The sequence below is a fragment of the Accipiter gentilis genome, chromosome 9 (assembly GCF_929443795.1).
Source record: "Accipiter gentilis chromosome 9, bAccGen1.1, whole genome shotgun sequence".
Lineage (NCBI taxonomy): Eukaryota > Metazoa > Chordata > Aves > Accipitriformes > Accipitridae > Astur > Astur gentilis.
Window position 1 is genome coordinate 28,027,934 of NC_064888.1, and position 126,972 is coordinate 28,154,905.

At 61.9% G+C, this 126,972-nt stretch overlaps 17 protein-coding genes across 32 annotated transcripts in view; 8 read left to right on the plus strand and 9 right to left on the minus strand.

Moving 5' to 3' along the window:
* The first annotated feature begins 2,299 nt into the window (after positions 1 to 2,299).
* On the plus strand, positions 2,300 to 16,416 carry CRTAC1 (cartilage acidic protein 1). 2 transcript variants are annotated; one of them, XM_049811106.1, is made up of 16 exons: positions 2,300 to 2,387; positions 6,395 to 6,591; positions 7,890 to 8,086; positions 9,043 to 9,173; positions 9,823 to 9,979; positions 10,566 to 10,700; positions 10,993 to 11,138; positions 11,345 to 11,481; positions 12,151 to 12,233; positions 12,736 to 12,836; positions 12,921 to 13,089; positions 13,563 to 13,708; positions 13,843 to 13,885; positions 14,382 to 14,525; positions 15,737 to 15,862; positions 16,268 to 16,416. In XM_049811106.1, the coding sequence occupies exons 1-16, from the start codon at positions 2,343 to 2,345 to the stop codon at positions 16,393 to 16,395; spliced, it is 2,085 nt and encodes a 694-aa protein (XP_049667063.1). In that variant the 5' UTR covers positions 2,300 to 2,342; the 3' UTR covers positions 16,396 to 16,416. The 2 variants fall into 2 exon arrangements, with proteins under 2 accessions (XP_049667063.1, XP_049667064.1); XM_049811107.1 differs by lacking the exons at positions 15,737 to 15,862; positions 16,268 to 16,416 and adding an exon at positions 14,795 to 15,499.
* Positions 16,417 to 17,957: 1,541 nt separating this feature from the next.
* Positions 17,958 to 20,483, minus strand: GOLGA7B (golgin A7 family member B). The gene is made up of 5 exons (XM_049811108.1): positions 20,333 to 20,483; positions 19,087 to 19,212; positions 18,541 to 18,693; positions 18,292 to 18,393; positions 17,958 to 18,169 (listed from the first exon to the last, which is right to left on the minus strand). The coding sequence occupies exons 1-5, from the start codon at positions 20,342 to 20,344 to the stop codon at positions 18,065 to 18,067; spliced, it is 498 nt and encodes a 165-aa protein (XP_049667065.1). The 5' UTR covers positions 20,345 to 20,483; the 3' UTR covers positions 17,958 to 18,064.
* A 6,734-nt stretch (positions 20,484 to 27,217) lies between these two features.
* Positions 27,218 to 31,508, plus strand: SFRP5 (secreted frizzled related protein 5). The gene is made up of 3 exons (XM_049810556.1): positions 27,218 to 27,778; positions 28,611 to 28,688; positions 29,123 to 31,508. The coding sequence occupies exons 1-3, from the start codon at positions 27,247 to 27,249 to the stop codon at positions 29,461 to 29,463; spliced, it is 951 nt and encodes a 316-aa protein (XP_049666513.1). The 5' UTR covers positions 27,218 to 27,246; the 3' UTR covers positions 29,464 to 31,508.
* Positions 31,509 to 32,783: 1,275 nt separating this feature from the next.
* ZFYVE27 (zinc finger FYVE-type containing 27) lies at positions 32,784 to 38,313 on the minus strand. 2 transcript variants are annotated; one of them, XM_049810553.1, is made up of 12 exons: positions 37,975 to 38,313; positions 37,831 to 37,901; positions 37,573 to 37,759; positions 37,296 to 37,391; positions 36,992 to 37,104; positions 36,124 to 36,254; positions 35,688 to 35,759; positions 35,512 to 35,532; positions 35,162 to 35,306; positions 34,820 to 34,866; positions 33,855 to 33,936; positions 32,784 to 33,628 (listed from the first exon to the last, which is right to left on the minus strand). In XM_049810553.1, exons 1-12 carry the CDS (start codon positions 38,169 to 38,171, stop codon positions 33,564 to 33,566), a joined length of 1,227 nt encoding a protein of 408 aa, XP_049666510.1. In that variant the 5' UTR covers positions 38,172 to 38,313; the 3' UTR covers positions 32,784 to 33,563. The 2 variants fall into 2 exon arrangements, with proteins under 2 accessions (XP_049666510.1, XP_049666511.1); XM_049810554.1 differs by lacking the exon at positions 35,512 to 35,532.
* Positions 38,314 to 39,987: 1,674 nt separating this feature from the next.
* Positions 39,988 to 42,580, minus strand: MARVELD1 (MARVEL domain containing 1). The gene has a single exon (XM_049810906.1). The coding sequence runs from the start codon at positions 42,462 to 42,464 to the stop codon at positions 41,937 to 41,939; it is 528 nt and encodes a 175-aa protein (XP_049666863.1). The 5' UTR covers positions 42,465 to 42,580; the 3' UTR covers positions 39,988 to 41,936.
* Positions 42,581 to 43,075: 495 nt separating this feature from the next.
* Positions 43,076 to 44,068, plus strand: AVPI1 (arginine vasopressin induced 1). The gene is made up of 2 exons (XM_049810739.1): positions 43,076 to 43,803; positions 43,883 to 44,068. The coding sequence occupies exons 1-2, from the start codon at positions 43,076 to 43,078 to the stop codon at positions 43,950 to 43,952; spliced, it is 798 nt and encodes a 265-aa protein (XP_049666696.1). The 3' UTR covers positions 43,953 to 44,068.
* A 93-nt stretch (positions 44,069 to 44,161) lies between these two features.
* On the minus strand, positions 44,162 to 51,857 carry PI4K2A (phosphatidylinositol 4-kinase type 2 alpha). 2 transcript variants are annotated; one of them, XM_049810737.1, is made up of 9 exons: positions 51,429 to 51,857; positions 48,596 to 48,796; positions 48,205 to 48,336; positions 47,967 to 48,120; positions 47,291 to 47,352; positions 46,740 to 46,839; positions 46,345 to 46,478; positions 46,004 to 46,063; positions 44,162 to 45,867 (listed from the first exon to the last, which is right to left on the minus strand). In XM_049810737.1, the coding sequence occupies exons 1-9, from the start codon at positions 51,828 to 51,830 to the stop codon at positions 45,706 to 45,708; spliced, it is 1,407 nt and encodes a 468-aa protein (XP_049666694.1). In that variant the 5' UTR covers positions 51,831 to 51,857; the 3' UTR covers positions 44,162 to 45,705. The 2 variants fall into 2 exon arrangements, with proteins under 2 accessions (XP_049666694.1, XP_049666695.1); XM_049810738.1 differs by lacking the exon at positions 51,429 to 51,857 and adding an exon at positions 50,466 to 51,422.
* A 494-nt stretch (positions 51,858 to 52,351) lies between these two features.
* Positions 52,352 to 56,162, plus strand: MORN4 (MORN repeat containing 4). Of its 2 annotated transcripts, none has more exons than XM_049811122.1 (5): positions 52,352 to 52,432; positions 54,240 to 54,337; positions 54,470 to 54,584; positions 54,671 to 54,780; positions 54,933 to 56,162. In XM_049811122.1, the coding sequence occupies exons 2-5, from the start codon at positions 54,271 to 54,273 to the stop codon at positions 55,079 to 55,081; spliced, it is 441 nt and encodes a 146-aa protein (XP_049667079.1). In that variant the 5' UTR covers positions 52,352 to 52,432; positions 54,240 to 54,270; the 3' UTR covers positions 55,082 to 56,162. The 2 variants fall into 2 exon arrangements, with proteins under 2 accessions (XP_049667079.1, XP_049667077.1); XM_049811120.1 differs by having other exon boundaries at positions 52,374 to 52,432; positions 54,166 to 54,337.
* A 183-nt stretch (positions 56,163 to 56,345) lies between these two features.
* On the minus strand, positions 56,346 to 59,734 carry HOGA1 (4-hydroxy-2-oxoglutarate aldolase 1). The gene is made up of 7 exons (XM_049810536.1): positions 59,506 to 59,734; positions 58,281 to 58,409; positions 58,077 to 58,204; positions 57,829 to 57,963; positions 57,561 to 57,657; positions 57,257 to 57,390; positions 56,346 to 56,683 (listed from the first exon to the last, which is right to left on the minus strand). Exons 1-7 carry the CDS (start codon positions 59,732 to 59,734, stop codon positions 56,534 to 56,536), a joined length of 1,002 nt encoding a protein of 333 aa, XP_049666493.1. The 3' UTR covers positions 56,346 to 56,533.
* Positions 59,735 to 60,588: 854 nt separating this feature from the next.
* Positions 60,589 to 63,835, minus strand: ANKRD2 (ankyrin repeat domain 2). 3 transcript variants are annotated; one of them, XM_049811245.1, is made up of 10 exons: positions 63,068 to 63,835; positions 62,838 to 62,996; positions 62,605 to 62,718; positions 62,362 to 62,523; positions 62,066 to 62,173; positions 61,811 to 61,909; positions 61,480 to 61,578; positions 61,244 to 61,342; positions 60,857 to 60,955; positions 60,589 to 60,768 (listed from the first exon to the last, which is right to left on the minus strand). In XM_049811245.1, exons 3-10 carry the CDS (start codon positions 62,671 to 62,673, stop codon positions 60,664 to 60,666), a joined length of 840 nt encoding a protein of 279 aa, XP_049667202.1. In that variant the 5' UTR covers positions 62,674 to 62,718; positions 62,838 to 62,996; positions 63,068 to 63,835; the 3' UTR covers positions 60,589 to 60,663. The 3 variants fall into 3 exon arrangements, with proteins under 3 accessions (XP_049667202.1, XP_049667200.1, XP_049667201.1); XM_049811243.1 differs by lacking the exon at positions 62,838 to 62,996; XM_049811244.1 differs by having other exon boundaries at positions 62,605 to 62,996.
* Positions 63,836 to 64,543: 708 nt separating this feature from the next.
* UBTD1 (ubiquitin domain containing 1) lies at positions 64,544 to 69,929 on the minus strand. Its single transcript, XM_049811248.1, has 3 exons — positions 69,732 to 69,929; positions 65,581 to 65,808; positions 64,544 to 65,350 (listed from the first exon to the last, which is right to left on the minus strand). Exons 1-3 carry the CDS (start codon positions 69,796 to 69,798, stop codon positions 64,965 to 64,967), a joined length of 681 nt encoding a protein of 226 aa, XP_049667205.1. The 5' UTR covers positions 69,799 to 69,929; the 3' UTR covers positions 64,544 to 64,964.
* On the plus strand, positions 66,614 to 86,252 carry MMS19 (MMS19 homolog, cytosolic iron-sulfur assembly component). Of its 6 annotated transcripts, none has more exons than XM_049811231.1 (31): positions 66,614 to 67,485; positions 74,502 to 74,550; positions 75,345 to 75,445; positions 77,044 to 77,129; positions 77,547 to 77,621; positions 78,200 to 78,269; positions 78,465 to 78,593; positions 78,805 to 78,866; positions 79,145 to 79,231; positions 79,525 to 79,599; positions 79,875 to 79,952; positions 80,261 to 80,399; positions 80,796 to 80,950; positions 81,168 to 81,246; positions 81,496 to 81,621; positions 81,929 to 82,022; positions 82,382 to 82,479; positions 82,837 to 82,977; positions 83,211 to 83,366; positions 83,616 to 83,715; positions 83,884 to 83,986; positions 84,098 to 84,172; positions 84,248 to 84,374; positions 84,458 to 84,558; positions 84,645 to 84,701; positions 84,813 to 84,999; positions 85,113 to 85,195; positions 85,292 to 85,456; positions 85,535 to 85,594; positions 85,719 to 85,819; positions 85,898 to 86,252. In XM_049811231.1, the coding sequence occupies exons 1-31, from the start codon at positions 67,050 to 67,052 to the stop codon at positions 85,923 to 85,925; spliced, it is 3,423 nt and encodes a 1,140-aa protein (XP_049667188.1). In that variant the 5' UTR covers positions 66,614 to 67,049; the 3' UTR covers positions 85,926 to 86,252. The 6 variants fall into 6 exon arrangements, with proteins under 6 accessions (XP_049667188.1, XP_049667189.1, XP_049667190.1 ...); XM_049811232.1 differs by having other exon boundaries at positions 81,941 to 82,022; XM_049811233.1 differs by lacking the exon at positions 66,614 to 67,485 and adding an exon at positions 70,228 to 70,378.
* Positions 86,253 to 86,333: 81 nt separating this feature from the next.
* Positions 86,334 to 92,682, minus strand: ZDHHC16 (zinc finger DHHC-type palmitoyltransferase 16). Of its 3 annotated transcripts, none has more exons than XM_049811242.1 (11): positions 92,569 to 92,682; positions 90,157 to 90,409; positions 89,739 to 89,852; positions 89,405 to 89,493; positions 89,161 to 89,189; positions 88,822 to 88,955; positions 88,546 to 88,593; positions 87,888 to 87,973; positions 87,466 to 87,589; positions 87,321 to 87,391; positions 86,334 to 86,957 (listed from the first exon to the last, which is right to left on the minus strand). In XM_049811242.1, the coding sequence occupies exons 2-11, from the start codon at positions 90,400 to 90,402 to the stop codon at positions 86,843 to 86,845; spliced, it is 1,056 nt and encodes a 351-aa protein (XP_049667199.1). In that variant the 5' UTR covers positions 90,403 to 90,409; positions 92,569 to 92,682; the 3' UTR covers positions 86,334 to 86,842. The 3 variants fall into 3 exon arrangements, with proteins under 3 accessions (XP_049667199.1, XP_049667197.1, XP_049667198.1); XM_049811240.1 differs by having other exon boundaries at positions 86,338 to 86,957; positions 89,739 to 89,933; XM_049811241.1 differs by lacking the exon at positions 88,546 to 88,593 and having other exon boundaries at positions 86,338 to 86,957; positions 89,739 to 89,933.
* Positions 92,683 to 92,784: 102 nt separating this feature from the next.
* Positions 92,785 to 95,338, plus strand: EXOSC1 (exosome component 1). Its single transcript, XM_049811249.1, has 8 exons — positions 92,785 to 92,886; positions 93,180 to 93,295; positions 93,481 to 93,555; positions 94,205 to 94,293; positions 94,532 to 94,565; positions 94,695 to 94,745; positions 94,838 to 94,922; positions 95,062 to 95,338. Exons 1-8 carry the CDS (start codon positions 92,856 to 92,858, stop codon positions 95,166 to 95,168), a joined length of 588 nt encoding a protein of 195 aa, XP_049667206.1. The 5' UTR covers positions 92,785 to 92,855; the 3' UTR covers positions 95,169 to 95,338.
* A 632-nt stretch (positions 95,339 to 95,970) lies between these two features.
* PGAM1 (phosphoglycerate mutase 1) lies at positions 95,971 to 98,656 on the minus strand. Its single transcript, XM_049811247.1, has 4 exons — positions 98,421 to 98,656; positions 97,756 to 98,030; positions 97,069 to 97,249; positions 95,971 to 96,981 (listed from the first exon to the last, which is right to left on the minus strand). The coding sequence occupies exons 1-4, from the start codon at positions 98,557 to 98,559 to the stop codon at positions 96,812 to 96,814; spliced, it is 765 nt and encodes a 254-aa protein (XP_049667204.1). The 5' UTR covers positions 98,560 to 98,656; the 3' UTR covers positions 95,971 to 96,811.
* A 444-nt stretch (positions 98,657 to 99,100) lies between these two features.
* RRP12 (ribosomal RNA processing 12 homolog) lies at positions 99,101 to 110,450 on the plus strand. 2 transcript variants are annotated; one of them, XM_049811230.1, is made up of 34 exons: positions 99,101 to 99,281; positions 100,252 to 100,487; positions 100,581 to 100,664; positions 100,908 to 100,984; positions 101,168 to 101,273; positions 101,436 to 101,552; positions 101,654 to 101,792; positions 102,107 to 102,234; positions 102,528 to 102,626; positions 102,699 to 102,790; positions 102,868 to 102,979; positions 103,161 to 103,258; positions 103,418 to 103,532; positions 103,801 to 103,943; positions 104,139 to 104,260; positions 104,415 to 104,479; positions 104,590 to 104,752; positions 104,852 to 105,006; positions 105,383 to 105,450; positions 105,647 to 105,740; positions 105,948 to 106,106; positions 106,226 to 106,306; positions 106,389 to 106,494; positions 106,630 to 106,737; positions 106,828 to 106,985; positions 107,330 to 107,421; positions 107,534 to 107,692; positions 107,861 to 108,033; positions 108,172 to 108,303; positions 108,621 to 108,670; positions 108,959 to 109,037; positions 109,276 to 109,343; positions 109,740 to 109,822; positions 110,028 to 110,450. In XM_049811230.1, exons 1-34 carry the CDS (start codon positions 99,143 to 99,145, stop codon positions 110,128 to 110,130), a joined length of 3,903 nt encoding a protein of 1,300 aa, XP_049667187.1. In that variant the 5' UTR covers positions 99,101 to 99,142; the 3' UTR covers positions 110,131 to 110,450. The 2 variants fall into 2 exon arrangements, with proteins under 2 accessions (XP_049667187.1, XP_049667186.1); XM_049811229.1 differs by having other exon boundaries at positions 99,110 to 99,281; positions 108,172 to 108,288.
* Positions 110,451 to 114,100: 3,650 nt separating this feature from the next.
* The window catches only part of ARHGAP19 (Rho GTPase activating protein 19), a 28,310-nt gene continuing 15,438 nt past the window's right edge, over positions 114,101 to 126,972 (plus strand). Inside the window, exon 1 of one of the 2 annotated variants that reach the window (XM_049811238.1) lies at positions 114,101 to 114,158. In XM_049811238.1, the coding sequence (XP_049667195.1) occupies positions 114,115 to 114,158 (44 nt within the window). In that variant the 5' untranslated portion in view covers positions 114,101 to 114,114. Of the gene's footprint in view, positions 114,159 to 124,341; positions 124,405 to 126,972 lie in introns of those variants that run through there. The other variant, XM_049811239.1, reaches the window with a different exon arrangement.

The window sequence follows — 126,972 nt, forward strand, 5'->3', positions numbered from 1 at the left end:
CCAGCACGGGGCAGAGGGACTTACGCAGGGCTGTGGCTTACAGCCACACCAGTTGTCATGCTAAAGTGCTTGCTGGCTGCTCTCATCCCCCAGAGAAACATCCCAGCCCGGCATGGTGGCAGCATCCATGGGAAGGGCACCGAGGGGCTCCAACAGCGGGTATTGGGGAGCACCTTGCAGCCTCACAAGTGGAAAATCACCCTGCTGGGTGCAGTAGCGTGGCCTCAGGGCTGCAGCGTGCAAGGCCCTCTCGGCACGTGTGCCCCGCATACACGCAGTGTGTGTGTACCCATGGGGTGTCATGGCACGAGTACATCCCTGCTGACATGGTGTGTGCACCTGTGGAGTTGCGTGTGTGCACACCACGCTGTGTGTCTAGCTGTGCACGTCACGTATGCACACCTATGCGCACACACGCCTGTACAGGTGCATGCGCACAGTGTGCTGGCAGGCCTGCCTGCATCTGCCGGTGGGCACGCACACGCTCAGGGCCGGGGCCGAGCCCCGGTGCACTGGCACGCCAGGTTTGTGGCCCTGGGGAGCCGGTGTGCCTCACACCATTCACAGTCTCGGCATGCTCGAGCTGGCTTCCTGCCGGCGTTTGTGTTCTGTACCTGCCAGTCGCAGGGAAGGCGTTGGGAGACGGTTTGCAGAATTTGTGCTAATAATTACCCAGGTGGTTACTAAATCTGGGATGAGCTAACGACTCAGCAGAGGGGGTGCTTGCCCTGAGCGCACATGCACATGCAAGGCTGCAGCCAGGCAGTCAAGCTGTGGGCCACAGGCAGGCAGAGTGTACCCGCAGCTCTGGGGCACACGAGGACACGTGAGCACAGAATTGCACGCGTGTGACGGTCCCGCTGGCCCCCCCAGCCCCAGTGGGTTTGCTCAGCATCCCGGCCTCCCTGTGGCAAATGTGGAGAGCAGGGGCGATTCCTGCCCCACAGCAGCACCCAACAGTAGGTTCCCCGTGCCTGGACACCATCACGCTGGCTGTGGGGGCCCTGCAGCAGGCAGCCATGCAGCAAGCCCAGTGCTCAGCCAGGCACCCTGCAAGACGGGGTCATCAAAAATGAAATCAAGGGGTACTTGATGGTCACATGGAAGCACCTTCATGGGAGACAATCGCCCTGACTGGAGAGCTCTTGAATCCAGCAGGGAGAGAACCGGGAGCAACAGGCAGAAGCTGTAGCCAGACATGTTCGAATGAGAAATAAGGGTTTTAGCAGGGCAGGTGATTAGCCACTTGAAGCAGCCCAAACGGCGTGGGCTCCTGCGGCTCCTGCTGTCTCCCAGCACGTCTCTCGTGGTGTCTCCTGCTGTCTCTCCTGGTGGCCGCAGCCCCAGGTTCCGTGCTGGGCACCTGCAAATGTGCTCCACTGGAGTGATCTGGTAGCCTTGTGCCCTGCCAGCGCTGTCCCAGTCCCTGCCACAGCCACCTTCTGCTTCCAGAGACATACAGAGAGCTCTGTGCCCAGCCCCAAAGCGGCCACGCAGGAGAAAGACACGTCAGGGAAGGCAGGCTTGTGGGTTAAGTGCCATCCTGCCTCAGCATCCACTGGCTACAAGATCTGGGGCAAGTCAGTGCCTTGTGCCCGAGACGGGGCCTTGCTCGAAGTTTGGACTGGCCGCCGGGGCACAGCCACTCCGAGGGTCCCTGCAGAGGCAGGTGGGTGACCCGCGGGGTGATGGCACGGGGAGGGTGGGGAGCCCTCGGGGTGCGGCCAGGCGTTGCACTACGGGGGCTGCCCAGCGCCTCTCCCTTGCCCCCTCCCGTGCCCGCGGTCGCACTGCTCTGTGGGGCAAACCCCCGCTGCCCCCAGGCCGGGGCAAAATCCCCGGCTCTGCTCGCCCCAGCTGCCCTTACAGGAGGCGGGAAGCCGTGCCCAGGCGTACCCCGACCACCACCCACCCCTCGGCACCCACGGGGCGACCGCCGAAGCGCAGCTCCCCTCCTGCGTGCCGGGAGCCCCCCCCCGCTGCCGCCAGGCACCTCCCCCTCCAGCCGCGGCTTCGGCTACCCGGGAAGCCCCCCGTCCCCCTCCCCGCGACCTCCAGCCCCGGCGGGCCCGGTGCCGGGGGCGATGCTCCCCGGCGGGTCCCCCCCGCAGCACGCCAGCCGGCGCTGCCGCCGCGACGGGGGCAGTAAATCAGCGCGGCGCAGCCCCACCTCCGCGCTCCCCATTGGCAGCGGCGCCCCTCACCCCGCTCATTGGCGCTGCCGCCGCCGCCCGGCCCTACATAAGGCGCCGCTCGGCCGGGCCGGCCCCGTCGGAAGCCGAGGAGCGGCGAAGCCGGGGCCGGAGCCGGGTGGTGCGGCGCGGCGAGGCGAGCGCTGCGGGATGCGCTCCCGCCGCCGCGGGGGCGCCGGGCACCCGCCTTGGCCCGTGAGTCTGGGGGGGAGTGAGGGGGGGGGTGGTGTGGTTTGCTCCGTGAAGTTTCCCGGGGACTCCCGGCGCGGGGGGGAGGAGGAGGCTTTCAACTCCGGCACGGTCACCGGCCCGGAGAGAAGTTGGTGGCGGGTGGAGCGGGACGGTGGGCACGCAGCCTGGCACCGCAGCGTGGAGGGGATGCGGGCTGGGCAAGGTGGGAGGAAGGGGGATGAAGGAGGGGATGGGGATGGGGACGGGGATGGAAGGATGCTGGGCTGGGGTGGGATCGGGCTCGGGAGGATGGAGCGGTGACGGGGGTGTGGGCTGGGACTGGGGGAGCACTGGCAGGGGCGTCAGCGTGGTGAGACGCGAGGGACGGCTCGGCTCCTCTTTTTAGGGGCACTTGTGCTTGGTCGCGGCTGAGCCCGTGGAGGGGCTGGGGGCTGTGCGGAGAGGGGTCCAGCAGCCCATCTGCCTGCGTGGGAAAGGGCTGGCAGTGTGCTGGTGGGTCTGAGCCCCCCCAAGGACCTGGTGTCCCTTTGGGCTGAGCTCGGAGGCTAAGGTGACTGCTCATCTCCACACTGCATTAGCTGCTGCTGGCTGAGCCCCAGCGTGCCGGGTCCGGTGCTGAAGAGTCCTGCATGGGAGGGGACAGGGACAGGCCAGCTGGCAGCTGGGGGCTTTGGGCCTGTCAGAAGCATCTGTGATGGGATGGGTGCACAGGCCAGGGTCTGTGAGAGAGGTGTGGGAGGGAGCAGTGCTGAGCCCATGGCAGCAGCGAGCAGCCGGGGCAGCGGGACCGGGGCTCATGGGCTTTGGCCGGAGGAGAGGCACTGCAGGGGCTGGGCTGCTTGGGGCGGAGGTGCTGTGGAGGGGACACTGCTGGTATCCCTGGGCAGCTCAGCTCCTGCGGAAGAGGGGCTGCTGGGTCTGCGGGACGTCTCCTGCCTGTCCTCTGCCCTGGCGGGTACAGCTGTGGCAGCCTGGGAATGGCAGGAATGTGAATATGGTGTTACTGGGGCACATGCATCATGTTATCGTGGGGTGCTGTGATGTCACCTTGTTGTCACTGCTCTGGGGTGCCTTTGGGGTGTGATGAGGCCCCTGCTGCACAATGTCGTAGCGGTGCTGGAGGTGGCTGCGGCCCGGGATGGGATGTTGCTGCAGTGTTGGAGCATGACATCACTGGGGTGCATGATGTGGTGGGCAGCAATGTCACGGTGGCATGCGGGATGGGATGGCTGCACAGAGAGCCAGCTCCCACCCTCCCCATGATGTGGGCTGAGGGCTGGACATGCGCATGTGGGTATGTGAGGAGCTCTGGGGACAGCATCTCCCCACCTGTGGTGAGGAGTCTGGGGCACAACCCCCTGCCTGCCCCATGGCTCCCTTCCCAGTCCTATCCCACTGTCCCTGCAGAGCATTGCCAGCCACAGTCACGCATGGGGACAGACGAGCCCTACATGCTGCATCCCTGCCATGGCGCCAGTACCCTGTCCCTGCACTGCCTGGCTGCACCCTGTGTGGGTGCCCATGGCACTCCCTGCCTTGCTCCCATCTTCCTGCTGCCTCTACCCCTGCCTGGCAGCTTGGCTTTGTGTCACTAGGGTTAGCCTTGCTGAGCAGGCACCATGGGATGACCGCAGCTCCTGGGGTGACCTTGCCACCACATGCCACAACATAAGCCGGGATGTGGCTCTGCTGGGACAAGACAGGCCGAGCTCTGCCATGGGTACAGGCAGGACCCCATAGCCTCAAGCCTCAGGTGGAGCTTTGTGCCTGGCCCTCGGTGCTACCGGTAGCATGCTGGGGAACCATGAGGCCTTTCCCATCTGCCACGAAGGGCCTGAGCCTCTTCCCTCCCCCTTCCCAAATGGCCTGGCTCTGGGCCGTGCATCCCTTCCCCATGGCACCAAGCACCCGATCTGCTGGGAAAAGCCTTTTGTCTCCAATCAGGAGCATTGTTTCCTCCTGGAAAGGCTCCATCCAGCCTGGAGGGATTTCGGCTGCAGCTGGTTGGGGCAGGGGAGTACCTGGGGAATGGGCCAAGCTGTAGGGAGCTGGAGGGGAGGCAGAGCAGGGAGAGCTCTGCCGGTGGCCTGGGGACAGCCACCCATCACCCAGCTGTGCCTGGGGGGCACTGCTCTGCATCAGCAGTGGGCTCACGTGGCAGCACTGCGCCCATATGTCCACATGTGGATGGCTCTCCCCCATGCTTACTTCAGTGAGCACAGCGTGGGGCTTTGGCAAAGGCTCGCCCTCCCTCAATGCCTGGCATGGCAGAGTGACACCCAGGGACTGTCCCATCCCTGCGCAACCCAATGAAACCCCATTCCCATCACGTGTGCCTTGTATTGAGCACCTGTATCAGGGAAAGACCCAGGCTCCTGCCCGTGGAGAGCCACCCCAGACAGGACGGCAGGGTGATGGGCACAGTGCTTCAAATCTGGCTGGGTGGTGGAGAGCACGGTGCCAGAGGGGGGCTGGCTGCACCTGGGTCTGCGCAAGGATGTGGGTCAGGCCAGGGAGAGAAAGGGAGCTGCACAGAGTAGAGCTGGGTACACGCACACACACACACACACATCCACCCTTGCAGCTGGGCCTGGGGAACAGATGGGATTGGAGGGGGAAGGGGAGCAGGACCAGTGCAGTGGGACGCAGGGCTCTGGGTGGTGGGGCTCAAGGCTTCCTTCCTCTGTGGCTGGAGGACAGCCCCTTCCCACCCAGCCAGGTGGGCATGGAAGCTATTTGGTTGTGGCGGGGGAATCCTGGCCCCCCAAAGACCCTTGGGACCATTCCCAGGGTAGGTGGAAGCAGCCTGTTCCCTGCAGCCCAGTGGGTCTGCCAGGATCCAAGCCTCCGGCATCTTCCCCTCTCCAAGCAGGGCATGTGTGGCACCATGCAGCTGCCACAGCTTCCTTTGCTCGCTGGCATGGGGACCAGCTGGCAGCGGGGCCATTCACCCCTGTCCCCCTGCCAATGCTTGGGGGTAGTCCTGCCCAGGAGGATGGCACAGTCACAAGGAGCAGTGTCCCCCACCTTGGTGGCCAGGTATCCCAGCCATCCCTCTAGTCTGCAAAAGCAGGACAGGCTGTTTTTGCTCCCAGCTGGGGTGCTGGCACATGCGCTCATGCCCACAGCCCAGGGATGCACAGATCGCTGCTGGGCTCTTCCCTTCTTGAGGGGATTGCCTGACCTGGTGTGAGGGCTGGCCACCTTGCTCATCACCTGTGCTACAGCCAGGTCAGAGCCAGCTCCAAAATCTCTGCAGCCTTGCCAGCAGTGCTGGCAGACACTGTCCTCCGCAGTCCAGGTTAATTGAGCCTCTCCTCCCAGTGTCCCGTTCCTCCCAGCATCTCCTTCCTGCGGTCGCATCCCTGTGCAGAAACCTTCCCTGGCCAGCCTGGGAGGAGCTCACCCTGCAGAGACCCTGGGAGGAACAGTGCCAGCAGGGTGGGGAAACTGAGGCACACAGGAGTCACCTGGCAGAGTATCCCCATGTTCTCTCTGTGGCCTTCCCAAGCTCTGGAAGACCAGCTGGACAGGGGGGGAAAGCTCCTCAGCCTGCCTGCCAACTGCCTGCTTCCTCTGGCCCTGCCAAGGGAGCAGCGATTGGCATCGTGACTTGCCAGGATCTTGGGTGCCAGCAGCCCCTGGGGGCAGGGAGAGCTGGGGCTGAGCCCAGCTTTGTCAGCACCCCACAGCCCTCCTGCTGCCTCCTCAGTCCCTCCCATGGGATGGGCTCCCAAGGTCCCATTCCTGCTCAGTCCCACCTCTCAGCTCACTGGAGCACGGTCTTGTCCAAGGAAGCCCTGAGGGTGAGCTGCACCAGGAGGGTCCGTGCATGGGGATGCCAGAACTGTGGCAATCCCCAAGGATCAAGGGGCTGGTGGGGTGGCACAGGCTGGGGTGGGTGACAAGGAGTGGAAAGAGAGTGTCTCCTGTGCAAGGGTGGTGGGGATGCTCGAGCACCGTGGAGCAGGGTCTCCTCCTGGAGCTGATGGGCTGCAGGTCTCTCCCAGGTGCCCAGGATGCTGGCACTGTGCCTGCTGTCCCTGGCCTGGCTCAGCGAGGGCTCCCAGCGCAGCGAGCCCATGTTCGCAGCCGTCACCCACCGCCTCCTCCCACCTGACTACGACAGCAACCCCACGCAGCTCAACTATGGTGTGGCCGTCACTGACCTGGATGCCGACGGTGACTTTGAGATCGTGGTGGCGGGGTGAGTGGTGCACCCAGTGCCTCAGTGACAGCGGGAACTGGTGGCCCTGCAGGGCCAGAAGCTCCTTCGTGAGCATGTGGCTGGCTGGGGGGTTGTGCACCAGGGTGGTGGGATGGGGGTCTGCATGCACCCACTCGTATGTGTGTGCACCCACATAGGGTGTTGATGCCAGCTGGGAGCCTGCGTGGGACCACGTGGGTGCCCCCATCCCAGCCCTGGGGCCAGGTCCCCCCTCTACAGGGCAGTGGCAGCTGCCCAGCGGCTGGGGTCCACCCTGCAGTGCAGAGCCAGCGTGTCCCCAAGCCGTCTCAGCTCCGCTGACAGGACTCAGCGCTCTCCGGAGATTCGGTTAATTGGCTGGAGGTTTTTTATAGCCCTTTATTGGAGTGATGGCTTGGAAGGGCTGGCAGGAGGCAGGGAGCCGTGCGCTGCGCTGCCAGTGCCTGAGTGGGGCTGGACACGGAGCAGCTGCTGCCAGCAGGTCTGGCCCTCGCCGGGGACAGCGGGGACCATGGCACGGGCTCTGTGTGTGTGTGCTGGCATGGCTGTGAGCTGCTGGTGCAGCATGTCTGTGCACACACCACCATGTTCACCCCTGAGGGAGCCTTGCACACACAGGTGTGCTCACTTGGAGGGGACCCCTCACCCCCAAAAGAGCCCATCTGAGGTGGCTGCAGGAGCCAGGGCACTGCGGTGGTAGGCAGAGTCCAGCCCTGCCACGGTTCTGAGCATCACCCTGGGGCAACAAACCACGGGCAGCACTGGGGACCCACTGAGTGGTCCAGGACACTGCTTCCAGCTGGGCTGAGCCAAGCAGCCAGCCGTGGTTTTGTAAGCGGCCGTGGTGCCCGTTGTATAACTTGTTTACTGGTGCCCCGGGCAGGAGCGGGCGGGGAGGCTGTGGGGCGCAGCGTGCTGAGAGGATTTGCCTTGCGTGCCCGTTTCCCTGCCCTGGGAAAGGGCTGCAAGCAGGGACCTGCGCCCCATCCTGCCTGCTGGCCACCCAGCCCCTGCCTTGGCATTGCCCTGGGGTACCCAGGCCAGGTAGACATGGGGTGCCTGACATGTGCTGGAACAGGTCCAGGCTGAGCCCTCCTCATCGGCAGCCAGGAGTCGGCCCCACATTTGGGTGCTGAGGACAGCCCGGGGTCCTTGGCCTCCATGGACCATGCAGGTCTCTGCTGTGCCCATCATGGGGAAAACCTGGTGTCACACCCGGTGTGTCCCCAGGGATGGGCTGGGGCCTTTCATCCTGTCCCCAGGCCTCGGGGAGCCATCACCCCTGCTCGCACCCACAGGTACAACGGCCCCAACCTGGTACTCAAGTATGATAAGGCACGGGGACGGCTGGTGAACGTGGCGGAGGATGAGCGGGACTCCCCATACTACGCGCTGCGGGACCGGCAGGGCAATGCCATCGGCGTGACAGCTTGTGACATTGATGGGGACGGCCGTGAGGAGATCTACTTCCTCAACACCAACAACGCTTTCTCTGGTGAGCCCCGCTGGTGGCTGTGCCCCAAGTCCCGGGCAGGGGGGGAGCTCCCAGTACGGCCGCCCGTGACCTTTGGTGCGTGAGGGATGTGTGCGGGCTGGAGTTAATTTCTCAGTTGAGTGGCTCCATTGATTGATGGCAGCACGGGCGGGATGCTGAGTCCAGCCATCCGCCGATTCAGCACTTCCAGCTGCCCACCGCCCTTCCAGCAGCACCCTGAGTGGGACGGCAGATTTCCCCTCCACCCCTGGGGCTGCCCTGCCACAGGGACCCTGTGCTGCAGATCCCAGCTGTGCCCTGCAGCAGCTGTGCCCCTCCGTGCCGTGGCTTCCCTGTTCCCACTGGACCAAACCAGGTCTAATCCTGCCCTGCTGGTGCTGTCCCAGCTCCTGGGACATCTGTCATAGGGAGGACACCTGCATGCCCCAACATGGCACCGGGCATCCCCAGAGCTCCCTGGGTCAGTTCTCCAGCCCAGCTCTGCCCCATGTCCCCGCCCCATGTCCCTGTCCCATAGCCCTGACCTCCAGGGAGTGGATCCATCTTCCTGATGCTCCTAATTACTCGGGCTGGCGGTGGCCACTGGCACACCTGTCCCTAAATCAGGCGCTGCCATCGGCGCTGTCACGGGCAGTGCAGCTCACTGCCTGTGCCTGGCACGGAATCAAATTTTTTTTTACCTTCCTGGGGATGATCTACAGGACTGCGCCCCATTGGGACACATTTTACTTTAATGAGTTGATTCTTCTGCGTGTCTCCTGGCGGCCCTTAAGGGTCATGGGGGCTCTCGCAGCAGCAGCCTGGCCCCATGGCACTGCTGGGGGCTGTGGGGGACAGAGCAGAGGTTTGGGATGCTCTGGGAAAAGGGTGCCTCTTCCACAGCCTCCCCTTGCCACAGGGCACCCTCCTCGGGAGGAGGCGGGATGCTGCAGCTCCCTGACCCGTGCCCCCCCCAGGCATGGCCACCTACACAGACAAGCTCTTCAAGCTCCGCAACGGGCGCTGGGAGGACCTTCTGAGCGACGAGGTGAACCGGGACGTAGCCAGCCGCTTCGCTGGGCGCTCTGTCGCCTGTGTGGACCGGACGGTGAGCAGGCAGGGCATGGCGGGCAGGGGGCATCTCCACTCCCTTCCCACCCCCTGTGCCCCTCCAGCCCTCCCCTGCAGGGCTCCGGGGAACCTCTCCCCTCGCATGGGCACCAGTCCCATCCCACCCCCCACTGGGGCCGGGGGTGTCCCCAAGCAGCCTGGGACTGTCAGGGCTGGCAGCCCCCCCAGCCGTGGGGACTGCAGGCGCCTGTCCACATGGTTGCCGCCAGCTGATAAACGTGCCTGTCGAGGTGATTTATGTTCCTGTCACCTGCTCTTTCTTCTTCCTCCTCCTCCAGCGGTTTGTTTCCAAATGATTATCACTAAATCAGGGTCCAGCTGCTGCACGGGACGAGGGGAGTGGTGGGGATGGGGGGGACCTGGCACACTGGCGATGCTGTGGGGGCAGGGTGCCCCATGCTGGCACCATGAGCCTGGGGACCACAGAGCTCCTGAGACAATGGGGCATGTCCCCACTCCCGGGGTGCTTTTCACCATGGGCTTTGCAGAGCTCTTGCTCAGCATGTGGTAGCGGTGCCTGGTCCCATGGAGCCATGAGAGCATCCAGCCCCACGGCAGGGATCCTGAGGTCCCCATGGAGATGGGTTTTGGGCGGGTGGGTGCTGAGGAGGTGCCACCGGCCACAGGGCTCCGGCAGGTACTCCATCTACATCGCCAACTACGCCAGCGGCAACGTGGGCCCCCACGCCCTCATCGAGATGGATGTGGCTGCCAGTGACCCTGCCCGCGGCATCGTGGTGCTGGTGGACGTGGCTGCCCAGGCTGGTGTCAGCAAGTACACAGGTACCCAGCTGCTGTGGCCCTGTGGAAGGGACGGGGCACTGCCGGGCACGGCGAACGTGGGACCCCATCGCAGGCAGGGCGGTGCAGTCGGTGGCCTGTGCCACGCGTTAGGCTGCCTGACTGCCCCATCTAGTGGCAGCCCCACGGCCCGTGGAAGGGACCAGGGCCACGGGATGCCTACCTGGCAGGACCCCCGTGCCCACCATCACCTGGGCTGATCCCTCCACAGCATCTGCAGGGTGGGCAGCGTGGCGTGGGGATGTGGGTACACGAACAGGGCAGTGGGGAGTGTGCCAGCTTGTGTCCCATCCTGCCCCACCACCACGGGTACTGCTGTTGCGCCCTGTCTCCCCAGCAGTAAATTGTCACTAATTAGGAGTGTTGTCACTATGGTGATGGCAGTGATTAGGGTTGGGAGTGACACAAGTGGCTGCCAGGCCCAATTAGCTCCTGATGAGAGGGACTGAAGGCAGGAGGTGGATGAGGAGGTTGTCCTGGGAGCACTGGGTGGGCAGTACCGAGGGGGCAAGAACTCCACTAGGGCAGGGTGCCAGCTGTCCCCTCACCCCTGGGCTGCTGTTCCCAGGAGGTCGTGGGGTGGCCGTGGGCCCCATCCTGAGTGACAGCGCCTCCGACATATTCTGCGGTAACGAGAACAGCCCCAATTTCCTCTTCCACAACTGGGGGGACGGGACGTACCGGGACGTGGCGGCTGCTGTGGGTGAGTAGGGGGAGCCAGGGGGAGCACCCAGGTGTCAGGGACCTCAGGGCTCTGCCTGCCCCCACCTGCATGGGCTGGTTGCGTGCAGGGTAGAGAGACAGCCCCGGGGACCCAGAGACCCTCTGACCACCGGGGGTGGCTGAGGTGCACCAGGGCATCCATCGGTGCAGGGATGCAGCCCTGTAGGGGGACGACCTGCCTGGGGACCACAAGGCACATCCTGGGAGGCATCCCGGGGAGGCAGAGGCAGGGAGGGGGTCCCGTCTCCCCCCGTCCCCTTGTGGCTCCCCAGGACTGGATGACCCCTACCAGCATGGACGTGGCGTGGCGCTGGCTGACTTCAACCGCGATGGCCGGGTGGACATTGTCTACGGCAACTGGAATGGGCCGCACCGCCTCTACCTGCAAAGCGGGGCCCCTGGGCGTGTCCGATTCCGGGTGAGGGCTGGGACACACCCCCACCCCCCACCCCCACTGCTGGCTTTGCTACTGAGCCTCTTCGGCTGGGGGGGTGGGTGGCTGGCTTCACCCTGATTTGGCTTTGAGCCCCAGTTCCCAGCGAGGAGAGGACCCGAAGCACCAAAGTAGGACCTGGTGTCCCGCTCACCGTGCCCATTGTCACCCCGTGCCCATCCCCCCCACAGGACATTGCCACCCCCAAGTTCTCCATGCCGTCCCCCGTCCGCACTGTCATCGCAGCCGACTTCGACAACGACCAGGAGCTGGAGGTTTTCTTCAACAACATCGCCTACCGCGGCTCCTCTGCCAACCGCCTCTTCCGGTAGGAGCCCGGGGGGGCCGGGGCAGCCTTCACCCGGCCCCAGGGGGGTCAAGCAGCCCACGCGGCACAGCCAGGCTCAAGGGGCTCCTCTCCAGCAATGCCACTGCTTGGGCTCGGCTAATAAAAGGCGGCGTGACTGAGCCCTTCCCGGCTTCATTACCAGCCACTGCAATCGTGCCTGCAGCAGCCCCAGGGGTCCCTGGCACCACTAATTAGCAGCTGCATTCAAGCTTGTTCGTGGCTCCTGTTAATTGTGGGGGTCAATTCCTCATTAGCGCTATGTGGCACCTCGCCTGGTGTGTGGGGCGGTGGGAGCTGGTTGTCCACCTGGTGTTGGCACCCATGGGTGGATGGAGGGCAGCGGCATAGCAGGGAGTCCGTGGGGGTGGTCTCTGGTCCCAGAGGGATGCAGCAGTGTTTGGAGATGGCATTTCTGCTCCGCGGTTCAGACCCGCAAGAGCCAGGCTCTCATGCCATCTCTGTCAACCCTGCATGGCGTGGGGACGTGGGGCCCTAACAGGCAGGGGCCAGTCTTGTGCCCCATTCACCCTGCATAGCCATCGGGGCTGCCACCTCTCTACCATGCTGCTGCGGGAGAGGGCAGGCACTTCCCAGGAAGGTGCTGGGGACTGCAGGGGCTGGTACTAACAGCTTGTCTGTGCTTGCCAGGCTCATCCGCAGGGAGCACTCTGACCCCATCGTGGAAGAGCTGAATCCGGGGGATGCACTGGAGCCCGAGGGACGGGGCACGGGTGGGTCCCCCTGGCCCTGGCAGTAGGGGCCCATGCAGGGGCTGTGCCACAGAACTGCCTGGCATCCTCTATGCCTGGGGATGCTGCATGCCTGGCTGAGTCACCTGCCTGCTCTCCACCAGCATCCTGAAGCCCCTCATCACCCAAGAGTGGCCCCAAGCTTTCTCCCTCCACCCATGCCCAGCGAACAGTGCCATCTCCAGTTGTTCTGCAGGGCTTCACTCCTGGGGGGGCTCCTTCCTGGGTGCCCACTGTTCAAAGCTAACCTCTGCATTTGGGAAGGGGCCAGGCAGCCTCCTGTGTCCCACAGCCCCCGGAGAGCTGACCCACCTGATTGCAGGGTGCCACCCATACAGGGACCCTTATTCCTGCACTGGGGTTACCCCATCTTCCCTATTGCCCCAGTACTGCCAAGAGTGCTGCTGCTGCCTGTGGGAGCCCACACCGGCAGCAGGGTGTAGTGCCGGGAGATGTAGAGCATGACATGATCCTGCCCTTGCAGGGGGTGCAGTGACGGATTTTGATGGTGATGGGATGCTGGACCTCATCCTGTCCCATGGCGAGTCCATGGCACAGCCGATCTCCATCTTCAAGGGCACCCAGGTGAGTCAAGCAGGGGGTCCTCGTGTTGTCCCTGTCCCTTCCACCTCTCCTTGCTCAGTCTCCCTGCTCCCTCCTCCCTTGCAGGGCACCAGCAACAACTGGCTGCGCGTCATCCCCCGCACCCGCTTCGGGGCCTTTGCGCGGGGGGCCAAAGTGGTGCTGTTCACACGGCGCAGCGGGGCCCACCTGCGCATCATCGACGGTGGATCAGGATACCTCTGTGAGATGGAGCCTGTGGCACATTTTGGACTGGGTGAGCTGGGGGGACAAGGGGCAAACCCCTGGGCAGGAGCCACCTCTGCTGTCCCGGTGCCCTGCAGCGTGGCGGTTACCCATACCTGTTACCCTGGGCACGGTGGGCTCCAGGGGAGGCTGTAGGCAGGGTGCCCAGCCACCGCAGCCCTGCTGCAAGGGGCAGCTGCCCCCTTCCCAACCCCCTGTCTGCTGCTTTGCCCAGGCACCGGGGCTTTCTCTGCCCATTAACCCTACCCTGGCTCAGCAGAGATGGCAGCTAAGCCTGCAGGGATGTTCCCTGCCCCATTCCATGGTCCCCACTTGCACCCCTCAGGCTACAACCCTGTGCACGGGCTGTCAACACAGGCACCTGGGGCGCAGCTCAGGGAGCAAGGGGAGGCTTTGCCCCTCCATCCCTACCACGCCCCTGGCCTCCTTTCAGCCCCTGCCCATCCCGGAGACCCCCCCCTCTGACGGGCTGCCCGCCTGCAGGGCATGACGAAGCCAGCAGCCTGGAGGTTACCTGGCCGGATGGCCGCGTTGTGGCACGAGCTGTGGCCAGCAGTGAGACCAACTCTGTCCTGGAGGTCCCTTACCCCCTGGACCTGGAGGAGCCGCTCCTGCCTGCCCTGCTGGAGGTGAGGGCCAGGTGTGGGTGCAGGGCAGGAGCCTTTTGTGGGGCAGGAATGAGGGTCTGGGCTCTGCTGGCTCGGTGGCTGCCCAGGGCTGATTCCTCCCCATCCCAGCTGTCTCCGCTTCTCCCCAAATGCAGTGCGGACAGGGATTCTCCCAGCACGAGAACGGACGCTGTGTAGGTGAGTGGCTGCTGGGGGCAGAGGCGTGCCTGCACCCGGGATGCTGCAGCACGGCCCCGCGGGGGGCACGAGGGCAGCACCCTGCTACAGGGAGGTGGCCGCTGGGCAGGCAGCTGGGCATGCAGGCAGGGTGGCCGCGTGGCTCAATAAGGGGTACAGCTGCCTGCCTGGCCCATGGCCTAGGAATAGGAGCAGCAGCATGGCTCTAGAAGGGGGGCTGTGTGTCACAAGGAGGGAGGAGAGCGCTCTGCCGGGGGCAGGAGGCATGGGTGGCATGTGGCGGGCATTGCGCTAGAGTCACAAGCAATGGAGGGGCAGCAGGGATGTGGCAGGGTGGCCGGGGCCATGCCGTGAGCCTCCTGGGTGGAGGCATGGCTTGTGTGTGGCTAGCTCTGGGGGAGTCATCCAGCATGTGCAGGGGGAACCGGAGAGGCCATGGCCGGCTGCCCTAAGCTGCCAGCCCAGCCATCTCACACCAAGGCCCCTCTGCTTGCAGACACGGATGAGTGCATCGAGTTCCCCTTCATCTGCCCTCGGGACAAGCCCATCTGCATCAACACCTATGGCGGGTACCGCTGCCGCAGCAACAAGCGCTGCAGCCGGGGCTTTGAGCCCAATGAGGACGGCACGGCTTGCGTGGGTGAGTGATGGCTGGGACGCCCTGACCCCATGCCACCGCAGCCTGGCCAAGCTAGTGGGCAGCAGCCCCAAAGCACCACCCTGGGATGCAGTTGCACCCTTGCCAAAGGCCTGGCCGCATCCTGCAACCTGCCAGGTGGCTGCCCAGCCACCTCCACCCTCTGGCTCTGTATCTGTTCTTCCTGCACCTCCCGCTGAGCTGCCACTGACCCCCCCTTCTCTCTTTCTCTCTCTTTTTCTCTCTTGCTCCTTCTCTCCTTCTCTGTGCAGCTCAAGTGGCCTTTTTTGGGGGATACCCCTCTGCCGGGAGCTGGTCCGGGCCCCCCCACAGTGCCCTTCTCCCTCTAGTCCTCGGACTCTGCCTTTGCCTCTATGCACTTTAACCCCTGCCCGTAACACGCCAGAGCAGCCTTGGCGGAAGGACCGGCCGGCCTCTGCCTGTCTCTTTTTCTCTCTCTCTTTCTCTCCATGTCGAACCACCCTGGAAGCGCCGGCTGTGCCCTGCTGGGGTGGCCTGCGGTGGGACGGGCATGGAGCAGTGTCTGGGAAAGCAGACCCAGGGCAGCACCCCTTCACCGGCACCTCCTGCCCCAGTGCTGCTCCTGCCATGCTGGCGCCTCCCGGGCGGTCACTTGCTCCGTCGCCTCGATACTGTACCATGTGCCTGCTGGTTTGGCCTGCGACGTGTGTGCTTTGCCTGCCCCCTCCTCGGTGACGGGGACTCCCCTCCCCAGCCCCGGCAGAGGCGGGTCCCCCCGGCCCTGCAGGGGAAGGACCCTCCTGGTCTGTTTTTTAACGTATTGACCCCACTGTTTGGAGTCGGACCCTGCTCAGTCTTCCACCCCCTCTCCTGGAGAAACCCCCCTAATAAACTATATCCTGTCTATTAGCCCGGCCTGCTGAGCTGTGGGGGGCAGGGCTTTGCCTATGCTTCTGCCTACCCTGCTGTGGGGCTGCATAGGGAGGGGACTTGGGGGGGGGGGCACCCCCAGCATCCCCCAGCTCTCCCTGCCCCCAGGCCAGGAGCTAGCTGGAGGGCGCATGGTGGCCCTGGGCAGCTCTGCCCCTGCCCGGCCCTGGAAGCACAGACAGATATGCAGCACTGGAGGTGCTGGGGTGCAGCAGGCAGCCCTGCCCACACCGCAGCAACAGGGCTGTGCTGCCTTCCCCCCACCTGCTGTAACACCGTGCCGCTCTCTTCCCCACCACCAGACATCGACGAGTGTGCTCAGGGCCTGCACAACTGCAGCCAGCTCTGCACCAACACCCCCGGGGCCCACGCCTGCCGCTGCCGCCCGGGCTTCCACCCCCTTGATCCCGCTGCCAGCCAGTGCCTGGGTGAGTACCTGCAGGCAGCGGGGCCGGCAGCCCACGGTGCCCACCCACCTGCCGCTGCCCGGTGCAGCCGTGCTGCCCTGGGAGCAGGGATGCTGTTTCCTGGGGTGCCCCGTTACGCTCACAGCCCTGGTCCCAGCCAACCCAAAACACGGGGGACAGGATGGACTGGCTGTGCAGGAGTTGATGGAGTGAGGAGGCATCTGCCACCCAGCAGCCTTGGGGACAAGTGGTGGCAGGACCACAGCTGCGTGACTGCAAGCATTGGAGATGCCCTCGTGTCCCAGCTTCAGCCAGCCCCAGAGCTGCCCCCCCCCGCCACTATGCCCCCTCCATCTCCTGCCCTGCCCATGCCAGATGCACCCCATACCCTTGGCACAGCTCTGACCCTCTCCCCTTCTTTTCCAGACATAGATGAGTGCCAGGCACAGCCTGGCCCCTGCGACCATATCTGCCACAACAGCCACGGCTCCTTCCACTGCCACTGCCACCATGGCTTCTCCCTGGGCACAGGTGGGCGCTGCCGGCGCAACTAGCCCACCCTGGCACGGTTGGGTGCCCCCAGCCCCGTGTCGGTTGCGCCCGGTGCCAACTGAATAAACCCTTTCCTGCACTGTTTTCCCCGTGGGTCCCTGTCACTGGGACCACATGACTGCTACATGGGTCTGTCCCCATCCCCCCATCAACTGCCCCATCCCCCCCCTTATTTCCCCCATGCTCACCCTCCTCGTGGGGCTCTCCGCACCCCGGTGTGCTGGGGGATGCCCAGTCTGGTTCTGTGCCCCTCCCAGCATCACCCATTTGACACAGCAGGACACGGGGCAGGCAACAGGGGATGAAGCGTGGGGTTTATTGAGGAAGGCCTCCATGCAGGGGGGCCCCAGTGGGAACGGCAGGGCCAGGGCCACCCTGCACACATGCCATGACCAAGCCAAAGGGAATCCCACGGGGCAGGGTTCTCCCTCCAGGACCCTGGGAGGAGAGCAGCGCCAGCTCGATTCAATCTTGCACCCAGGCAGGGACTCTTCTCCTTGAGGTGCTGGATGTCACAGGGACCCTCCTATTCCCCACCTTCTGACCCTGGCCCATGAGCCCCCACACCTTGCAGCCAGGCCCAGGTGCCTCTCAGCGTCCCCACCACAGGCCAGGCTGAGAATTGGGGTGCTCTTGGCAGACGCATGCAGTATGCGTGGGCAGGGGAGGGCTCAGCAGCGGGAGAAGAAGGGTGCTGGTGGAGCTGCTCCGCAGGGCACCCTCCCTGCGTGGGGCAGGTCATGGGGCAAAGCAGGCAGGGGGCTGCCAGCAGCTAGGTGAGAGCAGGCTCTGCCGGGACTGGGCAGGGAGCCTGGTTTGCCCATGCCACCGCTTGGCCTCCACTATGCTGGGTCATGCATGAGCCCGGGACACATGGCACAAGGGCAGGAGCCTGCCCAGCACTGTACCCCCCTGCCCTGGGCATGGGGCTTGGGGCTGGGGGAGCCTTCTGGGTCCAGCTGGGGATGGCACTGGGTCAGGCAGGGAGCAGAAGCAAGTGGGCAGTGCTGAAGGATGCTACTGGCAAGGATGCTGCTGGCAAGGATGCTGGGGAGCAGCAACGGACAGCATGTGGGACAGGGCTGGGGTGAATGCATGGCACCATCATGCAGCTGAAGCGGCACCAGGGCGCTGCCAGGCACCCTGGGCAGCAGGCACGCAGCAGCTGAGCCCACCCTGCAGCACCAAGAGCAGGATACCCTAGGGAGGGGATGCAGCAAGAGCTGGCCAGTGCCCGTGGGCGTGGGGGTAAGTATGTGTCCCCCTTTAGCGCTGCCTGGGCCTTTGCTGGTCCTGCTGCTCCCCAATGCATGGCACAAAGGGCGCTGCCAGCTGGGGCTGCCCATGGCAGGGCAAGCTCCTTCGCTTGGGGCAGGGGCAGCAGCGCTGGGCACCCGGAGGGCTGCGGAAGCCCCTTGGCACCAATGTGGCTCAGTGGGAAGCACATGGGATGCCCCAGCACCAGCCCCTGCCCACAGTGGGTCTGAGCAGGGGCAGAGCCACTGCGGGGGGCACAGAGCAGAGGGGGGTGGGCAGCCCCACTGGGCAGCCCCTGGCCTCCCCCTCCTGCCCACCCTGGGCTCAGAAGCGGGTGCTCTGGTAGTGCAGCCTGCGGAGCTCGGAGAGGCCACTGTCCCGGCAGTACAAGTCCCTGCAGGGACTCCCTGCCAGTCACCGGCCCCCTGCCCCGCCGCCCCCGCCACCGCTGCTGCTGCTGGAGCTGCCGCTGCTGGAGCTGCCGCTGCTGCACCGGTCCTCGTAGATGGAGATCTCAATCTGGGCCCTGCTAAGGATCATCAGTGAGACGGGCTGGCCCAATTGCCCAGCACCCACTCCTGGTGTCCCCCCCACCCCTTGCCCTTGTCATCCCCCCAAGCACCCTGCTGCCCAGAGGATACAACCCTCATGCCACGCTCCAGGGGGTCAGTGAGCAGCAGCCCCCGCGGCGCATAAATCTTCTCGTTCTGCTCCTGGATGTACTTGGAGATCTTCTTCAGGACCTGCTGGCACACAGAGGGATGGTCAGGGCCTGCCAGCACTGCTGCCTGCTCTGGCCTCCAGCCCCCCCTCCTCCCTGTGTCATCCCTGTGCCCACCGCCAGGCCTGCAGCCATGTCCATCCCTCAGCCCTCCCCTGGTCCTCAGCACCTTCTCATAGTGTGTCTCCATGCAGAGGAAGATGAAATAGGCAGTAGCACAGGCCAGGCACCCCTCCAGGTACGAGCTGCCCCCGATCTTCTCCGCCTCTGCATAGAAGCCGTTAAGGGTTTTCACGGTTTCCTCAAAGAGCTGCCGCTCAATCTAGAGCAGAAACCAGGGTGAAGAGGAGTCTGTCCGGAGGCTGACCCCCTGCACTGCCCTGTCCCCATCCCCAGTGGGACTTGGGGAGCACTTAACCCTCTCCTCCCCGCCCAGCTGATGCCTCAGCTCCCTGGCGCCTGCCCACCTCCCGCCTATGCCAAGGCCTGCTGAGCCTGCATCCCTTCGCTAGAGCTTCCTGGTCCCCAGGAGCACCCAAGACCTTGCAGACCGGGCAAGGCAGCTGTGACTGCATGCATCCAGCAGCATCGGCTGGTCCCGGGCCATACAACACCTCATGGGGGCCCCACGCCTTCAGACCCCTCTTCCCCCTGACACCCCGTAGGGCACAAACATAGGGCACCCCCCACCCTGTCCACCTGCGAGGCTCCCTACCCGGCTCTCCAGCTCGGGGGGAAATTTTGTCTGGAACTGGCACGTGGTCCCGTCGCTGTAATCCCGCTGCACGAAGACCTTGGTGGCCAGGGACGCACTGCGCCGCAGCTCCTGCAGGCTGTGCACCTGTGGGGCAGCGGGGTGAGCTGGGGGGCTGCAGCCATGGGGGGCCGGGCATCCCTGCTGGGGCGCTGGGGGCCCGGGGAGCAGTGCCATTCCCCCAGTGTTAGGGGCTGCAGGCTCGCACACCTGGGGCAGGGAGCCCCCAGTGTGGGCTGTGTCATGCCGTGAGCTGCGCTGGAGGTGCGAGGCCTGGGGCAAGGGGAGGATGGCGGCAAGGGGAGGATGCTGCGGCAGCCCCCCGCTCAGAGCGTGGGTAAGTGCATGCGGGCCCTGCTCCGGACTGGTGCCTGGCCTCGTCTGCACCGGCTGCTGCACCTGTGGGTGTGTGTCCCCTCGTGGGCCACGGCCCAGGGAGGGAACGGTCTCCTGTCCCCAGCAGCACCCCAGCACACAGCCACCCCAGCAGCTCCCAGGTGGGAAGAGGGAAGGGAGCTGAGCAGGAGCAGGGGGCCGGGCAGCAGGTCTGCAGCAGCAGTGCAGCGGGCAGGCAGGCTGCAGCGGGGCAGCTGCACAAAAGGAATCGGCAGCCCTGGCAGCAGGCACTCAGCCCAGCCCTGCCAGCCCTGACACCCCACGGGCTATGCGGGCTCACGCCAGACCCCCAGGCTCTGGGCCACGGGGCAGCTTTGGGTTGCTGGAGCGGAGGATGGAGGGGCCGGGTTGTGCCAAGGGCAGGTGTCAGACCCCTCCCCGTCCTTCCCCTTGGGTAACACGGGGCCACCGCCTGCTGTGTGCCCCACAGACCCTCTGCCCCTGTCCCGGATCCCACCCACGGCAGCTGGGAGAGCGACCCCACAGCTCCACAGCCTCCCCTCCTCCCGGGGCACCCCACCCCAGACCCATGCCGCTCCCTCCAACAAGGGCACCCTGCACCCTCCGCGCCCCCCCCCCCCTCCAGGCACCCCACATACAAGCTGGCCTTTCTGTGCACACACCAAACATCCCTCCCAGCCCCACGCTACCCCCCACCCCCCAGTACCCCCCGCGCGGACCCCAGCCCCACGCTGCCCTCCCACACCAGCGCACCCCCACGCGGACCCCTTCCCTCCGCGCCCAGCCAGCCGATGGCGGCGGGCAGGGGAGGGCAGACCGGGGGGGCTCCGCCGTGCCGCCGCGCACCCACCTCCGTGGCCATGGCGCGGCGTGCGCCCGGGCCGGGCCGGGCCGGGCCGGGCTGTGCGGTGCCGGGGCGGGGGCGGGGTGGGGAACCGGCGCTGTCACCGGGGCCGTGCCGAGCCGCGCGGGGGGACCGGCGCTGTCCGCGGTGCTGCTGTGCCGAGCGGCGGGGGCGGGCCCGCCCGCCCCGGTGTGCGCAGCCGCCCGGCCCGCCACGGCCCGCCCCGAGGCGGCGGGGATGGGCGCCCGCCGCTAGGTGCCCCTGGAGGACGCGACCCCGTTGCTGGCGACGGCGGTACCGGGGGGCCGAGTGGCCCGGGGCCGGCCCCAGCGGGGGGCTGCGGGGGCGGGGGGGGGGGGGGGCTGCTGCCGTAGGTCCCGGGCGTCCGGCCGGCACTGCGGGTACCGGGACCCGGCTGCCGAGGGCGTGCGGCCGTAGGTCCCTGGGGCGGACTGGCTGCTGAGGGGGTGCCGCTGGAGGTAACCGGGGGTCTGGGCGGCCGTGGGGCTGGCCCGGTGGGGGTGCGGGGGGCCGACCGTGGGGCTGGCAGCCTGCCGCGCCAAGGGGCCTCGACTGAAGCTGTTTGTTTGGGAAGGATTTGCAGCTGGCGCTGCGCTCTGGAGCGGGTGCTGCGATCGCAGCATGGGCAGACATCAAAGAAGGGAGCTAACGAATTCCCTGTTATCTCTGCCCACTGACAGCTCAATTTGAGCCGGAGAAATGCCAAACGGGGGGAACAGAGGCTCTCCCGAGAGGCGAAGGGGGGGGTGCTCCCAGCTGGGACCGTGGTGAGGCGGGAGGGATGCGGTAGCTGGGCACAGGGCCCTGGTCAGGCAGGAGAGCAGCCAGCCCTTCCCTCAACACCTGGGCGATGCTGAAGGCAGCGTGGGGCCCTGCCAGCACGTCTGCTCAGGCAGCTAATGCAGCATGGCCTGCTGCCTGCAGCACAAGGGCCCTGATGAAACAGGGCAGCTTCATCTGACTCCTGGTCCCTGCCCTGAGCACCAGCCCAGGCTTTGGGCAGAGCAAATAGAGGCAGAGCCCTGGGGTGGCTGGCGGGCAGCCCCTGTACTCTGGAGTGTGGCAGGGTTTGGGACCAGGGGACCAAAGGCCATGTGCAGGCAGGGACCCGAGTTGAAGGGCTCATCTCCCCCATAAGCACAAAGCTATGGATCCCACAGCTTTCAGGAGGAACCTGCTGTTCCCATGGTTCAGAGCAGCCCTGCCAGCCCACAGCCAGGAGCAGTGGGGTACACCCTGCCCAGATGATGCCACAGAACCAAAGGACCCCCCTCGGGGTGGAGGGGAGGTGAACTCTCCTGTGTGCATGCACATAGATGCAGGCATTTGTGCATGCACTTGCATGCCCACACCTGGCTGCACCCCCATGCACGCACCCAGGCACACGTGCACATGCTTACACACCAAAGCGTGTCCTCAGATGCCCCCAAACCCAGGCTCTGCATCCTGGTTCCTTCCCGTGCTGTATGTTGCCACCACGTCAGGGCTCGCCTGCCCGCCTGGCAGCGCCCTGCTAGTTGCCATGGCAATGCTGAGCCTGCCAGGAGATGAAGTTTGCTCTCCCACACCGTGGTGAGGGGCCGAGAGCAGCTGGCGGGGGGGGGCCCAGCTGTCCCCCCTGCCCCAGGTTCTGCCCATCTGCCTGCACCCTGCGGTGCTGCCCCAGGGGTGTCTCTTCTCTGGCTGCACCAACCCAGCCCAGGTGCTGGACCCTCGGTTCTGGGCTCCAGCTGCCTCACAAGCCATGGACCTGCTGTCTGCAGGACCAGGGCATGTGTCCAGGAGTGTCCTTTGGTAGGACATCTTCACCCCATCATGGGCAGCTGTCTTCTGCTAGCCATACTACCCAGGAGCAAGCCTTGCCCAGTGGCAGGCAGGACACAGACAGCCTGGACGTGCCCCACAGTGCTCCCCATCACCACACAGCCCCTGGCCCTGCCCAAGGTGCCTGCAGCCCCCAGCATCTCCAGAGCCCACCAGGGCCTGCCAACCCCCCCATGCAGGATGCATCATCATGGGCTTTCAAGTTTTAACCAGAGCAGGGACAGGTCCTGCTGGTTTCTATGTACAGGGGACAAGCTGCTGCCATGCCATGCCATGCCATGCCATGCCATGCCTGCCAGCAGGACAGGGCAGAGGTGGAGGGAAGCTGGCATAGCTGACAGGATCCCAGCAGTAGGAGCGGGGGCTCGGGGCAGCCCCAAAGTGCTGCGTGGCCCTGCTGCCCCCGGCAGCCCCCAGGTCTGGGGGGGGGGGGCCTGGCAGGGTGCCTGCAGCAACAGGGCTCTGGCCCTTCTTCTCCTCCATCTGTTGAGTCCTGAGGGGCTATTTTTAGGCTGCCTGGCAGCAGGGGCGGGCACTGCATGCACAAGTACTGCCAGAGCTGCCTTTACTCCCCTGCCTGAGTCCTCCCCTGCACCTGGAGCAAGGGGGCTCTGACCTGTCCCACAGACAGACCCCACAGACCTCCCCTTGCCCCCAAAGGACAGGCATGGAGCATGCTTGGGGCCCCTACAGCCAGCCCTGCACAGCCAGCATGCCTGTGCCCGTGCCCATCCCACCGTGGCTGCCACGGCACAGCTGCGCCCCTGCTCTAGCCCCTGCACTTGCCTCCCAGGCCAGGACCAGGGAGTGTCCCCAGTGCATCCCCCAGTTCACAGTGCTGCACCCTGTCCCAGCACCCTGTCCTTCCTTGCAGTCCCAGCATGGTGTCTGGGGACCGTGGAGGACAGCTGGAGCCCTGTGACCAGCCTGGGATCAACACCTGGGGCCCCATCCTGCACCCGCTGCGTGCTGAGCCCCCTCCCCAGCCTGTCAGGGCTGTCAGCGGCTCTGGCTCTGCTTCAAAGGGGCCGCGGCAGGGCCAGGCCCTGGCAGCTGCTTCACAGGGTGCTGGGGGGGGCTTTCATTAATGGGGGGGAGCATGAGCTCACCACCCCAGCGAGGACAACGGTGACATTTGGGAGGCATGCAGAGACAGGGGGGCACAGTGATTAGCCGATAACCTTTCCTGAGAGACACCAGGTGTGTGCACCAGTATGGGGGAACGGGAGGGTAGATCCCCACACTGGGAGATGCTGGAAAACAGCTCCAAGTGCCCCAGCCTGCCCTTTCATGCGGGACACGGACACTGCCCCAAACTGGGGTCCACCAGCCCTACAGTCTGAGCACCCTGAGGCTGGGCACCCCTCTGCAGCGCCTGCAGCGCCACTATGTCCAGCTGTGTCCGTCCCAATGGGTGGTGCCAGGGAGCCCCTGCAGAGGGTGGGGGCAGCCCCCCAGCACAAGTGCACGGGGAGGGACACAGCATCCTCCTGCAAAAAGGCAAGCAGAGAGGGACGTGGCTTTGGAGCAAGGTGCCAAGGTCCAGCTTTGGCAAAGGTGCTGGCCAGCAGCTGGGGCTGTGCAAGGATTGCCCCTGCACCAGGGATGGGCCTGTGCTGGCAGCAGACGTGGGTGGCTTTTCCCACCTCCCCGGCAGGGCAGGGGGGCAAGCAATACTGCAGAGAGGGTCCCCATGTCCCCATGCATGGTGCCACACTGTGAGGCAAAGGGGCTCTTCCCCAGAGGCGTCCCCACACAGGATGTGCCCCCGCAGAGGGGGGCCGGGGAGCTGGGCCGGGGGGGGGGGCCAGCAGTGAACAGGGGGTCTGTGTGCGGACTGGCGGGAGCTGGGCAGGGCCAGGAGCTGCCGGGGGGGCTGGGAAGGTGCCAGGGCAGCCTCGGCCCCGCAGCTGGGCCGGGAGAGCTGCCAGCCACATTCCTGGAGTTGCCGGACCAACGGGAGCGTGTGTGGGCGCAGGGCAAGTGCAGAGCCACTGCTCCCTCCATCCACTGCCCACCCCACCGGTCCCACGCCCCCAGGCCAGCTCGGCCCCACGATGCCCCCAGACATGCCCCAACATCCCTCGACCAGCCCCCAGCAAGGCCACCCCTGCAGAGCTGTGCTGCCAGCTCTGCATTGCCCCCCCCATGCCAGAGTGCTCTGTCTTGGGCGCTGCCAGACACCCCGGGATACAGGTCCCTGCACGGCCAGCCCTGGCGTGCTGTCGCCTCCCGAGGGTCCCTGCTCTGTGGTGGGTGCAGCCCATGCCAGGCGCTGATGCAGCCTGGGAGCCTGGAGTCCCAGGAGCCTGGGATGGGGCTGGAACAGGGAGGATGAGAGGATGGAGAGGACAGGAGTATGGGAGGGAACCTACCCAGAGCCCACCCAGCCTACCCAGGCCCAGGGGATGCGTCTCTGCCCACAGAAATAAGGTCAGCAGCACCAAAGCTGCGGTGGGAGAGAGAGCAAGAGACACGTTGGGGGAGGACGGCAAGAGGCAGCCAGGACCCTGCTCAGCATGTCATTTCCCAAGAGCCTCCTGCTCCCCTGGCTCAGATCGGCTCTGTGCTACAACCAAGCACAGGTCCCTGGGGAGGGCCCACAGTGGCGAGGGGGCACCCCCAGGGGATGTCCTCTTACCATGCCACCCTGGCTGGCTGTCCCTGAGGTCCTCACCGTGGAGGAGGCAGCCCCCATGGTCCCGCTTCCAGTCTCGCTGCCGTGAAAACTGACACAGGCGGTGGCACAGCCAGCTCCCTGGAGTGACAGGCACAAGTGTCAGTCACCCAGCCGGCTGTGCGGGTACAGGATGAGGATGTGGGCACTGGAGCAGCCTGCACATACAGGACACAGGGAAGGGTGCCAGCTCCAGCCACCCTGGGACCATCCCCTTCCCCGGGTTACAGCTCAGATCTACCTTCCTTGGGACATCCCAGGTGGGAAAGGGTTAAGGAAGCAATGGGCATGCAGCAGGGCCCCCCCCCACCAGAGCAAAGGCACAATCTCAGCTCGGGCACAAGGCTGTCAGGACACCTGGCAGGGCGGGAGCAGGGGACGGACACCCCTCTCCTGGGACCAGCCCTGCTCTCCACAACGTGGCCATGTTGCCAGGAGGTGACTCAGTGGCTCTAATGAAGGCATCGTGACAGACGGGGGGGGACCAGGCCAGCTGGCAGGGAGCCCCTCACTCCCCCTTCCCAGCCCCGCCAGCCCCTCCCCTTCATCTGGTGGGGTGCCAGCTGGCACAGGGTGCTCAGCAATCCCAGAACCTTCCTGGGAGAAACTGTGGGTGCTGGGGGGCTGGACCGGGCTGGGGGACAGGGCGGGCTGAGAGCCAGGAACCGGTCCGTGGCCAAGAGCAGGACAGCACCAGTACTGGGAGCGCCATGGGGACCGCTCCGGGACATCACACACCCACGGGGCAAGGTGTGCTTGGCATACTGCACACTGGGAGCTCCATCCCGCAGACGCAGGCTCCCTCTGCCTCCACCTCCCTGCTCCTGCTCCCAGGCCTCTCCAGCCCCTTCCCAGCCCAGGTCCCACGGCAATTATGCCCTGCCCTGGCCCATCCATCATGGATTAGCTATTTTCTATCAGCATTTATCTCCAGGCAGTCTCACCCCTGCTGTGAGAGCCCGATGCCCCCAGCACCCTCCCTCCTGCTACCGGGCAGGCCTGATAAAGGGCCACTCTATCTTATCATGCTCGCTGGCAGTTACACATTAATGGTGCCATCTCCGGGGCTTGGCCGGGGCAGGATGAGCCCAGTCCACCCTCAGGCTGGCAGCAAGCATCACTGGGTGATGTGGTGACAGGCGCTGTGCCCAGCACGGAGGGCATGGGCAGGGCAGGCAGGCTGCAGGCAAGCGAAGGTTGTGTGAGTGAGGTTTCCAGCATGGCCCCAAAGCAGATGGATCCCACGAGGGATGGTCCCTGCCCCCAGCCCAGGGCAAAGGGCGGTTGCTATCGTTGCCTGCACCGGGCTGTTTGCTCTGTCGCCCATTAACAGAGCCACCTTATCCAGCAGGCAGGGGCCAGAGGCGGCCCAGAGCCAGTTGGCCAGGCAGGGGCATCAATCATGGGAAGGGGAGGGGGCGCCCCAGATAACCCCTGCAGACAAATGGGTTTCTAATAGGGTCTTGAGCCTTGCACCCCCCTGGCCCAGCCCATCTCCAAGGGCATGGGGGAATGTGGCCCCAGCAGGACCCTCACCCTGCTTGGGCTCCAGCTCTGGCTGTGCCCCGGGGAACTGGCAGAGTCCGGGTGCAAGCCCTTTGCTGGGAGCTGTAACCCCAGCTACGCCTGTGGCCAGCAGACCATGGGCTGCCCGAGGCGCATGCTGGCAGGGCCATCCGTGAGGAATAAGGACCCCATGCCCATGGCATCTCCTTGGCATTGATGCCACACATGGCACCTGGCACGTGGGTACCCCAGCTGCCCCCAGTGCTGCAGCATGAAGCCTCTGGGATGTCACGCTCCTCCATCCCCTGCACCCCAAGCATCCCCGAACCCATACCCCACGGGGCACAGGAGACCATGGGGGGGCACAGGGTAGGAACCAGGGTCCCCCGCCCCATGCCAGGGCGTGCTTCCGGGGTGCCAGGCGGGACAGGGGCAGAGGGGCTGGTGGACGATGGGGCGCACGTCGCGCCCACGGCACATCCCCGTGGGGAAGGCGAGCCAGCCCTCCCAGAGGGCATTGCCCAGGGGCAAGCGGAGCCGGGGTGGGCGGAGGGGGCTGCGTGCGGAGGGGTCCCTGGGCGGGCGAGGGGCACGCAGCTCAGTGTGCCCCCCCCCCCCCCCCGGGCTGCCCCGGGAGGGAGGGCCGGGACAGCGGGGCGGGAGGGCAAGTGGCAGCGGGGTGGCCGGCAGGGCAGGCTGGCGTGGGGCCGGAGGGGGGCCAGCCCCGAGGGGGGGGCCGGCAGCCGGAGCAGATTGGCTGCCGGTGAGGCCTCCCCGGGCTCCTTAGAAAGGGCGGCGAGCGTGGGAGGCGCCGAGGGAGCGGGCAGCCCGCCGAGCCGCGCTCCCGTCCCGCTCGGCAGGCACGGCCGGCGGCGGCAGGCGGGCGGCGGCGATGCCGCGGGCAGGCGGCCCCCCGGGGGGCCCGGGCACGGCGCTGCTGGCCCTGGCGCTGGCGCTGGCGGGGTCCCCGGGCGGCGGGCAGCACTACGACTACTACGGCTGGCAGCCCGAGAACCTGCCCCACGGGCGCTTCTACGGGCGGGAGCCGCAGTGCCTCGACATCCCGCCCGACATGCAGCTCTGTCGCGACGTGGGCTACAAGCGCATGCGGCTGCCCAACCTGCTGGAGCACGAGACCGTGGCCGAGGCCAAGCAGCAGGCCGGCAGCTGGGTGCCCCTGCTCGCCAAGCAGTGCCACACCGACACCCAGCTCTTCCTCTGCTCCCTCTTCGCCCCCGTCTGCCTCGACCGGCCCGTCTACCCCTGCCGCTCCCTCTGCGAGGTGGTGCGCGACTCCTGTGCCCCCGTCATGGAGTCCTACGGCTTCCCCTGGCCCGAGATGCTGCACTGCGGCAAGTTCCCCTCCGACCACGAGCTCTGCATCGCCGTCCAGTTCGGCAACAGCAAGGCCACCCCGCCGCCAGGTAAGCGGGCCGTGACGGGATGACACCGTGATGGGAAGGGCACCGTGATGGGGTGGGGTCACACGCGGGGTACCTGCCATCAGCGTGTCCCCAGGGACAGCCAGGGACCTGCACGCAGGGTCCCCCTGCGGACCCCCCGCACCTCCATCCCTGCACCCCTCGAAGCAGAGCCTGGGGCAGTGGAGCTGCCCAAGGACCCTCTGTCTGCAGCAGGGCACGAGCGGGCACAGTACCAGCAGCATCAGCTGCTTTGGCTGGGCACTGCTAGCTGCCTAGGGGAGCCAGGCACCCAGCTGCCTGCACAGAGCTGCCCCAGGGCAAGGGAGAGCAGAGCGGCCATGGGAGCAGCACCGGGAGTGAACATGGGATGAGGGGGGGGGGGGCCATTGGGGGATCTGCCACAGAGCTCTGTTCCTCTCCTCCCGCTGGGTCCCATCCCAGCAGCAAAGAGCATCCTGCATCTGCAAGGTCTTGGCCCCATGCTGCTGTTGCAGGGTGGCTGTCCCCTCAGGCAGAGGAGGGGACATCACCCAAAGGCAGCCCAGGGTCAGGATCAGGGCTGTGACACCCATCAGGCTGGGGCCACCCTCGCTGCTGCTGTGCCCCAAAGTGTCGGCATCTGGATGGAACACGTTCCCATACCTGGTCCCCTCCTGGGGGGATGCTGGAGCACTGGCCAGCAAGGTGTTCTGCGCCCCCCGCATCACCCCGGCACAGCTGCCCAGGGAGCAGAAGAGCTGCCAGGGCTCTCCCAGCATGTTCCTGCAGAGCTCGCCCAGGTGACAAGCATCAGCAGCAGGAAGCTGTGACAGTGGCTGGTCTCTCACCACAGTGTCCAAGATCTGCACGCAGTGCGAGATGGAGCACAAGGCGGATGGCATGATGGAGCAGATGTGCTCCAGTGACTTTGGTGAGTGCTGGGGCCCGCATCCCAGCCCCCCCTGCACGAGGGGCTGCCTCCTCCAGCTCTGACAGCCCAGGCGGGGGTTGGCTGGAGGGCACGGTTGTACGGGGACAGCTCCATGGGAGACACCCCCCCCAGCCATTCCCTTGGACCCTGCGTGCATGAGATGGGTGCACCACAGGAGAAGACATCGGTGGGGGATAGGCAGAATGGGACATTTGGGAGGGTCACTGGGGGCCTCTGCTGAACCGCCCCCAACAGCCCCTTCCCCTCCCCACACGGTAACTTCCCCAGAGACCCTTCTTCTGGGTCCCACCCGAGGGTCGGGCTGCACCCTGTCCTGCACAGGTGCCTGGCCCAAACCCCCCCAGCAGCACCCCAGCACTGCCCCATGGTACTCCCCGCCCCCTGCAACTGTGCCCCACGGCTGCCCCACACAGTGGTGAAGATGCGCATCAAGGAGATGACGGAGGAGAACGGGGAGCGGCGGCTAGTGGCTGCCCAGAAGAAGAAGGTGCTGAAGCTGGGCCCACTTAAGCGCAAGGACACCAAGAAGATGGTGCTGCACATGAGGAACGCAGGCGCCTGCCCCTGCCCCCAGCTTGACAGCCTCAGCGGCAGCTTCCTGGTAATGGGCCGCAAGGTGGGCAGCCGCCTGCTCCTCCTTGCCATCTACCCCTGGCAGAAGCACAACAAGGAGATGAAGTTCGCCGTCAAGTTCATGTTCTCCTACCCCTGCCCCCTCTACCACCCCCTGCTCTATGGGGCTGGGCAGCACTAGGGCTCTGCTCACCCTGCCCTGTCACAGGACTCCTGCACTGGCCTGATGCTGCACCCCTGACACCCCAGCTGCACCCCTGGCAGCCCTAGTTGCACCCCAGGACCCTGGCTCTGCTCCCCTCAGCCCCTTGGCTGTGCCCCAGGACCCTGCTCTGCATCCCCAGGATTCGCAGCTGCATTTGTGGGAACCTTGATCCACAGCCAGGATCCCTGCCCCCTGCTGAGAGCCCTGCTCTGCACCCCCAGGACCCCTGCCCACACCCAGGACCTTAGGCTGAACCCAGGACCCTTGCTCTGCATGCCTGTGAGCCCTGGTCTGCACCAGCGATCCTTGGCTACTCCCAAGCCCCCTGCCTGGCACTCCAGGGACACTTGCCTGCACTTAGGATCCCTGCTTGGCCCTCTTAGGACCCCTTGGCTGCACACGAGACCCCTACCCTGCACCCCTGTGTCCCCTGCCCAGCTCCCTGGTGACATGCCCCAGACCCTCAGCCCCACCAAATCCCTACTCCACCCCACCAAAGCATCCCATGCCCTCACCTTGAGCTCACACCCCAGCCCTGGATTATCCCACCTTCGCAGGGACCCACGCTAGCTAAGGCAGGGCCCTCCTGTCCTGCTGTCCCTGCAGACTGGCCCCCTCAAGACCAAGTGGCCAGAGCAACATGGCCCCTGCCTGGGCTGCCCCACTCTTCCCATCCCACGTGGCTCAGTGAGGAGGGGGGTCCACCTCTAAGCCCCCCAGAGGAGCTCTGCTGCATCCCTCACGCATACCCCCGCCAAGTCTGAACCCAGGCACCCCTTGTCCATCCACACCACGGTAAATTATTCTGCCTCAGAGAAGCCTGTGTCCAGCTCCGTGTGGTTCATGGGCAACTGCCCCTTTGGGCTCCCTCAGGGACCCCAGGAAGGATGGGAGGGGGCTCCTGGTCCTTGCCCACTGGGTGAGGCAGCCTGGGGGAGCGAGCTTAACCTGGGGTCTGGCTCTAGCCCTACTCTAGGTGCCGTGCCCAGAGTCCAAGGCTGGGCAGCCCAGCCAAGCCGCAGGATGAGGTTCCCAGTGATCACAGGCATCGCCAGAGACACTCAGGCATCCCTGTCATTTCAGGGAGCCTGGGAGGGTGGTGAGATGAGGAGGATGGGGGAGGACAGGGGCATCACTGCTGCTGGAGCCCCGCAGCTGGGCCTGAGGATGTATGCCAGAGAGCGTTCTACCTCCATCACCCCTGGACGACAGATCCACAGGCTGGGAGCTGGAGGCACAACATGTGAGGAGCCTGCCATCCAGCATAGCAGGAGGCAGATCCCGGACCAGGCAGCCTCTGTCCCTGGGCATCGCACCTCCGCACCACCTGAAAGCCCTGTCTGCAGCTCCCAGCCAGCCCTGCTCAGCTGCCAGACCTCCTACCCCACAACCTCCAGCATCCTCCCAAAGGTTCCCCAGGATGCCCCCCAGCAGCCCCAGGACCAGGGCAGCCCTCAGCCTGGCCCCTCTGATGGCAGCAGGGTGCTGCCCCTCAGCTCAGCTTCCCCAGCCCCGGAGCAGGGGCTGCCTCTGCCCCAGCAGCCCCCCAGTCCAAGCAGGTGAGGGGGGCAGCCTGCCCACCCCAGGCCTGTTTACTCAGCACATTCTTGCATCCATCTGTCCCAGTGGGTGAGGGAGGCACGAAGGTGGCCGCCAGGATATTTACCCAGCTCCTGGCTGCCTGACCCTGCGGCTTCTCACCGGAGCTGGCCCTGCCGCAGGGAAGCCTCCTGGGACAAGAGGGCAAGTGAGGCTGCGGAATGCCTGCGCCCACCCTCCTCCTGGCTGACAAGGCCACTGGGCACCTGCCCCACACTGGGTTGATCCCCGCTCCCTCTGCCCCCCTTGGGCATGGCCTCAGCCTCACTGCCCAACCCCCAGAGCCCCAAAGGGCACTCACATCCAGCTGGGGGCACATGCCTTTGCCCCACAGCCACCCAGGGACATGGGGCTGCCAGCTCCTGCCACAGCCTCACACCAGGGGCAGGCGGTTACCACCCCACCCCCCCCCCCCCTCCACCCTGGCCAACGTGGAAAAAAACTGGGGAAAAAAAAATATCAAATATTATTCAAAGGTATGTTCAGAGCGAAGGTGCTGAGCAGGCTGCCATAGGAATAAATATAGTCAATTATGTCATTTTACTGCAAAACTTAAAAGCGCACAAATAAAACCCCATCTCCCACAGACCAAGTTTTTCTGTAGCCCTCTGTATTTCGCATCATTAGCATCTTTCCAGGGAGCATTTAGACATACATGACCATCTCACTCATCGCTCCAAGTGTTTTCTCTAGAAAGACAAGTAACTTCTCTACCTCCCACCATCGGCCATCTGAACTCTACAGCTCAACCCCCTCAATCCCTCGCAGACCAGTACTCGCCCCATTGCAGATACACCCCCACCTACAAATATGACCACACAGCTCTTAGGGCGCTACACAGCTCCTTCCCCAATGTTAGAGCTGCTCCACTGCCCCCAGTAACTGCTGAGCCCTCTGCATGCCAGGCCCCCCTGCACACCCTGGCCTTGGAGCACACCCAGCACAACTCAGACACTCTCATCATCACTGCCAAGTCCAGCTTTTCCCCAAATTTCCATAGGGCACAGCTTGAGGAAGGGGTTTATGAGCCCATGACTGAGAGGAGGGCTCAGGCTGCCCCCAGGGCTGCCCCATATGAGCTCCCACACTGGTGGTGTACAATCAGCAAGAAGATCTGGGTCGCCCAGCACCTTCTCAGGCTGGTGGGTGTTACAGCCCAATGTGCACTGGGCAATGCCAGCCCAAGAGCACTGGCTCCCCCCAGATCCCCCAGCTGGGGGTGGGGAGCTGCAGCTGGCTGGCAGGGACCCAGGCCATGGCCATTCCCAGCTGCATGGCAGCCAGGGTCACATTCCTGGGATAGCTGAGAGCTTTGCTGTTCACACAGGGAAAGGTCACCCTTGTGCGCACAGGCAGCTGCCGGGACCACCGCCTGGGCAGGGCAGAGGAAGGAGCAGTCCCGGGAGGCAGAGAGGAAGCCCAGCAGCTCCTGCCAGAGCTGAGCTTCTCCCTGGCTCCATCCCAGCAGGATCCAGCCCTGGCGCAGCCAAGGAGGTGCAGCTGCACACAGACCCAAGCAGGGGGCAAACAAGGCCACAGCATGACCAAAGATGGAAACCCCAGTAAGCAAGGAGAACTGGTGGCAAAACCACACCATTTCTCCGTGACCACCTGCAGGACAGCGGGGCCAAGGCCACGGAGGTGCCAGGGTGACCTGAGACTGGGACAGCTTTCACTGGGGCAAGACAAGAGTCAGCTGAGGGCAAGAGATTTATTGGTCATTCTCTATATACACTTATATATTAATCTGTAGTAGAAAGCAGCAGTCACTAAGTGCACAGAGCAGCACCAACTCCTGCCTCTTCTCACGCTGCAGCTGGAGACCCAGCCACACAGCCCAGCCCAAACTTACCCTCTTGCCTCCTCTGCACTACAGCCAAGTATTGGAGTGGGGGGAGACTAAACCTGCAGGTGGTGAGGCCAAGGAGCACAGGAGTGACTAGCAGGGTCTCAGCTGAGCCAGGACCAAAGACCACATCTCCTGGTGATGCAGGCAGAGCTCTGACTTGATCCCAAAAATACACTCATCTAGCACAGTGCTGGGAAAGGTAGGGACAGAGCCCTGAGGTTGTTCTGCCTCACCCAAGAGGTGGAGGTAGGACCACAAGTGGGAAGGATGGCTCCTCCAATCACTGAGCTAGGCCACAGGGCCTAGGCAAGTACATGGCAGGGCACAGTGAGTGCCAGGGAGCATCCAGGGCTTGGAGCAGCTGCCAGAGGGCAGCTGCAGGGATGGGGGTACAGCTGTGGGCAATACTCCACCACAGGGACCCAGCTGGTGCAGCAGATGCTGCATGGCAAGGAGGGCTGGTCTGCCCCCAGCCTGTCACTGGCAGGAGGAGCAGCAAGCACAAGCATCCTCTGTCAGGGTGACACCACACTGGGAACCAAGCAGCCCAAGCTCCTGGCTGCAAGGGTGCCCACTGTCCTGGGTGTCAGGCAGTGCAGGACTCAGGAGCTGGCTGGGCCTGTTTCAGTCACTTGATGAGCACCTGGTTGCACAGAGCACACACGAACACTGTCTCCCTCTGAGCGTCTGGGGCTGGAAAAGAAAGCAGGTGTCAGAGATGCTCCTCTTCCCCACCACAGGCTAGGGACCCCAGACACAGAGCTGCTCCAGGAGCTGGAAAACCCATCGCCACCCTGTCCTGAGCCAGGCTGCACTGGGCAGGTCACATTTACCCTCCCCACCAGGGCTGGGGCAAATCGCTGAAGCAGACAGCACAGGTGGGAACAGGAGCTCTGCCCTCCACCAACCTTCCACTCACCTGTGGCTCCCATCACAGCCTTGGGGACTTTGAAGGAACAACACCTGGAGCAGAAGCTGTTCCCACAGTTACTGCAGCTCCGCTGTGGAGAGAGATAAGAGGTGACACTACTCTGGGCCCACTCTCAGCCCTCCCTGGCAAACTCCAGTGCCAGAGCACTGCTAACAGCATTCCCTACTGAAGGGGAGTGGGTGCAAGGCCTGAGCCCCAACAGCAACAGCAGAGGGGTCATCTACCAACAACACCTGGACAGACCACCCAGGCCTAACACTAGATCTGCATTCAAGTATACTCCAACGTTGCAGGCAGCCTGCACCCAGCCTGAGAAAGCCCAGCCTGAGAAAGCACTGGGAGCACAGGCTCCAGGAGGTTTAAGGACACTATATCACTCTTATGCTGTAACTCTGGAGGGATGCAAACTCCAGAGTTAGTCTGATGTACATCTGGGACTCTCAGGAGTAAGGAGAAGGGGCCGCGAGTCTGGAGAATGGGAGGCAGCAGGAAGACAGCTATGTGAGTCTGGAGGGGACAAGAAACACATCCTTCCCATAACTGCCCAGGGGACTGTGCACCAAGCATCACATACAGGGGCTCAGATAAGACAACAGGGGTGGCCTTTGCTCCTCTAGTTCCTACAAGCAGACCCATGCTCTGCTTCACCAGAAAGCTCTCAGGCCACAGGAAATGGGCTAAACCAGGGCACAGAGCAGGTGCCTTCAACAACACACAGGTTTGGCATGAGGCAGCTTCCAAAGGAGCAAACAGACAAAGGCTCAACAGCACAAGGGATCCATGGCACCATTAGGCACACAACGCCACCCAGCACTTAGTTGAGGTCACCTGCTGCCACACTGTGACTGAGGCCAGCCACCTGAGCTGCCAGGGAAAACCAGGGCAAGCCAGACAAGTGCAACACCTCTGCCCCAGGTGAAAACAGCAAGCTGGGGTAGAAGCCAAAGACTCACCCTCTTCTTGAGCACAGAGAAGGTGGCTGCACAGCCCGTGCAGCTCCCTGGAAGAAAGAGAGCAGAGGTCAGGCAGGGGTGTGCTGCCTGGGACTGCGAGAGATACAAGAACACCTACAGCTGTTGTAAAGGCTCAGCTTGAAAGCAACATTGCTGCACCTTCCCATCCTTGCCCTTCCTCGGAGGGCTAGGAACATCCTCCCCATGGAGCGGGAGGTCATCAGAGGTGTCCTAACAGGTACAACACCACTCTGCCCACCCCCAGTTCAGTGGTGACCACTGCAAGCAGCACAGACCCCACTCTGCTGAGCTCCCCCAAGTAGCACCTGCTCCCAGCCTTACCAAAGTTGTTGCTGGGGTAGCGCTTGCGCAGACGCTCGGTCAAGCGTGACACCTTGCTGCGGATCACCTCGTTTTTGCTCATAAAACCGTTGTCCGGGAGGCTGAGGTCAAAATCTGCTGAGCACTGAGAGCTCTCATCATCCTCCTGCAAAGAGCAGAGCCAGCTGAGCACGCAAGGGTGGCTGGGGGCACACCCAGGGGATGCAGGGCAGCCCACCCCAGAGATGAGCACCCAGCAAGCAGGATGCTCCACCTGGCATCACCACAAGCCACCAGCAAACGACGCAAAGGCTACCAGCTCCAGCTGGGAGGAGATGCCCCCTTGCACACCTTGGCATGGCAGTACTCACCATGACCAGCAGCTGGTTCTCCTTCTCCCGCAGCATGGGACAGAGAGTAGAGGCAATACAGATGGAGTCAGAGGAGCCCAGCCCCACAGCCACCCTCCCTGAGCACGCAGCTTGCCCATCAAGGCCCTCAGCCCTTCCCACCTCAGCTGCCCTGCAGGGACAGCCCACCCTCAAACCTCAATAGCATCTTTGAACTCTTCATCAGGCTCTGCCTCCTCCGCCTCCTCCACGCTGCCAGGGGTAAGGTCCTGCAGGAGATTCACAGAACTAGTCCTGCTGTACCCCCACCCTGCCCAAAGGTGGGCCCACACTTCTGCAGCAGGTTCCAGGACAAAGGACCAGGCCGTTGGCAGCCCCATGAGAAGACATGAGTCCCAGAAGGTGAAGCGAGTCCCTGCCTCCCCAGACCACATTCTTACATGCAGCAAAAGGACTAAGCCAAGCCCCCAGCACAGCAGGGCAGCCCCCCAGTAACTCAGGAGGGGGTCCCAGCCTTCCAGCAAAGCTGGCAGCTGGAATGAGATTGTGGGTAGAGGGACACAGGCACAGTCAAACCAAAGGGCTGACCTCGCAGCTCCCACCCCACAACTGCCAGCCCTGCCTATATCTCACCTCTGTGCTGGTGGGTGTGGGGGTCCGATCTGGGGGCGCAGCAGCTGGCAGGGGATCGGCAGGCTCTGGAGTGCTCTCGAGGGGTTTGGTACCCACACACTGCTCAATCGAGGCCTTGAGCTCCATTACCACTGGCGAGAGGGGAACGTGGCTGGGGCAGGGTGATGCTTTCCTTCTCCCAGCCCCACCACACAAAAGCCAGCTGCAGAAGCCAATCTCCAGGGCTCAAGGTGGGCCATTGGCACACACAACCTTCACCCGTCAGGTACCCTGAGCCCTCCTCTGCTCACACACCAAAGTTAGGGCAGCAAGGAACTCCCCACACTCCCAGCTCAGGATAGGAAACAACAGGAGCCTAGTCACAGCACAGCTACACAGATCTCATCCAACTCTCCTCCAGTACGTGCCACAGAACAGGGAGCACCTCCGGCTCTTCTCCTTCCCTCCGACAGCACATTTTCAAGCCTGCGTCATACATTGCCACAGGCACCAAGAGTATTTCAAGTGCTGTAGAGCAGGATCAGGGACTGAGAGGGGTAGCAAAGGTCATGCACAGGCTGTGGTGGCAGGCCCTGGTTTGCCACAGAGCATTGGAGAGCAGGAAACAGCATCCAGGCCAGGGCACACATCAGGAGAGACTCTCACCTCTCATAGCAGAGCCCCAGGACCCCACCACCAAACCTGGGCTGCTGAGCACCATCCCTAGGACATAGTTGCCCTCAGGGGGGTTCAGGTTCCATGGCAGAGCCTGACACAGGACACTAGGCTCACATGAGGGTGCTGGGAGAGGTCCAGGGCAGGATCCCTAACTTCGGAGGGCCTTTCCACAACCCATCCCACACAGGCCACTTCCAGGGAGGTCTCTTACCTTGGTAAAACTGGGTGTTGCCCAGGAAGAGGGTGCTGTTGAGGATGGCTAGCACCCAACAGAGGGGCAGCAGGTAAAGGACACAGACAGATCCTAGCAGCGCCCCATAAAACCTGGGAATGAGCAGCAGGACACTTCAGTCAACATAGAGCAACGCACACCACAGCACAAGCCCCCTTCCTTCATCTGGTCCTCCACCTGCTTTCCCCAAGTACCAAACACATCAAACACAGCTCCAAAGCCCTGGCTGGGCCCCTCTCACTACCAAGCCCACCCACAGGATACCTGACCCAGTACTACTCACTGGGAGGAGACAGTGGGGTTCTCCCAGTACAGCACACGGTACACTGTCTCGCAGCTGCAGCACATCCCACTCAGGAATCCCTCCAGCTGGATCAGGCTGTGAACAAGACCTCACAGTCAGGAAAAGGCCCCACAAACACAAAGCCTGACTCCCCAACACTCACACGCTTCACAGCGGCCAGGCTGGCACGAACCCAGGCCCTCCACAACCACAGAGAAGCCTTCCCGGCTGCAGAGGCCCCAGAAGCCCCACAAGCGGGGGGGCTCCAGAGACTCACAAGCTCTTGACCTGGACGATGGCCTCCTGCCGCGAGAGCTGCACCCTGCGCAGGTCCTCCCGGCGCACGCTGTGGTACCTCCTGCGCACCAGCTCCGGCTCCGAGGGCCGGGCCCGGCACGTCTCCTGCAGGTAGCCCAGCAGGGCCGGCACCAGGACCAACAGGGCAAGCACCGAGTACCAGGCGGCTGGAAGAGGTGGGACAGCGTCAGCCCCGGGGGTCCGGGGAGGGGACCGGCCCTGTCCCCGCCACACGCACCTTGGCCGAGGGTGAGCAGGAGGAAGTTGAGGCCGAGGCAGACAAGGAGGGAGCACACGGGCCGCTGCCACCTGCGGAAAGGAGGGAGGGTGAGGAACGCGAGGCCCCGGGGACGGTCTCGGTCCCGGCCCAGCCCGCACCTACCGGAGGAGGGAACGGACGCCCTCGGCGGCGTCCCGCAGCGGCTCCAGGTAGAGCTCCAGCCGCCGGTAACTCCGCACCAGCTCCAGCAAGTCGAAAGCAGCGGCGGCCTTGGGCGGCGACGGGTCCGGTAGGGCCTCACCGCCCCCCGCCACCCCTTCGGGGCCGCCTGCCGCCCCGTCCCGCTCCACCGCCTGCATGACGGGCTGGACCGGGGGAGCGGGAGCGGAACAAACCGGACCGGACCCGCCACCGCCGCCGAGCTCGGCCCTGCACTGCACACCACTTCCGCGAAGGGGCCAGGTGCGCCGTGACCTCACCCGCGGCGCTGGCACGCAGCCAATCAGAAGAGCCGCGCTAGAGAACGCAGGCCGAAGCCCCGCCCCTGCGCGGGCAAAGGGGCGGAAGAGGCCTCGGCCCCGGAAGCGGCGGAGGTTCGGCCCCGCCCCGCGCCGCCCCGCGCGGTCCGGTCCGGTCTGCGGGGGCCCCTCGGCGGCGGGGCCGTGGGTGTGCTCTGGGTCCTGCGACCGGTCTGGGCGTGGGGCTCGGGGCTGACCTGGGGCCAGGACTCGGGCCTGGTGGGTCTGGCCTACATGTGGGGCTCGGCCCTGACCTGGGGCTAATCTGGGTCCCGCCCGGTCCCGATCTGGGTCCGGTCCGGTCTAGGAGTCAGTCCCAGTCTGGTTCCAGTCCCAGTCCAGGGCTGGGCGCTGATCCCAGTCTGACCCTGATCTGGGGCTCAGACCCAGTCTGGGTCTGGTCCTGATGTGGCTCTAATCCTTGTCCAGGGCTCAGTCCCAGGCTGGTTCCAGTCCCAGTCCAGGGTTGGCGCTGATCCCAGTCTGACCCTGATCTGGGGCTCAAACCCAGTCTGGGGTCTGGTCCTGATCCGGCTCTAATCCTTGTCCAGGGCTCAGTCCCAGTCTGGGTCTGGTACTGAATTAGGTCTAATCCTGGTCCAGGGCTCAGTCCCAGTCTGGGTCTCCGCACAGCGTGGTCCCAGCCACATCGGGGCACTGTAGGTTTGTCCCCAGTGCCGGGGCACCTCCCCACGCCCTGCACCGGGGGTCCCTGGGAGGGAGTGGGGTTCTCCCCCAGGCCCCTGAGCATGGCTGGCAGCTCATCTGCTGCCCCTCCACGTCCCCAGAGCAGCCCAGCCCTGGCTGCGCTGGTGCTGCCCTGCATAGCAGGCTGTGGTCCTGCTCCCACAGGCTGTCTGTCCAGGTGACTGCAGTAGGGCAGGGCTGCTGGCTCCCAGGGGTGCTCTAGGGACCCTGGGCTGCATCCAATGCCAAAAGGGGGGATGCCATCCCATAATACTCCATGCGACCTTGTTAACCCTATGCCAGCTCTCAGGCTACGAGGGCAGCACAGGGCTCAACGCTGCTGCAGGCTGCCCGCAGCCTCCGGTGAGCAGGGCATGTGTCCTGTGCGCAGAGGCCTGGGGGGGGGCCTCGTGACACCCCAGCTACAGGTAGAGATCCAAAGCTAATCCCCATCCCAAGAGTGCAGCCCAGGGCCAGAGCCAGCCCTGGCAGATGCTGGCTGCCCCCAGCTCTCTGGGGGCCCAGCAGCGTGGGCATGACTGCCCAGCAATGCTCTGGCCCCAGGACAGAGAGCCCTTTCAGCCCAGAGTGACGAAGCACATAGGCATGCAGCTCCATCCTGTCCGCAGCATGTCTCTGTGATCACACAACCCCGGGGGACTTGGCCTCCCTCTGCACAGCACCCAGCACCCACGTGAGCACCAGGCTGTGCTCTGTCTCTGGAGGGGACAGAGGGGCTGGGGACAGCTCCTGTCCCCAAGGGCAGAGGTTTAAGCCTCTCTACCAGGAGTGGTGGCTCAGCACCAGGGAGCCTGCCCGTGACCCCAGAGCACAGCAGGATGCTGTGACCACGGCCAGAGGCTCCAGGCAGGGAGGCCCCAGGGCACAGGTCTACAGAGCCCGGTGTGACCTCAGCTCAGACCCCGTCCCCAGCAGGTCCCAGCCCCAGCACAAAGCCCCAGACACCCGGTGAGCGCCAATGTTGCTTTATTTGGAAGATGAATCCATAGGCACCAGAAAGGGGGCTGGAGAGGGACAGAGCCGGCGTGACAGGCAGCGCTGCAGAAAGCCGAGGAAAGGCACTTGTGGCAGCAGAAGCCCCCCTGGACATCTCGGGCAGCCAGGGGCTGCACCGGAGCAGGTGGGGGCAGGCAGTGTCGGGGACCAGCCCTGACACAGGGTAGGGACAGCACGTTCTGCCCAGGGAAGGGGTAGATGGCCCAGGGGCTGGCAGAGCTCCCGAGCACGAGGGGGGATCGGCTGGGACAGCACCTCATGACGGAAGCGGTGACCCAGCACCAACCCCAGACCCCTCCAAGCCCCAGGGGGATCACGGCTGCTGCTCTCCACGCCAAGAAAGGCACCAGGAAACCCCAGGCAACAGCCAGAGCCTGTGGCTAGCTGCTGGGGACACCCATCCCGCCGATCTGAGCCCACACAGAGACTGGGGCAGACCTTCCCTCACACCAGGAGCGATGGAGAGGACCTGCCTCCAGGCAGGGCGAGGAGGGCTTGCGGCAGGGCAGCACTGGCGTGGTGCTCCTCTAAAAATTCCCAGAGTCTGGCTGCCTGTTGCTCCAGTTGGCCCTACATGGCCTTGTCAGGGCTTGGCACCCAGCGGGCTCTGGAGGCTGATCCAGGGCCAGGCTGGCCCGGCTGCTGGCATCCTCTTCTCCTGTTCCCCAAGACAGGCTGTGTCCCTGCAACGCCTGGCCCCAGCTCCCCCGCAGCCACGGTGCCAGAGGCAGCCCAGCACCGCCATGCTGCCGTGCTCACCCTTCCCCTCCGCCTTGCTGTGCTCTCTGGGCAGCGCAGGGCCCCGAGATGGAGCCAGAGAGTCCCAAGATGAGAGTTTTCCAGGATGATAAACCAAACGCCGCAGAGCCAGGCAGGGTTGCGGGCCAGTCTCCAGCGCCGCCGGCAAGGCCATGCCTGTCCCTGTCAGAGCAGCCAGGCCCCGGGGCAAGCTCCATGGCTCTGGGTGGCTCAGAGCCATGAACCTTGCTGCAGGAGGGCAGGGGGAAGAGAACGACCCGGTGCCCCACTCCCTTCAACCCCGGCGCGCCTGGCCCCATCCTGGGGCAGTATGAACACCAAGGCTGGAGGAACTTACCCCCTGCCTGGGGTCACAGGACCAGATTACGGCCCCGCTCGCACCTCCCCTCACCCCGGAGTGACGGAGGCCTTGCTGCCCTGCACGGGCACAGCCCCCAAACAGGACAGCGTGTCCAGGGGGCCAGGGTGATGCCAGGTCAGGCTGTGCGGGACCTGGGTGTCTCCACACCCCCAGGGCAGGGACTGGCTGAGCCCCGCGGGGCTCCGGCAAGACGGTGGATGTATTCAGGCCAGACAGGAGGAGGGGCCCAGGCTGGGGAAGCCGAGACCAGAGCCTCCGTTAGGGAATTGCGGAGGCGCCGCGCAGTTGGGAATGGCAGGAGGGGGCTGCCAGTGGGTTGGGGGGGGGTTTATGCCCACCCAACCCCACTACGCACCACTGCCGCCTGCCCAGCTCCCCCAGACCAGTCCCCCTCTGCCCCAGGGACAGGTCGGCACCCACCTGAGCAGCAGCATCTGCAAGGCCGGGGGCAGGGGAGTTGGGCAGGGGCCCTGGGGGGCTCCCAGAAATTGGGGTCCCTCTTAGAGGCTCTCCGCTTGGGTCCTTCCACTTGCAATAGCCTACGTCTGTCTGGGAGTGGGAGAGGGGCTCGCGCAGCTGCTGGGTGTCCACGCTGTCTCTGCGGGATGCAGGGGAAGCCGTGCTTGGGGAAGGCGTCCGTCTGTCCGTCTGCGCAGGAGTCTCCGGAGGAAGCGCGGTGCAGTCAGCCGGGAGGGGATGGGGCGGCAGGGTCACTTCGTCCCGAAGGGGGGCTGCGCTCCGTCTGCTGGGTGAGGAGAAGGGGAGCCGAGCGCCGCGGGGTCTCAGATGATGTCACGCTGATCCCGGCAGCGCCGTGACAGGCAGTAGAGCCCGGAGAAGAGGTACAGGCAGGCGGCGATGCCCCCGCAGACGGAGGCGCTCAGGTAGGCCCCGTAGAGGCAGTGCTGGCTGTAGCCCGGCAGGTTGCAATAGCTTTTCCGGCCGGCCTTGTAGCCCATGATGCCGGTGGCGGCCGCGTAGAGCCCTACGCCCAGCGCCAGGTCGTGCACCAGGTTGGTGAGGAGCCAGCGGGAGCCCAGCCAGGGCACCAGCGCCCAGCGCCCCAGCAGGCTCAGCCCGAAGAGGGCCAGGGTGAGGAGCCAGACCAGGACGGCGGCGAAGAGGGCGAAGTGGGCCGCCCCCTCGTACTTGTGAGCAGCCACCGTCACCCAGAAAGCAGCGCCCAGCGCCAGCTGCCCCAGGCGCAGCAGGCCCAGCGGGCTCCGCAGGTAGGCGCGGTGGAGGCCGAGGGAGCCGCGGGCCGGCGGCCCCGGGGGCGGCGGCACTGCCGGGGGAGCCGTGCGGGCCATGGCGGGGCCCTGCCTGCTCCGGCGGGGCTCGGGCGGGACTCAGGGCCCCGGCAGCGACTTCCTCCCCCGGCCGCTGCCAAACATCTGGCGCCTAACGGTCCTCCCCGCGCGGGGCCTCTCCCCTCTCCTCTCTCCTCTCCGCCCCGCCCCGCCTCCCGCCGGCCCACCGGACACCCGCGGATGCCTGCCGCCGCCGGCGGGCGGGGGCCGCCGCGCCCCTCCATCCCGGCCCGGCCCGGCCCGCGCCGTACCGTCCCGCCACCGGGGGGGGGTGGCCGCGCCGCGGGGCGCGGCGGGAGGAGGCGGCCGGTGCCGGCGGCGGGGTCGAGGTCGGGAGCGCACCGGGACCCCGCGCGGCGGCCGGCGGGGGGCGCGCGCCGGGGCTCCCCTCTACGTCACCCGGGATTCCCCCTCGGCGTGACGCGCGCCGGGGCTCCGCCCGGGGGCGGGGCCGCACCCGCCTCGCCCCCGCCTATAGACGTCACTTGCGCCACGTGTCTCCCCTCCGAGGGGCGATGCGGCCGCGCCCCTCGGTGCCGATTGGCCCTGGCAGCGGTAGGCGAGCGCGGATTGGCGGCGGGGCGCGGGGCGAGGCGGGGCGCGGCGGGTGAATGAACGGGGCGCGCGGCGCGGGGCGGCGGCGGGACCCCGGTGCGGAGCGGCCCCGGGAGCGCAGCGGCACCCGGCGGACCCACGCCGGTTCGCCACCGCCAGGTCTGTGCGAGGGGCCCGCGGGCGCGTGGGCGGCGGCGGCGGAAGGAAAGTGGGTCACGGCGGGGCCCAGCGCCCCGGGCACCGGCGGGGCGGGACTGGACCTGCGTGCACCGGCCCGAGCCGGGCGCCTCCCGCGTTCCGGGGGGGGCCTCGCCCGCGCGGCTGGCCTCCTGCCCGGCGCCCCGGCCCGCCCTCTCCCTGCGGCCGCGGCGCGTCCTTCCGTCGCCGCCCGCCCTTCCTCACCGGGCATCCGGGCCGGATCCCGGGGGAGGCGGCCCGGGCCGGGCCGGGCGGCGGGAGCGGAGCCTGACGCCGTCTCTCCGGTGCCCGCAGCGGCCGGGGCCATGGGCACGCCGGCCTCGGTGGTGAGCGACCCTCCGGGGCGGGCGGCGCCCGCATCCCGCGGCCGCAAGCGAGCCTCGGCCAACATCTTCCAGGGCGTGGGGCTGCCGGAGCTGCGGAGCCTGTTCCGGAGCGGCGGGGCCGAGCGGCCCGAGGAGCGCGCCCGCCTCGTCTGGCGGTACGCGGGCCAGCGACGCATGGCGCGGGCCCTGCGGCGGCTCCGGCGGCGGCCGGCCCGGGATGGCGGCGGGATGGCAGCGCTGCGGCGATTCGGCCGCCTGCGGTAGGTGCGGGCCGGGGCGGCAGGGGAAGCAGGGCGGGGACGGGACGAGGGAAGCTAACACGCGCCTCTCCCCCCGCAGGATCGTGGAGAAGGAGCCGGAGGGTGGCCGCGGGGCAGAAGCACGCTTGGGGTCCACACAGCAGTGCTGAGCGACCGGGCCGTGGAGGAGCAGGGCTGCTGGACAGCAGGTGCTGGGACAGCCAGGCTCTCCAAGGACCCAAAGCCTACGGGACAGCATGCAACAGTTAATAAAAGGTGGACAGTGGTCACTGCGTGAGTCTCTGGCTGTGTCCTGCCAACCCTGGGCCTTGCCCTCGGGGGGCAGGACCTTGGTCCAGGCCCTTGTACTGGATCCGGTACGAGGGGAACAGCCCCGACTTGCTCTAGGGTGCTGTGAAGACACAGAGGCAGCCTGCTGAATGGCAGCTCTGTTATTCAGACAGTTGCATGGTTTAAATACATTACATACATTTCTACAGTGCATTAGAACAATACATTTTTGGGTCAGTTGGAGATGCAGCTGGGCCTGGCCAGAGAGCTGGGGGGGGGGTCTCACTGCTGCCCACCCTGTGCTTGCACAGCCAGTGCCAAGCCCCATCCCCACACAGGAGACAAGGGAGCTGCTCTCCCCTCCCAGGCTCAAGCAGCAGAGCCCCAACCTGCCTTCATTCCCCCCCACCCCCCAAAGATAGGCTAACAGGACAGTGAGACCCAGCACCAGCTTCGCCCAGCAGCAGAAGCCGCAGCCCAAGGCAAGCGGATGCAGGCAGCAGCCCTGGTACCATTTTAGACAACACAAGCCCAGCAGCTTCTGTTCTGGGGAGGAAGGGGCTTGCTGCCTCACCCACCCACAGCAGGCTTGCGGGATTGTCAGCACTAGGGCAGCCAGGAACCCATGCTGGCCCTCCCGTGCTCCCATCACACCTCCCACCCATGCAGCAGAAGAGCCCCTCTGGCCCTTCCCCTGCCCCAGCAGCCCCCTGCCACTCAAGGGGGCCCTAGGCACAGACAAGGCTGGCACCATGCCGGCTGCACAGCAGCCAGGAAGCTTGCTGGGAGCAGGGGCAAAAGCCAAGCAAGAGCAGCCGTGGAAACCTGGCAGGAGGGATGGACTAGGGCAGCAGAGGGGGAGAGGGTGCTCGCACCCACCCTCAGCCCTCTCCAGCTGGGGGGGGCTCCCACAGCAAGGGGGGCAGCACTAAGCTACAGCCCCTCCCAGAGCCACCTGCTCTTCACAAGGACAAGCCAGCACCTCTTTCCCCTTAGTGTCTAACTGCGCCCAAGCCAGCCCCGTGAGTTGTCCCTCATATGTCCCCTCCTCGAGCCCCCAGCCAGAGAACAGCCGTTCATTGTGGTCCCTGCTGCACCAGCGGGCAGCAGGAACTCCCCCTGAGGAAAGCAGCGTGCACGAGGTTGGGGCAGAGGAGGGACAGTGGAGGAATACAGCACACCCTCGGGGAAAAGGAGGGGGTATAACCCACTACAGGCCTTCCCAGCCTGGCAGCCGGCACGGCGGTGAAGAGGGCCAGTGGCTGGTGTAAAGGGCTGGACGGATCCTGGCCTGCACAGCCTGCTCATTCCAGCCCCAAGCAGGGGTGCTCAGAACTGCATGCAGGCTGAGGAAGGGAGACAGGGGGCAGGGTCCCAGCCACGCCACGGCTCCCAGCGGATTCCCACACCTCCCCCTGGGCTCTGCCCCAGGCAGGGCACCGAGCTCCGATGGAGCTGGGGAGGGACCATGCCCGACCTGCCTGGCTCCTCCAGTTCAGCTGCAGGTTCCTCCAGCCGCACCTGTTTGCTCTACCCAGAAGATTTGAGTCCCAGCCACAGGAGCCAGCGGTGGCCCGGCTCCTCTCGCAGTGCTAGTCCAAGGCGGCCAAGCCCTGCCCACAGCTCCCACAGCTACCACCATGAGAAGAAAGGCTTCCGGCTCTGGAAGCTCTGTGTGTAGGACTCGCTGGCAGTGCGCTGGTGGGAACGTGCTGTTTCCACAATCACAGGAGGCATCTGAACCAGGTGCAGGGGGCTCTTCCCGTCTTTCAGTGCCTGAGTCAGGTTCAGGATCTGTACAGCACAACAGAGCAATGCCTGAGCTGCCATGCCGGAGCAACAGAAAGCATCCAACCCAGCAACCTTCCTGCCACACAGGCAGGACGAGGCTCCATGCTTCACCCATCTGCCTTCCCTACACACAGCTTACCTGGCCTCTCATGACAGCAATCTGCTTGTGAAACTGACCCCTGTCAAAGCCAGGGTCTTTCTGCAAGAGAGAGCAGAGAACACAGTGGGATCCACCTGCCCCACGCTGTGCAAAAGATGCCTATTCCCCAAGCAAGCCTCTCTCCTCCTGTCCCGCAGGTTTCCTGCTTCTCCCCACACTGAATCTTCAGCTCCTGGCAGAGGGATAACGCTTCTATGCCTCAGCCCAGAAACACTGTCAGCAGCTTGGCCACCTTTCTGTCCCGTGCAGCCTTGACAGGGACCAACACCACCCCCACTTCTTTTCCTCCCAAGCCATCTTCACCTGCTCCCCCAGCTCACCTTGAAGAGCTCATACAGATCTTCCTCCAGGTCCTTGACAAAGTTGGGGTCTGAGATCTTGGGAAGAATCAGGTCCTTGATCTCCTGTGAAAAGGGGATTTTGGCTTGGGGCAGCCATGCCCAGTAGAATGGATCTGTGGGAGGAAGCAGGAGACATTAGAGCTGGGGAAGGCAAAGGATGGTGCCACATGCCCTGGGTGCCAGATCATCTGCATCTGGGACACAGGGTCCAGCACCCGCTTCCTACAGTCTCTGCTGAGGCAGAGCTGCCCATGAACCTAGAAGGTTTGCAGAGGGACAGCCCTAGCCCTCTCCTCTCCAGCCCTTGAGGAGGATGCCTGAGCACAGAGTTGTATGGCTTGCCAGGCTGCCCTGGCACAGCCTGAGGGACTCACATGCTCTCCAGGAGTCTGGGTGTTTCAAGGGAAAGGCCAAACCATTGTCTATAGCAGCCAGCTTAATGATGGGCTCCTTCACCACCACCCAGTCGCTGTCCTGGAAGCAAGCGGAGCATGTCACAAGGAAGCCCCCCCAGCAGGAACAGTCCCCCTCCCACTCCCTGCAGCCCCACTACCAGGATCTTTGCCCTGGCTACCACAGAGGCACAGCAGCCTCTTGCCTGTAGCATCATCCCTTGCCCACAGGGAAACACTGTCTGCTTTAGGTGAGAGCGGGACAAAGCTGCTCCCCCTCCCAGGCTTCACCCCAAGGATGCACAGGTCCAGCAATACCAGTTTCCCCCACAGGCCTAGCTGTATCCTCACAAAGTCCCACTAGGCCACAAACCACTAACACACAGGGCAATGAAAGGCCCAGGAGACAAGATCAGGCCTCCACATGCTCGGAAACCCAAGCCAGCTGGGAAACTCCCAGCCCATCTGCCAGGCCAGCAGCTTGCAGGAGCAGAGCCCCCCCATGGAGGCTCTGCTAGGGATGAGCCACTCACCCGCACACCCGCACTGTCCAGGGGACAGTCGTACTTGATGAGCCAGTTGTCGTTGCCCCGATCTGCAGGTAGATAAAACCAGCTGTGTCAGTGCCAGGCCTGCCTGCCCCATACCTGGCAGATTACTCCTCCTCTGACCCAGAAGTGAGACAGACCGGTTTTAGGCCCAAACTCTACCCCAGAGCCCTCAAGCTTGCTGCAGGCCTGGGAAGCCACATCGACCCCCACAGAACCAGCCCTGTAGACTGGAGAGGTCCACATATCCCCAGCTCACAAGAGAAAAATCAGCCTGCAAGCCCCAGAGTGCTACCCCGGACCCCTTCCAGCCTGGCAGGAACTCAGAAGCCCAGCATTGAGATGGAATACAGGGGTAAAATGAGATGCTGGATCTCTGGATGTCCCTGGACCCTTGCAGCTGGCAAACTTTCACCCCAGCACCATGGTGGATCCAGATCTCCCAGAACGCAGGGCAGCAGCCAGAGCATGGCCAAAGTGGTAGGCAGCCACAGCAGCTGCACTCTACCCAGAGGCAGCTGCCACCTGGCAGCAATAAAGTGGTGTTGAGAGGAGTTTTGGGTGCTGGGAAGAGATGCCAAGCCCCTGCTCCCCTCCCCTTTCTCCAGCTGGCAGGAAGTGAAGGCACAGTCAGCATCCCATGCCAGGCAGCCAGCCCTACCTGTGTTCCTGATGATGTAGTCTAGCACCACCAGCCGCTCAAACTGCAGCAGCAGCTGCCGGTTGGTGTTCTCCGGGAGCGGCTCGGCTTCAAACCTCCGCAGCCAGTAGTCAGCATCCTTGTAGCCTTCCACAAAGAGCTGGAAGGACCCCACCTGAAGCAAGGAGAGGCTGCATTACAGGAGGCTGCAGAGGACAGAGAAGCAGCAACAGGCAGGCACAGAGGCCAGCAGCCCTACCTTGGGTGGCAGACCAATGCGATTGAAGCGCTGGCCAACTTTCGGCACCTTCTCCAGGGCCAGCCTCTTTCCTCGGGACTTCACCCTGTCAATGGCACTGTAGTTAAAGGTCTCACTGGCCAGATACACCACCTGGGGGGACAGGAGCGCAGATGTCAGCAGGGGCACCTGGCAATTCTCACAGGACTGGTTGATAAAAACAAGACACAGCATTTCCCATGGCTCTGCCCAGCACAAAGGTCCCCACAGCTTGAGCAGGAGCACTCCCGGTCCAGAGGTCTCAACACAACATCTCCAAGGTTAGCAGTGCCACAAGACAAGGCACAAGCAGAGCTGTGCAGAAGCACATGAAAGCCTCCCTGGGACGAGATCCCAGCAGCTGTCCCCTCACCTTCGTGCGGGGAACAATGTTGAGTTCCAGTTTCTGGTCCACCAGGCTGGCGCCTGCCTCCGACAAGTAGCCCTGGTTGAGGACGAGGCAGTCTCTCCCAAAGCAGCACGGGCAGCACAACTTCTGCAGCCACTTGGTCCACTTGGGGTTCAGCTGCCCATATGGCTCCTCGTTCTTGGGCTTGAAGACGCCAATGATTTTCTGTGAGTGGGAAAGAGGACAGCTGACTCAAGGCAGTTGGCAGAGTTGGAACAGCCCCGCCCCCCCCCCCGCCCCCCCCCAGCCAGCCTGCAGTGGGGACTCTCAGGAATGGGCTCAGAACAGCCCCCTCACCAGGGCAATAACTAGCCCCTGGGACCAGGCAGACCCCGCAGCTCCCAGGAGGGAGGCAGGCAGGCAAGACCCGGGAGGGACCCTTCCCCAGCTAGTGCCCCATCCCACGAGAACAGGGTGCTGCCCAAAGACCTTCATACCTGGCTCATGCACCTAGAAATGACCCTCCTTGTCCCAAAAGACACCAATGATGATGCTATCCCCTGGTAAACATCCCAGTGACCTTTGGACAGCTGGGGAGAGCTACTGCTCACTGTTGCTCACTACATCCAAGCAGGAGAGGGAGGGGGACAGCGATCTCTGCCCTAGCTCCAAAATCCATTGAACAGAGCCGATCTCGAACTAACCAGAGGAAATGGGACCAGAACAGCCAAGCAGCTGGAGGATCCCTAAGGAGCCCAGGGCTCTGCGCTGGGGGGTCCAGCTAGAGACAGCAGAGAGGCTGGCTCTCTGGGTACACTGTGGGCAAGAGGGCACAGGCAGCTCCAGACTGGCCACCAGTTAGTACCAGCAGCACTTCCAGCCCCTCAATCCAGCCTTGCACACATCAACCCAACAACAGGGCCAGCAGCGCAGGTACCCCATCGCTGCAGAGGGCACAGAAATCTGGCATTAGGCACTGCACCATCACTAAGCCAACATTGCCAAGCCACACAGCTGAGACAAGAGCCAAGGCAGGAGCAAGGCCACCTGCCCCCGCAGGGCAGGCAGCCCCTGCTCTGGGGTGACTCAGCAGCACACACGACCAGCCCTCCTCCTCATGGCTGGCACCAGCCCCAGCCTGAGTGGGTGGCAGTTCCCCAAGTTGAGCTCCTGCCACAATGTGAAAGCGGGACATGTATCCCAGCACCTCAGTGCAGAACCCCAGTTTGCCAGGGGCCAGAAGCCAATCCAGGGCAGATGGGAGCAAGGTTTTGTCCACCAGGAAGAGGGAGAGGAAGCGTTTGAGGGAACAGGAGCACTTCAGCCATCCCCAGATCACACAGAGGAGCCACTTCGCCTGAGCAGGCAGGAAGGCAATCCCCACATCAGCCCCACGTGAAGGCACAGAGCTGCCAACGTGTCCTTGGACCTGAGCCTGCAAGAGGCTTGTTGGGAGCTCTAGCAGCACGGTGCCCTGTGCTCCATGGAGCCAGACCAGTAGACCAAGGCCCAGCTGGGCAGGGACAGCGCAGGAGTGGAAGCCAGAGGGCTGGCAGCACAGCGTCCCCTTCCAGAGAGGCCTGTGCCGGGAGAAGCACTGGCAGGGAAAACAGGTCTGCCTGGCACCAGCAGCAGGGCAGAGGGAGCCAGGCTAGCCCGGAGGCGCAGCCAGCACTTGGGGTAACTGCAATCGCTGGGGAAGCATGTCCCAGGTAGGACAGCTCAGCCACAAGGAGCCCAGAGGGAAACAGAGACAAAAGAAAAGGTTTTGCCCCAATGCCCTTACCCCCTGCCCTAACCTGCCCACCACAGCAGCCCACTGCAATCCCTCCCATGCCAGCAGCGCAGAGGTTTTGGTGACCCTGGGCAGCAGCCACAGAAACCAGACACACACCACATTTGCTGACAGCAGGGCAGGTGGGGGGACCTGCCAGGTGAAATGGCCAGGAGTGCGCAGACTTTGGCTCCTCACACACATCTTCCACCAGCCCTCGCCGCGCTTCAGTCTCCCATGGCCTGGCAGCCTCCGCTCTGCCATCCCCAGGCAGCTCATCCAGCCCAGTGACGCCACATCTTGTATTGGGCAACAAGAGGGAGCAGGAGGAAGTATGTATTGCCCCACAGCCCACCATCTCAGCAGGGACCTGCCTGCCACAGCTCCCAGAAGCCAGGCTCCACCTGAGGCAGGAAAAGTAGGGCATGCCAGAGACCTGCGAGCCCAGTCCTGCTTCTCAAGAAGCATCCCAGCGCACACGCAGCAAGGGAGTCACGGGATGCAGCAACAGCTCAAGTAATTGGGCTGGGTGCTGCAGGTCACAAGACGAGCCACCCCGTGCTGTGCACATAACCAGTCAGTGGCATGGAGACGGCTGCCACACAGCAGACCAGATCTATGGGGGACCAGCCACATGTTGAGGTCTTTCCCTCCATTATATCGGCTGCGCAGCCACAGAGGACGTATCTAACTCCAGTCTCACAGGCCAAAAACCAGCTCAGCTCAGCTCTCAGAGTCACAGCCCTAGGGCTGGAGACACCACGGTCAGGAGATGCTGATGCACAGGCCTGGGAGGGAGGGTGACCCTTCCTCTTCGGGCACAGGAGCCACAAAAGAGGCTGAAGCAGCGCTTGGGACACAGCGGCCCCCCGCTCTTGCCGCTGGGCACCTGCTCTTCTCCCCGGGGAAGCCTAGGGCAGCCCCAGCCGCTCCTACCAGCCCCCCCGAGGCCGCTCACCCCCGGGCCAGCATCACCAGCTCCCCCGGGAGCGCCCTCCTCCCGGCTAGCGCCGCTCGGCCAGCGGGCCCCGGGCCCGGGGAGCGACCGGCCACCCCCGGGGCGGGCACACGGGGCCGGCTCACCCCCTGCGGGTCCTTGACGAAGTAGCTGCCGCTGGAGCCCTGCGAGATGCGCTCGGGGAAGATGCCGCGCTCGCTGGCCAGCTCGGCCCGCCGCACCACCTCGGCGAACTCGGGGTCCTCGGGGAAGTCGTTACGCTCCCGCTGGGCCGCCGCCGCGGCCGCCGCCGCCTGGGCCTGGGCCTGCGCCGCCGCCTGGGCCTGCGCCTGGGCCTGCGCCGCCGCCGGGCCCCGCGCCCCGCGCTCCAGCAGCGGCTGCCGCTCGCGGTCGCGGCCGCCGGGGGAGCCGGGAGGGGAAGGCGGCGGGGGGGCGGCGGGCGGGAGGGCGCGCACGGCGCCCCCCGGCAGCCCGTAGTCGGGGGCCTGCGCCCGCTCCGGCGACACCAGCGGGCTCGTCTCGTCCATCGCGCCCGCCCGGCCCCCGCCGCGCCGTGCCGCCCGCGCCCGCCGCTTCCGTCCGCGTCACCGCGCCGCCACGCCCCGTCGGCCGCCCCGCCCGGACTGGGCGTCGCCGTGCGAACCGCGCCCGCCGCGGGGGCGGCTGCGGCCGCGGATGAGGCGGGCCTGCGGCCTCCGCGCCTCGCACCGCTTGTCTGTCGGGGCCGGGGTGGGGTGGGGTGGGGAGGGGGCTCCGCCGCGCCCCCGCCTTGGACGCTGACGCCAGCGCCCCACACAAAGATGGCCGTCCGGGAGCGGCAGCGCCCCCCGCTGCCCTTCGCAAAGATGGCGGCGGGGGCGGGGACGCGGCCCCTCCGCCGACACGCCCGGGGAGGGGAGCGCCTTGCCCCGCACAAAGATGGCGGCCGGCGAGGGCGCGCCGCGAAGCTGGCCAGTCAGCAGCCGCGTTGCTAGCGGTTGCCGTGGAGACAGCCAACGGCGGGCGGGGATGGACGCTCGCGGCGTGGCACCGCCCGGCGGGGCGGGAGCCTGGCAGGGGAGGTGCCCCCGCCACCGCCCCTCGGCGGGACCCCGGTGGGGAGCGGTGCGGGCGGCGAGCGCGGAGCCAGGTGAGCGCGGACCGCGGGTCCCTGCGCCGCCCGGCCCGCCCGCACCGCCCCTGGGCAGGCACCGGGCCTGCGGCCGTCCCCACGCGTGTCCCGGTGGGGCGTGCCTGCAGCGCCTGTGGGCGCATCAGCCGTGGGTGCATGGACCCGGTGGGGCGTGCCTGCATTGCCCGTGGGCGCATGGACCCGGTGGGGCGTGCCTGCATCCCCCGTGGGTGCACGGACCCGGTGGGGCGTGCATGCATCGCCCGCGGGCGCAGCAGCCGCGGGTGCATGGACCCGGTGGGGCGTCGATACAGTGGGGCATGCATGTGTCAGCTGTGGGTGCAGTTGCCACCTCTGGGCACGCTGCCCAGGTGGGGTGTGCGTGTGTCCCCCTGGGTGCATGGCACGGGCAGGGTGCGCATGCATGGCCTGGGGGTGTGTGGCCCACCTGGGTCGTGCACCCCTCGCCCCCCGTGCGTGGCTCCAGCCCGTGGGTGTGCGGCCTGGGTAGGTCGTGGGCTCAGAGCTGGAGATGTGCGTGGCTCGGGCTGTGCTGCATGCATCACCCCTGCTTGCTGTGGGTGCGGCGTGTGCAGGGCTTTGGTGTGGGTGGGTGCCAGTGGGGGAACATCCAGCTGCTGGGCAGGCTGGGTTGCTCATAGGGCAAATGCTGCCCGTCCGCCAGATGAAGTCACAGGTCCAGGCGCAGGCCATGCTGGTGGAGGGACCCCTCCCCTGCAGCAGGCGTTAACAGCCCCTGGCAGCACCCTCTCCTCCTGCTGGCACTGCTGGAGGCCTCCCGAGAGGTGCTGGGCAAGCTGCACGCTGGGCAGCCTGTGCTGAGCCCCTGGTCTCTGCCATCAGCAGAGAGCACTGTTCAGTCGCTGCTGGCTTGGCTGAGGGCCATATCTCCTCTGGACACAAAGCCCTTGCAAGCTCCCTGCTGTGCTCCCGGGTGCTGTGCCTAGCTGGGTAGCGTGGCTCAGCACCCATCTCTCCAGGGACGCGCAGCCCCGTGTGAGCAGAGGTACCCCCTTTGGAAGCGGGGAGGCCCTTCCTGCCACAGGCACTGCCTGAGCCGCACCAGGAGCCATTGGAGAGGCAGCACCCAGCCCACCTGTGGGGCTGTCTCCATGCTGGTGACTTCCACGTGTGCTGGGGAGAGCTGTGCTGCGTGGCTGCGGTTCTGGGGTTGTGCAGGCCTCCGGGGGGCTGCTCGCTGTCAGCAGGCAGGTTTGCAAACCCTGGGTAGCCAAGCAAAGCCCTGGAGCCCCAGGGTCCTCTCTCCACTGTTCCTCTTAGGAGGAGCAGCCACTCCATGCCCGGGGTGTGACCCAGGTCTGCCCATCCTTGATGCTGGAGCTGGAAGCCCCACAAGCTCTCTGCTCCCTCCCCTGAAGAGCACAACCCAGCAAGCATTTCCTCTCCAAAATGCCTGTTTCTTTGTGGGACTGCCTCAGCAGAGCTGAGGGCAGCCCCTGGCCTGAGCCTGCCACCAGGGAGCTGTGCCAGAGGCAGCCAGCTCCTGCCACACTCTTCTTCCTGCCGCTCACTCACGTTTCACGGGGCTGTGACCCCCATGGGCTCACATCGCCCTGAGCCCTGCAGTGGGGCGGGCAGCAACCCGAACCTGGCGGCTGGGGTTTCAGAGGCAGGGCAGGGTGGCCGTTCTCCTGGGGTCACCTCCTCGTCTGCAGTGTGCCCCAGCAGAGCTGTCCCCAGGGCAGACGTGTGCCTCTCCGTGAGCCAAGGGGATGCAGGGGGTCTGGGTGAGCCGGGCTGCTCCCTCTGCCCAGCAGCCACCTTCCGCACTTCTCCCTGCCAGCTCTTGCCCTGCGCTGCCGGAGGCTGTCACCATGACCCTCACCAAAGGCTCCTTCACCTACTCCAACGGGGAGGAGTACCGAGGCGAGTGGAAGGAAGGTGAGACGGGGCAGGAGGGGATGGTGCTGCCTGCGCCGGGGGCCCAGCAGCTCCCACGTGCCTGCACAGCACCACGCCGGGGTAGTCCCTGCCTCCATCTGTTCAGTGCTGCCCATTTCTGCCCTTGCCTAGGTCGCAGGCACGGTGTCGGGCAGCTGACGTTTGCTGACGGCACCGCTTACGTGGGGCACTTCGAGAACGGTCTCTTCCATGGCTGTGGTGTCCTCACCTTCTCTGACGGCTCCAGGTGAGCATGGCACCCCTGCATACACTCCCCCTGGGCATCCCAACTTGCCATGGGGAGCTGCTGCCTCAGGAGCTCCTCCTGTGCAGGTACGAGGGGGAGTTTGTGCAGGGCAAGTTCAATGGCGTCGGCGTCTTCACCCGCTGTGATAACATGACCTTTGAGGGCGAGTTCAAAGGCGGGCGCGTGTACGGCTTCGGTGAGTGCCCGGCAGCACGGTACAGGCAGCCGCAGCCCCACGCGGCCCCTGTTCAGCGCAGCCCCGTCCAGTGTCTCCTGCTCTGTCCCTCCAGCCCCAGCCCCGGTGGGTGCTGCTCCCTGCCCCTTCACTGCCAGCCCTTCCCTCCCCAGGTCTCCTGACCTTCCCTGACGGCTCCCACGGGGTGCCCCGCAACGAGGGCTTCTTTGAGAACAACAAGCTGCTGCGGCGGGAGAAGTGCCCAGCCGTCATCCAGAGGGCCCAGGGTGCCTCCAAGTCTGCCCACAACCTGACAGCGTGACGGTGCCCCGCGTCCCCTCCTGCCGCAGCGGGGACCCCCCCACTGGGCACTGGCTGGCCCCGCCGGCCCCGGAGCAGGGATGTGGCACTGCTGGGTGCCCTCCTGCCCTCCGTCCCCACCAAGCTCCCCTCTGCTGAATCCCCAACGCTGGGGAGGACGGGGCCCTCCGCTCTCTACCCAAGTGCCCCAGGGCAGCCGTGGTGCCTTCTCTCTGGCTATAGCCCTGGCACCTGCCAGAGCTGCAGGGGACAGGGTGGCCGGGGCTCGGCCCCTCTGCCCCCCAGGAAGGCTGTGGACCACCAGGGCTGCTAGCCTGCTGCAGAGGATGGAGCAGGGGTGTAGGGGCTGGGGCTGGGCCCTGACCCCACTGCCAGGGTGCCTTGGCCAGGGGCTGCTGGCTGGACCACGTGCCCACAGAGGGGCAGCTCCTGGCCCGCTTTGCTACCCTGGTTCTGAGGCAGGGTGGGCACCCCAGGCACCCCATGGCCTGTGCTCTCAGCTCTGGGTGACTGGCCATCCCCCTGTGTGCCCTGGCCAGGGCTACATGGTGCCTGCGGAGGACCCAGCCTGCTCTCAGGACCAGCTGGTGGGCTGTGTTCCCCTCATCCCTGTGCCAATCCAGTCCACCCGCTGCCTTGGGGACATCTGCAGCATCATCCCCACCAAGGGGGACTGGGGGATGCCCAGCCTAGCCCATGTCCACTGCATGCTGGGGGAGGGCAGGAGCAATGGCAAGCAGGGTCAGCCGGAGCCTGGGATGAGGGGCATGAGCAGGGCTGCATGGGGTGTCAGGGCTGGGCAGGGCGGGTGGCGATAGGGGCATGGTGAAGGGGCAGGCAGGGTGGGCAGGGGGCACACAGGTCCCCATCTTGCCCCCCGCACACATCCTTCATCTCCCCCCTGCGTGCCCACCTTCACCCCCAGTGTGGTCTGGCTGGCCGCGGCGTGGGGGTCCTGGCAGCCCTTGCAGCCCGGTGGTGGGCTGCAGGGGCTGTGCCCTCCCTGCCAGTCCCTGCCCGCACCGGTCCCGTGCCTTGCCGTGACCCTGCCTTGTGCTGCTGCCTGCATGGGCCTCAGCTGAGTAAACCACGTTGCCAAACACCCGGGCTGCGTCCTTTTTGCAGGGAGCAGGGACCGGGTGGGGGGCTGCTTGCGCAGGCAGGACTGCAGACAGAGCGGGGGCAGCAGGTTTATTCCCAGCTCAGGGCACAGGGATCCATCCCTTCCCAGGCGGGGATGGCGGGACCCCAGGGGCTGGCACGGATGCAAGGGTGGCCAGGGGGTGCTGGGTGTCCCCCATACCCGCTCTGCCCAGGGCAGCCCTGTCCAGCAGGAAGGAGTGAGATGGGTGGCTTTCTCCTGGCCCCGTCCCAGTGTCCCCACCACAGCCCCAGCTCCCAGGGTCCCTGGCTCCCACACCTTCCCAGTGTGGGAAGGGGCGTGGGGGAACCCTCACAACCAGCCATTGGCACTGAAGATGCCCCTCAGCTCCTCAACCTGGGGGGAGCTCAGCGGGGCCAGGGGTGCACGGCAAGGACCCCCATAGTAGCCAAACCACTCCATGGCCTTCTTCAGTCCCGGGATCCCAAACCGGCGGGTGACCTGTGGGAGAGAAGGTGTGGGGGCTTGCCGGCTCCCATGGGACAGGGTGACAGGCTTCATGGACCCAGCTCCTGCTGACTCTGCTCCTTGCTCGCCATCACTCCTGCCCTCCCCCATGTGGGGCTGCAAGGCTGAGCAGGGTGCAGGGTGGCTTCAGCCCCCCCATGAAGTGCCCACCGTGGGGTGGGGGGCAGAGCATGGCCACGCAGGGGAGCATCCCTGTAGCATGGTGGGCTTTTTGCAGCAGGGACGAGCCACCCCACGGTGGGGTGGGGGGCCTGGGTAGGAGCAGCTCTTCCCCCCATCACTGCCTATAAATAGGTAGCAAGGCTCCTGCGGGGGGTCAGGCAGGTGCCCGCCGCCAGTGGACACACTGTTCCTGGCACGGTAGGGCTGGCATTTCCCACCCCAGCCTGGCTTGGCTTGCTGGCCGGTTGCTGTGCCATCCTATTCCCCCTGGACCACCGCTCCACCCCCCACAGCCTCAGAGACCTCCATCCTTTGCCACCCCCCGGCTCCGCCATGGTCCAGCACCCCCACCCCTCAGCATCCCGGGGGGTGCTGCCTGCTCACCGCCAGGTTGGGCTCGATGAGCCGGTGCTGCAGATTGCGGGCCTCCTGCCAGCGCCCCTCACGGCACAGGCTGTCCAGCTGGCACAGCGGGGCCCCCAGGACGTTTGCAAGGGCACAGACCCCCCCACAGGCACCTGGGGAACACCAGGGCACGTTGGCAGCTGGGTCAGCACGCTGTACCCTGCCAGCAACTCCTGGGCATCGCTGCCCCTCGCCTGCCTCCCCCTGCCCAGCTCCCAGTCCCCTCCAGTGCCCCCAGGGCAGCACCCCGTGTCCCTGGGCAGGCAGGGGCAGCAGCACCTACCCAGGGCGTAGCTCGCCAGCAGGAAGCCAGCTGATCCCGCCAGCACCTGGAAATCCTCCTGCCGTGTCTTGTGAACCATCAGCCCCATGCGAGTGATCTGGGGAGAGACATGCTGTGCCCTGGGGCAGGCATCACCCCGTCCCCCTGCTGCAGGGCTCCTGCTGGCACCCCCGGGATCCGGGGAAGGGCTGCAAGCCCCAGCTCCCCATTCCCATCTTGGGGCCAGGTTTAGTGGCAGCTAGCCCAGGGAAAACCCTGCCCCACTCACATCCCCACCGCTGTCCTTGATCCCAAGGATGTTGGGGTGCTGAGCCAGGGTGAGGACAGCCTCCAGGGGCAGGTCCAGGCCAGTGTTGGCAGGGACGCTGTAGAGCACCACAGGGATGGGGGATGCATCAGCAACCTGCGGGCAGCCAGGCAGAGCTCAGCAGCTGGGGTGGGTCAGAGACATGTGGGACATGCTCCCCATCCTGCTGCCCCAGCTGGGACTGCCAGCGGGCACTGGGCATGGCTCACCTCTGTGTAGTGCTGCACCAGGGCAGCGCTCGTCATGCCCCCCCGGTAGTAGCAGGGTGTCACAACCAGTGCCACATCAGCCCCCGCCTCTGCCATGCTGACCGTCAGCTCAATGGTGGCCTGGGTGGCTGGGGAGGAGGCAGAAGGGTGAGGGATGCCCCGAGGGTGACACATGGCCCCCACACTGCCCATGCAGGCACTCACATTCACAGCCCGAGCCAGCCAGCAGCAGGCGGTCCCTGGGCAGAGCCCGGCGCACGCAGCTCACCAGCTCCAGCCGCTCGCGGAGTGCCAGGTAGGGGTACTCCCCATTGGAGCCCAGCACCACCAGCCCTGAAACACAAGCATGTGGAGGGCAGGGCTCTGGCACAGGAGCAGGATGTCCACAGGGCTGCCGATCCTGCCCTCTCCACACCCCACTCTGAGATGGACACCAGGCACCCAAGTGCCTCTTGGGCCAGGAGGCTCCTGCAGGTGCCCCGCAAAGCCCTGGGCTCCCCTACAAACGGCACATGTGGGGTATGTGCCCCCCAGATGGCAGTGCCCACCTGCACCGCCCTGAGCACCGGCAGTGCCATCCCTTACCCAGGCACCCTTATGTGTGCCGTACATGCACCATGTGTGCCGAACACACCCTGCATGCCTCCGACCCCAGAAACTGCCCCACACAGCACTGCTAGCGAGGCATTTATTGGTGCCCGCAGCCAGGCTGTACTGCCCTGTCCCCGGCTAGGACACACAGACCCCTTCCCTGGGACCCTGCTAGCACTAAGGGCACAGGCAGGCCAGCTCCAGCCCAGCACTGCCAGGCTCTGCCGCCTCATCCAGGGCTCCAGGATGCCAGGAGGGTTGGGTGTCCCCATCATCCTCTCTCCCTTCCTTGCCCCTGGGCACCCAGACAGGGCTCTGCAGCCCACAGTGTGCCCTCTCCTGTCCTGGTCCCCACAGCCCTGAACTCACAGCCTGGCCAGAAGAGGGGAGACCCCAGGGCACATCACTGTGACCCCCAGCCTCTTCCTGCAGCTCGTCTCCTCCCATGCAATCCATCCTGGGCAATCAACAGATAGGCATCTCGTGGCGCTGAATCTGTGTGAGTGTGCACGAGTGCGCAGAGGGGAGGTGCAAGCCTGCAGCTACATGTGGAGGATGTGTGCAAGCCTGCACACGTGTGCAGTGTGCATGCAAGCATGCACTGGAGTGTGCAGGGGTGTGCAAGGACACACGCATGTGCCTGGGCTGCCCGGGCACTTGCCGTGCAAAGGGCCCCCCATGGGTCACGCAAGGGGCTGCCAGTCCCAGAGCAAAGTCCAGCTGGAGGCCGAGCACCCTTGGGAAGCCAGCAGGCTGTCTGTCCGCTGCTGCACAGCCCCTGTGGTGGGCAGGGATGTGGCAGGAGCCTGCATGGAGTGGGGCGGTGGGCAGCACTTACCTCGGAAGGGGATGCTGGCATAGCGGCACAAGTTTCCCTCCAGCTGGGCATAGTCCACCTCCTGTGTGGCCGAGAAGGGGGTGGTGAGGGGCGGGAATATGCCCCTGAGGTTCAGTGTGTGCACTGGTCCTGGCTGGGCGCTGAGCCCCCGGCGCTGCCCAGGGGCTGCCCAGCGCAGAGCTGCCAGGGCAGGCCGGAGGGGTGAGACAAGGCAGGTGCTGAGCGCCATGGTGGCTGGGTGCTGCCGCCAGCCGTGCCGCCTGCCCTGTCGAGGGGCTGTTAATGTTTGACGGGGCACGTGAGGGACCTGCAACCCGGCTGGGTGGACGATGTGGGGGGTTGTACCCGGTGAGCTCAGAATGCTCTCCCCTCCTCCAGGACCTGGCTGCAGGAGCTCAGCACCCCTCCGGGTGAGCCCTGGCCACCTCAGCTGTGCTTTCTCTTCCAATTGCCAGCCCTGGCAACCATCCCTCTGCCACCTGCCGTGCTGCAGGTCCAGGGAGGGAGCAGGCATTGCAGGGAGTCCCAGGGCTCTGGGCAGGGTTTGCCTGCTCTGGGTGTTGGTGTAGGGTCTCCTGTAAACACGTGAGTGGGAGCATTTCAGGGTAAGGAGCAATGAGCACTGCACTCAGCAGAAGTGACCCAGCCTCCAAAGGGGCCACCGTATCCCCCCTGGGGAAGGCTTCAGTGGAGAAGGCAGGAGAACAAGCAGCCATCCAGCCCTGCAAAGTGGCTGCCCGGCAGGGGTATGACTGCTGCTCTGCAGCGTAACCCCAGCCTCCAGCACGGTGTGGACCAGGGTTGAGCTGCCCTCGATGTAGTTTTCTGTCCTGAGCTTGCCCAGGTGGGACTTTGAAGCACTGCAGGGCATCCCGCAGCGAGGACTCCCACCATAGAACCACTTGTGTCCTGTCCCCATGGTGTCACTGACACTTGAGTCCATGTGCTAGGAGGCAGGACACGTCCATGCTGCCCGATAACCCAGTTCCCCGGATAACCCAGCTTCCCCAGCCCCATCGCCCCTGGCACAGGCTGCCCAGCCCCACAGCCCCCTGGAGGTGAACGCTGCTCTTTGCTGGCTTTTATTGACATGGACAAGTCTTAGCTGGATCCTGCTCCTTGGAGCAGAGCCCAGTCCCCGGTGCCTGCCCAGCACCGTCACGCGGGGACCTCCGTCTCCCCCTGAGGCTGCTCCTTGGTCTCCAGTGCCTGGCGCGTGTCCACCTGCCACTGCTGCACCAGGTCTGTCGGGGTCTTGCCAGCCTGCAAGGGCGGGCAGAGAGAGGCTGGGGCCAGGGCGGCGTGACATGGTGGGGCAGCAAATGGCCCTGGTGCCGGCCCCCCTGCCCACCTGGTTCTTGGCCATCATGTCGGCCCCGTGCAGGAGCAGCATTTTGATGATCTTGTAGCGGCTCAGCCGTGTGGCGTCATGCAGCGCCGTGTCGCCTTCCTGCAAGAGACGCAGCCTGGCTGGGGATTGTGGTCCAGTTCCAGGGACAGGGACCCCCTGCCAGTCCCCGGCACTGCTCGCCAGCTCCCCGCACACCCACCTCCCCACAAGGACAAGGGGGACGGTGCCTGCCCCAGCTCTGGCTGTGGCTGCCAGCGCCCTGGGGCAGGGATGCCTGTGTATCCAGACATGCCCTGCTGCAGGCGCTGGGAGCCCTTGGAGGAGTCAGCCAAAGGAGGGGGGATCAGTGTTTCCCCCCAGTGCTAGCTGTGGAGCCACAGCACTCACCCTGTCTGGGGAGTTGATGTCCACACCACAGTGGATGAGGTGCTCCACAATGTCAGGGTGCCCGGTCCGGGTGGCCACGTGGAGGGGGGTGCTGAGCAGCTTGACGGGGAAGGAGATGGACATCAGAGGGCATCAGCACCCACCCCTGCTAACCCAACACAGGGCCAGCCCTGGACCCTCGGGGCATGCCCATGCCCCTGGCACAGCCCTGTGCCCCCAGGCTCTGCCCTGCACACCTTGTCCTTCAGGCTGAGGTCTGCCCCGTGGTCCTGCAGCAGCTTGACAGCATCCAGGTGCCCACCCCGGCAGGCCCAGTGCATGGCGGTGCAGTCCAGCTGGGCACAGAGGGCCACGTCATGGCATGGGACACTCCCACCCTGTGTCTGTCCTCCACCACCCCAGCTGGTCCCCGTGCCCTGGCTGAACTGGCAGAGCCCTGCCAGCAGCTACCTTGGAGGTGGGGACAGCACTGCCCTGCTCTTGGGACCCCAACCCTGCTGTTGCTCCAGCTGTGCCATGCCCAGAGGCTCAGACCAGCATGGAACTGGGGGCAGGATCCGGCCTCACCCGGTCCCTGAAGTCAACAGTGGCCCCGCTGTCCAGCAGCTTCTGAAGGATGTCCGTGTGTCCCTCCAGTGAGGAACGGTGCAGGGCCGTGCGGTGGAACTGGGGGGATGAGGGACCACATTGGCAGATGGATCCAGCAACCCCTGGCCCAGCCTGGGTGTACCCCAGCCCCGTCCTGGGGGTCCCAGCCCCTACCAGCGGGGCATGGCAGCAGGGCATAGGTGGGGGGTGGCCCATGGCCGGGGGGGACGCTACCTCATCACACGTGTCAGGGGAGCCACCGTCTGCCAGAAACTTCTCGATGACAGGCATCTTGCCCTGGACGGCGGCTCGGAGGAAGGTCTCCGGCTCCACAGGACCCTCCTGCCAGCGGGACGGGCTCAGGGCTGGGGCATCGCAGGGGTGCAGGAGAGGGCACAACACAGGGGCCCCCTGCCCTGCTTCCCCAGGGAGGTCCCCAGCTGGCAGGGTGAGCCAGGGGCTGGCCTGTGGGGGCTCCAGCCGCTGTCCCAGCAGCCCCTCTCCCACACCCTGGGACCCTCCAGACATACAATCTCCAGGGGCTCTGGCGGTGGGGGGGGCTCGGGGGTGGCTGCCCGTTCCTCCCTGCGCTGCCGGCGCTGCTTGCGGAGCTCGATGAGGCGCTGGATGCTCCCCACATCAATGATCTCCCGCCGCAGGTCCACTGAGCTCTTCCGCACCCGCTCCTGGCCCTGGGGGGGACACAGGGCGCCCCATTTGACTTCTCTGTGCCCAGCCACCCCCCCCCCCCCCCATGCCCCAACTCCCCTCACCTTGACGGCCTCGAGGCCCCGGTTCCTGGGGCCACGGCGTTTCTCCTCCTCCAGCTCGGGTGTGTTCATCCGTTCCACGGCCGGCGGCTCCCATGCGCCATCCTCTCTGAGTCGCTGCATGGGGACGGGGGGGCTGCATGGTCCCAGCCAGGCATGGAGCAGCCCCGCTACCTCCGTCCCCAGCCCGCTGGTGGAGGTGGCTCTGGGCAGCCCTTGGTCTTGCGCTTGCCCACCTGCCCTACTTGGCAAGCTGGGCACCTGCCTGCTGCTCAACTCTGACCCATGGGCAAGAACTCTCAGGTTGGGAACCTGATGCCCCTGAGAGCCCTTGGCCACCTTGCTGCATCCCCCGGGATGGCAGGGTTGGTGCGAGCCTCCTCACATCCGAGTCCCTAAGGATGGACACAGCGCAAGGCAGGTCTCTGCCGCAGCCTGGGCAGGTCCCCCTGCCCTATGGACCCACCTTCTCCTCCTCCTCCTCCTCCGCCAGCTTCTGCTCGATGAGCTCCTTGGCTCGTTGCACTTCCAGCTCCATGTCTGCCTGTGGTGCACAGCCCTGTGCAAGATGCAGCTTCTCCTCCTCACCACCACGGGCAGGGAGCGCCCAGCCCTGGCTCCCGGTGCTGCCGGCGACTCCGCTGGCCGCGGGGCTTTATGCCGCCAGCCCCTCCGTCCCGTGGCCCAAGGGCACTAACAGCTGTGGCTGCTCCACATGACTGGGGCAGCTTTGCCATGAGCTCACCCTGCTGCTTTCTGGTGGCCCTGGCTCACCTCCACAGCCCGGCACCCTCTTAAAGAGACCCACTGCCCCCCCCCCCCCCCGGGGCTGCCCAGGACCCCTGTGCTGGGTGTGGGGAGCTGGCGTGTACACAGCCCACAGCAGCTGGTCCAGAGAGGCTCAGCAGAGCAGGGACATGGTCCGGGGTCACTCCATGGGTCCTGTGTACTACTCACCCTGGGCAGCCATGATGCTCCCCACGGCTCCCATCACCCCATTCCCATGCAACTAGATGCTACAGCACCCACCCGCATCTCCCAAGGCTCCCTGGCACCCGGGGAGGGGGTTGCTGCCCATCCCAAAGGGAGGCGATGGGGCCTCCCCAAACCTCTCAGCCAGCAGCAGGCAGCATGTCATGCCAGAAGCCACAGTCCCTCTGAGCCGCTTTGGAGGATGATCTCAGGTGCGGAGCGTCCCGAGCAGTCCTGCCAGGGCTCCCGGTGGCTGCCCGACCTCCCCTGCCATGCACGGGCAGCCTGGCAGTGGGGCTGGCCTCACGTGGGGCCGGCGGGCAGAGCCGGCAGCTATTCCCGGCAGCAAGAACATTGTTCAGCCCCCCCCCCCCCCCCGCCCCGGGCTTTGCTCTCCCCCTTTGTAAGATGAGGCCAGCGCTGCCCTGTGCCGGGACAGTTAATGCGCTGGGCACCAGCCCCCAGCACAGGACCTGGCAGAAGGACAGATGGGGACATGCCACTGTCATCCTCCTGGGCAGTTCCGAGGGCCACCCTTGAGTGCCCTGTCCTATGGGTGCCACAGCCTCTGGCTGTGGAAAGGTATCATTTTCACCAGGACAGGCAACAGTGGCCACAAAGGTGGCCCTGGGACTGCCCCCCTCCATGGACTGTCCTGCCTGGCCCCAGGGCAGACACAGGCTGAAACCTTCGGAGGGGAAGCACCAGGAAAGGCATGCAGTGGCCCCACACTAGCAAGCAGTCAGGATGGTAATGGGATGATGCCAGCAGTGCTGAGGAAGGGTCCAGGCAGGCAAAGAGCTGGGGCTGGTGGGACGGGGTCGGGGTGGCACTGGGGAGCAGAGCTGGGGCACGTGGGCTCTCCCTGACCACCCTGTGCCCATCCTGACATGAGAGCAGATGCAGGACAGGCACAGGGACCTCCCATGGCTGTGGGTGACAGCTCCCCAACCTACCCCATGGACAGAGGAAGGATGAAAAGGCTTTATTGATAAATACAGACTATGTACAGAGGGGAGACATCTCCACCCAGCCCAGCACCCTGGGGCCTCCTGGCCATGGGGAGCCGGAGCCCAGCAGGTCATGGCCTCTCCCCACCAGCACAGCCCAGCAGTGGGGCCCTGGCCGTGCCAACCGCCCCAGAGACATTTGGTCTTGAACCTCCTGCAGCAAACGCAGCGCGTGCCTGTGTCCCCAGCCAAGAGGGGCCACCACAGCGGCACAGCCCCATGCAGACCCTCCTGGGGGGTCACCTGGGTGGTGGGCAGCCTCGGGGGTGAGCAGAGGCTGCCCTGGCTCCGGCAGGGCTGGGACGCGGCACGGGGCATCCCCAGAGGTGCCGCTGCCCCCCCAGCTCCACGCCCTCTCCCCGCAACCAGTGCGGGGGTGGCTCAGTTCCTGGGTGGCAGGGGCTGATTGACGATCACTTGCACAACAAAATCCTTCTGGATCTTGGTCTCCTGCAGCCGTGTGCGGTCAGTGAGCAGCTTGCCCGAGAAGAACCAGCGCTGCCAGGCCAGGTCAATGCCCTCCTGCACCTGCAGCTGCTTCTTCAGCTGCCCGATAGTGTCGCCCATGCTGGCGCTGAGCCGCAGGTCCTTGCCAGTGGAGAGCCGCACCTTGAGGGAGAACTCCCGCCGGGCATTGGGCAGGGGCTCGGCTGGCTCCGCCATCTCCTCCTCATTCCGCTCCAGAATCAGGTTGACGGGAGGTGCCAGGCAGTAGACAGGCAGCTGGTACCGGTTGCCCAACTCATCGTAGCACTCTGTCAGGGACCCTGGGGATGGCAGAGTAAGATGCTGTGGGTGGTCACCCCCATGGACCACCCATATGGGGACAGGGCCACCCCAGGCAGTGGGGTAGAGCCTGCGTTGCCCCCTTTGGTTGGGCTGAGCTGCGTGGATGGCAGCTGGGAACCCCTTTCCTCTCCAACCTGGGGACCCCCATGTGCCCAGATATGCGGCACTCGGCACCCACCCCACCCACACCCCTGGTGCCGTCCCTCACCGTGGGGCAGGGTGATGCTGGCTCCATCGAGGATGGCCTGCGCCAGGCTGTGGTCGTTGGCCTCCACGGCATAGGCAGCTGCCTTCAGGGCATCCCAGATCTCCTTGCGGCCCTCGAAGGCAGGTGCTGTGTCCCAAAACTCATCCCGCTTGCTGCGCAGCTGCCCATCCGTCATGGGGTAGTCGCTCTTCCACTTGGGACGCTCCTTCTTCAGGGGCTCATTGCGGCCTGGGGAGGGGAGGGGAGGGGATGCTCAGCCAAGGGATGGGGCTCCCCCTTGGGCCCTGAACCCCCCACCTCCCCACCCCCACAGGTTCCTGGGGGCCCCTGGCACCATGCACAGTGGTGTCCAAGGGATCGCCCCTGCTCAGCACAGGACTGTCCCCAGCACAGCTGGGGGAAACTCAGCTAAAGCTAGCCCTACCAAAGATCCCACTGGCCGCATAACAGCTGCCCCCACCAAGGGACATCCTTTGGCCCCAGGAGGGACAAGGGCTTTTGCCCCCATGCTAGAGGGACCAGCCCCTGCCCCACGGGGTGGCTGCAGGGCCTCAGGGCCCTTTGAGGCAGAGCAGTATTTATAGCTTAGGGAATTAGCCAGGAAATAAGCTGGTGAGTCGGAGCGGGAAAGGGATTACGGGGGCTGAGCTGCAGCCCTGGCAGGTGGGGGCAGGACTTCACTGTCCTTTCTACCCACCCTGAGACGGAGGGAGCAGCTGCAGGCAAGGCAGCAGGCAGACAGCGTCCAAGGCATCGGGGGGGCAGAGGGCATCGCTGGGGCGGGGGCCTGCCAGCCTGCAGCAGCCCCAGCAACGGGTCAAACTGAGCAGGCTCTCCATGAAACAGCCCCGAGGACGCCCAGCAGCCAGCAGTGCCCAGGGGTCTGGGCCACCCCCATACCGCCCTCCGCTCCCTACACTAGGCTGCAGCCCTGTGGGAACAGCCCCATTCCATCGGCCCCACGGCTGGGACGGAAACGTGGGGCAGGAAGGAGCTGTTGTCACTCCCAGCTGAGCTGGGGACAATGAGTGACAACAGCTCCTTCCTGCCACCCCTCTCCCTGGGTCAGCCAGCCAGCACCCTTCCTGCAGGGACGGGACACGGGGGATGTGGAGCCCCAGCCGGGCAGGAAGGATGCCTGTGCCCGCACAGCAACCTAACAGGCAAGGCGAAGCCACACACCCCAACTGCTGGGGACAGCCACCACTGCCAGCTGTGGGCTGAGCCACGTTCCCCAGGCAGCTTTTCCTGGGCAAGTGTGCGGTGACACAAGGTACTATATGACCTTTTTTATTTTTTTTTTGTACTAACTGTTTCCCACCCCATCTGAGGCCACTGGAACCAGCACAGCACCTGCTTTCCCAGCAAGGCCCAGCCCAAAGCTGGACATTACGCATGGCACCCACCCCGGGAGTCCCCATGGGGCACAGGAGCTCAGCTACCCTGGGGCTGGACACTGAGCATCCCTGATGGGCATCAGCCTGCCTGCACCCACATTCCCAGAGGAGCAAGGGCAGTCGGCTGCAGCCAGCGCTGCCGATTCAGCAGTCACGGTGCCGGGCAGGAGGGATTTGCAGCACCGCAGGACAGAGCAAGGTCGGAGGCAGCACCTGCCCCAGGAGGGTGGCGGAGCGGTGGCCACGGCCAGCCTGAAGGACACGGCCAGGACCATGTCTCCATGCTATCTGTGGCCACCAGGCTGGGCCACTCATCCTCACAGCTGGAACCATCATGCACAGCAGGACTCCTGGCTGGCACCATCCTCCCGGCTCTGCTCGTGGCAAAGGGAAGATGCTGGCCCGTGGGAGGCAGCAGGATTGGAGCCATGGGGCCCAGCTGTGGCAGGGAGTGGGGACAGGTTGCGGCTGCCCCATGCGGGCAGGCGTGCCCCGCAGCATTGTCCAGGTAGGCAGGGGCTTAAGTCCCTATTTATTGCTGCCGCCCAGCTGGGCCCCGCAGCCTCTAATCACCTCCTGCCGCTCTATTCCTGGCCCCTTGTGCAACTTCTCCGTGGTGGCAGCACCACCGGACAGGTCCGGCTGCTCGCTGCGCCCGGACTCGAGCCAACAGGATCTGGCTGGCAGCCAGCCTGCCTGCCTCCTGCCCTGTGCCTGCAGCGCCCTGCCTGCGGCTCAGACCCCCACCCCCCCCGCAGTGTCCCAGTTTGGGGACCCCCAGGCAAGAGGCTGGGCCCTGGAGGCTCCCTTGCCCTGGAGCTCGCTCCCTGCCTGGCTGGAGCCCTGGGGAGAGCCAGGCAGCCCCAGCCGGCGGGTCCTGGAGGCTGGCTTAGCCCCAGAGGAGTTGCCAGCCAGATGGCACACAACACCGCTTCCAGCAGCGCCGCCTGGTCCCCTCCTGGGCCAGGCAGGGTTGGGATGCTGCGTGCCACCAGCATCCCCTGCTCCTCCTGCTGCGGCAGCCTGGCCATCCCGGGGACAATGCTGTGACCTGCTGCAGGGAGCCCTGGCAGGACCCCTCTGCAGGGGGTCACAGCGAGGCCCAACCAGCGCAGGAGCCAGGTGGGCTGCTTTAGCAGGGCCCCCATGGCAGCAGAGGAGGGCAGGCAGAGCACCCCTCCCCACCTATGACAGGTCCTCACGTGCTGGGACCTGCCAGCCCAGGGCAGTGTCCCAGTGCTGCACGTGAGGGCAGCTGCAGCCTTGCTTCATCCTCCACCACCTGCTGAGCATCTCCCATGGGCTGGTGGCATCACACAAGTGGAGGCAGAAGCCAGCCTGGGCACCCCAGCGTTGGGGACAGCCTCACTCCCCTGGGAAGCGACATGCTGCAAGAGCAGCTGCCTGGGGCACAGGGGTATCAGGAGGGGACCGTGACCCATCGCAGGAGACCCTGGCAGGGAGTGAGTAGCGGTGTTGGAGACAAAGGCTCTGCAGCCGGCTGTCGCCTGGCACAGGAGGGGAGCACACGGATCCAGACATTGGGATCCGACCTCCCCAGCCACAGCAGCCCCGAGTTCTGGGGCAATGGCCCTACACCCCCACCGAGCCGAGCGATCACTCGGCCGGGGACCCCAGGACTAACACCCACAGGAAGGCACCTGCACCCCTGCGGGCCAGAGCCTGCCGAGGTGGGGGGCCGCAGCCCCAAGGGGAGCAGGGCTGCCGGCCCCATGGGGGCCATCACCCTAACCTGAGCCAGCAGGGCATCCCCAGAGCTCCACACGGTGAGGACGGCTCCCCACGAGTACTGGGCACAGCCAGACCCGGCAGCCACGGCACCCTGCACGGGTTGCCGGAGCGGCGGGCACCATCCCACGGGAAAACTTCCCTCCCTCCCGCATCCCAGCTGCGGGCAAGGGCCGGGGCACCCCGTCCCCGTGCACACGCTTCCTGCTCCTCCTCTCCCGCCGCCTACCACCGCTTTGCCATAAACACGGTAATTACCGGCCGCGATCGCACCGGCCAGGGAGGCGGGTGAGGCGAAGGCAGGGGTGATTCACCCCGCCGGCCCCACGTCCCCTCCGCCGGCCGGTAGCCGTGCCCATCCCCGTGGTCTCCGGGACCCTCCAGGGCAGCATCCCGGGGAGGTGCCTCATGTCACCCGGGCATTGGGCTGCCGGTAACTCCCGGGATCCGCGGGGCTGCACCAGCCTCCCACCCCGCCGCTCCCTACCCGTTCCGCGGCCGGGTCCCCGGTACCTCCCGAAGCCCCAGGGGAGCGGGAACGGGGTTGCGCCCGTCGGCAACAGCCCGGTGTACGGGCGGCACCGACCCCGGGCAAGGACCCGGCGGTTTGCAGGACGCGGCGTGCCGGGGGACACTGCCGAGCCCAAACCGGGGACAGCCCCCAACCCTGCAGCCCCCCCCGGACACCCCCTCCCCGGGAGGAGCCGGGAACCGGCACGGCTGGGCAGGACGCGCAGTGTACCCCGGCCCTGACCCCGCAACCCCCCCGGGGCGCCAGGACGGGAGCCGCGGTGCCTGCCAGCTCCCGGGGCCGCGCACCGGATCCGGGGACCCCCGAGAGCACAGAACGGCTCCCGGTGGTGCGCATGGGACAGCCCCCCCCGCGCCCGCGGACTGCGCCCCTCCGGTGCCCACCGCAAGGGTACACCGGAACCCCCACCCCAGTGCCCGCGATTGCGGGAGGTGCCCGGGCGGGACTGCCCCGGCGGGCCCGGCCTCGCTCACCTGCTCGCTTGCGGGGGTTCCCGGCGGCGGGCCGCTCCCGGCGCTGCCGCCCCACGCAGCCGCCCATGGCGGGGCTCAGCGGCGGCGGCGCTCGGCATGGGGCCGAGCCGGCTCCGCGCTGCGCCCGACCGCGGGGCCCGGCGCCGTTCAGCCGCGCCGCCCGGCTCTGAGCGCCGGGGCCGCCCCGCCGCCGGAGACACCCCGCGCCGCGCCGCGCCCCGCCCCCCCAGGTGCGCATGTGACCGCCCGCACCGGCACCGCCACCGCCACCGGCACCGCCCACGTGCGCGCGCCCGCTCCCGCAGCGGGTTTATCCGCTCCGCCCCGCCGTGCGGCCCCGCCCCCTCGCGGCCCCGCCGTTCCTCCCCCCCCCCCCCCTCCCGGGGGCGAAGTGTGGCCGGGGGCGGGGGGGGGGGGGGGGTGTGAGGGGTGAGACGGGGGCAGCTCCCGCCGCGCGCGTGCGCTGTCGCCGCTCGCGGCCCGAGGGCGCGACGCATGCGCACGGCGGCAGGGCCGGCGGCCGCTGCCCTGGGCGCGGGGTGTCATGGCGGCGGCCGGGGCCGGGGCGGGAGCTGCGGTGCTCGCCGCCTCCGTCCAGGACTTCGTGGCCGGGCAGCAGGACGACCGCGCTGCGGAGGTGGCGGCAGGTACCGGGCGGGCGCGGCTGCGGGGCGGGGCCGGGCGTGGGCACGGCGGCGGGGCCGGGCCTGGGCACGGCTGGGAGGCGGTGGGGCGGGTCGTGGGGGTGTGGGGTGAGCTTTGAGGGTGAGCGTGGGACTGGCTGTGGGGATGTGGGGCAGGACATGGGCACGGCTGTGGGGCAGGGCTTAGGATGCAGAATGGGGGAGGGCATAGGGAAGGCCGTGGGGCAGCGCAGGGTGTGGGGGCGAGGGACCGAGCGGCTGAGCGTGGGCATGGGTTGGGGGGCCGGGGCGTGAGGCTGCGGTGCGGAGCATGGCTGTGGGGCAGGGCATGGGGGAATGGGCAGGGCCTGCAGCCGTGAGCTGGGCACTGAAAGAGGGGATGGGGGGCAGTGGGGTAGGCGTGGGGCAGCAGCTAGGGTGAGGGGCTCTAGGGCCGAGGACAAGGTGGGTGTGGGTAGGTGCGGGGCTGTTGGGAGCTGGGTGAAGGCAGAGCTGCGGGGTCTGTGGGGCGGGTCAGTGTTTTAGATGGCGGGTCTAGAGCATGGGGTGGGATTAAATGTGTGTTGGGCCTGCTGGTGGTGCCAGGGGCTGGCCTGGAATGGGGAATGGGGCTTCGGGGCGGGGGAGTGGCATGGGATGTGTGAGCTGATGGGAGCACGAGGCTGCAGGCCCCGGTACTGGAGGTTTGGGGTGCAGTGGGAGCTGCTGTGGCTGGTACGGGGTATGGTTGGCTGGGTGGCAGAGAAGGCTCCAGTGGGAGGGGGGTTCCTGGTCTTGCTGAGATGCTGTGGGAGCTGACTGATGTGCTGGCTTTCCTGGCCCCTGCTTCTGGGACCAAGCTTTGACTGCCCTCACTGTGGGTTCTCCTCCTTTCCTGGTAGGGCTTGAGGCATTTGGTTTCCTTGGATAAATTGTCTATCTGCTTAGAGCAATAACTTTGTGACTTTGTTATATTAGGGAATTTGCAGCTTCAGGAGTGTGGCTTTCTAAGGATAAGGTGGCGTGTTTGTGTTTCTAGGCAGTGGCTTCAGCGTGCTTTGGAAAGGAGTTGAGAGAGCAGAGAAGGACTACGTAGATTATGTTACACAGAAGGGTACCTTATAGACCTTTCCCAAGGCTGATGGGTTGTGAACTGATCCGTGGTATCTCGGTGATGAGATGAGCTGGCAAAACGGGAAGGTAACCCGGTGGTCCATGTAACACGGGGTGAAGAAAATGCCAAGGGAATTAGGAGGAATTCACTAAACTATGTGACATTCAAGATGTTGCAAAAGAGTTGTACTAAACCTCCGACATATTTGGGATAGACTGGGGGAAAGATAACCTTACAACTGCTGTTGTCATCTATGGTCATGTTACAGAAGTGCCCAGAGAAAGCTTTGTCTCTTTGAAGACATACAAAGAGAAAGAGCCACCCCCGCCACCCCCCCAGCTCTCGTCAGCCATATGGTGCTTGTGACAAACCTGCCTTGACAAGTGAGGGAGCCAGCAAGTGTCCTTTGGCCCCTCTGACCTCATATAGAATCACACATCAGAAAGTATTAAATTGCGTCAAGTATCCTTGAGCGAAAGGGGAGGTTTTTTCTAACCTTGTGGCCATTGTGCAATTGTTGGAAAAAATGCATTGAGCTTTCCCATGTGTTGCTGAGTACTAAATTGAGTGTAACTTGGCAAGTGGAAGAAAGGGCTTGGTGCTGTCACAGGCAGCTTGGGCTGCACGGGTCAGTGGGTGGCAGGAGGAGGCTGAACTAATTTTTTTTTTAAAAGATAGGGGGAGAAGGGTACTGCTGTTACTGAAATCTATCACACGCTCCCTGTGACTGCTGTGCTCGCATTTTGAGGGTGGGGGGGAGACAAGAATGGAAAGCCTGCAGAAGTGATTAATGTCTAGAAGGACACGGCATGAAAGGGGGACAGACGTGTTAGGAAAGGGAGCAGATTGATTCTAAGTAATAATACAGCAAAGGGTAAATGTCTTGCTTCTGTTTAGCCTTTGGGACTACAAGAACACCAGAATAGGAAGGCAGCCCCTCCTGGTAAGGGAGTGCTGGGATTCAAGGTGTGTAATTAACCTTGGGAACTTGCTGCTGCCAGATGTGGAGGCAGAAGTTCCACAGGCTTGCCACTGTGCCTGCCGTGCTGATGAGGCAGGTCCAATTATAGCTGTGCTTGCGCTTAAGCCGTGGCCTGCGCAGCTGTGCCTGCAAGGAGGAGGCAGCGCTCAGAGGTTGCGCTGTCGGGGCTGGTGTGGTCGCTCCACGCAAGGCGAAGCTGGTCGCACCCTCAGGTCCCTGAGAACAGAGCGAGTTCTCTCACTGTAGTGAGCGAAGGGGCTGCTAACCGCGGGGAGTATCAATAGCCGATTGTGGTTTGACCATTACACTTCAGCTCTTTCCTGCTGATTAGGAAACCAGCAGCTTTGTGTAGACACTGCTTTCAGTCTCTGAAAACGCAGAGAGGCAGAGTGCTTGGCCGCAGAGCCAGCGTTTGTCTCAGACCTTCTCCACAGCGGTTCAGAGGCACGAGGGCTTTTCATGAGCTTACAGAGCAGGATGTTGGGATACTGGGTGTGAAGGGACTGTATGAGCTCTCCTGGCAGCCCACTCTTGCTTTGTGCTGCTGCACAGCATCCGCTTGCTGTTGCACTGTTGTTCTTCTGCAAGAGATATTGCCAGCACCTTACAGCTGTCACTCAAGGCACCCCCTGTTCAGTCTGTGGCTGTTGAGTCTGCGACCTGCTGGGCCTCTCTTCTTCCTCGCAGCTCCCCTTATCTGTTCTGTCCCTCAGTCCATGCTCCCTCTCCCTGCTGTGCCAAACGGGACTGGAAGTTCTATGTGGGGAGTCGGGGCTGCCTGCTGTCAGAAAACAGTCATCCCTTGTCCCATCCCCAGAGACCACTCTCTGATGAGCAGCATGACTTAATACTGGAATTAACTGCTTAGGAAGAGCCGGTAAACACTAGCAACAGCAGGAGACACTAGCTGAGACAAGGCCTGGGAAAGCCCCAAATGAAACCTTTAGGCTTCTGAGCAGGTGGGTGCCCTGTCAGTCGTGTAGGCAAGACTTCAGCAGGGCAGAGGGATGAACAGGGCCCTCTGGAGTGCCCAGAAGTGCTCCTGGGCAAAGACAGTGAGTCTCGGTGACTGAAGGGTGCTTTCTTTGTGGAGGAAAGCTGTTTTGTCCAGGTAGAGAGTGAGGGGTGCTGCTTGTTTCCCAGCAATATCCCTTGCCACCTGAGCTGCAGGTTAGAGGGCTGAAGGTAAGGCAGTCCCTTGCCCCCCCACCCCATGTCTGACCACAGGGCACGCACAGAGCTTTCCTACTGGGAAGGTGTCGTGTTAGCAGTGGGTGGTGGGAGTGGAGAACCTGCCCTTCTGCCAAGGCCTTTGTAGGATGCAGCGGGTCCTTACCAAAGCCTCCCAAGGAGTGACTCTTCCCCCAGTTGAGTTGCAAGAATATTGAGGCAGGAGGTGAGTGAGGCAACCTGGTGGGGTGTCTGAGTCAGAGCTGGTAATAGACTCCAGGAGTCCCAACGCTTCGTCTTCCTCTGACCACAAAGCCGCCTTTCTCCCTGCCCTCCATCTTGGAGGGAGTCTTGTGCAGGTCTTGCTCAGCATAGCATGGAGGTGGCAGAGCCAAGGTGGGAAGCCATCTGATCACTTGTGTCTGGGCTGTTTGCTTGGCCAGTTCTCCCTCAGGAAGCATCTGGGGAGCTGCCCTCTGTCTCCTTCTGGCTTGCTCAATTAGAGAAGCATTTTTTGGTATCTCAGCGAAGTGGAGCACAGCAAGGCTGCTTCTCTCAGGAGCCACGCATTGGTCACAGATGCAGCCAGGCTGTGGCGAGAGGGAAGAGGCAAAGTGCAGGCAAGTTCACCCCTTGCTGCCAGCTCTCAGCTCTGATCCAGTCAAGGCAGTTCTCGGTCCCAGACATGTTTGCAGGCAGGGCTGGAGGCAGCTCCACCAACTGAGCACACATGGCTCCTTCGGTGCTTAGTGAGGTGCCGGCACCCAGCCAGCCTTTCCTGCTCTGGTGCTAGGGCCGTTCCTGGCATCTGTCTCCAGTGCCGTGCATGACTGACGGTCTGGGAGTCTTTTTGCTTCACTCTCTTTACCTCCTTTCTGCAGGGGTGAAAGATGGAAGTTGGACTGTGCTGCAGCTTGTGGAAGCCCTGGGGTAAGTAAAGCCTTATACATGTTATACATCACGTATACATCTCCTTGCAAGGGAGATTCCCGCAAGGAGGGACAACAAGAAGGAAAAGTGTGCTCATCCAGGATGAGCTAGCTTCAGCACTGGTAGGCACACTGCAGCACACAGGCCTGCAAGGAAGTTGTCCGTTCACAGCACGGGACCTGGGTGGTGCTTTGCCCTCCCAGGAGTTGGGCTGTTTGGGAAAGAGCAGGGCCGGAGCAGCTCTTGATGCTCTCCCAGGACCGAGGAGAGGTATTGTGGCAGGCAGCAAGCCACAGGGCACTTCTCGGTTGAGACTGTCCCCAGAAGGAGCTGCCTGAGCCCACAGCTGCACATCACCATGTCACAAGTTGCCTGGCACTCAGCTTTTGCTTCTGTCTCTGAGCTGTCACGGCCTGGGAGTTGGGGAAGCTCATTTCTCTGAAGCTGGGGGCTGGGTTTGCCTCATTGTAAGAGGCTTTGCCCTTTTTCAGCCCTTGTGATCTTGGGAGCCTGAGTTTCAGGTGCAGAGCATGGGCAAGAGCAATTTCTTTGGTCCAGCTTGAGAACTGGGAATTACTGCTGCGTGGCTCTGGGGCTGAGTACATGTGTGCAGCACAGTCAGGGGAAGAGGAGTCTGCTCCCACCCTGCCAGCAAGTCAGGCAGTATTGGGCCACTGCCCCCCTGCCCAGAGAGCAGCACCTCTTTGTTTTTATGTGTCCGCTCAGGATGTGCTTCCTGCTTGGGTGTTCCTGCTCACAACAGGCCTCTTGGGCTTTCTCCCTACTTGGGCTAGGTCTTGCCTGGAGAACACAGATCCTCGGATGCGAGGGCGAGGCATCCAGCTGCTGTCACAAGTCCTGCTCCAGTGTTACTCCCTGCTCCAGGAGAAGGAAGGTAAGGGCTGCTCTGGTCCTTTGAGTGCTGCTGGCAGGTTGGGGGCAAAGCCTGTGCCACTGAAGTGTCTGTCCTGCTGTTGGCAAAGGGTTTGGTTTAGCACCGTGACAACTTTGTACATGTCTCTCAAGTCAAAGGCCAAGGAGGACACGGGCCGTCACGCTGCAGCCTTTTTGCCAACCTCACCACACAATTTGGGTCACTCCCTGAACACGCCAAAGCCCTGGGCTGCAGCTGGTGCCCCTGGCAGTGTGTGGGTGTTGCACACCCAGGCATGCTCAGCGCCACGTGGGACGTCTTGGGGACACATCTGCATGTCAAAATCCTTGGGTGGTGATTCAGTGCAGGAAAACCATCATTCACAAAGCAAGTCACGATGCAGCCTTGTGGCCTGCCCAGGTTAACTCTGGGGGAACCCTGGGGCCTGGGGAGGAGGGGAAATTGACGTAAGGATGAGAGTGGAGTGGAGGACTGGGTTGGGGAGAGGAAGATGCCCTGTTCGTGACAAGCAGAAGGTTTGGCTGTGTTAAATGCCCCATAGCAACTGGCTGGCAGTGGGGGAAGTCAGTAAGTGCTGCCAAACTTTCACTTGGACTGGGGGCCTTGCTGACAGGTAGCTGAACCTGTGCCAGCAGGCTGGCAAGGCAGGGGGGCCCAGCTAGTAAGTGAGGTGGAGAAAGGGAAGGATGGAAGTAAAAAGTGCTTAGTCCTTGGCATTTGTCTCTGTAAGTCTCAGACTGGTGCCAGGCAGGGCTGAGAGCAGCTGTGCAGAGAGAATATACACAGACTATCTACTAGTGTAGCTGGAGTCAGGTGTGATGACCGTGATGGGGACTGGGGTGCTCCGGAGGGGCAGCCGGAGGTGGGGAGGTTCAGTGGGGACACCTAGCAGAGTCAGGGCAGCTGAGCGAGTTGGGTTAGAGCCATGTCACCAGGAGCTCTGGAGGAGGGTGGGCAGAGCCAGGGCGCTGGTGGCTGCTGTGACACCCCCAGCTGGCCCTGTCTCCCTTCGTGTCCCTCCTCACGCAGTTCATTTCCCAAGTGCTGCGTCAGGCTGCCTCCTGGGGGGGTGAGTTTCTGCAGCAGCTGTGGGCGCAGGATGCTGCTAGCCGGCTCTTCCAGTCTGCTTCCTGCTGCCACTCCCCAGGGCCAGGGTGTGCAGGCGCCCGTGGCCGTGACTCAGGGGCCGGGAACGTGTTGTGGAGCCAAGCACAGGGAAGCTGGAGCTCCTGCTCCAGCCCTGCGCCCCACCCCACGACATCCTCCAGCCTCCACTGAACAGGCATCTCCTGCTTCCCTGCTGGCATCTGCACCCACGTGTCTGGACAGGCCAGGGCAAATGCCTCTTGGGTAGCTCCAGCACCTCTGCAGCGGCCAGAGGTGGGTGCTGCCCCGCTGCGGTCAGACGTGCGTTGCTGATGGGGGGAGGGGGAAGGCATTGGAGCCAGGTGGGTGCACCCAACAGTGGCAATTCGTGCTGTTCACCAGTGCAAGATGTGCTCACTCTTCATCTGGCAGCTGCTTTTGGCAGAGCTGGGGCTGGCACCCAGCAGCTGCATTTCCTGGGACTAATGCATGTTGCTGTCTGTTTCTGACAGTGCTGCATCTGGTCCTGTTCTACGAGAATCGTCTACAAGACCATCACCTTGTGATCCCCTCGGTGCTCCAGGGACTCCGAGCGCTGGTGAGCTTGCGCCCCACAGTCTGCAGCACTGGGATGCACTCCAGAACAGTGCTGGGGAGGTGCAACACCTGGGTACAGGTTGGAGCAGCATGTCGAGCAGGGCCCAGCTGGGCTGTCACCTCCTGCCTGGTGACATTGCCCTATCTCATCTGTGATCCTGCTGTGTCCCTTGCAGAGGGGCAGGGGAGAGGAGACTGCCTTGATCTGCCCCGTGCTGGTATTGGGGCAAGGATTCCCTGGCTGCTCTGGGGAGCAGCACAGATGATAGGCATCTTGTTCTGTCCTGTCTGTGGGGGTGGTGAGCTCTCCCTGGCATAGGAGAGGATCCTGCAGGTGGCTGCTGTACAGAAACATAAAGCTCCATTATATGGCTGCCATCATGGTTTTCTATTCTTGCTTTTCTTTTCCTGTCCCCAGAGCATGTGTGAGGTGCTGTCCCCAGGGCTAGCAGTGTCTGTGCTCAAAGCTATCTTCCAGGAGGTACATGTGCAGGTGAGCAATGTGATTTCCCATTATCCTGTCCCTGCTCCCTGGGTGTCTGGGAATGGCCTGCCTGCCCTGAGGACTGAGCACATTTCAGTGACAGTGCAGCGTAGCGCATCCTTCCCGCAGCAGTGCAGTCCTCCTGCAGAGCTTAGAGACAGCGTGTCTCACTGCAGAGCAAGAGGCAGACAGCAGCTGAGGATCCTGTTTGGCCCTTGTCCTCTCTTCTCTCAGCCCTGGGGGGGCTATTTCCTTTGCTCTGTTCTGCAGGCTGTATTTAAGTGCCCTCAGCACCCAAATTCTCCAGTTTAAGTTTGTTTACGTAGGCAGGGCTTTGGGCAGTATGTGTGGCCCTGGTGTGACTGTGATGGTGCATTCATGCAGTGAGGGACAGTCATGTTCAGGTGCCATTGCATAGGCATGTGCACACTTTGCATGTGGTAAATGGGATCTGTGTGCCAGAATGCAGCAGCTGAGCTGCTGGGGGTCCTGCCCTCTTTCTCAAGGGCATGTGCTGCCCTTGCGTGGTAGGTAGCAATGCTGCCATGTGTGGAAGCTTGTTTTGATTGCTCTGCTCCTCCCTCCAGTCCCTGCTGCAGCTGGACCGCCACACAGTCTACAGCATCATCACCAATTTCATGGGCACCAGGGAGGAAGGTGAGGGGCCAGATTCCAGAACCACTCTGGGGTTGTCCAGTCTGGGAGAATGGCTCGCTTTCACCTTTTCAAAGGCTCTGTTGCCCTGTCTGGGGAGAGCTGGAAGGGCTGTGGGACTGGGGAAACTTGGCTGATTTCATGCCCTGTTGGTAAGGTCCGGTGTCTTGCATCTGCTCTCACTCCTCCTTTCTGCAGAGCTGAAGGGCCTGGGTGCCGACTTCACCTTTGGCTTCATCCAGGTGATGGATGGGGAGAAGGATCCCCGCAACCTGCTGGTGGCCTTCCAGATTGTGCGTGATCTCATTGCCAAGAACTACGCCCTGGGTGAGCCCGTGCCTGCTGTGCAGAGCTGACTGGGGGACATGTTGCTTTTCTTTGAGTTGTTGGAGGGATGGCCCTTGGGACTGACCAGGGCTGGGGTTGTACCTGACATGCTTCAGAAGCTGCAGAGCTAGCCTGTTGTGGGTGCTCGGCATAGCTGCTGTGCCTCTTTTGCCCAGTATCTCTGCTCATGTCCTCTGCCCTTTCCTTGCAGGTCCCTTTGTGGAGGAGCTGTTTGAAGTGACTTCCTGTTACTTTCCCATTGATTTTACTCCAGTGAGTGAGTCTGCCCTGTGCCACAGCCTATTCCTTCTGACATTTTCTCAGGGGGTCGTGTCCCCTCCAGGAGATGGGAGGGGAGGATGGGCAAGAGTCTTGGCTGGGCAGTGTTTAGCTGCAAACTGTGGTACCCAGGCTGACAGGCTGTTGCCAAGCTGGCTGCAGTGGCTGGCATCACTGCTGCCTTGCTGGAGATGAGGTGATGCAGCCTCGGCTGATGGCTGGATTGGGAGGTTTCCTGACCGGTGACCTGCTTGCTCTGCTTCCCTTCCCAGCCCCCCAATGACCCTCATGGCATCCAGAGAGAAGACCTCATCCTGAGCCTCCGGGCTGTACTGGCCTCCACGCCTCAATTTGCTGAGGTAGGAAGCTTCTAGGGGGTTCTTGAGCACCCCGCTGTTCAGAGTGCTGTAACTCCTGCTATGGCTCCATGGGAAGGGAACAGCTGGGACGAGGAGCCTGCGCTAGGGTAGCCCTGTCTCCTGCTGGGGTTGGGTGTGGGGAGAGTGCTGACACTGATGTCCTGGGAAGGGGCTCCCTGTTGCAGGTATCCCTCAACCTCTGCTCTCCTGGCAGAGGTTGAGCTTGCAGCCCTGCAGGGCCGTGGACAAGGTGGTGCAAGGGGTGGGCTGAGTTTAAGTGCCTCTCTCTGCAGTTCCTTCTCCCTCTGCTCATTGAGAAGATGGACTCAGACCTGCAAAGTGCCAAGCTTGACTCCCTGCAGACTCTGGTAAGGAAGGACCCCTACACCCTTCAGCCCACAGCTGGCCTGTGGCAGCAGCAGCCAGCCACCTCTGAGTCCTTCTCCCTGACAGTCAGAGACTGTCCCTTGCAGAGCCATGATTTCCAGGGTCCTAGTTTGGCCTACATCACTCTTTGCTGTTTTTCTCTCCCTTGAGTGGTTTGTGCAGTTCAGCATGAGCTTGCAGGATGGGCAGTATCCCTGGTCTGTGTCGTCCAAGTACTGGCTTCTCTCTGATGCTTTCTCCTCGCTCCCTCTTGCAGACTGCCTGCTGTGCCATCTATGGGCAGAAGGAGCTGCAGGAATTCCTCCCCAGCCTCTGGTCATCCCTACGCAGGGAGGTGAGTACTCCAGGGTCCTTAACAAATGCTCCAGTTGGGCTCCTGCTAAGCATGAGTTCACAGCCAGACCAGGCGGGTCCCATATCTCCCAGCAGCACCCACCTGTGGCCTTGGACAGCCCCAGCTGAAAAGTGTGGGGACAGGCCAGCCCTATCAGCATGTCCCGGGGGCTTGGATGTGCCACACTGCATGTTCAGAGCACGTGGGAAGTGAGGCGGGAGCCTGAGCCCTTCTGCTCACATTGGGAGCATGAAGCCTGCGGTTGGGGTCAGCACAAAGCTTAGATCATCCTATGATATCTCCTGCAGGTGTTCCAGACAGCAAGCGAGAAGGTTGAGGCGGAGTGCCTGGCCGCACTGCACGCCCTCTCTGCCTGCCTCTCCTGCTCTGTGCTCAGCTCTGACACCGAGGATCTCCTGGATTCCTTCCTCAGCAGCATCCTGCAAGGTAGCTAGGAGAGAGACCTACCCTGCCCCGAGCAGCCAGGCCTGCAAGCATGCTCCTAGCTAGAGATCTGCCCTCCTGTTCTCTTTGAAGCCTCTTTCTTCTCTTTCTAGCTCTCACAGCCACTTGGCTTCTCCAAGGTAATTGGCTGCAGGAAGGGAGGAGAAGGGGGCACAGTAGGAAATGCCTGTTGGATCAAGTTGCTTTCTTCTCTGCTGGGGCTGGGGCATCCAAGGCTGTGCTGTTGGCTTGTAGCTGGGGGGAGCAGCTCTGCTAGGGAGGCTGTGCGGCAGCTCGGAGCTGCGCCCCAGCAGCACGTCCCAGCCCAGATATCAGCTGTGTCCCTCTGTGCGAGGCAGAGGAACTCTGCCAGCACAGCTGACACCCAGCCTATCTCAGATTGCAGGCACCATCTGTGCGAGCCCGACATGAAGCTGGTGTGGCCAAGTGCCAAACTCCTGCAGGCAGCAGCAGGTGCCTCCCTCCGCGCCTACCACTGTGTCACCAGCAGTGTCCTGCCCCTGCTGCTGGAGCAGTACACCAAGCACTCGCAGGTGAGGGGCACCCCAGGCTCTGTGGTCACAGGCAGCAGGGCTGAGTGCAGCTGCTGGCTCTGCAGGGCTTGGTGGGAGCAGGGTATGAAAGTGGATGTCCTTCCCTGGCTGCAGGTGGGGACCCTGTGGGCACCCTCTGGCCTCGCAGCACTGGACTGAGGCATAGCTGTGTCCCAGCACTGACAGTGATCTGGGTTGCTCTTTTGTGTCCCTGCAGAGCAGCCAGAGGAGGACAATCCTGGAAATGCTGCTGGGCTTCCTGGAGTTGCAGCAGAAGTGGGGACATGTGGAAGAAGGTGAGGCTGGCTGGTCCCTCTGGAGACACCGTGTGCTAGGGGGCTGCTGGCTCTGACCTCACCTTCCTCATATGCTGACAGAGGAGGAAGGCTCATTGACCTGGGCGGCTCTATGTGCAATTCTCTACCATGTCCCTGCATGGCTAGGTGTCAACCAGCAGGGCCCCAGAAAGGGTCTGTCAGGTGCCGTGGTGGTGGCTGTGCGGTGACAGCCAGGCACAAGCAGTGATTCCGTGCCCCTCTGTCTAGATGAGAGCACTCTGCTGTCGCTCCGAGCCCTGGTTTGCTCTGTGGTGTTCTCGGCGCTCACGGATCCCAGTGTGCAGCTGCAGCTGGTTGGGATCAGGGCTTTGACTGTCCTGGGCTCCCTACAAGGTTGGTGCCTTGTTTCCCTTGGGGAGGCAGAGGGAGGCGTCACCCTGTTCTGAGAGACATGATGCCACATGGCTGCTGGGATGTCCTTGCCTGCTGCCTGTAGGTGAACAGGAGCAGTGGCAGCATTTCCTACCCAGGCCATGAGCTCCAGGGACACTTGGTCTCTCTCTTGCCTTTTTATGCTGGGCACCATGTATCTCTGGTGTTTGGCATGCTGCTGCGGTGCTGCTGGCCTAGACAAGAGGGAAGGATGCTGGCCAGAACACCGGCATCTTTGCCTTTGGCCAAGGGCAGGATTCCTCTACAGCTCTTGTTCCAGGCTTCCTGTCTCCCTCTGACCTGGAGCTGGTTGTGGATCACCTCATCCGTCTCGCTCTGCATGAGGAGGATTCCCAGAGCAGGTGAGGGGTGGGCTAGTGCCACTGCAGTCACCCAGACTCTGGGGAGAGGAACAAAGCCTGGCTTTGCTGCAGGGAGGGGCTGTAGTCTGGAGGAAGGTACAGGAACTGTCTGAACTAAAAGACTGTGGGTGTAAGAGTAAAGGGATAAACTAGGTGATTTATAGGCTGGAAATTAGAAAGTCTGGGCCTGTCAAAGCAGGGGACTCTGCTCTGCCTGCCAGTAGGGTGGAAAAGGCAGGTTGCTGAGAAATAGGTTTCTGGAGGCACCTTCTGGCCCAGATCTGTACAGCTGGTGTACAAGCAGCCCCAGGTTTGCAGTGCTCACATCAGCCCTCCCGCTCTCTTCCCCCCCTTGGCAGCGAAGCAGCGATGGAGGCAGCTGGATCTCTGGCTCCTCTCTACCCAAAAGTTTTCTCTGGACACATGGTACCCAGGCTTGAAGAGGAGCTGCAGTCAGGTAGGGCTGGCAGCCTTGGGAAGGAAGTGATGTCTGGTTTTGGGGTGAAGCCTGTCCCATTTGGCTCCTACCGGGCAGTGGGGCTGTGCCATATGGCGTAGGTCAGTGGCTCTCCTGCTTGGGGGATTCCCAGCACAGGCACTGTGGTGCTGGCAACCAGCCTGTGCGGCCGGGATCAGCCCTGTGGGGAGATGCTGCACAGGCACAAAGCAGGCAGACTGCCTTGGGCCTGGCATGGGCTAGTTCTGCTGTGCTGCTTCATTCCATCCACCCTGGCAGGGTCTGGGCCCTGAATGCCCTTGGGCAAGGGGGCCTGGGGTCACCCCAACACCCCTCTGAGGTGTGTTTCCTCTTCAGAGCGGCAGGAAGAGAGCCCCCGTGACCACTGCTCCCTGCGGCAGCGCTGCCTGCAGGCCCTGGCAGCCGTGTCCACCCACACCAGCATTGTGAGGGAGACTGTCCCTGTCCTGCTGCAGCATCTCCGGAAGGTGCAGAAAGGTAACGCAGCCCGCAGCAGGCGGCTCCGCGGAACATGTCCGGGCAGGAGCTGCCTCTGTTACCACTGATGGCTGGTAGAGTGGGGATGGCAGAGGTGCAAGGAGCCTGGGGCTGGGCTGCAAATCCCACTGGTGGAGAGGGAGTAGGGAGGGCTGCGTTGCCCCAGAATCCTGGTGCAGATCAGGGCGGTGGGTGCTCAGACTGTTTGATGTGATGGTGACTGTGCCCTGCAGGGAGCGAGGCCGGGAACGCCCAAGACATGGTCTCTGTGTGCCAGAGCCTGCACCGCGTGGCTCTGCAGTGCCAGCAGGACGCGGAGAGCTGCTGGTACTACCACCAGACGGTGGTGCCCTGCCTGCTGGCCATGGCTGTGCAGGCTGCCATGCAAGGTAGGTGCGGAGCTGGAGTAGGAGAAGGGGAAAGCAGGCAGCTCCCCGGGCTCTCTGGGGTCCCCGACCCCGCAGCCGGCCCTGCTGCTGCCGCCGCCCTCTGGCAGCCGCGGGCACTGCGGGCCCCGCTGCCTCCTGCCAGAGGCAGAGCAGCCCTGCCCCAGGGCCGGTGTGGGTCAGGGGGCTGTGCCTGCCTCCTCCCTCCGGGCAGCGGGCTCCAGCATGTCCCTTTCCTCCCCCTGCCTGCAGAGAGCACCCACCCGCTGCTGGGCAAGGCACTGCTGGAGGAAGAGGTGCTGGCTGCCATGGTCCCAGTTATCAGCGCTGCCACTACTCACCTGAGCCCTGAGTGAGTGATGCTGGGATAGGACGCTGGGCATTCCATCGTAGGGAGGGGGCAGGCTGCGTGCCCCCTGCTGCTGTCTGTTCAGGGGGACCCTGTGCCTCCTGGGAGGTACCCAGGAGCTCTCTGGTGACCCTCCGACAGCAGCACATTGCAATGTCTCCTTTCTCCTAGGCTGGCTGCCCAGAGCGTGTCTCACGTGGTACCCCTTTTCCTGGATGGAGAAGTCTCCTTCCTGCCCCAGAACAGTTTTCCTTGCTCCTTCCAGCCCTTCGAGGTATGTTGGGTGCTTGGGGCTGGTGTGCCGGAACAGGGGCAGGGAATGAGGATGTCAGCACAGGCTGGCAGCAAGGACTGTGATGACATGGGTGCTGTTCTTCCCCCGCAGGATGGGGAGTGCTTGGAGGCACAAAGACGCCTGGTTGCCCTCCTCATGGCCTTCGTCTGCTCCTTGCCCCGCAATGTAAGTTGGTGGGCAGCAGGGTGGAGGGACCCTGACCAAGCGGCCCCAGGCTGTAATGTGCTCTGTCTCCTCCAGGTGGCAATTCCTCAGCAGGAACGGCTGCTCCGTGAGCTGCTAGAGCTGAGTTGCTCCTGCAACTGCCCCTTCACGGCCACCACAGCTGCCAAGTGCTTTGCAGGGCTGGTGAACAAGCACCTGGCGGGTAAGGGGGCTGGGCAGGACATTGTGGGTCCCTGCCCACTGCTGGCAGGGGAATGGCTCAGCCTGTCCCTTCTGTGTCCCCAGGGCAGCAGCTGGATGAGATCCTCCAGCTTGCCGTGAACAGGATGGAGCTCGGCCTTGTAGAGGGGCCCTGCCGAATGCAGGCGCTCACCCTGCTGCTCTGGGTAAGGCCTGCCATAGATGCGGAAGGGGGGAAAGCTGGGGGGGGGGGGGGGGGCAGCCTGGCACTGACTCTGCTCTGCCTGCACAGGTAACCAAAGCCCTGGTGCTGCGGTACCACCCCCTGAGCTCCCGCCTGACAGACAAGGTAGGCGGCAGTGGGGGGATCTGATGTCCGAGGACTCTGCCCGCTCCCCCCATGGCCAGCTGGGAACACCCAGCAGGAAGGCACCCCGTCTCAGGGCTTTCTCCCTTGCAGCTGCTGGGCCTGCTGGGTGACACAGAGCTGGGCCCTGCTGCAGCTGATGGATTCTCTCTGCTCATGGCCGAGTCCCCAGATGTGCTGCACAAGGGCTGCCATGCCGACGTGCGCATCATGTTCCGCCAGCGCTTCTTCACTGACAATGTCCCCAAGCTGGTGCAGGGCTTCCACGGGGCTGGCCCCGGTGAGTGGCCACCCCCAGCCCAGTCTCGCCACCCTGTGAGCCCTTACCCAGGGGACCTGACCTGGTGTCCCCCCCTTGCCCTGGCTGCCTGTAACCATCTCTGCTCTCCACAGACGTGAAGGCCAATTACCTGAAGGGCCTGTCCCATGTACTCAACCATCTCCCCAAGCCTGTGCTGGTGACAGAGCTGCCCACGGTGAGAGCCAGCCTTGGCGGTGGGGGCGGGGATTGTGGCAGTGCAGAGTGCACAGCTGGGAGTTACTCATGTCTCCTATGTTCTCCCCACGCGCAGCTGCTTTCTCTCCTGCTTGAGGCCTTGTCCTGCTCGGACCGTGTGGTGCAGCTCTCCACACTGAGCTGCCTCCAGCCACTGCTGCTTGAAGCTCCCCAGATCATGAGTCTGCACGTTGACACACTGGTCACCAAGTTCCTCAGCCTCACCTCCAGCCCCACTATGGTGCGTGTGCCCCCTCCTTTGCCCCCAACCTGCCCCTTTCCTCTGCCCTTGTGCTGCCCTCATCCCTGTCTGTTCCAGGCTGTCCGCATCGCTGCCCTGCGCTGTGCCCATGCACTTACCAGCCTGCCCACAACAGTGGTAAGTGCTCCTGCGGCAGCTTGCTGCCTGCTTCGGCATGTAGAGGGGAAAGGGGGTCCTAGACCTCCTCCTGCGGGGCAGCCAGCACCCAGCTTTCTCATTAGGAGCCCCTTCTGTCCTACAGCTGCTCCCGTACAAGGCTCGAGTTATCCGGGCGCTGGCCAAGCCTTTGGATGACAAGAAGAGGCTGGTGCGGAAGGAGGCAGTGGCAGCACGGGGGGAATGGTGAGTGTGTGGGGCTAGAGCTGCCGGGGTGCTGGCGTGTTGGGGATGTGGCTGATGGCACCATCTCTGTTCCCACAGGTTCCTACTGGGGAGCCCGGGCAGGTGAGTGCCCTGCATCCCCTCCCTGTGCTGACCGACAATCTGACCGGGCCCCCGCTAACCCATCTAACTGATGCCATGGACCCTTGGAGCCCAGTACTGCCCAAGTGCTGGGGCTGGAGCGTCAGGGGTGGCAGACCCCTCACTGCAGCACCTTCCTGGCACCCACAGCAGGGAAGGAACTGTGCCACTTGTGGCTTGCCCAGCTGCTACTGCAGCCAGGGACAGTGATGGACAGACTCGCCATGTGTGAGTGGAGAGGGCAGGCCTGTGCACACACGTACAGTGTGTGGCAACCCATGGGCCAGAGGAATAAATATATCTGTTTTGGTAATGCTGTGGGGGGGGGGGTCTTCATGCAGCTTGGGCTGGGACCCCAGTGCCTTTCCATATCAAGTAGCTAAAGGTGCTGCTGGTTACAGGCCCTTACTCCTCTTTCCACGCTGGGGAATCATGGGAGTCCATCTCCTCCCCTGTCCCCAGAAGTCTGCACCTCCCACCAGGGTAAAAGAGCCAGGCTCCCTTAAAAAAAAAAAAATTTATTGGATGGTCTTAAAAAGGCTCCCTGGGGAGTGTTTGTGGGGACAGTGGTGCCATCTGCGCCCAGCCCTGCCGGAGAGCCGAGCTGGGCCCCATGCTGGCCCATACCTGTGCTAGCAAGGGCAGCACCTTCAGCTAGAGCAGGGAGCAGCAGCTCTGCCACCTTTCTCCTGGGGCTGCCTGCAGCCACCAAGGAGCCAAGAGAGCAGGTGTCCAGGCACTGACACTGTCCAATGAAGTTTACTGTGGCTCTGGCTATGGTCAGTGATGTGTGCCAGCACCCACCTTCCGCCAGGCACTTGGTCCAAAGGGAGCTGCAGTGGCAGAGAGGGTCCCCCATGCGCTCCCCTACCTGCGGGGGGGGACATCTGCAGCACCCAGGCCTCAGATGGCCAGGAGTGGTGCACGCTGCTTGGTCACACAAGGAGGCAGGTCCCAGCTCAGGCCCGTCCCGTGGGGCAGGTGAGGAGAGGGCAGCAGGACACGGGTGAGCCAGTGCCTGTGGGGAGAGGAGTGAGGCCACAGCAACAATCTGAAGGCTTGGTGTTTCTCAGCTCTGCAGAGCTGAGCCAGGGCTGTGAGCCCATGTCCCTGAGCTGCCATGATGGCTGTGCTCCTCTGCTGGGACTCTCTTGGCAAAGGGGTGCTGGGTAGGCCAGAGCTTGCCACTGGGCAGGGCTGAGGAACTACAAGGCAGCTTGATGCCCAGGTCCTCTGTGCCTTGCAAAGCCCAGAGCAGCAGACAGCAGGGAATGCTCGCTGTCCTGCTATGCCCCAGCTGCCCAAGGAGAGCCCCTGTCCCAGCACCCCCATGTGCTGCTGAGCCACCACCTTCCCAGCAGGGGCTTCCCTGGGGCTTTACCTTGGCGTGTCCACACCCAGGAACACCTTCCAATTATCCCAGCTCCCGTAACTGTAGGGGTTCCTGAAGACCTGCAGGCCAGGGACATGCACATCACATCTCGCTCTGCTCCAGCCAGCCCTCCCGCTCTGCAGGCTGTGCTCACCTTGCCTTTCTTCTGCAGTCTCTGCCTCTCCTTCTTGTTGATGTGCCGCTCAATGCTGGTTTCCCCACGGGTGATGAGGGCAGCGTGCCACACTGTGAGAGCACCCAAGGCCAAAGCAACTGAGCTGGGGACGGCAAGGGACAGCAGGTTGCACACAGGCCTTCCTTCCCTAGTGCCACAGCTGTGGGGGGCAGAGGCTGCCTTCCTGTACCCACAGCTGCACAGGTGGGTCAGCTTATCTAATCTCCCATGACAGAGAGCTAAAATCTCTCTGTGGCTCAAGAGCTGGCAGGGCAGGGACATCTGTGCTAAAGCAAGCCAGCCCAGCCCCGAGGCAGGCAGAGGGTAAGCAATGTCACAGGGCAGGGGGCTGCACGCTGCTTCCCCCAGCACCCTTGCTCCCAGCCCCTGGGCCCCCTTACCTGCAAAGGACCCAGAGGTAGACCACGCTCTTGTGGAAAGCTCGCTGGCGGAAGGAGAAGGTGGGTGGCGGGGTCTGGTAGTACGTCTGAAAAACGATGAGATTGGGGGGGATTACCCAAATTGCTTTATAGCTTGAAGCCAGACGGGGAATGCTGCACCCCTCACTGACGCAGAGCTCAGACAGCTAGAAAAGACTGTGGCTGGGGCCAACACAACAGCCAGGGTGATGGGGAGGCAGCCTGAGACAGCCACGAGACAGACAGACACCCAAGAGCTGGCACATGGGTGGGAAGCAGTGGGCTGGAGGTAAGGGGGCAGGCAGCAGCCAAGGGACTGGTCAGGACACTGCAGCTGGTGCTCGGGGCAAGATGTGTACACACTGCTGCAGCTTCCCCAGGAGAACAGGGCCTGAGCAGCGCATGCCAAGCAGCTGCCACCAGCCAAAGCCCCTGGAAGCTGAGTGCACAGGGAAGCAGACCCCAAGCTGCTGGAGGCAGTGCATAGAGCAGAGCTGTCCAGCCAGCCCCAGCTCTCTGACATGAGATGAGCACCAGGGCTGGTTCTGGCTGTGGGCTACTCCCTGAGAGCGGGGACCCAGCCTGCAGGGCAGCTCTGCTCCACGCTGCCTGGAGCAGCTGGGGGACAGGGATGTCCCACCTGGTTGGCAGCCACCTGCAGTCTCTCCTTCTCAAGCAGTTTCATTCTCTAGGGGGATGGAAAACAGGGCACCAGTTACGTGTCTCAGAGGAGGGGTCCCTTTGCCCTCACCCCCCCACAGGACCAGGGCAGCTGGGGGCCTCGCAGGAGGAGGGAGAAGGGAAGCAAAGTCACTACAAGGCCAGGCCTGGCCCAGCCTTGTTCTGCAAGCTCAGCCTGGGGAGCCCAGGCAGCCTCAGTGCACAGCAGGGTGAGGGCTGGGGCCTGCCTTCTCACCTCAATGGCTGCGTAGGCGTCCCGGAACATCTCCCAGCCGCTGATGCTGCAGTAGATGCAGCCCATGGTCATGAACAGGCAGAAGGAGAAGAAGTAGCGGTGGTTGTAGTGTCCTACACAGTTGTTTAGCCAGGCTGCCTCTGGGGTTAAAGGTATGTAACTGTGACAGACCACGGGTCCAAACCCACCCCAGGGACCAGGGTGGTTCTTCTGGACCTGGACCCCAGCACCCTTCCCCATGCTGGCTGACTCAGGAGAGGAGAAGGGCAGGGGGAGAAGGCGGGAGCAGGGCTGGCTGCCCCTGGGACAGTGCCACGGGTTAGTACTGCAGAAGGATACGGCAGTGGTGGTCCATCTTCAGCACGCACCTGGGAGGGAGGAGAGCAGCGCAAGTGTCAGCACAAGCACTGCGTTTGTGAAGGGGCAGGCAGCCCCCCAGCCCTGCTGGCTGTACAAGAGATGAGGCGAGAAGCTAGCAGAGCAGAGGGGCGGCGGCCCTGGTCTCACAGTGTGGCAGGGGGCAAGGAGAAGGGTCCCGAAGGCTGCCCTAAGTGCTGCGGTGAGCAGAGGGAGGGAGCCCTACCTGTTGCAGATGCTGCAGTGGTGGGTGCGAGCTGGCTTGGGGGCAATGCATTTCCTGCAGATGGAGACGCCGGTGAGATCGTCCCTGGCCTGCACACAGGTCAGAAGAGATTTGTGCACCCAAGCCCTGCACCCGTTCCCTGCTCCCCACATTCCTCACCTCCCCTGTGACCACCCCAGCCTCCCCACGCTGCACTGCCCAGCCTATCTGCCCCGATCTGGAGGAGGCCTCCTGCAACAATGCCACCAGGCTGGTTTAGCTGTTCCCAGTGATCATCTGTAGCTGGTCTCCAGTGCCCAGCTTTGAGAGGCTGTGCTGCCAGTCCATGCCTCACCTGTGGTGGGTGCCCGGGTGAGGTGGTGATGGCCATGTAGTAGTGGAAGATGATCATGATGAGATTCCAGTGTCCATAGGCGAGGTGCCAGCAGATCCAGGCAGGTGTGTAGGTCTGCAGGATGAGGGGCAGCAAGCAGATGTACACGATGGCCACAATGGAGCTCGTCAGCCCAATAACCAGTGCCACAAACACCTATGGGAAAGGGGCCTGTGTCACCAGAGTGGGCAGCACCTGCCCCTCACTGCCTGTGGAGAAGTACGGGCAGGATACAGCTACAGGAACCCAATCAACCACACTCAGGTCCCCACTCCCTTCCCATCTAGAGCACAGGCAGCCCTGAGGCTCACTTGCCACAGCAGCACACTTGCCTCAGCCCCCAGAAACGGGTGCCCCCCTGCCTGCTGATGGTACTCACCACACCGAACCACCGGGTGACATGGTCCACCAGCCAGTAGATGGGCTCAAAGAGGGAGTCAAGCACCACGTCGCCGTTGGTGAAGGAGTTGTAGAGCAGGGAGCGGAGGCAGAGGTGCCCGTAGTGCCACAGCTGCTCCACCTGCCGCACCAGCTTAAACCGCCGCCGCCGGCCCAGCCGCAGACACTTGAGGAGCAGGCGCATCACCGCTGCAAACATCCGCTGCCGGCTCCTCATCCCTGCCATGCCACACCTGTGGGGAGATGAGCTCAGTGTGGGCAGGCCACCCCGCTGCCTGGCTGTCCTTCAGGAAGGGTCTCCCCTCCTGGACATGGTGATGCTGGTCGCGCAGCTCCCTGCACCGACTCTGCTGGTTGCCTGCCTGCGCAGCACATCAGGGGCTCCTCCTTTACCCCGCACAAGGATGCAGAGCAGGGGGAGCTAAGCACAGACTCCTGGAGGCTGTGGGGCCACTGTCACTGGGACAGCTCTCTGCATGGAGTCGGGGGCACAGGCCCCTTGGCGTCTGGGCTCAGATGCTCTCTGGTCCCATCTCGTCTTTCCCAGCGGGGAGGGGGCTGGGGGAGCGACATGGATAGTCTGACTCAGAGGAAACCAGAGAAGGCCGGAGCATCCAGGATGCTGGGCCAGTTCCAGGCACAATCCCAGACCCAGCCCTTCCCAACAGGTTTGGGAACAGGGGAACCTGCACAAGGCATATGTGGAGAAGCCAGGCCAGGATTACCCCTCCTCCCCTAGTCCCTCTCCTCACCACCAAAAAGCAGGACCTGGGTGCTGCTTCCATTCACCTCAACCTCTGGACCAAGCCGCAAAGGCCACCCTGCATCTTTCCCAACCTCACAGCCCCATTCCAAGAGTTCCAACACTTTTGCCCTTTCCCTGGCCTGGATCCACCTCGGACAACACCATGCACCAGCGAAGGAGCAGACTGGGGGCAGCCCCAGGCCAAGGCAAAGCTGCAAAGGCTCCCCTGCCCGCTGAGCCCCTCGTCCCACCTGAGACCCATGCTAGGAGTGAGGAGGAACCCGAGCTGGCCCAGCAGCTGGGAAAATGATCTGCAGGGCTGGGGCCCCCAGGCCTCCGTGCAGGCAATACCCATCAATATTAAGCAGTGAGGCTGCCCCAGGGCCCTGCCAAGGCATGTTCTGAGCCTGGGCCAAGTGCTTGCCTTGGCGTGGTGCCGGGCAGTCGTGCCACACCAGAGTCCCCCCAGCAGGGACCAGCTCCCTGTGCTGCCATAACCACTGCACAGCCCTCAGGGAGCAGCAGGGAGGGCAAGGGTGGGAGCTGCAGCATCCAGATGGGCTGTCCAAAGGAGGCAGGGGCTCCCCTCTGCCCTGCTGGATGAGCATGGGGCTGACCCCAAGGCTGGGAGCAGCTGGACACAAGGACACCAGACCCACCAGCCTGCAGGCATGGCTTCTGCCCAGGTTTCCTGTACCTTGGTAAAGGAGAGGTAGGATATGCAAATGGCAGTGCCACCCCCTTCCCCATGTTTCTCCTGGACTCTGCCAAGAACTTTCCTCTGCAACACATCAGGTGCAAAGTGGAGCAACAGCTTCCTGCCGTGCAGCCTTTGAGTGGCACTCGTCCCCGTGTTGTCAGTGTGGCAAGAAACAAAATGCTGCAGACAGCAGCAGGTCTTGGGGTCAGCCCTCCCCTCCAAACACACAGCACCTCCCTGCCCCTCAGAGAGTTTTCCTTGCCTACAACAGCCAGCAGCTGCTGAGCAGGGAGCCCACAGGGGAGGCAGCCAGCCTGCCCCAGGGCAGGACAGCCCTCTGTTCCCAGGCACCTGCCTGCAGACAGTGGCACAGCCACAGGGGGCAGAGCCACAAACCCTCCCTGGCCCAGTCAGGCACTGGGGCTTCAGCCCTCACCCTGCCCACAACCCTCCCCACATCCCAGTAGGGCACTGAGCCCATGGGGGTGGGACAGCAACCACCAGCCCAGCCAAGACCACAGGCAACATCATGGCAGGGAGGAACCTTAGATTTGGTCCTACCCCAGGCATAGCCAGGGCCCTGCTCCTGCCGGGTCCAGCCACCCAGCCCCAGCCCTGTGGCACCCTCCAGTGGCGCCCAGCTCCCCCAGCTCAGTCGCACCCAGCCTCACGGCACCGAGACGCTCTCAGGCACCCACCACGCAAAGGCTGCCCATACCAACAGCAAAAAGCCTTCAGCCCCACAACACCCGGGGTCCTCAGGCCCACAGCACCCCCAGCCTCTCAAGGCCTACAGCATCCCCCCCATTGCCTCCCAGCCCGTCCAGGCCCACAGCATCCCCCGTCGCCTCCCAGCCCCACGGCACCCCCAGCAGCCCCCCGGAGCCCTATGGCCCATCCCAGGCCCAGGACACCCCGCAGCAACAGCCCCGCCCGACCCCGCCGACCTGCCGCCCGCTCCCCGCCGCCTGCCGCCGCCATGCCCGGCGGCCCGCCGCCCTCACGGCCCCACGGGCAGCGCCCGCCACCCCGCGCACTGCGCCTGCGCGCCCGCCGCGCAGAGCATGCCGGGAAGCGCCTTCTGCCGGCGCCGGACTACAACTCCCAGCGGGCAGCGCGCCCACGCTCCGTGCCCGACGGGGGAGAGCCAATAGCCGCACCGCTTACGGCCCGGCCTTGCCTCCGGAGACCAATAGGGTGAGGACTTTCTGCGGGCGAACTCCCGGCAACCAAGATGGCGCCTCCCGCTCGGTACTGCGTCCCCGGTGAGTGCGGGCCCGGGCTGCTCGGGGAGAGGCGGTGGGGTGCCCGGGGTAGGGGAGGGGGAGCATGGCAGGGGGTGGCCTGGGGCTGCGGGAGGGGGAGTTCGTCCCCGGGGGTGCGCAGGAAAGGACTGAGCCGGGGCTGCCCCGCCGCGCAGGGTCGGCCAGGAGCGGGCACTGCGGCCGGGGTGCAGGCAAGGGCAGGCCTGGGGTGGTGCGGAGCCTGGGACCCCCGGGAGCGGGACCCGGACGCACGGCGCCCTGGCAGCGTCGTCCCCTGAGCTCCTGTCCCTTAGGCGAGCGGCTGTGCAGCACGGAGGAGGCCACGGCGGGCAGTGGGACTTACACCCGGCACGGCTTCATCTTCTCCTCGCTGGCTGGCTGCCTGGAGAAGAGGAGCGAGGATAGCGGGGTGAGTACGGACACGGCCCGTGCTCCGCCCTTCCCCGGAGCCAGCCACGGAGGCCGGGCAGCCCCTTCCCGAGTGGGGAATTGGGCTCTGAGGGGGCTCGGCCGGTGCCTGCTGTCAGCTTGGTCCCACCTGATCCTGTGTGCGGGCTGTGTCCCGAGCTAACCCTCCCGTCTGCTGCCCCGCAGCTGCCCGTCGTGTCGGTGGTGAGAGACGCCGAGTCCCAGCTCCTGCCTGACGTGGGGGCCGTGGTGACCTGCAAGGTGGGAAGCCAGAGTGTGCTGCAATGGCAGACTGCTCAGCCTTTGCTCTCTCTGCCTCGAGCCGACCTCTGTTCTCGAGCACGTCTGGGGTGGGATGGGGAGCCCCTGGGGCTCATTCATACCCTCTGTACAACTCCCAGCAGAGCCCAGTGGGTCCCTTGGATCCCTCACTTACAAAGCAGCCAGAAATTGGCGTGGGGGATGCCTGCCTCTTGACTTAGCCAGCCCTGAGGCTCAGGTGGGCGGACGGGAGGTTTGTCTTTGCTGTCCCTTCCAGAGCTCTTTCTGGGGCAGGGTGCGTGGAGGGCAGTGCCTGGGGCAGCTTGGAGAAAGGTGGCACAGACCAGGGATTAGTTTCCTTATGGTCCTGGTGGTGGGAGAGGGACTGAGATCACAGCCAGTCTTGACCTTATTCGTCTGTCTTGAGTTGCACAAGTATCATGTTCCTCGCCCGGCTCACTGCCGGGTGTCCCACCTCCGCCACCACTACTTTGGTCACAAGGAGGAGGAGGAGGCAGCTGAGTGAGACATGAGCTCCCCGCATACAGCCCTGTCCTGCCTGCACCCTGCCCTTTCCCTGCCTGGAGCGGAGTACACTGGGGTGAGAGCAGGCCTGTGCTGGCACTGATTCCCTGTTTCCTCCGGGCAGATTTGCAGCATTAACTCCCGCTTTGCCAAGGTGCACATCCTGTACGTCGGCTCCACGCCACTGAAATCCACCTTTCGGGGGACCATACGGTAGGGACAGGGCTAGCTTCCCCACAAGATGGGGTGCCCAAGCGCCCCATCCTCGAGGGGGGAGGAAGGCTCTTCTGGGTGGTGCAGCCAGCTGCCCTGGCAGGAGCTCTGCCCCAAGCACTGGGCAGGTGTCCAGCAAGTCCTGGCGAGCACCCAAGGAGGCCGGGGCAGCTCCTGCTGCAGGCTGGAGAGTCGCCTTTGCTTGCTGGCGCTCAGATCCCTCTGTCTCCTTTTTCAGGAGAGAAGATATTCGAGCCACAGAGAAAGATAAGGTCAGTGAGGCACTGCCAGTGACTGTGCTACTGCAGCTGCCCCCACCTTCTGCTGTTGGGGGACACTTGTCCTGCCACTGATGAGCACCCCGACACGCTGTGTGGTTTTGCCTGCTCTCTCCTGTGCAGGTAGAAGTGTACAAGAGTTTCCGCCCCGGTGACATAGTCCTGGCCAAAGTTGTATCCTTTCCCCTTGTGGTGCTGGCGGGGAGGACAGTGGGGTTTGCTGAGTCCCCTCAGGGATGCCTTTCCCTTAATGCCTGTCTGACCAGATCTCCCTGGGGGATGCACAGTCCAACTACCTGCTGAGCACGGCAGAGAATGAGCTGGGCGTGGTGGTGGCACGCAGCGAGGCAGGTAGGGATGGGCCCCAGGCCCCAGGCTGGGATGGTTCTGCCTCATTGCTGCCCAAGGGGCAGCTGGTGCAGCCTCCTCCCTTTCCACATGGAGGAATGCAATTTTGGGAAGGGAAACCCCTGACATGTTGTGTTCCTAGGGGTGCAGATGGTGCCCATCAGCTGGTGCGAGATGCAGTGCCCACGGACACACACCAAGGACTTCCGTAAGGTGGCCCGGGTGCAGCCCCAGTTCCTGCAGACCTAGCAGCCCCCCAGGAGCTGCAGGGACCCTGCTGGGCTGGGGTCTGCAGGGCCAGAACAGCCCCAGGGCTCTGGGCTCCTCCACGTCCGCAAGAGGCTGGAACAGCCGGACAGGCCCTCAATCACGGGATGGATTTTCTATTTCTGGATAATAAATATATTTTGAGAGCTCCATGCTCTGCTCAGTTACAGCCCAGAGGGGTGGCTGGGGCTGCCTGCAGCACGCTGGTCTGGCTTCCACAGCAGAGCTGTTGAGGGGACAGAGCTTCCCCAGCACTGTGGCTGGGAGGAAGCACGTGTTCCCAGCCCACTGCCAGGGAAGGGGCACAACCCAGCAGCTTTGCCACAGTGAGGTGAACAGCATGGAGCTCCGGTTTGTGGCTGGGTGGCGCTGGCTCCAGGCGCTTGCCTCGCCAGGTTGGTTTCCCCACATCAGCATCAAACATGGAGAACAGCTTGTCTCCCTGCCCCTGCACTGATAACTGGTACAGGCTGCGGCTGCGCTCAACCCCTGGGGTGCTGCATCTCCTCCAGTCACACGCCCTGCCTGCCTCTTGCAGACAAGGGTGTACCACACCCAGCATCCTGAAACCACAGAGCAGCACAGTGCAGCCCTTTCCGGCAGCGATTGCGGAGCTGTGCTTTGCTTTCCCCCAGCCCATTGGGCCTACCGCAACCTCATGTCTGCGCCCAGCAGCAAAAGCTGCCTCGCACACGTGTGATGACAGGAGCCCGAGGGAGGTGCCGGGTGAGGGAGGGAGCCACACACCCAGGAGCACGTGGCCCAGGAAAGCGCAGACACCTCATTATTGCGCATTACTCCTTTATTGAACTGGAACAAGACAGCTGCTATGGTCGGACAGTTACACTGACCCCGTGCAAGCCCAGGCTCGTGGTGCCGGCAGAGGGGGAGGCCACAGCGACAGGGCCACATACACACACACAGGATGGGGCACAACAGCACCTGCTTCACCAGCAGGACTAGGATGGGCTTTGGCTGGGGGAAGTGTGTGGCAGACACGAACCTCCAAGCGCCCCGCTCCCTCCCTCACCCTTGTCCAAAGGCAATAATTTAAAGCAGGGGCTGGCAGAGCTAGGTCCAGAGTCGTGAGTACCACCCTTGAGTGCTGTACCACATGCACCAAAATACAATTCTTTCAGTGTCTACGCATCCCGCTCCTTGTGCCACACACCCACGAGGGGATGGGGTACCCACCTTGGTCACTGCCTGCACTGCGCTCGCCCCACTGCTCCCGGGATGACTAAATCAAGCAACAAAACTACAGTAACTGGATGACGAGAGCTGTTGGGGAAGCAAAGCAGAGGAGGAGCCTGGCACGGCGAGGGATCGCTCAGCTCGTCCCCCTGCAGACGGGGCCCGAGGGCTGGGATCTCGGCACAGAGAGGTGTGCGGTTGCTGCCTGGCAGAGCCAGAGCTCCCTTTCACACCAGATGTCCGCATGCGCAGCCCCTTGCCCCCGGGCCCCCAGGCTGTCTGCAGAGGGGAGCCTGGTCCTGAGGGAACGGGCCTAATCCTGGGGAGCTGCGCCAGCTCTGCAGCTCCAAGTTCCTATGGCTGTGGGGGGTGTGCACAGAGGGGTGGGGGATGGTGGGGGGCTTTACTACGTGTTAGCCTGTTGCCCGCCCTCACTTCTTGACCTTGCCCTGAGCAGCAACAGCCTCCATGGCCTTGCGCACCGTCTCCTCATCCCCCAGGAACTGCATGGGCTTGACCGGTTTCAGGTTCTTGTCCAGCTCGTAGACAATAGGGATGCCAGTAGGCAGGTTCAGCTCCATGATGGCCTCTTCCGACATGCCTGCAAACACAGAGGTGCCATCACTTGCGGCCCCGCTCACGCCGTGCCAGCTGGGGCAGCGGGGAGAACCCTAGAGGGCTGACGTACCTTCCAGGTGCTTGACAATCCCACGCAGGCTATTGCCGTGGGCAGCAATAAGGACTCGCTTGCCCTCTTTGATCTGTGGGACGATTTCCTCATTCCAGAATGGCAAAGCCCGAGCGATGGTGTCTTTCAGGCTCTCACACGTCGGCAGCTGGTCCTCTGTCAGGTCAGCGTAGCGACGGTCCTGGGGGAATGGCCATGCTCACGCAGCAGCCCATTGCAGTGTGGGAAGGCAGTGGCGGACCTTTCATTCCCCCCACCCCAAATTCTCTGCCCGAGGACCTGCTACATGTAGGCAAAGCTGGGCTTGGAAGCAAAAAAGTGCCTTTGAGGTCTGACCCTGTGCTCAGCTACAGCTGGGGCTCTGAACCCCTCCTAGGGAATGCCGCACACCGCTTGCTCTGGGTGAAGAGACCAGAGCAAACATCCACGTACAGGTCATGGGACTAATGATTAACAGAGGTATCATCCCCTCTGCTTTGAATCTGTCTGCTCAATGCCCAGGGGTTCAACTTCCCAGGGAAGGAGTGGTTCAAACTCAGCCCAACACCAACCAGCACCATGCATGACAGTCCTGGCTGCTGCAACAGACAGAGAAGACCTTGCGAAGGGAGCCAGACCACACTGCAGGGACCTAAGGTGGCTTTTAAGAGCCTCCCAGCAAGGGGGACGAAGAGCAACGGGTCTTACCTTGCTGATGGTGCTGTAGAAGGGGTGATCGGACTGCATGGGAGGTGGAGGGATGTCGTATGAGCGCCTCCAGATCTTCACCTGCGCCTCGCCGTGCTTTGCCGCCGTCTCAGCCTTGTTCAAACCAGTGAGAGCCCCATAGTGCCTCTCGTTCAGGCGCCAGGTTCGGATAACAGGTAACCACATCTGATCAATGGCATCCAGGACGGTCCAGAGGGTACGGATGGCCCGTTTCTGTACCGAGGTGAAGCAGATATCGAACTCGTAGCCAGCATCTGGAAAAGACCGGGGAAAGGGTGGGGGGAGGGGACGGGACACCGGTGAAGTGAGTGCTGGGCCTTACGCAACCGGTGAGGGGCCAAGGGCGGCAGCCTCACCGCGCCGGTACCGGTCGCGTCCCCGCCGCCGCCGGCCCGGCCCTTAGGGCGGGCCGGCGGCGGCGGGGACGCGACCGGTACCAGAGGACCCCCCCACCCCACCCACCCCCACCCCCCCCGCCCGGTACCTGAGGCTCTTCGCTCGGTACTGGAGGCCCTCGGCAACGGAGGGTCCCAAAACCACCCTCATTAAGCCCAAGGCGGCCGCACCGCCCCCCCCACACACACACCCCTCACGGCCTATCCACCCCCCTCCCCCTCCCACCCCGTTTTACCGGTCACCGTTACCTCGGAGGGCCTCGCCGCCGCGCCGCGCCTCTTGTTGACCGGCGGGGCTGAGATCGGCATCGTACCAACCGCTGAAGCGGTTCTCCAGGTTCCAGGCGCTCTCGCCGTGGCGGACGAGGACCAGGCGGTAGGCGGCCATGGCGGAGGAGCGGAGCTGAGGGGAGGTCGGTGCGCGCGCGCTCTCTCCTCACGCTGCTGCCGCGCACGACTGACGCTACCGGCGCCGCCCCGCCCCTCCCCGCGCGGCAAGGCGGTTTGGGGGGGGGGGGGGGAAGTGGCGCGCATGCGCAAAGCGGCGGGCGGGCGGAGGCGCACGTAGCGCATGGCGCCGCGGCGAAGGGCGGTGCGACCTTCAGGGCGTGACGTCACCACGCCGTAAAGTATACGCAGTAACCTGTCGTGGCTGCTCACTCGTGCCGAGCGCCGACCCGGCTACGGACTCAGTGCGAACGGTTCCTTAAGGGTGCGGCACCGGCGGTGCCCTCTCTCCCTGCAGGGCGATGTCAGACAGGCTCTCTTGCTGACGGCTGCCCCTAGGCCCCTCGGGTCTCCCATCCAAGCCCCAACCGGGCGCGACCCCGCTTAGCTTCCCCGGCACCGCTCCCCGCCCGCCCCGTTGGGAGGCGGCCAGCCCTAAGGGCGGCTGTGCCCTCACTCAAGATGGCGGCGGGCGCCGGAAGCGGAAGGGGGCGTGGGCGGCGGCACGTGGAGCCGGGTCCAGCATGGCGCGGAGCGGGCGGCTCCGTTCGGGCGCCGGCGCCAAGCTGAAGCGGTGGCGGAAGGGCCACAGCAGTGACTGTAACCCCGAGACCCGCCAGCACCGCCTGGCCGCCCGCAGCCGCTTCTGCAGCCGGCCCGCGGGTGAGGGCAGGGAGGCAGGCGGGCGGGCGGGCGGGGGGGGTGGGCAGCGGCCCCCGGTGCGGGCAGTGGCCCCCGGTGCGGGCAGTTCCCTGCCTGTGCCCGGCTCTTCCCGGCGGGGGCTGCAGGGGCGCCGGGAGGCTGCGGGACGAGCCTTTGGGTCGCCAGCTCCCGAGAGCTCGGGCCGGGGGGGGGCCGGAGCCGCTGCCCCACGAGCTGCAGCCCCGGGAGGGAGAGGCAGCAAACCGGGGAGGAGTGCCGAGCCCGCGGCGTAACGCGTGTGTCCTCCTTACCTTCGCCGTGACACCGGGTTTGTGGAGTGAAATGGGACACGGCCTGTAGCAATGCCTGTCACCCTGCCGGAGCCCGGTGCGAGGCCCTGCCCGCAGCCGCCAGGATACAGGCTGTCCCAGCTGTGTGACCTCTCGGCAGGCTCATGGCGGGAGCAATTCGGGCTTCCAAAAGCCCACGGCCACACCTGTAAGCGCTGCTGTGGTGTCTAGCGTGGAGAGAAACGTGACAGAGACTCCCGTTCAGAAGGCCGCATGATGGGGAAGACAAACCTCATAGCATTGCCATCCATGAGGGGCTGGATTTCACAGCCCTGGCTGCTGTTAGCCAAGGAGATCTTTCTCCTACAGATAAAGGAATGTGTCTTGCAGCACACACTGTTCTCTTGCAGCTGGTTGCAAGCTGGTGTCTGGGGCTTGGAGGGACATGAAGTGTGTGCCTTGGCTGTCTGGTTGCTGGACTGTGTCCTGGTTTGTTTTCACAGGAATGAGGAGCTCTTTCCAGTTATTACTGTGCTTTCTCCCATCAGGGGGAAGGAGCATCTGTGTCCCACGTGCTGCAGATGAGCTCCAGCCAAGCTGGTCTGGCAGGGAGGGGAGGGGGGGTGGCCATGGAGGGTTTTGGGGTGAATGACGGAGCAATGCAACTTTGCAGTTCTGAACATACGTCTTCATCCCGGCAGAGAGAAGTAACTTGACGGTTGATGCGGTGAAGCTGCACAATGAGCTGCAGTCGGGGTCCCTGCGTTTGGAGCGGACGAGTGACAGGGCTCAGCTCCGTATGGAGGAGGATGATATTGGGGAGGCTGCCACAGAAAAGTCCTCTGGCACCTTCCTGAGCGGACTGAGCGACTGCACCAATGTCACCTTCAGCAAGGTGCAGCGCTTCTGGGAGTCCAACTCTGCCGCTCACAAAGAGGTACGGGCAGGAGCAGGACTGGGGGAGTCCAGCGGGGATGGCCCCCCAGATGCAAGGCTGAGGGCGCTGACCTGCTCCGCTTGCTGCTCGTAGATCTGTGCTGTGCTGGCAGCTGTGACGGAGGTGATCCGCTCACAGGGGGGCAAGGAGAGCGAGACGGAGTACTTTGCTGCACTGGTGAGTGACAGTCATGGGGAGGAGGCATGAGGGGAGTTGCTGTTGGCAGAATGGGTGGGTTTGGGAGGGTTGGTGGAGGAAGGTGTTGTACTCGTAGCTGAGGCCCTGGGTGTCTTTCTTCAGCAGAGATGCTGTTGGGCTGCTCCTGATTTCTCTGCTCCTCTCCCCAAGGGCTGGGGTTGGGGAAGGGCTGGCTTGGTGTGAACTCCTGTTCCCCCTCACTCACCCATCATCTGTTCCCAGATGACCACGCTGGAGGCGGTGGAGTCCCCCGAGTCGCTGGCTGCTGTCGCCTACCTGCTCAACCTTGTCCTAAAGCGGTGAGCAGCTGGCAAAGAATGGGGAGAGTTACCTGGCCCCATCATGAAAAAGGGGCTGGCGCTGTCCCCCTTGCTGAGCTGGGGAAATGACCCAACCAGGGCAGGCTGGGGATGTGGTTCCCTGCGAGACTGCCACTGGCTGCCTGCTCCTTGCACCGCTGACATGCCCTCTTCTCCCGTCAGGGTCCCAAGCCCTGTGCTCATAAAAAAGTTCTCTGACACCTCAAAAGCCTTCATGAGTATCATGTCCTCGCAGGCCTGCAGCAGCTCTACCTCTGCCCTGCGATGGGTGAGTAGCCAAGAGACAGCCAGCCATGCCAGCTCTGCCTAGGAGTCTGCTGAGAGCTGGGGTCAAGGCTGCTGCTGTAGCGTGGTGCTGGGTGCTCGACCTAAGGCTATTGCAATGTCTCTGTGGGGTGATGCTAACGCCCCTGCTGCTCTCTTGTCATAGGTCCTCTCTTGCCTGGCCACGCTGCTGCGAAAGCAGGACTTGGCAGCTTGGAGCTACCCTGTCACCCTACAGGTTTATCACAGCTTGCTGAGCTTCTGTGTTCACACCAAGCCCAAGGTGAGTGTCTGGTGCCCCTGGCGAGGGATGACACTGCCTCTGGGGCTGGCTGTGCTCCTGGGCTCCATGGCTTCTACTGACCTGGGCTCTCCTTCCCCCAGGTGCGGAAAGCAGCGCAGTACGGCGTGTGTTCTGTCCTGAGGGGCAGCGAGTTCATGTTTGGAGATGCAGCTCCTGAGCATCACCCTGCAGCACCCTCCACCGCCAAGTTCTGCGTGCAGGAGATTGAAAAAGCTGGAGGTGTGGGGCACTGGAGCAAGGGGTCTTCAGCTGAGTGTGGGGGGCCCTGCAGCCATGGAGAATAAAGACTTGAAGGGAAGAAGGGAGGGTGTAGCACCCTGAATTGCTGGGGAGGGTATGAAATGCCTCTGGGGCACCTAAGGTGTTTTGGAGGGTCCTCAGCCATCTGTCTGTTGCTCTGCTTTCCCCAGAAGTCAGGGGGGGCTGTTCACCCCAGCTCCATGGGTCAGCCCCAGCACTGTCATGGGGGCTTTGCCTCAGGCAGGGCTTTGCCATGGGGTACCACAGGCTCAGACGTTGCTTTGTTCCCACAGGCACCAAGGAGGCGACCACCACCCTGCATGTCCTATCCCTGCTGCGGGACCTGCTGCCCTGTTTCCCTGCGGCCGTGGTGAAGACCTGCTGTGAGACCTTGCTCCGAGTCATGACTCTCAGCCACGTGGTGAGTGTCCCCATGCCAGGGATGGCAAGGGCAGCTGCTTTGCCCCTTGGCTGTGTTCTGGAAGGGCTCGAACCCCCTCGGCTGCCAGCTGGGAGCCTGGAAATGAAGGATGCAAACGTGGAGAAGCTTGGGGCAGCTGGTGCTTGCTGGCCTGCCTGCTGTGGAAGAGGGAGGCTGAAGATGGGGCACAGTCACAGCAGTGCTGGGCTTGCTGGGGCAGACCCCCCTTTGGGATAGGGGGACAGTGGGTGCAAAGCAGAGCCCCCCAGCTCCTGACACCATGTCCTTTGCAGCTGGTGACAGCGTGCGCCATGCAAGCCTTCCACAGCCTGTTCAGCGCCCAGGCCAGCGTGGCCTGCCTGCCGGCCGAGCTTAATGCCCAGATCATCACCGTGAGTGTGGGGTGCCACTGAGGGGAGGGATGGGGCTGCCAGTGCCACAGCACCCACCCTCTGTTTCCCCAGGCCCTCTACGACTATGTACCCAGCACAAGTGACCTGCAGCCGCTGCTGACCTGGCTGTCCACCATGGAGAGGGCGCACGTCAACCTGGGCAGGTGCGGGCAGAGACCACGGCTGGGCAGGGGGAGAGGCAACCGCTTGGTCTCTCACTTGCCCGGTATCTTTTCTCCAGGCTGCAGAAGGACCTGTGCTGGGCTCACCTACCCCGGCTCTTCTCTGCTGCTATGAACTGCTTCCTCTCCCCACACTCCCAGGTGGTGGCAGCAGCAGCACAGACCCTGGAGGTACCATACCACACATGGGCACCATCCCAGTGCCCGCTGCCCCACTTGGCTGCCCTGGGCCTCCTGGGGGGCTCTGCCCAGGGATTTGGGGCTTGCTGAGGAGTGGTGTGCCCCTCTGTACCTGCCAAGCTGGGGGATCCGTGGTCCACTGCTTTCCCATTTTCCCTGTTTGCCCTTGCAGGCCCTCCTGAGCGAGTGCATTGCTCCCCACGTGGAGGACCTGGGCACCATCTCTGCATCTGCCCCAGCCCCTGCTGCCTACCTGTGCAAGATGTTCAGGTGAGGAGCGTTGGTGTGAGAGAGGCTGTCCCCGTGGGCCCGGCTGAGCTCTGAGCAGCCTTTGCCTGGTCTCCAATGGGGGCTGGCAGGCCTGGTGGGCACCCTGATCACTGATGGGTCAGTCTCTGCCAGCTTGACTGTCTCCTCTCTCCTCCCCAGATCAGTGGAGGAAGGCCTGACATACCGTTTCCATGCAGCATGGGACGAGGTGCTGCGGGTGCTGGAGGTCTTCTTTGAGACATGTGGGAAGCAGTGCCACCCCATCATGAGGAAGGTGAGCCAGGCTGGGAGGGCACAGACTCATCCATGGAGGCAGGTTGGGTGACTGCACTGGTCCCTGGGCTGCATTGCCCTCTCCAGCTGTGGAGTGGGGCCACGCCAGTGCCCGCTGTCCTGCCCCTGTGTTGGCAGGGTGTGCGCAGCTCTGGGACTCGGCACAGGGATGCGCAGAGCAGCTGGCATCCCTGGGCAGGCATGCTGAGTGACACATGCCAGACCTGCCTCCATGGCTCCTCTGTGACCATCCTGCCCTGTCCCCACAGTGTCTCCGTTCCTTGTGTGACCTGCGTCTCTCCCCACACTTCCCCTATACCACTGAAGTGGACCAGGCAGTGGGAGCTGCTGTGAGCACCATGGGCCCTGAGGTGCTGCTGGAAGCTGTGCCCCTGGAAATTGATGGCAAAGAGTGAGTATAGTCATGGGGTAGTAATTTTGCAGCAGTTTGTTACGTTCCTGTTCAGTCCCCATGCAGTGCTGGAGGTGTTTGGCTCTGCCTGAGCCAACCTGTGCCCAGCTTTGTGGCTGGGTGGAGGTGCCCTGTGCCCAGGGGCTGATGCTGGCAGTGCACCGTCTTCCCCTGACCTGTGCCTTCCCTCCCCAGGGAGACACTGGATTTCCCCCGCAGCTGGCTCCTGCCAGTGCTGCGGGACTATGTGCAGGGCGCACGGCTCAGCTTCTTCACCAGCTACTTCTTGCCTTTGGCAGCCACCCTGAAAAGCAGAGGTGAGGAGGGTGGCATGGTGGGGCTCCCAGCAGGTGCAGTCCTGCACTCCTGAGAGCCCTAGGGTGCTCTGTGGAATCTCCCTTCCCTCCTCTGGTGCAGAGCAGGGCTTTGCCACCTCTGCTGCTTTGCTCATCTCCCCGCTGTTGTCTGCAGCCCTGGAGTTTACCCAAGCTGGGAAGAGCATGGAGGCCAAGATCTATGACACATTGCAGTGGCAGGTAACGAGGAGTGTCTAGGAGCAATGCTGTGGCATAACCGTGGTGCCAAGCTGGGGATTGGTGACTTGGGCAAAGGGTGCTGGCCTCCCACCTCTTTCTTTGCCTTCCAGGTCTGGACCCTGCTGCCTGGCTTCTGCACCTGTCCCACGGATGTGCTGGGAGCCTTCAAGGGGCTGGCCCGCACCCTGGGCATGGCCATCAGTGAGCGCCCAGACCTCCGCCCCACTGTGTGCCAGGCCTTGCGCACCCTCATCCACAAAGGCTGCGTGACAGGTTGGGGGGGAGACAGACCCTTGTGGTGGGTCCCTGTCCCCTGCAGTGATCCAGAAAGGGGAGATGCTGGTCTGTACTGCACTGTCATCTTCTCCCTAGATGCAGAGCGGGCGGAAGTGGGTCGCTTTGCCAAAAATTTCCTGCCGATCCTGTTCAATGTGTACAGCCAGCCCGAGGAGGATGGGGGCAGCAGTGCTCAGCGCCGTTCTGTGCTGGACACTGTCCGTGCTTACCTGACCATCACTGACCCCCAGGTGAGGGGGTCTGGGGCAGTGGGGCACGATGTGCTGGCTTGGGCCAGCATCTCTCAGCTGGACCTAGTCTGATGGTGCTGTGGTGGGTGTCTGACCAGAGAGGAGAGGAAGACGGAAGCTGAGCAGAGAGCAGCCTTTCCTGCCCTCGTGGGGAGGAAGCCCTTCCCAGCTGGCAGTCTGAGATTTCTCAATCTTGCAGCCACATCTGGCATGTCATGCACCAGCCCTTTGTGAATTTGTCCAGCTCTTTTTGGACCTGCTGGTGCTTTTGGTCTCCACAAAGTCCTGTGGCAAGGCATTTGCCAGGTGGATTGCAAACTTGTAAAAGCACTCCCTTTGGTCAGTTCTGATCCTGCTCTGTGTACCTGCCCTGCAGATGGTGTGTGGGTTCCTGCAGAAAGCCAGCATGAAGCTGACTAGTCCCGAGAGCTCCGAGTTTGCCAGGTAACACTTGGGGGTCGGTGCTAATGGGTAAAGCTGCCAGCTTCCTCCTGGTGAGCGGCACTAGGGTACTCGTACTGTCCCGTGTGGGATGGGCCACTCTTATGCATCCGATGGGATTCACAACTGGAGTCCCAGCTTGGTTGGGCAGTGTTAATGGTGCTGCAGTCATGCACCTGCGTGTTCTTCTCTACTGCAGACTCTCCATCCTGGATCTGGTGGTGGCAATGGCACCCTATGCTGATGAGCAGTCCTTGGACTCACTGTACCGCACCATCCAGCCTTCCCTCCAAGTGAGTCGATCCCCAGCTCTGACAGGCACAGGGGTTGCAGTGGGGCACCTTCTGCTTGCTGCCAGCTTGGACCAACACTCTGGAGGGCTGAGCAGCTGCTATAGGGGACAAGTCTCTGCTGGCTGGCATGGGGTGCTGCGGGGGTCTCTTCAGACACCACGGTGAGGGGCTGCCTTGACAGCAGGGGCTTGTTGGTTGTCCCTGCAGAGCAAGGAGCGCAGCATGCAGAAGAAGGCGTACCGTGTGCTGGAGGAGGTGTGTGCTGCCCCCCACGCCCCCTGCCAAGCCTTCGTCCGCTCCCACCTGCAGGATCTGCAGGCAGCACTGCTGGACTCACTCAAGAGCGCAGCGTCTCCGGCCAAGAGGGTAAGAGCAAGGGCCTTGGTGGCGGACCTCAGCCACTGCTAGGAGGGGATGGGGGGGTGGCAGGGGCAGCTGCGTGTGCATCTCTGGGTGTACCAGTGCTGGGCTGTTCCTTTCCCCAGCCCCGGCTGAAATGCCTGTTCCACATCGTGAAGCAGCTCTCTGCGGAGCACGAGCCCTTCGTCACTGCACTGGTCCCAGAGGTGAGCATGGTCCCTCGGGGAACTCGGCTAGTTGTGGCTGCAGGGGTGGCAGCAGTGACGTGACATGGTCTTGTGCTTCCAGGTAATCCTGTGCACCAAGGAGGTGTCAGTGGGGGCCCGCAAGAATGCTTTCGTGCTGCTTGTAGAGATGGGGCATGCCTTCATCCGCTTTGGGCCCACCCCCCAAGGTGAGCTCCTGCTCCACTTGCTCAGCCCCTCAGCCCCTCCAGCCCAGGGGGATCGGACCCATTCCCAGCACCCCGCTGCCAGGAATGCTGTTGGGCAGGGGACAAGCAGAGGCCTGAGTTGTCCCCCTCTTGCAGAGGCCATGCAGCGGTTCCTGCTTCTGGTCTATGCGGGGCTCACGGGCTCGGTCACCATGATCAGCTGTACGGTCCTGGCGCTGACCCGCCTGTTCTTTGAGTTCAAAGGTGAGCGGGAGAAGGAGGTCTGGGAGGTCGAGGGCAGCACAGGGTGACAAAGTGGGTCCCGATTGTGGCTGAGCCCTGCCATGGTTGCAGATCACCTGGAGATGAGCGTGGTGGAGCAGCTCTTGCAGAATGTTTGTCTGCTGCTGGCCTCCCGCACACGGGATGTGGTGAAGGCGGCCCTGGGCTTCCTCAAGGTCACGTTGCTGCTGGTGGACACCAAGCTGCTGGCTAAGCACGTCCAGGCAATGGTGAGATCCCACACAGGGTGCCCCAGGGAGGGTGGTGGGGCAAAGCTGGGGCTGCCTTGGGCAGCTGGGGAGATCTCCAGCTGCACCCTGCTTCTGCCTGGGAGCCAGGGGCACAACCTTGATCTCAGTGGCTGAGAAGGCAGTGAGGAGGTCCCTCTCCTGAATGCTGGCATGGACCTGCCATAGAACTGGCTTTGCCAAGCAGGGAGACCTCCCCACAGCCCTGCCTGTGATGGGCATGAGGAGACGGCAGCAGGGTGAGCAAGGCAGCCATGCAGGGAAGGGTGGGAGGCTGGCTGCCCAGGGCAGGGGTGCTTTGGTCTCAAGGGTCTCTGTCCTCGCAGCTGGAGGCCGTGGGGAACCTTTCAGACGACATGAGACGCCACTTCCGTATGAAGCTGAGAAACCTCTTCACCAAGTTCATCCGCAAATTTGGGTGAGCTGGGGGCTCCTGGGTTACGCTGGAGCTGCGCTGGGGCAGCAAGGGAGCTCACTGGGAAGCGGTGCAGGAGGAGTTGAGCACTGACTGGTCTCTATATGCTCCTCAGCTTTGAGCTGGTGAAGGGGCTGCTGCCGGCGGAGTACCACAAAGTGCTGGTGAACATCCGCAAGGCGGAAGCCCGGAGCCGCAAGCAGCGTGCCCTGAGGCAGGCAGCTGCAGATACAGATGAAGAGGAGGCACCACCGGCACAGCCCAGAGGAGAAAGGTGAAGATGGGCCAGGGGTGAAGAAGGAGCAGCCCTATCGGACCTGCTCAGCTGGTGCCTCTGGAGATGCTAGGGACATCTCCAAGGCTTCTATGTGCTGTGAGGCAGGCTGGGGTCTGCACCCCTGGGCTTGTTCCTTTTCCATCATCCTCTCTGCCTTTTGCCCAGTATGGAGGAGATCCTGGCTGACTCAGAGGATGAGGAGGAAGAAGAGGAGGAACGGCAGCAGAGCAGGGAGTGGAGGAAGCAAGCACGGCAGAAGGGCCAGGCCTGGCTGAAGGAAGGGGAAGATGATGAACCCCTCAATTTCCTGGACCCTAATGTCTCCCAGCGGGTGCTGGGTGAGGAGCGGAGCTTTGGATGTGGCTGGGGTGGGATGGATGGGGCGGGGGCTGCTGTGATGCACAGGGTCCCTGGGGGTACAACTGCCCCCAGGCATGGGTCCTTCCCCAGGCCCTGACTCACCTCTCTGTGAGCAGCCACCAAGCCAGGTCCCAAGCGGTCCAGAGGAGTGAGTCACGACTTCCAAGTGTCTGAGGACGGACGCCTGATCATCCATGAAGAGGAGGAGGAGGTGGACGATGACGAAGCCAAAGGTACTGCCTGGGCTGGTGAGTGGCCACGCTAGACTTGCTCTGTTACTCCAAACAGTTTTCTTCTTGCCACCCGTACGTGGGTGCTTGGGGGGATGTGGGTGGAAGCAGCAGGGGTTGGTGTGGCCTTGTCACACCCAGTGGCTCTCTTCTGTGCTACTGCCACCCAGGGGAGGCAGCCCCCTTTGTCACCAGGAAGATACTGGAGGGAACATGGCCACCAGTGCTGGTTTGGCAGGGGCACCCTGCTCCTGCAGACCACTCCAGGGGCTGGCACAGTACTGTGGCTCTCCTACGCCCACATCCTGCACTGACTCTCTTGTCCTGTACCATAGGAGCAGATGAGGAGATGGCAGATGTGCTGCAAGATTTGGGTCTCCGCAGTGTGAGTACGGGGCTTGTGGTCCTGAGGAGGTACTGGGGGAACACGGCTGTGCCAAGCCCCTGCATGGGCCATGGCAGCTGCAGCTCTGCCTGAGATGCCAGTGGGGATGCTGGGCAAGCGCCAGCTGCTTGGAGGAGTGCAGGAGGCTGGCTGGGGACAGGGATGTGAGCAGGCAGTCTGGAAGGTCTCCGGGCCCCTGTGGGAGAAAGCAGGAGGTCAAGGGGTCCATGGGAGGGCAAAACTGTGGGGACAAGCCAGCTGCAGGGTCCCCGCTACCTTCTTCTGCAGAAGAAAAGCCAGAAGCGTCGGTTCAGAGAGGAGCCAGACGATGAGGAACCTGAGGCCAGGACCTACCCTCAGTACAGAGGTAAATTCTCTGCCTGTGCCCAGTCTGGGGCTCCCCAGGGGGCCAGAACCACGTACCCATCTTGCTGGGCTGCTTCAGGGCAGCTGGAGCAGAGAACTTTGCTTGTGGGAAGTGGTTACCTTTCTTTGCTGTCCTCATAGCCGAGAGCTGGAGGCAAAATCAGGAACAGCTTCCCCAGCCTGGACTGGGAAGGGGGAGCCCTGGGACCCCCTTCCAACACACATTCCCTGTTTTCCAGCTGGAGGCTCTGGGATCCACCGGCAGCTGGACAACAAGCCAGCCTTTGGTGCAGAGTACAGATCCAAGGTGAGGGACCTAGGAGGTCACAGGGTGGGGGGATGCTGCCTAGGGCTTTGCTGGGGCAGGAAGCACCGTTTGTTTGCTGGGTGTCTGGTCCAGTAGCACCAAGGCTGGAGGAGATCTCTTGTCCAAGAGGAGTTGCCAAACACTCAGTACCTGTGAACGTTTCCAGCCCATCTTGGAGTCCCTGTCCTGCCCTTGCTGTGGCCAGTTCCTGTGCACTGCTCAAAGCAGGTGTCTGTAGCATCATCTGGGTGGGAAATCAGCTCCCAGGGCCATGTGCTTAGCTGGCACCCCACTGCAACATAATCTTTGAGATGGCTGGGTAGCAGGGTTGCACCAGAATGGGATGCATACATTTCCCTGGTGCTGCATCTTTTCCCATGTCACTGTCTCCCACAGAAAGGTAAAGGTGATGTGAAGAAGAAGGGCCAGCTTGACCCCTACGCCTACATCCCCCTGAACACAGCTAGACTCAACAGAAGGTGAGGCTAGCCGGGAAGGGTACAGGGTCGGGAACAGGGCCAAAACTGGGCTTTGATCCTGCTTTTTGTCATTATGGATTTTTTGTGGGTCTGGAAGCTCCCTGCCAGCCTCTGCACCGCTCCCTGTGGAGCTTGGAGCATCCCTGTGCATTAGGTGTGCCCAGTGCCTGCACTAACTCAGCCTCCTGCTCTTTCCTCCCTCCAGGAAGCGGGCGAAAATGCAGGGCCAGTTCAAGGGCCTGATGAAGGGAGCCCAGCGCGGGGCCAAGGCTGGCTGTAGGAACCGTCTGAAGGCCCAGCGCCCCTGAGGAGCCTCAGGTGTGTGGCCTGCACCTGCCAAGGATGGACAACATCCTGTGGCCTCTGGGCACCGGGGGACTGGGGCTTCATGAGTGGAGCAGCAGGGACTCATCTGCAGAAGGTGGCCTGTGTCTGTTTGAGACTCCCTGGGAAGCTATCCTGTTGTGTTATGGACTCATGGCCCAAGCCCTGCCCTCCTGTGCCAAGAGGAAGGTGCTGGGTTGACTGGTGCAGGGGGGGTGGGTGGGTTGGGGGGGGTGTGTGTGAGAGAGAGAAAGTAATGTGTAATGAATTCTCTGTATTGATAAATACCCACTGTTCTTACTCAGCCCAGTTTCCTCCTCTCCTTCCCTTAAGAGTTGTGCACACTGTGTCCCTTGTGCTCTGCCTGCTGCCCCAGTGCAGTGGGTCCTTCTGCCACTGCAGCACTGTGACCCACAGGGCTCACGCCTGCGTCAGCCTGCGACCTGGAGTTGGAGCCCTCACCACTGCGTGGGGCTTGCCTGGGGGCTGCCAGGAGCAACACTGTGACACAGAGCAGTGAGGCAGTGCCCGTGTCCTGTGCCCTCCTGGTTCTCATGCAGTAGGGCTGAGTTGTGGAGTTGTCCAAAGAAAGAAGCCAGAGATGGTGAAGTCCTTCGCTTACAACTAGCTTTCTTATACAAACTCCCTCTTGGTAGGATCTTCTGCCCTAAACCGTGGGCCGGAGGATTTGTGCCATGGGAGGAATGTCTGGCATTTGGCTGCCACTGGTTTATGTCCTGCCTCAGCCTGTATCAGCCATGCCTGTGTTGCAGGGCAGGAACAGTTTGCTGCAAATTTCTTCAAATTGGCTGGAAAACTGCCACTGCAAATCTCGGTGCCTTGCCTTTTCACTTACCTGTGAGAACTGAGAGAAGCCCTTTCCTCTTCTCTGACCACCTCCTGCCAGCTAAACCTGAGCAGTGCAAATAATCCTGGACCTTTTTAGCTCCCCAGCCATCTCAGGTTGTCCTGAGCATCTGTTTTTGCCCAGTTACTTCTGCACTGAGCCCAAAAGATGGTGTCTGGCCAAAGCATGCTTGAAGAGAATGGAACTGAGGGTAGTGGATACAGGTCCCCTTGCTCACACTGCAAAGAACATGTATTTGTGAACATAGCTGGCTTTCCATTCCTCTTCTACATTAAAAAGCCTTTAGTCATTTGTCATTTCCTACTGTGGTAGCTTACATGCTGGAATTGCAACGCTTCTTGGTCTCATAATAAGTTAAAGGGATTGTGCTTGTTCAGCCTCTTACTGCAGGCTTCTTTCTGGAGGCTGCAAATCCAGTTTTGTGGCTCTTGTGCTTTTTGGTTTTTTCCAAGATCCTTTTAAAAGCCTGGAGGTGGAGGAGGAGCTCTTGTACTGGTATTGGTCCTGCCTTATCAGGAGCACTGTCCCCTCCCTGCTTCCCCACCCAAGGCTCTCACTTGCACCCTTGAGGCCCAAGGCCATGCTGAGGTGCTGCTGCTCTAATCCTGCCAGAAGGGAGCCCACAGCCTGGCTTATGGGACAGGCATCTCCAGCAGCACCTCCTGACTATGTTCAGTCAGCAGGAGCTACATCCATCTTCCTCCGCTGCCTGCAGCCTTGGCCTGATGCCCTCCCTCCCCTGAGAGCAGGACAGGGGGAGACAGGCAGCAGTCACCTTCTGAGCCTCCATCACCTGTAACATATGGCTCCAGGCCTGCCATAGCTATCTGTCTTCCTGCTTTCTTTTCTCTCCTTGGAGACAAGGCCGGGAGAAGGCTGTAGCTAATTCATTTAAAAGCTCCAGATTACTCACTGTATTGTTCTTCATTTGCATGTTGTTGCTTAAATTAGCGCATGCCTGCATGGAACAGAAGAGTTTCATTAGCGCAGAGGATGGTGTTTGCCTGAGCCGGTGTCCAGAGAACAGATTCTTCTGCAACAACATCTTGTTAATCAGCTAATTAATCATGTAATGCAATAGAAACCCTTGGAGAGGAGACATCATCCTGCTTGGGGAGGCTGGCTGCGAGTCAAGCCTGCTCCCCACCAGCAGCTGTCCCTGGCAGGGAGCAGAGCTGTGTCTCAGGAGCCTGTGGGAGCCCGAGCACAGCTGTCTGCTATGGGGCAGGGCGAGGGGTGATGTATCCTGCAGCTACCAGCCACAAATATTTTGCAGTTACCCATAGAGAAGCGCAAGACGGGAACCTGGAGTGATGCTTGGCTTCCGTTGCTCAAGCTGGGAGGTGGCTGGAGGCTATTTCTTCACCCAGCATGCCGTTAAACCATGCAACTCCTTTCCGCAGGCTACAGCAGGCACCGACAGTATACCCGTGATCAGCTGCACTTGTGCAGGAAATTGTCACAAGGGGCTCTTACCCTTGCAGTTACCAGCTGCAAAGCGGGAGGTCTCCAGGTTCTGGGTTGCAGGCATACTAGGCATGCTTGAGGAGAGGGTGGCAAGACTAACAGGCTGCCCCTGGAGCTGGCTGGGTGGCCCTTGGATTGGCTGGGATAGGTGCAGGTGCCCACCCTGAGCCTTAAGGCTTAAAATCAGGAGAAGGAAAGCATCATTGTTTCCTTACCCTAAAAGCTATCTACCTGGGTTTTGTCCACTGTGCTATGCCGCTGAGGACAGACATGCCCCGTGGGGCTGTGCCCATGCAGCATCCAGCTGGACTGTCACCTCCTCTGAGCACACTGCAGTGCCTTTGGGACTCCCCAGTTCCAAGTCAGGATTTGGCACAGACCAAGGTGCAGGGATGGGAAAACCCTCCTGGGGGCAGCAGTATAAGAGGAACCTTGGTGTTTATGCTAAAATGATTGGCAGTGAGATAATTAAGTGTGGAAGTTTAAAATGCCAAGGGACCTCTCCAGCTGAAATCTAGTCAATTAAAAAAATGTCACATTAATTCCTAGTCTCCTCAGCACTCTGATCTACAGTTTCACTTGTTTCTAAAAAGTTGTCTGTCTTGTCTTGGTTGCTACCTGAACACTCTGTGCAAACCCAGGTGCAACAAGAGTGCAGGGCCACAGGGACCCTGGCTGGGGGCAAGGCAGGTGCTTCCACCCACCCACAAAGGAAAAAAAACAAAACCAAAACCAAAAAAACCCCCGCTCTTCTAGTGTTTCTGTTCCTCTAATTTCTCCTTGATGGTGAGCAAAGATAAAAAAATACTCAACCTGAGATGTGATTTGGGGTTTATGGGTGTTGACGCATGCTTCTTGGAGCACTTTGTGTGGTCTCTGGAGGCTCAGGCAGACCCTGCTGCATCGGTTACACGTAAGCCACATTTTAAAAGTTTCTTTGAAATAAAACGGTTGCAACTTGTATTTTTCTGCTGAATACTAAGGCTTGGGGTGTCAGCTGTGCCCAACGCTCTAAAAGACAGCGCCAGGAGAACTTCCACAGCTCCGGCCCACTGCTGCACACAGGCCCGTGTGTGCTGGTCGTCGTCCATCCGTTCCCGCTGCGTTCTCTCAGCAGTGCCCTTTCTCTTCCCTCAGCTCCTGCCCAGGTCGGTAAGAAGGGGCTGCAGGTGAGGGGGGCCATTGCTGCCCCGTGTACCTCCGTCCGACCACACGCGGGACGCTCAAGCGTAGGCAAAACGGCCCGTGCACCTTCTTGCCGCCCCCAGCAGCGGGGCTGCTGCAGCAGCTCGCGGGCGGCCGACGCCGGGGACGGCTGGGGCAGGCTGGCCGGCCGCCGTCGGGCCTCGGGCCCGCTGTGCCGCCCTGAGGGGGTCTCCCCGAGGAGTCTCTGCGCGGGCGCCGCCGAGCCCGCCGCCGGCCTACAATTCCCAGCATACCGCGCGCGGAACGGCCCACCGTTTCCCCCTCCCTCCTCCCCGTCGATGCGCGCGGATCGGCAGTTGCCCGTTCGAACCGGCCAATGGCGGCGGGGGTGGTGCCGACTACAGCCAACGGCGATGCGTCTCCCGGGCGGGGCGGGGCCGAGGGGTGGTGCGGCGGACCAATGGGGAGGCGGAGCGGCAGGTATGAGATGGCGGCGGGAGCACCGGCGCCCGGCGGGCGGCGCGGCGGCAGGTAAGAGCGGGCCCCCTCCGTCCCCAGGGACTGGTATCACCTCACCCCCCTCCCCGGGGCGGCGGCGGGGCGCTCTCCCCGGCCCCTCGCCCCGTTACGGGTCGCTGCCCGGTCTGTTGCGGGCACTCCGCACCCGTCCGCAGCCCGCTGCTGGCGGGCGGGCAGGCACCGGCAGGCGCACCTCGGCCTCGGACCGCCCATTGCGGTGCTTCCCCCGACAGCCGGGCTTTCGCCGTCCCTGCTGCGGCGGGGCAGCCGCTCCCCCGGCCGGGGTCCCCCGACCCCCTGGCGGAGGTGTCGCTGCCCGCCGAGCACCCTCGCTCGCCCCGCGGGACGGACCGGGGGGTGGATCGGGGTGGGAAGCCGGGGGCACCTCGGTGCTGCCGTTCCCTCGTCCCCGAGGGTTCAGCGGCTGGGGAGCGCTCCCTGCAGCGTCCCTGTGCTGCATTGCAGGGGAAATACCGCCCGCTCCTCCTGCCAGGGGAGAGATCCCGCTCCGAACCGCCTGCCCTCGGGCGGGGGGACTGCGCCATAGGGGAGGGTGTCCCTGCGCTTCAGTTAGCAAAGATAAGTGCCTGCCTCTCGGTTCTGCCCCTGCTCTGGCGCAGCCGCTCGCTGCCTGCAGAGATACGAGGCGTGCTGTGACTAGGCTGGCTCATTTCTGCAGCCGCAAAGCGAGACCTTATACCGAGCACTTGGCAGTTGCAGGGTTTGGTAGGGTGATGGCACTCTATAGACTTGCTTCGCATCCAGCACTCGTTCTCCCTTGCTTTGTCCACTCTACACGCGTTATTCTTGCTTTCTGAAGACACGTACAATGGCAGCTTCACGTAATTCACCTTTAGCATGTACTTTTATATGCGTAACCATTCTGTGATTGCTGCCAGTAAAATAGTGGAGACTGTAGCAATGAGACACCGCATTGGAATAGTGTTGTCGGATGACTGCTAAAAGGCTGTAATATCCGCCCCCCCCCCCCCCCCCCCCCCCGGCATGTGCAGCATGGAGCTGCAAACTGAGTAACCTTTGAGTGGTAATTCTTGTGGACTTGCAGAATAAATACAGTTGAGATCTGATGCTGCGTATCCAGCCTGATTCACAGTGGTGCTGTCCCATTCTGTGCTGAGTGGGACCTATCCTGATGGCACTTGCTGTGCTAATCTAGGGGTACTGCTGGGTTGGGGCAGAGCATTGCTCTGCAAGGAGGAATGAAGAGATGGTGGTCAGCGTGGCATGTTTGAGCAGGGAGTGCCTAAAATGATAGACCTGGTCAAGGGATGGGTATGCTCTGTGCAGCTGATACTTACAACACTCTTTTGGATAAAGCATTTTAAACGTGGCCTGGATCAGTCCAAATGACTGAATTTATTTGTTACATGCTGACAGTCGTCCTTAGGATGTAATTCCCCAGATCTTTACCCCTCCCCTCCCTCTGCAAGGGATTGTGTTAAAGCAAAGCCTGAAGTACAAGTTTTACTCCAGCGCTTCCTCTCACCCACAGGTAGCGCTAGCAAATCGATCTCTTGCTTTGCAGGTCTATTACCACAAAGACCACAAAGCTTCCTTGGTTTTTTTTGTTTGTTTGTTTAGTTGGTTGGATTTTTAAAGTATGCTCCACGACCGTGCTTTTGCCACTATTTCCTCTCATCTGGAGAGAAGTGCAAGTTAGCTAGTAAAGCTTGCATGCTGTGCGTGTGGTCTTATAGCATGCTGACTTAAAGATTGGAAACGAAAGCTGGTTGTCTTAACCTCCTTACCAAATGTTACTGAACATGACAAAAGATGATTTGTGTGCATCTCTCTTCTGTTTGTGGTCTCTCTAACCTCTGCCTGGCTCTTCGTAACTGAGAATGATGATTGCAGTGCGCCCGAGTGCTCAATTTCAAAAGAGAAACAATTGTCTGATTAATGAATGCATTTAATGTTCAATTCAAGAAGCACCTAAGTGCTTTGCCAGGCACTTAGTGTTCTTGTTGGCCGTTTGATATGGCAAGGGTGGGATGAGGGGAAGGGAAAAAGCCATGGGCCTGGAAGGCAGGATGTGCTGGAAAAAGGCTTCAGGCATATTGCTAAACTGGCTTGATAGAGTGTCACTGCACAACTGGACATCAAGAGCTTACATTGTAAACAGGCAATGAAAGGAGACACAATTGCCATCTATGTTTTACTGCAAATAGGAAAACGTTCACTGTAAACATGACTTAATGGCAAAAAGTCAGTGACTTGCCGAGGGTCATGCAGAAAAAATGGTTGATTCCAGAGTTAAAGCCAAGTCTGAACACATGGCTACTTTTATGCTACTTTTATGCGACGATAGCCTGGAGCAGGGGACAATCTTATTCAAATGTGCACTTTTTCACAGCTCTCACTAAAATCTTTGAGACTTAGACTTGCGTTTAACCCCGTACTCAGTTCAAGCCCTGTCAGGTGCAAGTCCGGACCTGAAATCAACGCTGTGTTGCATTTGCAGCATTTTTGTATGTTTGCACATAACACCCTGTCCTGTTCTCATCCAGGGCCTGGGATGGGCTTGGACAACAGGATCCTTGTTCTGCTACGCTTCAGTTTATTGTCTGTTTGTGTGAAGGGGGAGCATTGCTTGCCCACATAGCCCAAAGCAGCGTCTGGATCTCCTTGCCAGCCTAGTCATTGCCTTGTTGCTGTGTGCACATTTGCATGCATATGAAAATGTCACTGGGCTTCGTTAACACTCCTTTAAAGGTGCCTGGGCGCTCAGTTCAGTCTGAAACTGAAGCGCTGAGTGCTGGACACTGTGCTGGGAAATCAGATTCCTTGTCTTAAAGGTCAACAGTCTTCAGTGTGTGTTGGTTTAATAAGTGGCAGGAACAGATGGGAAGGAGACAGGGCAGCATGGAAATGTTGGCTACTATCTAATGGTTGCACTGAAGTCAAGTTACTCTTGGAAATACTGTCCCTCTGTATGCTGGGTTAGTCTTCTGGTTGCAGCTGAGGCCTTGAATTTTCCACTTGTTTCAGAGTTAGCTCTTTTGGCAGGATCTCATTTTCACTTATTCTTTAGCTGGAGGCAGGAATAGGGAGCCGAGACCCTTTCCTTGGCCTATGCTCTGCTGGGTTCAGGCACAGACCTGCTGTGCTGCTTTTGTGCAGGCTTTCACCAAAATTGTGCTATGATACTGGGGACTGACACTGTGGGTTCCTGTGTTCCCAAGTCATAGGGGTCTTGGAGCCAGCATGGGTTGAGAAATGGGAGGAACTGCAGCCTGGTGGTGTGATAAATTTGGCTGACCCTTTGTTTCAGAGCTTTACGGGTCTGGTGTGTTCCTGGCCTCTCATCCTGATAATGGTTTACACTTACCCTTGTGTCTGACAAGCATTGGGCCCTTTTCTCCAAGGTGCAACAGTCTCACTCCCTGGCTCTTGGCCTTTCTCACCTCTATGCTAGGTAATTGCAATTAAGCTATCTAGAGTTTCCTTATAATTTTTTTCAGAAACTGTAGATAGTAGGGAATGTGATAAGCTGCTTAAATAATTGCTTGCCAGCTGCCTTATGAGAACTTCTAATGTGTTTGCTTTTGGACTATAAAGCTCTAATAATTTGGAGTCCAGCCAAAAGATCCTTTCTTCTCGAGTGGTAATGTGGCAGCTCTGATTTTCAGAGGCAGGAGGTTCTCGGGGGACCCAGCATTAGTTTCCCTTTTTGTTTTTCTGGAGCTCAGACTCAAGGTTGAAAAGTAGCTTTATGGTTTGGGAGTTCCATATTGGCATTCCTACAGCCCTGCTCGTGAGCTGTCGTATAGCAGGAGACAAGCATGCTACGGCTGGCTGTGCCTTGGAGAGCAGCAAGCGTTTTAGGGAACATCCTTCACAAGCTCTCAGGGGTGGCTGGAGCTCTCCTCTCACGCACGTGCCACTCCGCATCCTCCTGAGCGGCCCCTGGAGCAGCTCCCTGGGCTCTGCAGAGAAACCGGGTGAATCCAGACAGAGATGACCTGTCAGGCGGGATGGGAAGAGAAGCAGTTTCTGATCAGTATGGGAGAGTTGCATAAAGTGACAGTATAGGTTATTGTCATGTGAATTCTGGCATATGTGTACAATATTCCAGTTTTTGATACCCTAGCCTGCCCAAATCCCCTTCAAAAGCACTAGGCCCCCATTCTGTTCAGTTTGGTGAGTTAATTGGGCTGCTTTGTGCATCTCTGTCTCTCTGGTACTGCATGCTGTGCTGCTCTGTGTCTGGCCCAGCCTGTTTATCTGTGTGCCTCAGCAGCCCTGACCAGATGTCACCAGCTTATTTAAATGCTGGCATGCATCCAGGTGTGCCTCATTTCAATTCCAGCTTGTGCGAGTTTACACATCTGGAACATGGGATGTGGCCTCTGACATACTCAGTGGTGTCTGCAGAGGATTGCTGATGAGAAGGGATTTTATGTGCTCTCATGCTTTGCAAACACCACCATGATGCAAAATACAGATGTAAGTGTGCAGCTTGCCCATTGCACCTCCAGAGCGAAGGAGTGTTGTAGAATTACAAAAGTGTAACGAACAAAAACAAGAGTTGTGACTTCCAGAGTACCTTTGTTCTCTGTATTTGCCAGGCTGTGACCACAAAATCTCACCCAACAGTACTGTTGGGAGCTGGCTGTGGGTCCTGACCCAGGTCTTCGTATCCCCTTGGTCCAGAAAAAACAGCAGCAGCCAAGTGAACCTGTGAGTGCCATGGCGCACTATACTCAAATTGCAACACTTTGCTCGAGCGCTGACAGTTGATGGATGGCATTCCTGAATGTGTTCTGGGCACCAGTTGGTGCTACCAATTTTGGGTGATTATCATCCCGTGGGAGGGCTGGAGGAAAACATCCTTCCTTCCTTACTGGGTTGCTCTGAGTTCCCAGACTAGTTGCTACAATAGCTTGTTAATTTTGCTGTGCTGTTTTTGTGTGATTGCTGGTGGTTTTTTTTGTTGTTGTTGTTTTTTAATGTTAGAAGTAAACCTGATTGCTGTGGGGCTCCTCTTTATAGATGGTAATTCTGCTCTGACCTGGACACTGGCTTGGAGCTACTGGACTGAGAAGCATCTACATGGTGTATCTTTGCTAGTCTCTGAACTGCATTTTTCCCTGCCTCTGAAGGATGCCCTAGGGCTCTTATCTTCAAGTGTAAGGGCAGCAATCAGAGGTGCGTGCACCAATTTCTGAGTGCTAGAGGCTAAAGAGGTAAAGGTAGGACTGGGCCATGCCTCTTATTAACTTCCAGTACACTCAAAATGGGGAAGTAAAGAAGTTAAAGACATTTTAAAATGAGGAGAGTGAGGGAATGCTATCATTGTTTGCAGTGGGAAAGTACCCATTGGCATGCTTTGGGGATATAGCAGACACCTGCGGACCTTGCAGTCCACCCAGCTAAGGACCAAACAGGCAAAAGTGGGAAGACACTTCCTACCTGGGATCTGGATGAAGTTGAACAGCAGTCAGTTGGCAAGAGTCCATGGACAGATGTTCAGTAAGGAATTTTAGATTACACAAGAAAAGTGTTAGGGTCTATGGGAAGAGGAGGTGTCCCTGCAGTTCGTTAGACTCATAGTCAAAGGTCATGGTGGGGAATTCTGCAGTGCATGGGGAGAAAAGGCCCGAAATCCCTGTCCTAGACAAGGAACACAGCATTCTGGGCAGATAACACCTGGCCCCAGAGGGTACCTCAGATCTATAGCATGTTGTTCACAAAGAAAATGTCTTAAATTAGTAAAATAAAGCAAAAAAGATGCATTGTTTTGTCATAACTATATGACTGGGGCAGGGAAAATACATCAATACAGTTTCTATAGGGACTAGCCCCAGACCCTGGTGACCTTCTTCCGAAGGAGGCAGCACGCCTGTCCGGCATGTTCTGGGTGGTGGGAAGTGGCTGCAGGGCTTCCTCAGGCTGCGACCCTCCCACCCTGCTTTGGGGGTCCAGATGTGGCCACACAGTACCCTGCAGTGCTGTCAGGCTCCTCCGGCTACCCAGCACTGCTGCTGGCCTGTTGTCTCTGCCTCGTCAGCGGCTCCCAGCCAGCGCCTGGAGCTCAGCTCTTCCCTCCTCAGCCCCACATCCCAGCCGTCCCTGCCTGATAGCTTTCAAACCAGCTTCTTTGTGCTCAGTCCCATGTTGCCCCTCATGCAGAAGCTGGATTTCTTCTAAATATCTGCAGTGTGACCTGATTATTTTTCCTGTCCTTCCTCGCTCTCCTTTTTAATAGTGTCTACAGAAAAGCTGGCAGAGTTCAGTTATATCAGTCGTGCTGACTGATAGTGCTGCCTCTTCTCTTGGGATTCCTCCTCTTTTCTGTCCCTCCAGCATTCATTTCAGATTTAGCTATCAGCCCTCTAAAGACAGGGTATTGCCTTTGTTCTCTGTTTGTACAGCATGGAGCACAGTGGAGTCCCCAGCTGTGACCAAGGTTCCCAATGCCACAGTGATAAAAGTGAATAGATCAGTAACGAGAAGAGGCAGCTGCTGCCATCTAAAAAGATTCAGTTTTGGTGCTGGTTTCAGTGAGATCAGGATTGGATCTAAGGCTCCTTTTCTATTGCTGCTCCCAGTAGGGGTTTATATTAAAATAAAGACATAAACTTTAGACTGCATTGAAAGTCATGAAAATTGGAGCAGCATTGCTATTTAATGCTGTTAGACTGTGTTATTCTGATGTTAAGGCAGACATATGAGCTTGCAGATCTTTAATGTGAAACTACTGGGTTTCTGGTGGTAGCTGTGTTTCTGCATTTTTTACAGTCTTGGGTAGGAGGCTGAGCTGTTGCACAACGTGGGATCATCCAGAGCTGTGGTGGTGGTGCTGGGAAAGAGACTTGGTGAGGAGCACCGCGGTGAACATGTGGTTCCTCTCTAAGGTGCCTCTTAGTTCTTTTCCTTCTTCTAGCACTAGAAGGCATCTGGATGCTCTGATGTTGTGGTGATGGCTGATTGAAGTACTGCTTTGTTGACTTTAAAATATTCCAGTGGCTATTACTAAAGATATCATGAAAGAATTCACTGAGGTCAAACTTGAGAAATTTCATGCTGAAATGTAAATTTCTTGATGTTTCACATATATCAAGCTGCCTTGCTACTGCAGTTTTCTTTGACACTGGCAATACGTTGCGTTTTCAGTTTCTTCCAAAGCACGCTTCCCCTCCTGCCCCCTTCCAACTCTTTTATCCTCCCAGATAGGTCCCTCTCCAGGTTCACATCACAGATGTGCACCTTATGTTGCCAATGTCTGCTTTGAGTCCTTTACTGAGACCGAATTTGAATTCATAGATTATAGCAGTGACTTGGATATCCAATTTACCCGATGGCCAAAAGATGGCCAGGTATAACGTTAGTTCCAGGTTGTCCAGCACAGGCTGCCATCACATAATAGCAGCTTTCTTCCCCAGCTCCTTGCTGTTTAAATTGTATATTATTATCTGGTTCCCATAGCCAAAAGGCTGAATCACTCTGTGTTAGCTGTTTAAATGTGAAGAAAGCAAAGCACAAATTAAAAAGGCAGTGTTAGCTAGCATGGCTTACTTGTATTAAGTCTGGAGACAGTAGACAAGGATCGGCATCCACTGTGCTATGCACTGTGTACTCATCACAAAAGGATTCTGCCCCTAAAGACCTTATGAGTATAACCCTAGGCAAAAATTGCTGCATGTTTTTCTTGACGTTTTTCAGAGGCAAATCAGGCATCCTATGAAGAGTTACTGTGTCAAATCTGAGGCCTGAATGTGATCTTTGTTACGCTATCTTACAAGAATGTCAGTCTGAAGTACAGTCCTCAAAGCAACCTTAACTGTGAAGTCACTTCTAAGGTCTCCGCAGTCCATTCCCATTAGACTACTTCTAATTTTTTTTTTTTTTTTTTTTTTAATCTAGGAAATAATTTGTCTTCTGGTCCTTTTGTACTTAAAATGATTCCACATAATTCCAGTGTGGTTCTTTCATCTCTTTGCAAAATCTGGGATGGCTCCTATCTGGCTCTGGAAATACTGTCTTCAGACATCCTAGTTAATTGATTCCTTACTCTGGCACAACATAGGAAACGATGCTACTTCTCTCTCTCTGGGGAAATACGAGCCCGTGAGCATCTGTCCCGTCTCCCTTTGTGCTTAGCGAGGCAAAGAATTGCTCACATTTTGTGTTCTTTAGCACTGCCTGCTTATCACCATGCTCTCAGTATTTGGTAGCAGACTGGCTCTTTCTCATAGTCTATAAAGATTTTGTTATTAAAGAGGGAGATTTTCTTCTATTATCTGCCTTATTTTCAAAAGATTTTTAATCCTTTTACTCCTGTGTGGTTAAACTTGCCTACTGTGGTGTGTCTGAAGTGTTAGCTCCCTAGTGACGACACACAAAGTGTGTGTAAAATGGCACTGGAGATGGGTTTTGCCCACCGAATTAGGTATATCCGGCTCCTCTGAAATCTGCAGGCTCCAGTGTTTCTACTTTCCCAGCTAGACAAACACAGCTAATGCCTTGCCCCAAAGGTACCTTTTCCTTTTCTTTCTTGCTTACTTGTGCTCTCCTTACGCTCTATTTCGTGTTGCTTGAACCTGTTTCTGCCTTCAAGTGGGTGGAGTTAGAACAATATAAAATCTGTAAAAGCCACTAAAACAGTTAGGTCTTACCTATCTGAATGCAAGCTTGCTGCCACATGACCTAATCCGCCTGCTTGCACAGCTCTTGCACCACAGGTTTAATCACCAGGTTTTGCCAGTTAAAGGTCTCATTTTTGTCCTAGTTTCCAAGGCATTTCCCTGGCCTGGATCTAGTTACCTTAGGGATTAATTGATCCATCATGATTTTGACCTCCTGCACCATCCACTCCCCATGAAATGATGGGGCTGTCATGCCTGAAGCAAGAACGTTGTGTGTGACAGACAGCTTTCTTTGTGACTTGGCTGGGATCACAGGCTTCGCTTCTAAAAGATACTAGAATGGCAAGAATCTCAGCACAATATAGGACCCATTTTTTTTAATCTGCTGTCTTAATCACAACCCTATTAGTACAAGGTTTTATTATTCATTGGGTTTTGATTTTATTCATGGGATTGGGGAGGAAGCTATTTATTCCTTTATTTTATCGTCTTTTGACGTGTTGTAAAGCAATCTGAGATCACAGCATATAGAAAATATAACTCTGTAGTTGCAAGCAAAGCAAAAAAAAAAAAGCAATAAGCTCTCTGAATACATGTTTGTCTCCCCTTTGCTGCTGTTATATAAACTGTGAGTGTAGGTAGAGTACATCCATCTTCCTTTTTTAACGTGAAAACAGCAGATGGGGCACATGGCTTTTTCTGAAGGTTATAGTGTGTGCAGCAGTGAGGATTGGCAGCGTTATTGTGTGTAAAGCCAGTGGGGGCTTTATCTTTGCTCAGAAATAGGGGTTTGCTTCACATTTCCATTTGGATTAGCAATAATGATACAAAGGCAAATTTTCTGTGCGAGGAAGAGCTGTTAATAAAGTGACCTTTCAAAATTAAGTAGCTCATTGAAGTGCCATACCACAATAAGAGTATACAAGGCTGGTCCCAGCTGTGGCAGGCAGCGAAACTGGATGGGAATCCAGAGAAACGTGGAATGGGAAGCCTGAAGTGGATGAACGGCACATGGTGGCACAGTAATGGTAGCAAAGAGCAACGGCCAGGTGCTGTGTCCAGCTCTGGAGGGGTCAGCCTACGTGCTTTGTCTCTGAAAGGATCTAAAATTGTGTAAGGCAGGGGCAGAGAGTGTTTCTAGCAAGGTTTCTGGGCATGGGGTTGTACAGTTAAGGGACTCGGCTATTGTCCTGCCAGTGCCATAACATCAGTTGTGCTTGGATGCTGTTGGGAATGTGTTTGCATGGCTTTACTCATGGTAAACACAGGGTAGATTTGGGGCTATTTTGTGGATTCCTCTTGGATACAGGTGGAGAGCACTTAATACCATGCTGGTCCTAATTCAAAACCCTGGTTTCTATGTAGGAATTATTTGCCGTTCAACTCCAGCTACGCAGCTTTTGGCAAGAGACATGAATCAATTTGTCCAGCTTTTCTTTTCTGTTTTGTCTCTGTGTGAAGGCTGATGCCCAGTGTGTGCCAAGGGGGCCTTTCAGACCCAATAATGCGCCCTTGTGTCTCGTAGCATGCGTGGAATTTGCATAGGCTGTACTGGGACAGGCAGGTTTCTTTTGTTGCTGGAAACAAGGAGCAAGTTCTTTTCCCTGTCTCTGCTTCCTAATGCCTCTCCAAAAGCTCTCAGCACTCATGTAAGAAATTTACTTTTTTCTATTTATTTTTGCATTAAATGTTGTTAAACGTTGTGTGACTTGTAACAATGGCTGTGCAGAGAAGTCATGTCAGTCAGTTCTAGTTGACAAAATTGTTTAATTTTCTTTCTCTGAATCTAGATATCTAGTTGTCAGAGGGAGCAGATAATCTGTGATGCTTGATGTAACTGCTGCAAAGTATTTGCATATCTTCTCTGTGGGGAAACAAAACTGCTAGTGAGTGAATAACAGTGCACGGATCATTGCAGGCAGGGTCACTGGGCCTATACACTTGCTATTAACCCTTCTCAGGATCTGTATTGCCACGGAATGAGTTGTCATGGGTTTCAGGCAGAGGGCTTGCTCCACGTTATGGGCAGAGCTGGCACTTGTTTGTGCATTGTAGCCCTGTGCAATGAAATGCGAATATGATCAGATCGATTGGCAGTTGCTTTTTGGCAGCCGATAGCAAGTTGCTGCATTTCGGTCTTGATTTATTGCAGATAATAAACTGCTGAAAAATAGGCTGGGAGGTGCTCAGAAAAATATGGCCCCCATTTGGAGTTGGCAGCATGCTTTGCTAGGCCACTCTGAGCCATGCAGCTGGGAGCCTTTAAGAGCTTTCTAAAATTTTAGATGACCTGGCAGATTGCCTTGTAGTCTGCCGTGCAGACCTTCCTCCTCTCCATCCTCTTGAAGGAGTCTTTGACATGTGTGGAGAGCAGTGGCAAGGGGAGAGGGTTTCGTGTGGATTCTCACGATGCAAGTGTTGCTGAGAGTCTGGTTTTCTCTGATTTTCAGCAAGTATCTTTCTCCTTGTGGAGTCTGAGTCCCGGCTTTTATTCTTTTATTTTGATCACGCATCCTGGAAAATCACGCCAAGATGGTCTTGCAGGTCAAAGATGTACAGCAGTAGCTCAGATAACTCTTGGGTTCACAGATACTACATGGAGGCGGGCTGGAGTTCAGGTGACTTGCCAGCATGTGCTTTGATGTCCTCCCCTTCGTTAGCTAATGTCGATTTACATCAGAACAAGAAGTTGCTGAGATCTCTGAACTAGTAGCAGAAGTGCTCTGTTAATTGAACCAATGGATGTAAGGTCCAGGGGGCTGCAAATGCTTTTGCTGGCAGGCATGCTGAGCAGTGAGCACAGATGCCCAGCGTGGTCCGAACATGGTGATGTGGCCTCCACCCCCTCAGCAGAGAGGAGAGGAAGGTCAAGGTGCTCCAGTCTTCTGTGGGAAAGTCTGTTTTGGAGGGAAAGCCTTTGGTGGCCTCAGGGGTGACTGGCAGAGCATGTGCTTTTCCCCAGGTGCCACACCATACCTAAGGGACTGATGTGATCCCTGGTGCAGGAATGCAGCATTTCTGTTACCTGTGCACTTGGCAGCTGCTGTTGGAAAATGGTGTTCAGTGAGAGCTCACAGCTGAGGAGGGATGTTGAAAAAGTGGAAAGGAAAGTAATATATAAGACCCCAAGAATGGTTAAAGGACTGGGGAATGTCCTGCAGTGAAAGCACGCAGTGTGTGCAAGCTGGGTGGGTAGGCAGCCTCCACACAGAGCCCTGGAAGAACTGGCACACCAACTTGCAGGTCCAGGCCAGCACTTTGTAGCCAAGTATGACATTGGGGCAGTAGCTTGTGACTGGAGAATAATGACGCTAATCCTCACTTAAGTAAAAGAGGGACAGGAGAAGCAAGCTAGGTAACTCTAGCCTGTGGGCTTGACTTCAGAAGTGTGCAAGTGTTTGAAACAGTGGTGGGAAGATGGTAATAGAAAACCTAGAGGTAGATGGAAACTGGGATAAGCTTTAAGTGTGAGCATTAAGAACGCTGATTAACCTGAGATATCTCTTTGATAACTCTTTATTTTTATTTTAGACATGGTAAATGTAGCTTACCTAACCTCTGGTAGGGCTAAGTATCTGTTATAGATAACCCTTAGCAGACCAGTGTCTCAGGTGCACCCCTTTTCCCATGCCATGTGAGAAGCTATGAAATGGGGAAAGTAGGCATCAGTAAAGGATGGGGAATTTGGATAAAGTTCAGCCTGAAGAAGAGGCAAGAACTGGCTAAGATGAAAAGAGATGTTCTAGGAGAAAGGTTACTAGGGGTTCCTCAAGGACTGATCTGGCATGGCTTGTGCTAATACTGATGAGTTCACGCTCGCTCCAGACTTGCTCCAGAGTGCATAGCTGGGCAGTTATTGTAGCTGGCAGAGAGCAGTAACCAAAGAGTTGGCAGCTTGTCACCTGGGAGCATTTGACCACATCCCTAGCAGAACTGTTGGTCAGTATTATTGCATGTTTATGATCTTAAAGTCCTAAGGCATGGGAACTATCTATTTGTTGATAGGAAAGTAGGGATGACAGAATGGCAGTGGGAATTGATGAGTATAAGCTGCCCATGAAAAAAATTTAGATTGGGATTTAGACTTTCAGGCCACTGGGAGTGAATTTCTGGGGAGGAAGGGGAGACAGAACCAAACTTATTTATGACTGAGTGGTAAGTTAATGTAAAATATCTGCCTGAACAAGTAGGATGTAGATACAGTGAAAGTTTTAGTT

What these genes read in the sequence shown, in the direction of transcription:
- CRTAC1 (XM_049811106.1), top strand. Translation starts at nt 2,343, where the DNA reads ATGCGCTCCCGCCGCCGCGGGGGCGCCGGGCACCCGCCTTGGCCC. An exon ending in CCGGGCACCCGCCTTGGCCC is followed by an intron (nt 2,388 to 6,394) that starts GTGAGTCTGGGG and finishes GGTCTCTCCCAG; the next exon opens with GTGCCCAGGATGCTGGCACT. An exon ending in TGGTGTCAGCAAGTACACAG is followed by an intron (nt 9,980 to 10,565) that starts GTACCCAGCTGC and finishes TGCTGTTCCCAG; the next exon opens with GAGGTCGTGGGGTGGCCGTG.
- GOLGA7B (XM_049811108.1), bottom strand. An exon ending in CCCCCGAGCTGGAGAGCCGG is followed by an intron (nt 18,694 to 19,086) that starts GTAGGGAGCCTC and finishes TTTCTGCTCTAG; the next exon opens with ATTGAGCGGCAGCTCTTTGA. An exon ending in TGGAGCGTGGCATGAGGGTT is followed by an intron (nt 18,170 to 18,291) that starts GTATCCTCTGGG and finishes AGCAGGGCCCAG; the next exon opens with ATTGAGATCTCCATCTACGA.
- SFRP5 (XM_049810556.1), top strand. Translation starts at nt 27,247, where the DNA reads ATGCCGCGGGCAGGCGGCCCCCCGGGGGGCCCGGGCACGGCGCTGCTG. An exon ending in CAAGGCCACCCCGCCGCCAG is followed by an intron (nt 27,779 to 28,610) that starts GTAAGCGGGCCG and finishes CTCTCACCACAG; the next exon opens with TGTCCAAGATCTGCACGCAG. An exon ending in GATGTGCTCCAGTGACTTTG is followed by an intron (nt 28,689 to 29,122) that starts GTGAGTGCTGGG and finishes TGCCCCACACAG; the next exon opens with TGGTGAAGATGCGCATCAAG.
- ZFYVE27 (XM_049810553.1), bottom strand. Translation starts at nt 38,171, where the DNA reads ATGCAGGCGGTGGAGCGGGACGGGGCGGCAGGCGGCCCCGAAGGGGTG. An exon ending in AGTTCAAAGATGCTATTGAG is followed by an intron (nt 35,533 to 35,687) that starts GTTTGAGGGTGG and finishes CTGCGGGAGAAG; the next exon opens with GAGAACCAGCTGCTGGTCAT. An exon ending in AGAACCAGCTGCTGGTCATG is followed by an intron (nt 35,307 to 35,511) that starts GTGAGTACTGCC and finishes TGCTCTTTGCAG; the next exon opens with GAGGATGATGAGAGCTCTCA.
- MARVELD1 (XM_049810906.1), bottom strand. Translation starts at nt 42,464, where the DNA reads ATGGCCCGCACGGCTCCCCCGGCAGTGCCGCCGCCCCCGGGGCCGCCG.
- AVPI1 (XM_049810739.1), top strand. Translation starts at nt 43,076, where the DNA reads ATGAACGGGGCGCGCGGCGCGGGGCGGCGGCGGGACCCCGGTGCGGAG. An exon ending in CGGCGATTCGGCCGCCTGCG is followed by an intron (nt 43,804 to 43,882) that starts GTAGGTGCGGGC and finishes CTCCCCCCGCAG; the next exon opens with GATCGTGGAGAAGGAGCCGG.
- PI4K2A (XM_049810737.1), bottom strand. Translation starts at nt 51,830, where the DNA reads ATGGACGAGACGAGCCCGCTGGTGTCGCCGGAGCGGGCGCAGGCCCCC. An exon ending in TCGTCAAGGACCCGCAGGGG is followed by an intron (nt 48,797 to 51,428) that starts GTGAGCCGGCCC and finishes TCCCACTCACAG; the next exon opens with AAAATCATTGGCGTCTTCAA. An exon ending in GCATTGGTCTGCCACCCAAG is followed by an intron (nt 48,121 to 48,204) that starts GTAGGGCTGCTG and finishes TCCTTGCTTCAG; the next exon opens with GTGGGGTCCTTCCAGCTCTT.
- MORN4 (XM_049811120.1), top strand. Translation starts at nt 54,169, where the DNA reads ATGCAGGGGGTCTGGGTGAGCCGGGCTGCTCCCTCTGCCCAGCAGCCA. An exon ending in CCGAGGCGAGTGGAAGGAAG is followed by an intron (nt 54,338 to 54,469) that starts GTGAGACGGGGC and finishes GCCCTTGCCTAG; the next exon opens with GTCGCAGGCACGGTGTCGGG. An exon ending in CGGGCGCGTGTACGGCTTCG is followed by an intron (nt 54,781 to 54,932) that starts GTGAGTGCCCGG and finishes TTCCCTCCCCAG; the next exon opens with GTCTCCTGACCTTCCCTGAC.
- HOGA1 (XM_049810536.1), bottom strand. Translation starts at nt 59,734, where the DNA reads ATGGCGCTCAGCACCTGCCTTGTCTCACCCCTCCGGCCTGCCCTGGCA. An exon ending in GCTGGCGAGCTACGCCCTGG is followed by an intron (nt 57,391 to 57,560) that starts GTAGGTGCTGCT and finishes GGTGTTCCCCAG; the next exon opens with GTGCCTGTGGGGGGGTCTGT. An exon ending in TCATCGAGCCCAACCTGGCG is followed by an intron (nt 56,684 to 57,256) that starts GTGAGCAGGCAG and finishes TCTCTCCCACAG; the next exon opens with GTCACCCGCCGGTTTGGGAT.
- ANKRD2 (XM_049811243.1), bottom strand. Translation starts at nt 63,139, where the DNA reads ATGGAGCTGGAAGTGCAACGAGCCAAGGAGCTCATCGAGCAGAAGCTG. An exon ending in CGCCAGAGCCCCTGGAGATT is followed by an intron (nt 62,174 to 62,361) that starts GTATGTCTGGAG and finishes TCCCGCTGGCAG; the next exon opens with GAGGGTCCTGTGGAGCCGGA. An exon ending in CTGTTGACTTCAGGGACCGG is followed by an intron (nt 61,579 to 61,810) that starts GTGAGGCCGGAT and finishes CTCTGTGCCCAG; the next exon opens with CTGGACTGCACCGCCATGCA.
- MMS19 (XM_049811231.1), top strand. Translation starts at nt 67,050, where the DNA reads ATGGGCATCAGCCTGCCTGCACCCACATTCCCAGAGGAGCAAGGGCAG. An exon ending in TTGACTCCCTGCAGACTCTG is followed by an intron (nt 79,600 to 79,874) that starts GTAAGGAAGGAC and finishes TCCCTCTTGCAG; the next exon opens with ACTGCCTGCTGTGCCATCTA. An exon ending in CGCTCACCCTGCTGCTCTGG is followed by an intron (nt 84,559 to 84,644) that starts GTAAGGCCTGCC and finishes CTGCCTGCACAG; the next exon opens with GTAACCAAAGCCCTGGTGCT.
- UBTD1 (XM_049811248.1), bottom strand. Translation starts at nt 69,798, where the DNA reads ATGGGCGGCTGCGTGGGGCGGCAGCGCCGGGAGCGGCCCGCCGCCGGG. An exon ending in GAACCCCCGCAAGCGAGCAG is followed by an intron (nt 65,809 to 69,731) that starts GTGAGCGAGGCC and finishes TCCCCTCCCCAG; the next exon opens with GCCGCAATGAGCCCCTGAAG. An exon ending in CAGCATCACCCTGCCCCACG is followed by an intron (nt 65,351 to 65,580) that starts GTGAGGGACGGC and finishes TGCCATCCCCAG; the next exon opens with GGTCCCTGACAGAGTGCTAC.
- ZDHHC16 (XM_049811240.1), bottom strand. Translation starts at nt 90,402, where the DNA reads ATGGCAGGGATGAGGAGCCGGCAGCGGATGTTTGCAGCGGTGATGCGC. An exon ending in TGCAGGTGGCTGCCAACCAG is followed by an intron (nt 87,974 to 88,545) that starts GTGGGACATCCC and finishes ATCGTTTTTCAG; the next exon opens with ACGTACTACCAGACCCCGCC. An exon ending in CTGGGTGTGGACACGCCAAG is followed by an intron (nt 86,958 to 87,320) that starts GTAAAGCCCCAG and finishes CTCTCCCCACAG; the next exon opens with GCACTGGCTCACCCGTGTCC.
- EXOSC1 (XM_049811249.1), top strand. Translation starts at nt 92,856, where the DNA reads ATGGCGCCTCCCGCTCGGTACTGCGTCCCCG. An exon ending in AGAGGAGCGAGGATAGCGGG is followed by an intron (nt 93,296 to 93,480) that starts GTGAGTACGGAC and finishes GCTGCCCCGCAG; the next exon opens with CTGCCCGTCGTGTCGGTGGT. An exon ending in GGTGGCACGCAGCGAGGCAG is followed by an intron (nt 94,923 to 95,061) that starts GTAGGGATGGGC and finishes TTGTGTTCCTAG; the next exon opens with GGGTGCAGATGGTGCCCATC.
- PGAM1 (XM_049811247.1), bottom strand. Translation starts at nt 98,559, where the DNA reads ATGGCCGCCTACCGCCTGGTCCTCGTCCGCCACGGCGAGAGCGCCTGG. An exon ending in TCTACAGCACCATCAGCAAG is followed by an intron (nt 97,250 to 97,755) that starts GTAAGACCCGTT and finishes CCATTCCCCCAG; the next exon opens with GACCGTCGCTACGCTGACCT. An exon ending in GATTGTCAAGCACCTGGAAG is followed by an intron (nt 96,982 to 97,068) that starts GTACGTCAGCCC and finishes CTGTGTTTGCAG; the next exon opens with GCATGTCGGAAGAGGCCATC.
- RRP12 (XM_049811230.1), top strand. Translation starts at nt 99,143, where the DNA reads ATGGCGCGGAGCGGGCGGCTCCGTTCGGGCGCCGGCGCCAAGCTGAAG. An exon ending in CGGAGTACTTTGCTGCACTG is followed by an intron (nt 100,665 to 100,907) that starts GTGAGTGACAGT and finishes ATCTGTTCCCAG; the next exon opens with ATGACCACGCTGGAGGCGGT. An exon ending in ATGACACATTGCAGTGGCAG is followed by an intron (nt 104,480 to 104,589) that starts GTAACGAGGAGT and finishes TTTGCCTTCCAG; the next exon opens with GTCTGGACCCTGCTGCCTGG.